Source organism: Callorhinchus milii, unplaced genomic scaffold (genome assembly GCF_018977255.1).
Source record: "Callorhinchus milii isolate IMCB2004 unplaced genomic scaffold, IMCB_Cmil_1.0 Scaffold60, whole genome shotgun sequence".
Taxonomy (NCBI): Eukaryota; Metazoa; Chordata; class Chondrichthyes; order Chimaeriformes; family Callorhinchidae; genus Callorhinchus; species Callorhinchus milii.
In genome coordinates, this window is record NW_024704801.1 from 29,470 (window position 1) to 166,516 (window position 137,047).

The 137,047-nt window shown below is 50.9% G+C and overlaps 13 protein-coding genes and 1 non-coding gene across 20 annotated transcripts in view; 4 read left to right on the forward strand and 10 right to left on the reverse strand.

The window, feature by feature from the left end:
- Positions 1–20,342: 20,342 nt before the first annotated feature.
- On the reverse strand, positions 20,343–20,476 carry LOC121851577. Its single transcript, XR_006085927.1, has one exon. It is a non-coding gene; the product is annotated as a U8 small nucleolar RNA (small nucleolar RNA).
- Positions 20,477–21,185: 709 nt separating this feature from the next.
- Positions 21,186–26,057, reverse strand: LOC103190661 (transmembrane protein 107). Of its 4 annotated transcripts, XM_007911522.2 has the most exons (6): positions 25,862–26,057; positions 25,630–25,697; positions 24,547–24,647; positions 22,690–22,786; positions 22,103–22,146; positions 21,420–21,522 (listed from the first exon to the last, which is right to left on the reverse strand). In XM_007911522.2, the coding sequence occupies exons 1-6, from the start codon at positions 25,946–25,948 to the stop codon at positions 21,491–21,493; spliced, it is 429 nt and encodes a 142-aa protein (XP_007909713.1). In that variant the 5' UTR covers positions 25,949–26,057; the 3' UTR covers positions 21,420–21,490. The 4 variants fall into 4 exon arrangements, with proteins under 4 accessions (XP_007909715.1, XP_007909714.1, XP_007909716.1 ...); XM_007911524.2 differs by lacking the exon at positions 22,690–22,786 and having other exon boundaries at positions 21,186–21,522; positions 22,103–22,199; XM_007911523.2 differs by lacking the exon at positions 22,103–22,146 and having other exon boundaries at positions 21,186–21,522.
- A 1,617-nt stretch (positions 26,058–27,674) lies between these two features.
- Positions 27,675–38,354, reverse strand: LOC103190660 (serine protease 55). Its single transcript, XM_042345561.1, has 9 exons — positions 38,350–38,354; positions 38,071–38,195; positions 36,153–36,339; positions 35,693–35,949; positions 35,138–35,277; positions 29,523–29,603; positions 29,091–29,221; positions 28,694–28,889; positions 27,675–27,852 (listed from the first exon to the last, which is right to left on the reverse strand). Exons 1-9 carry the CDS (start codon positions 38,352–38,354, stop codon positions 27,838–27,840), a joined length of 1,137 nt encoding a protein of 378 aa, XP_042201495.1. The 3' UTR covers positions 27,675–27,837.
- Positions 38,355–39,012: 658 nt separating this feature from the next.
- Positions 39,013–40,950, forward strand: LOC103190666 (leucine-rich repeat-containing protein 55). Its single transcript, XM_007911530.1, has 2 exons — positions 39,013–39,610; positions 40,715–40,950. The coding sequence occupies exons 1-2, from the start codon at positions 39,013–39,015 to the stop codon at positions 40,948–40,950; spliced, it is 834 nt and encodes a 277-aa protein (XP_007909721.1).
- A 13,098-nt stretch (positions 40,951–54,048) lies between these two features.
- Positions 54,049–58,109, forward strand: LOC103190659 (neurosecretory protein VGF). Its single transcript, XM_042345562.1, has 2 exons — positions 54,049–54,126; positions 56,423–58,109. The coding sequence occupies exon 2, from the start codon at positions 56,433–56,435 to the stop codon at positions 58,008–58,010; it is 1,578 nt and encodes a 525-aa protein (XP_042201496.1). The 5' UTR covers positions 54,049–54,126; positions 56,423–56,432; the 3' UTR covers positions 58,011–58,109.
- A 4,430-nt stretch (positions 58,110–62,539) lies between these two features.
- On the reverse strand, positions 62,540–69,915 carry ap1s1 (adaptor related protein complex 1 subunit sigma 1). 2 transcript variants are annotated; one of them, XM_042345563.1, is made up of 5 exons: positions 69,796–69,915; positions 65,040–65,218; positions 64,625–64,733; positions 63,852–63,989; positions 62,540–62,668 (listed from the first exon to the last, which is right to left on the reverse strand). In XM_042345563.1, the coding sequence occupies exons 1-5, from the start codon at positions 69,796–69,798 to the stop codon at positions 62,621–62,623; spliced, it is 477 nt and encodes a 158-aa protein (XP_042201497.1). In that variant the 5' UTR covers positions 69,799–69,915; the 3' UTR covers positions 62,540–62,620. The 2 variants fall into 2 exon arrangements, with proteins under 2 accessions (XP_042201497.1, XP_042201498.1); XM_042345564.1 differs by lacking the exon at positions 69,796–69,915 and adding an exon at positions 68,424–68,442.
- A 2,959-nt stretch (positions 69,916–72,874) lies between these two features.
- On the reverse strand, positions 72,875–80,450 carry serpine1 (serpin peptidase inhibitor, clade E (nexin, plasminogen activator inhibitor type 1), member 1). Its single transcript, NM_001292565.1, is given in 9 exon segments — positions 72,875–74,071; positions 74,546–74,629; positions 75,128–75,214; positions 75,629–75,729; positions 75,900–76,098; positions 76,326–76,523; positions 76,878–77,111; positions 78,170–78,432; positions 80,420–80,450. Coding segments are annotated over 8 exon segments (1,200 nt in total). The 5' UTR covers positions 78,429–78,432; positions 80,420–80,450; the 3' UTR covers positions 72,875–74,033.
- Positions 80,451–91,435: 10,985 nt separating this feature from the next.
- LOC103190664 (chymotrypsin-like protease CTRL-1) lies at positions 91,436–93,706 on the reverse strand. Its single transcript, XM_007911527.2, has 5 exons — positions 93,637–93,706; positions 93,192–93,360; positions 92,634–92,890; positions 92,317–92,450; positions 91,436–92,035 (listed from the first exon to the last, which is right to left on the reverse strand). The coding sequence occupies exons 1-5, from the start codon at positions 93,704–93,706 to the stop codon at positions 91,436–91,438; spliced, it is 1,230 nt and encodes a 409-aa protein (XP_007909718.2).
- Positions 93,707–94,431: 725 nt separating this feature from the next.
- Positions 94,432–104,314, forward strand: pelp1 (proline, glutamate and leucine rich protein 1). Its single transcript, XM_042345546.1, has 19 exons — positions 94,432–94,607; positions 95,460–95,524; positions 95,884–95,989; positions 96,278–96,427; positions 96,748–96,819; positions 97,333–97,392; positions 97,615–97,765; positions 97,896–98,025; positions 98,108–98,195; positions 98,344–98,432; positions 98,616–98,732; positions 98,848–98,998; positions 99,775–99,934; positions 100,337–100,392; positions 100,760–100,963; positions 101,133–101,588; positions 101,679–101,826; positions 102,841–103,406; positions 103,974–104,314. Exons 1-19 carry the CDS (start codon positions 94,476–94,478, stop codon positions 104,070–104,072), a joined length of 3,000 nt encoding a protein of 999 aa, XP_042201480.1. The 5' UTR covers positions 94,432–94,475; the 3' UTR covers positions 104,073–104,314.
- A 726-nt stretch (positions 104,315–105,040) lies between these two features.
- cunh17orf49 (chromosome unknown C17orf49 homolog) lies at positions 105,041–109,538 on the reverse strand. Its single transcript, XM_007885478.2, has 6 exons — positions 109,434–109,538; positions 107,143–107,237; positions 106,260–106,361; positions 105,757–105,956; positions 105,301–105,405; positions 105,041–105,107 (listed from the first exon to the last, which is right to left on the reverse strand). Exons 1-6 carry the CDS (start codon positions 109,452–109,454, stop codon positions 105,103–105,105), a joined length of 528 nt encoding a protein of 175 aa, XP_007883669.1. The 5' UTR covers positions 109,455–109,538; the 3' UTR covers positions 105,041–105,102.
- A 2,226-nt stretch (positions 109,539–111,764) lies between these two features.
- rnaseka (ribonuclease, RNase K a) lies at positions 111,765–114,010 on the reverse strand. Its single transcript, XM_042345557.1, has 3 exons — positions 113,881–114,010; positions 112,350–112,432; positions 111,765–112,011 (listed from the first exon to the last, which is right to left on the reverse strand). Exons 1-3 carry the CDS (start codon positions 113,956–113,958, stop codon positions 111,867–111,869), a joined length of 306 nt encoding a protein of 101 aa, XP_042201491.1. The 5' UTR covers positions 113,959–114,010; the 3' UTR covers positions 111,765–111,866.
- Positions 114,011–115,547: 1,537 nt separating this feature from the next.
- On the reverse strand, positions 115,548–126,655 carry alox12 (arachidonate 12-lipoxygenase). Its single transcript, XM_042345551.1, has 14 exons — positions 126,444–126,655; positions 123,097–123,298; positions 122,402–122,483; positions 122,002–122,124; positions 121,666–121,772; positions 120,921–121,090; positions 120,530–120,673; positions 120,200–120,403; positions 118,557–118,643; positions 117,688–117,857; positions 117,278–117,399; positions 116,882–116,982; positions 116,108–116,278; positions 115,548–115,771 (listed from the first exon to the last, which is right to left on the reverse strand). Exons 1-14 carry the CDS (start codon positions 126,591–126,593, stop codon positions 115,592–115,594), a joined length of 2,013 nt encoding a protein of 670 aa, XP_042201485.1. The 5' UTR covers positions 126,594–126,655; the 3' UTR covers positions 115,548–115,591.
- Positions 126,656–128,842: 2,187 nt separating this feature from the next.
- On the reverse strand, positions 128,843–134,739 carry LOC103190916 (diacylglycerol O-acyltransferase 2). Of its 3 annotated transcripts, none has more exons than XM_007911834.2 (9): positions 134,681–134,739; positions 134,073–134,141; positions 132,954–133,032; positions 132,108–132,215; positions 131,887–131,957; positions 131,250–131,454; positions 130,772–130,943; positions 129,943–130,142; positions 128,843–129,503 (listed from the first exon to the last, which is right to left on the reverse strand). In XM_007911834.2, the coding sequence occupies exons 3-9, from the start codon at positions 133,015–133,017 to the stop codon at positions 129,349–129,351; spliced, it is 975 nt and encodes a 324-aa protein (XP_007910025.2). In that variant the 5' UTR covers positions 133,018–133,032; positions 134,073–134,141; positions 134,681–134,739; the 3' UTR covers positions 128,843–129,348. The 3 variants fall into 3 exon arrangements, with proteins under 3 accessions (XP_007910025.2, XP_042201487.1, XP_042201486.1); XM_042345553.1 differs by having other exon boundaries at positions 132,954–133,028; positions 134,681–134,733; XM_042345552.1 differs by having other exon boundaries at positions 134,073–134,159; positions 134,681–134,714.
- Positions 134,740–135,242: 503 nt separating this feature from the next.
- mogat3a (monoacylglycerol O-acyltransferase 3a) overlaps positions 135,243–137,047 on the forward strand; it is a 3,634-nt gene continuing 1,829 nt past the window's right edge. The window contains exons 1-2 of the mRNA XM_042345554.1: positions 135,243–135,417; positions 136,449–136,627. Of these exons, the coding sequence (XP_042201488.1) occupies positions 135,324–135,417; positions 136,449–136,627 (273 nt within the window). The 5' untranslated portion in view covers positions 135,243–135,323. The remainder of the gene's footprint in view (positions 135,418–136,448; positions 136,628–137,047) is intronic.

A 137,047-nucleotide genomic window follows, 5' to 3' on the forward strand; every position in this document is an offset into this window, starting at 1 on the left:
AGTGTGTGTTAGAGAGGGAGAAAGGTTGCAATAGAAAGTGTGATAGAGAGGGAAAAGATTGTAATATACAGAGGTAAAGTACGATAGAGTGAGAAAGTGTGCTAGAAAGGAGAAAGATTGCAATACGGTGAGAGAGGAGAAAGATTGCGATAGAGAGAGTATGATACAGAAGAAGAAAGACGGCAATAGAGAGTGTGATAGAGAGGAGAAAGATTGCAATTGCGATAAAGAGAAAGATTGCGATAGAGAGAAGGTGTGACAGAGAGAAGGAGAAAGATTCTGATAGAAAGAGTGAGAGGGAAATGTTTGTAACAGAGAATGTGAGACAGAGACGGAAAAGGTTGTAATAGAGAGGAGAAAGATTCTGATAGAAAGAGTGATAGAGAGGGACAAGTCTGCAACAGAGAAAAAGTGTGACGGAGGAGAAATATTCTGATAGAAAGTGCGACATAGACGGAAAATGTTGTAACAGAGACTGAAAGTGTGAGAGAGAAAGTGTGATAGAAAGAAGGAGAAAGATTGTGATAGAGAGAGAGAACGTATAATAGAGAGAAGCTGAAAAATTATGATAAAGAAGAAATGAGAGAGAGGAGGAAAATTGGGTGACAGAAGGAGAGCGATGGAGAGAGGGAGTGTTAGAAGGACTGGAATAGAGAGAGACAAAGTGTGATAGAGAATAATAATAACAATAATCCTTGCATTTGATATAGCGCTTTTCACGTCAGGAGGACGTCCCAAAGCGCTTCACAGAACACACTGTAAAGTGAATTGACTGTATATTTGTGGGCGAACGCGGCCGCCAATTGCGCACAGCTATGTCCCACAAACAGTCATGGGTTGAAAATGACCAATTTATTATTGTTTTTGGAGGGATTATTATAAGGAGAAAGATTACAATAGAGAGAAAGTGTGATAGAAGGAGAAAGTTTCTGATAGAAAAAGTGATAGAGAGGAGAGAGATTAAAATAGAGAGAAAGTGCGATAGAGAAGGAGAAAGAATGCAATAGAGAGTGTGATAGAGAGAAGGAGAAAGATTGCAATAGTGAGAAAGAAAATGTGATAGAGAGGGAAAAGGTTGTAATAGAGAGGTGAAAGATTCTGATAGAAGTGAGAGAGAGGGCAACGTTTGTAATAGAGAGAGACAAAGTATGATGGAGAGAAGGTGAAACATTACATTAGAGAGTGAAAGTGTGATAGAGAGGAGAAAGAATACGACAGAGAGAAAGTGTGTTAGAAAGATTGGAACAGAGAGAGTGGTAAGGAGAGATTCTGATAGAGAGAAGATTCTGATAGAAAGAGTGATAGAGGAGAGAGATGAAAATAGAGAGAACGTGTGACAGAAGAGAAAGTTTTGAATAGAGAGGAAAAGTGTGAAAGAGAAGAAAGATTGTGATAGTGAGAAAGCGTGATAGAGAGGAGAAAGATTGCAACAGAGAGTGTGATAGAGAGGAGAAAGATTGCAACAGTGATAAAGAGAAAGATTGCGATAGAGAGAATGTGTGATAAAGAGGAGAAAGACTGTAATATACAGAGGCAAAGAACGATAGTGAGAAAGTGTGAGAGGGAGAGAATGTGTGTTAGAAAGAAGGAGAAAGATTGGAATAGAGAGAGAGAAAGTGTGAAAGAGGAGAAAGATTCTGATAGCGAGAAAGTGTGATTGAGAGGGAAAGGTTGTGATAGAGAGGTTCTGATAGAGAGAACAACCTTTGTAATAGAGAGAGACAAAGTATGATGGAGAGAAGGAGAAAGATTGCATTAGAGAGTGAAAGTGTGACAGAAGGGAGAATGATTGTGATAGAGAAAAGGAGAAATATTGCACAAGAGAGAAAGTGTAATAGAGAAGAAAAATTGTAAGAGAGAAAGTGTCAGAGACGGAAAAGCTTGTCATAGAGAGGAGAAATACTCTGATATAAAGAGTGATAGAGAGGGCAAAGATTGTATTGGAGAGAGAAAGTGTGTTAGAAAGGAGAAATATTTTTATAGAGAGAGAAAGTACAATGGAGAGAAGCAGATAAATTGCGGTAAAGAAGAAATGTGAGGGAGGGGAGGAAATTTGGGCGACAGGAGAACGATAGAGCGAGAAAGTGTGTTAGAAGAATTGGAATAGAGAGAAGGAGAAAGATTCTGATAGAAAGAGATTAAAATAGAGAGAAAGTGTGATAGAGAGAAAGTGATAAGAGAGGAGAAAGAGTGCGATAGAAAGTGTGTTAGAAAGATTGCAATAGAGAGAGTGTGATAGAGAGTAGAAAGATTGCAATAGAGAGAGACTGTATTAGAGAGAAGGAGAAAGATTGCAATAGAAAGAAAGTGTGATAGAGAGGGAAAAGGTTGTAATAGAGAGGAGAAAGACTCTGATAGACAGAGTGATAGAGAGGGCAAAGATTTAATAGAGAGAGAAAGTGTGATAGAGAGAAGGAGAAAGATTCTAATGGAGAAAGTGTATTAGAAAGAAGGATAAAGATTTTAATAGAGACAACGTACGATGGAGAGGATAAAGATTGCAATAGAGAAAGTTTGACAGAGATGGAGAGAAATTCTGATAGGAGAAAGTGTGTTAGAAACAAGGAAAAAGATTGTCATAGAAAAAGACAAACTGTGAAAGAGAGGAGAAAGATTACAATAGAGAGGAGAAAGAATGCGATAAAGTGTGTTACAAAGATTGGAATAGAGAGAAGGAGAAAGACGGTAATAGAGAGAGAGATAGAGAGGCGAAAGATTGCAATAGTGAGAAAGATTGCAATAGAGACAGTGAAAAGCAGAAAGATTCTGATAGAGAGAAAGTGTGATAGAGAGGAAAAAGATTGCAACAGAGAGAGTGTGATAGAGGAGAAAGATTACAATAGTGATAAAGAGAAAGATTGTAATACACAGAGGCAAAGTACGATAGAGTGAGAAAGTGAGAGGGAGAGAACGTGTGTTAGAAAGAAGGAGAAAGAATGCGATAGAGAGAATGTGCGGTAGAGAGGGAAAAGATTGTAATAGAGGACAAGATTCTGATAGAGAGCAGAATGATCGCAATAGAGAGGAGAAAGATTGCGATAGAGAGAAAGAATGATTGTAACAGAGAAAAAGTGTGGTAGAGGAGAAAGATTCTGATAGAGAGAAAGTGTGTTAGAAAGAAGGAGAAAGACTGGAATGCAGGGAGAGAAAGTGAAAGACAGGAGAAAGATTGCGATAGAGAGCGAAAAGGTTGTAATAGAGAGAGCAAGTGTGATAGAGAGAAAGTGTGTTAGAAAGAAGGAGAAACATTGCGATGGCGAGAAGGAGAAATATTGTGATACACAGAAAGTGCGACAGAGACCGAAAAGGTTGTAATAGAGAGAAGGTGAAAGATTCTGATAGGAGTGAGAGAGAGGGCAACGTTTGTAATAGAGAGAGACGAAGTATGATGGAGAGAAGGAGAAAGAGTACATCAGACAGTGAAAGTGTGATAGAGAGAGAAAGCGAATTAGAAAGAAGGAGAAAGATTCTGATAGAAAGAGTAAAGAGAAAGATTGCAATAGAGAGAAACTGATTGAGAGAAGGAGAAAAATTGTGTTAGAGAGAAAGTGTGATAGAGAGACGAAGTATGATAGAGAGGAGAAAAATTGTGTTAGAAAGATTACAATAGAGAGAAGGAGAAAGAATGCGATCAAGTGTGTTAGGGAGAATCCAATGATCCTTGCATTTGATATAGCGCTTTTCACGTCGGGAGGACATCCCAAAGCGCTTCACAGAACACACTATAAAGTGAATTGACTGTATATTTGTGGGCGAACGCGGCAGCCAATTGCGCACAGCAATGCCCCACAAACAGTCGTAGATTGAAAATGACCAATTTATTATTGCTTTTAGTTTTGGAGGATTATTATTAGGCTCTGTGTGGAGTAAGGAAACTTGCCCAAGGTTTCGCCCTCTGCCTGGAATTGAACTCAGGTCTCTCACTTGCAAAGTGAATGCTCTAACCACTGAGCTACAGGACTTTCTCCTCTCTATCACACTTTCTCTCTATTGCAATCTTTCTCCTTCTCTCTCACACCTATTAGTGCTTGTGATCTGATTTGATGGTATGTTTGATAGTGTCTCTGAAGCATTCAATAGGAAATTCTAGGAAAGTGAATGCTGTAAAGTAATGAATGTAAACACTAGGGGTTAATAATCCCTCCAAAACAATAATAAATTGGTGATTTTCAATCTACAACTGTTTGTGGGACATTGCTGTGCGCAATTGGCTGCCGCGGTTGCCCACAAATATACAGTCAAATTCACTTTATTGTGTATTCTGTGAAGTGCTTTGGGACTCCTCCCGACGTGAAAAGTGCAATATCAAACGCAAGGATTATTATTATTCAGGGGCCTCCGAGCTGCAGTTGCTAATAATCCCTCCAAAACAAACAATAATAAATTGGTCATTTTTAATCTACGACTGTTTGTGGGACATAGCTGTGCGCAATTGGCTGCCGCGTTCGCCCACAAATATACAGTTAATTCACTTTGCAGTGTGTTCTGTGAAGCGCTTTGGGACGTCCTCCCGATGTGAAAAGCGCTATATAAAAATGCAAGGATTATTATTATTATTATGTAAATCTATCTGTATTATCTGCTTCAATTACTACTTATGGGAGTGAGTTCCGCATAGTGCTGCCCTGTGTCTGAAGAAGTTCCTTCTAAATTCTCATTTCATTCCTCCAGTCACTATCTTATACTCGTATTTCTATGTGAAGTCTCAGTGAGAAATAGGAACTACCTATTTGAGCTGTGACACCATGTTGTATTGGTGTCACTTGTGGAAATATAATCAGTCCTGCAGCTCAGGTGGGGAGTCCTGTAGCTCAGTGGTTAGAGCACTCGCTTTGCAAGAGGGAGACCTGAGTTCAATTCCTGGCAGGGCGAAACCTTGGGCAAGTTTCCTTACTCCACACGCCTAATAATAATTTTTCCAAAACCAAAAACAAAAATAAATTGGCCATTTTTAATCTACTACTGTTTATGGGACATAGCTGTGCGTAATTGGCTGCCGCGTTCGCCCACAAATATACAGTTAATTCACTTTGCAGTGTGTTCTGTGAAGCGCTTTGGGACGTCCTCCCGATGTGAAAAGCGCTATATCAAAATGCAAGGATTATTATTATGTAAATCTATCTGTATTATCTGCTTCAATTACTACTTACGGGAGTGAGTTCCGCATAGTGCTGCCCTCTGTCTGAAGAAGTTCCTTCTAAATTCTCATTTCAATCCTCCAGTCACTATCTTATACTCGTATTTCTATGTGAAGTCTCAGTCAGAAATAGGAACTACCTATTTGAGCTGTGACACCATGTTGTATTGGTGTCACTTGTGGAAATGTAATCAGTCCTGCAGCTCAGGTGGGGAGTCCTGTAGCTCAGTGGTTAGAGCACTCGCTTTGCAAGAGGGAGACCTGAGTTCAATTCCTGGCAGGGCGAAACCTTGGGCAAGTTTCCTTACCCCACACGCCTAATAATAATTCCTCCAAAACCAAAAATAATAATAAATTGGTCATTTTCAATCCACGACTGTTTGTGGGACATAGCTGTGCGCAATTGGCTGCCGCGTTCGCCCACAAATATACAGTTAATTCACTTTGCAGTGTGTTCTGTGAAGCGCTTTGGGACGTCCTCCCGATGTGAAAAGCGCTATATCAAAATGCAAGGATTATTATTATTATTATGTAAATCAATCTGTATTATCTGCTTCAATTACTACTTATGGGAGTGAGTTCCGCATAGTGCTGCCCTGTGTCTGAAGAAGTTCCTTCTAAATTCTCATTTCAATCCTCCAGTCACTATCTTATACTCGTATTTCTATGTGAAGTCTCAGTCAGAAATAGGAACTACCTATTTGAGCTGTGACACCATGTTGTATTGGTGTCACTTGTGGCATTGTAATCAGTCCTGCAGCTCAGGTGGGGAGTCCTGTAGCTCAGTGGTTAGAGCACTCGCTTTGCAATTGGGAGACCTGAGTTCAATTCCAGGCAGAGGGCGAAACCTTGGGCAAGTTTCCTTACTCCACACGCCTAATAATAATTTCCAAAACCAAAAATAAATTGGCCATTTTTAATCTACGACTGTTTGTGGGACATAGCTGTGCACAATTGGCTGCCGCGTTCGCCCACAAATATACAGTTAATTCACTTTGCAGTGTGTTCTGTGAAGCGCTTTGGGACGTCCTCCCGATGTGAAAAGCGCTATATCAAAATGCAAGGATTATTAAATATTATGTAAATCTATCTGTATTATCTGCTTCAATTACTACTTACGGGAGTGAGTTCCGCATAGTGCTGCCCTCTGTCTGAAGAAGTTCCTTCTAAATTCTCATTTCAATCCTCCAGTCACTATCTTATACTCGTATTTCTATGTGAAGTCTCAGTGAGAAATAGGAACTACCTATTTGAGCTGTGACACCATGTTGTATTGGTGTCACTTGTGGAAATGTAATCAGTCCTGCAGCTCAGTGGTTAGAGCACTCGCTTTGCAAGAGGGAGACCTGAGTTCAATTCCTGGCAGGGCGAAACCTTGGGCAAGTTTCCTTACCCCACACAGAGCCTAATAATAATTCCGCTAAAACCAAAAATAATAATAAATTGGTCATTTTCAATCCACGACTGTTTGTGGGACATGGCTGTGCGTAATTGGCTGCCGCGTTCGCCCACAAACATACAGTTAATTCACTTTGCAGTGTGTTCTGTGAAGCGCTTTGGGACGTCCTCCCGATGTGAAAAGCACTATATCAAAATGCAAGGATTATTATTATTATGTAAATCTATCTGTATTATCTGCTTCAATTACTACTTATGAGAATGAGTTCCAAATAGTGCTGCCTTCTGTCTGAAGAAGTTCCTTCTAAATTCTCATTTCAATCCTCCAGTCACTATCTTATACTCGTATTTCTGTGAAGTCTCAGTCAGAAATAGGAACTACCTATTTGAGCTGTGACACCATGTTGTATTGGTGTCACTTGTGGAAATTTAATCAGTCCTGCAGCTCAGGTGGGGAGTCCTGTAGCTCAGTGGTGAGAGCACTCGCTTTGCAAGTGGGAGACCTCAGTTCAATTCCTGGCAGGGCGAAACCTTGGGCAAGTTTCCTTACCCCACACGCCTAATAATGATTCCTCCAAAACCAAAAATAATAATAAATTGGTCATTTTCAATCCACGACTGTTTGTGGGACATAACTGTGCGCAATTGGCTGCCGCGTTCTCCCACTAATATAGAGTTAATTCGCTTTGCAGTGTGTTCTGTGAAGCGCTTTGGGACGTCCTCCCGATGTGAAAAGCGCTATATCAAAATGCAAGGATTATTATTATGTAAATCTATCTGTATTATCTGCTTCAATTACTACTTACGGGAGTGAGTTCCGCATAGTGCTGCCCTCTGTCTGAAGAAGTTCCTTCTAAATTCTCATTTCAATCCTCCAGTCACTATCTTATACTCGTATTTCTATGTGAAGTCTCAGTCAGAAATAGGAACTACCTATTTGAGCTGTGACACCATGTTGTATTGGTTTCACTTGTGGCGTTGTAATCAGTCCTGCAGCTCAGGTGGGGAGTCCTGTAGCTCAGTGGTTAGAGCACTCGCTTTGCAATTGGGAGACCTGAGTTCAATTCCAGGCAGAGGGCGAAACCTTGGGCAAGTTTCCTTACTCCACACAGAGCTTAATAATAATTCCTCCAAAACCAAAAACAATAATAAATTGGTCATTTTCAATCCACTACTGTTTGTGGGACATAGCTGTGCGCAATTGGCTGCCGCGTTCACCCACAAATATACAGTTAATTCACTTTGCAGTGTGTTCTGTGAAGCGCTTTGGGACGTCCTCCCGATGTGAAAAGCGCTATATCAAAATGCAAGGATTATTATTATTATGTAAATTTATCTGTATTAACTGCTTCAATTACTACTTACGGGAGTGAGTTCCGCATAGTGCTGCCCTCTGTCTGAAGAAGTTCCTTCTAAATTCTCATTTCAATCCTCCAGTCACTATCTTATACTCGTATTTTTGTGTGAAGTCTCAGACAGAAATAGGAACTACCTATTTGAGCTGTGACACCATGTTGTATTTGTGTCACTTGTGGCAATGTAATCAGTCCTGCAGCTCAGGTGGGGAGTCCTGTAGCTCAGTGGTTAGAGCACTCGCTTTGCATGAGGGAGACCTGAGTTCAATGTCAGGAAGGGCGACACCTTGGGCAAGTTTCCTTACTCCACACGCCTAATAATATTTCCTCCAAAACCAAAAACAATAATAAATTGGTCATTTTTAATCTATGACTGTTTGTGGGACATTGCTGTGCGCAATTGGCTGCCGCGTTCGCCCGCAAATATACAGTTAATTCACTTTGCAGTGTGTTCTGTGAAGCGCTTTGGGACGTCCTCCCGACGTGAAAGCGCTGTATCAAAATGCAAGGATTATTATTATTATGTAAATCTATCTGTATTATCTGCTTCAATTACAACTTATGGGAGTGAGTTCCGTACAGTGCTGCCCTCTGTCTGAAGAAGTTCCTTCTAAATCCAATCCTCCAGTCACTATCTTATGCTCGTATTTCTATGTGAAGTCTCAGTCAGAAATAGGAACTACCTATTTGAGCTGTGACACCATGTTGTATTGGTGTCACTTGTGGCATTGTAATTGTCCTGTAGCTCAGTGGTTAGAGCACTCGCTTTGCAACCTGGAGACCGGAGTTCAAATTCCAGGCAGAGGGCGAAACCTTGGGCAAGTTTCCTTACTCCACACAGAGCCTAATAAAAATCCCTCCAAAAACCCAAAACAATAATAAATTGGTCATTTTCAATCTACAACTGTTTGTGGGACATTGCTGTGTGAAATTGGCTGCCGTGTTCACCCACAAATATACACTCAATTCACTTTACAGTGTGTTCTGTAAAGTGCTTTGGGACGTCCTCCCGACGTGAAAAGCGCTATATCAAATGCAAGGATCATTATTATTATTAAAGGTTGTGATAGAGAAAAGGAGAGAAACTGTTAGAGTGGCGAAAGATTGCGGTCGAGAGGAGAAATATTCAGATAGAAAGTGTGATATAGAGAAGGAGAAAGATTGCGATAGAGAGAGAAAGTGTGTTAGAAAGATTGGAATTATGAGAGACAAAGTATGATAGAGAGGAGAAAGTTTGCAATAGAGAAAGTGATAAAGAGAAAGATTCAGATAGAGAGAGAAAGTGTGTTAGAAAGAAGGAGAAAGATTGTGATAGAAAGTGCAATAGAGAAGCAGAAAAACTGCGCTCAAGAAGAAATGTGAGAGAGAAGAGGAAAATTGGGCGAGAGTGCATGTTAGGAGGATTGGAATAGAGGAGAAAGATTGCAACAGAGACAAACTGTGATAGAGAGGAGAAAGATTCTGATAGAGAGAAACTGAGACAGAGATGGAAAAGGTTGTAATAGAGAGGAGAAAGATTCTGACAGAAAGAGTGGGCAAAGATTGTAATATAGAGAGAAAGAACGATTCTGATAGAGAGAAAGTGTGTTAGAAAGAAGGAGAAAGATTGTGATGGAGAGAGAGAAAGTATAATAGAGAAGCAGAAAAATTGCGATAAAGAAGAAATGTGAGAGAGGAGGAAAATTGGGCGAGAGAAGGAGAGCGATAGAGAAAGTGTGTTAGAAGGATTGGAATAGAGACACAAAGTATGATAAAGAACAGAAAGATTGCAATAGAGAGATGGAGAAACATTCTGATAGAAAGAGTGAAAGAGAGGGAAAAGTTTGTAACAGAGAAAGTGTGACAGAGACGGAAAAGGTTGTAACAGAGAGGAGAAAGAGCGATAGAAAGTGTGATAGAGAAGAATGCCATAGAGAGCAAGTGTGTTAGAAAGATTGGAATAGAGAGAGAGGACGTGTGATAGAGAAGGAGAAAGATTGCAATACAGAAAACGTGTGACAGAGAGATGGAGAAAGATTGCGATCGAGAGAAAGTGTGATAAAGAGGAAAAAGATTGCACTAGAGAGAGCAAGTGTGACAGAGAGAAAGAGTGTTAGAAAGGAGAAATATTGTGATACACGGAAAGATTGGAATGCAGAGAGAGAGAAAGTGAAAGAGAAGGAGAAAGATTACGATAGAGAAAGTGTGATAGAGAGCGAAAAGGTTGTAATAGAGAGGACAAAGATTCTGATAGAGTGGAGAGTGATCGCAACAGAGGAGGAAGATTGTGATAGAAAGAGTGATACAGAGGACAGAGATTAAAATAGAGAGAAAGTTTGGAATAGAGAGGGAAAGTGAAAGAGAAGAAAGATTGTGATAGAGAGAAAGTGTTAGAAAGATTGGAATAGAGAGAGAGGACATGTGATAAAGAGAAGATTGCAATAGAGAGAAAGTCTGATAGAGAAGGAGAAAGATTGCAATACAGAACAATTTCAATAGTGAGAAAGAGAAAGATTGCGATAGAGAGAAACTGATAGGAGAAAGATTGTAATATACAGAGGTAAAGTACGATAGTGAGAAAATGAGAAGGGGAGAAAGTGTGTTAGAAAGAATGAGAAAGATTGCGATAAAGAGAAAGTGTGATAGAGAGGGAAAAGGCTGTGAGGACAAAGATTCTGAAAGAGAGGAGAGTGATCGCAACAGAGGAGAAGGATTGCGATAGAGAGGAGAAAGATTGCAATTGAGAGAGTGTGGTAAGGAGAAAGATTCTGATAGAAAGTGATAGAGAGGGCAAAGATTGTAATAGAGAGAGAAAGTGTGATAGTGAAAGAGAACGATTCTGATAGAGGAAGTGTTAGAAAGTAGGAGAAAGATTGTGATAGAGTATAATAGAGAAGCAGAAAAATTGCGATAAAGAAGGAATGTGAGAGAGAGGAGGAAAATTGGGCCAGAGAAGGAGAGGAGAAATATTGCAAAAGAGACAAAGTATGATAGAGAGGAGAAAGATTGCAATAGAGAGAAAGTGACAGAGAGGAGAAAGATTGCAATAGAGAGAAAGTGTGACAGAGATGGAAAAGGTTGTAATAGAGAGGAGAAATATTCTGATAGAAATAGTGACAGAGGAGAGAGAAAGTGTGATAGAGAAGAGAAAGTTTGGATTAGAGGGAAAGTGAAAGAGAGAAATAGAAAGATGACAATAGAGGAGAAAGATTGCAATATACAGAGGCAACGTACGATAGAGTGAGAAAGTGAGAGGGAGAGAAAGTGTATTAGAAAGATTGGAATGCAGAGAGAGAGAGAGAAAATGAAGGAGAAGGAGAAAGATTACGATAGAGAGAAAGTGATAGAGGGAAAAGGTTGTAATAGAGAGGACAAAGATTCTGATAGAGTGGAGAGTGATCACAACAGAGAGGAGAAAGATTGTGATAGAGAAGAGAAAGTTTGCAATAGAGAGAGAGTGGTAAGGAGAAAGATTCTGATAAAGGGATAATGTGATAGAGGGAAAAGCTTGTAATAGAGAGAGCAAGTGTGATAGAGAAGGTTGTAATAGAGAGGAGAAAGATTCTGATAGAAAGAGTGATTGAGAGGGCAAAGATTGTAATAGAGAGAAAGTGTGACAGAGAGAAAGATCAATTCTGCTAGACAGAAAGTGTTAGAAAGGAGAAAGATTGTGAAGAGAGAAAGTTTAATAGAGAGCAGAAAAATAGCGATAAAGAAGAAATGTGAGAGGAGAGCGATAGAGAGAGAAAGTGTTAGAAGGATTGGAATAGAGAGACAAAGTATGATAGAGAGGAGAAAGATTGCAATAGAGAGAACATGTGATAGAGAAGAGAAAGTTTGGAATAGAGAGGGAAAGTGTGAAAGAGAGAAGAAAGATTGTGATAGAGAGGAGAAAGAATACAATAGAGAGAAAGTGTGTTAGAAAGATTGGAATAGAGTGAGAGAGAGAAAGTGTGATAGGCAGGAGAAAGATTGCAATAGAGAGGAGAAAGATTGTAATATACAGAGGTAAAGTACGATAGAGTGAGAAAGGGAGAGAAAGTTGTTACAAAGAAGGAGAAAGACTGGAATGCAGAGAGAGAAAGTGAGAAGGAGAAAGATTGCGATAGAGAGAAAGTGTGATAGAGGTTGTAATAGAGAGGACAAAGGTTCTGATAGAGGAGAAAGATTGTAATTGAGAGTGTGGTAAGGAGAAACATTCTGATAGAGAGAACGTGTGATAGAGAGGGAAAAGCTTGTAAGAGAGAGAAAGTGTGTTAGAAAGAAGGAGAAACATTGCGATGGCGAGAATGAGAAATATTGTGATAGACAGAAAATGCGACAGACGGAAAAGGTTGCAATAGAGAGAAGGCGAAAGATTCTGAGGAGTGAGAGAGAGGACAATGTTTGCTTCCTCCCCTCACCCTGACCATTTCCCCCCAATGCTCGGGTCCTGACCCAACTGTGCAGCACCTTGGGACATCCTCCCGATGTGAAAGGCGCTCTATAAATGGAATCTTCTTGTTGTTAGAGAGACAAAGTATGATGGAGAGAAGGAGAAAGATTGCATTAGAGAGTGAAAGTGTGATAGAGGAGAAAGATTGCAATAGAGAGAAAGAAAGATTGTAACAGAGAAAAAGGGTGATAGACAGGAGAAAGATTGTGATAGAATGTGTGACAGACGGAAAAGTTTGTGATAGGAGAAAAATTCTGACAGAGTGATAAAGAGGGCAAAGATTGTAATAGAGAGGGAAAGTGTGATAGAGAGAAAGAGAACGTTTCTGAAAGAGAGAAAGTGTGTTAGAAAGAATGTGATAGAGAGAGAGAAAGTACAATAGAGAAGCAGAAAAATTGTGATAAAGAAGAAATGTGAGGAGAAAATTAGGCGAGAGAAGGACAGTGATAGAGAGAGAAATTGTGTTAGAATAGAGAGAGAAAGTATGATAGAGAATGTGATAGAGAGAAGGAGAAAGATTGCAATAGAGAAAAAGTGTGATAGAGAGGAGAAAGAGAAATATTGCGATAGAAAGTGTGATAGAAAGAAAGATTGTAACAGAGAAAAAGTGTGATAGAGAGGGTAAAGATTCTGATAGAGAGAAAGTGTGACAGGAGAAAGATTCTGATAGAAAGAGTGATAGAGAGGAGAGATTAAAATAGAGATAAAGTGTGATAGGGAAGAGAAAGTTTGGAATAGAGAGGGAAAGTGTGAAACAGAAGAAAGATTGTGATAGAGAGGAGAAAGATTGCAATAGAGGAGAGAGAATACGATAGAGAGAAAGTGTGTTAGAAAGATTGGAATAGAGAGAGAGGGTGTGATAGAGAGGAGAAAGATTGTAATATACAGGCAAAGTACGATAGTGAGAAAGTGTGAGAGGGAGAGGAGGTATGTTAGAAAGAAGGAGTAAGATTGGAATAGAGAGAGAAAGTGTGAAAGAGAGGAGAAAGATTGCGATAGAGAGGGAAAAGCTTGTAATAGAGAGCAAGTGTGATAGAGAGAAAGTGTGTTAGAAAGGAGAAACATTGCGATAGTGAGAAGGTGCGATGGCGAGAAGGAGAAATATTGTGATACAAAGAAAGTGAGACGGAAAAGGTTGTAACATAGTGAAGGTGAAAGATTCTGATAGGAGTGAGAGAGAGAGGGCAACGTTTGTAACAGAGAGACAAAGTATGATGGAGAGAAGCAGAAACATTGCATTAGAGTGAAAGTGTGATAGAAAGGAGACTGCGATATAGAGAAAGTGTGTTAGAGAGAAAGAAAGATTGTAACAGAAAATGTGTGATAGAGAGGAGAGAGATTCTGACAAAGAGTGATAGAGAGGGCAAAGTTTCTAATAGAAAGATAAAGTGTGATTGAGAGAAAGAACGATTCTGATAGAGAGAGAAAGTGTGTTAGAAAGAAGGATAAAGTATAATAGAGAGAAGCAGAAAAATTGTGATAAAGAAGAAATGTGAGAGGAGGAAAATTGGGCGACAGAAGGAGAGCGATAGAAAGTGTGTTAGAAGGATTGGAATAGAGAGTGATCAAGTATGATAGAGAAGGAGAAAGATTCTGATAGAAAGAGTAATGGAGAGGGAAAAGTTTGCAACAGAGAGAAAGTGACAGAGGGCAAAGGTTGTAATAGACAGGAGAAAGATTCTGATAGAGGTGAGAGACTAAAATGGAGAGAACGTGCAATAAAGAAGAGAAAGTTTGGAATAGGGAGGGAAAGTGTGAAAGAAGAAAGATTGCAACACAGAGGAGAAAGAATGCGACAGAGAGAGAGAGTGTGTTAGAAAGATTGGAATAGAATGAGAGAAAGTACGATAGAAGGAGAAAGATTGCAATAGAGAGAAAGTGTGATAGAGAGGAGAAAGATTGCAATATAACGTGTGAAAGAGAGGAAAAAAGTTGTAATAGAGGAGAAATATTCTGATAGAAAGAGTGATAGAGAGGGCAAAGATTGCAATAGAGAGAGAAAATGTGATAGAGAAGGAAAGATTCCGATAGAGAGAGAAATTGTGTTAGAAAGGAGAAATAGTGATAGTGAGAGAGAAAGTATAATAGAGCAGAAAAATTGCGATAAAGAAATGTGAGAGAGGAGGAAAATTGGGTGACAGAAGGAGAGCGATAGAGAGCGAGTGTGTGTTAGAAGGATTGGAATAGAGAGAGACAAAGTGTAATAGAGGAGGAAGACTGCAATAGAGAAAAAGTGTAATAGAGAGGAGAAAGATTGCAATAGAGAGAAAGTGTGTTAGAAAGATTGGAATAGAGAGAAAGTATGATAGAGATGAGAAAGATTGTAATAGAGAGGAGAAGGACGGCAATAGAGAGTGTGATGGAGAGAAGGAGAAAGATTGCAATAGTGAGAAAGATTGTGATAGAGAGAAAGTGTGATAAAGAGAAGAAAGATTGTAATGTACAGAGGCAAAGTACGATTGAGTGAGAAAGTGAAAGGGAGAGAAAGTGTTAGAAAGGAGAAAGATTGGAAGGAGAAAGATTGGAACACAGTGTGAAAGAGAGGAGAAAGATTGCGATAGAGAAAAAGTGTGATAGAGAGGGAAAAGGTTGTAATAGAGAGGACAAAGATTCTGATAGAGGAGTGATCGCAATAGACGAGAAAGATTCTGATAGAGAGAAAGTGTGATAGAGGGAAAAGATTGCGATAGAGAGAAAGAAAGATTTAACAGAAAAAGTGTGATAGAGAGGAGAAAGATTCTGATAGAGAGAGTGATTGAGAGGACAAAGATTGTAAGAGAGAGAACTGTGATAGAGAGAAAGAGATCGATTCTGATAAAGTGTGTTAGAAAGAAGCAGAAAGATTGTGATGGAGAGAGAGTATAATAGAGAGAAGCAGAAAATTGTGATAAAGAAGAAATGTGAGAGGAGGAAAATTGGGTGACAGAAGGAGAGCGATAGAGAGAAAGTGTGTTAGAAGGATTGGAATAGAGAGACATAAAGTATGATAGGGAGCAGAAAGATTGCAATAGAGAGAAAGTGTAATAGAGAGATGGAGAGACATTCTGATAGTGAAAGAGAGGGAAACGTTTGTGACAGAGACGGAAAAGGTTTAATAGAGAGGAGAAAGAATGATAGAGAGATTAAAATAGAGAGAAAGTGTGATAGAGAAGAATGTCATAGAGAGAAAGTGTGTTAGAAAGATTGGAATAGAGAGAGAGGACTTGTGATAGAGAAGGAGAAAGATTGCAATACAGAAAAAGTGTGGCAGAAGGAGAAAGACTGCGATAGAGAGGATGTGTGATAAAGAGGAAAAAGATTGCACTAGAGAGAGCAAGTGTGTTAGAAAGAAGGAGAAACATTGCGATGGCGAGAAGGAGAAATATTGTGACACACAGAAAGTGTGACAGAGGCGGAAAAGGTTGTAATAGAGAGAAGGCGAACGATTCTGATAGGAGTAAGAGAGAGGGCAACGTTTGTAATAGAGAGACAACGTATGATGGAGAGAAGGTTGCATTAGAGGGAGAAAGATTGCACAAGAGAGAAGATTGCGACAGAGAGAAAGTGTGATAGAGGAGAAAAATTCTGATAGAAAGAGGGTAAAGATTGTAATAGAGACAAAGAGAATGATTCTGATAGAGCGAGAAAGTGTGTTAGAAAGATTGGAATAGAGAGAGACAAAGTATGATAGAAAGGAGAAAGATTGCAATAGAGAGAAAGTGTAACAGAAGAGAAAGATTGCAATAGCGACAAAGTGTAATAGAGAGGAGAAAGATTGATAGAAAGGAAAAGGTTGTAATAGAGAGAGAAAGCGTGATGGAGAGAAAGTGTTAGAAAGAAGGAGAAACATTGCGATACACAGAAAGTGCGATAGAGAAGGTGAAAGATTCTGATAGCAGTGAGAGAGGGCAATGTTTGTAATAAAGAGAGACAAAGTATGATGGAGAGAAGGAGAAAGATTGCATTAGTCAGTGAAAGTGTGATAGAGAGGAGAAAGATTCTGATAGAGAAAGTGACAGATACGGAAAAGGTTGTAATAGAGAGGAGAAAGATTCTGATAGAGAAAGTGACAGATACGGAAAAGGTTGTAATAGAGAGGAGAAAGATTCTGATAGAAAGAGTAAAGATTGTGATAGAGAGAAAGTGTGATAAAGAGAATGATTCTGATAGAGAGAAAGTGTTAAAGATTGGAATAGAGAGAGACTAAGTATGATAGAGAGCAGAAAGATTGCAACAGAGGAAAACTGATAGAGAGGAGAAAGATTGCAATAGAGACAAAGTGTAATAGAGGAGAAAGATTCTGATAGAAAGGAAAAGGTTGTAATAGAAAGAGAAAGTGTGATGGAGAGAAAGTGTGTTAGAAAGAAGGAGAAACATTGCGATTGCGAGAAGGAGAAATATTGTGATAAACAGAAAGAGCGATAGATGGAAAAGGTTGTAATAGAGAGAGACAAAGTATGATGGAGAGAAGGAGAAAGATTGCAATAGAGTGAAAGTGTGATAGAGAGAAGGAGAGATTGCACAAGAGATAGAGAGGGGAAAGATTACGATAGAGAGAAAGAAAGATTGTAACAGAAAAAGTGTGATAAAGAGGAGGAAGATTCTGATAGAGAGAAAGTGACAGACGAAAAAGGTTGTAATAGAGAGGAGAAAGATTCTGATAGAAAGGGCAAAGATTGTAATAGAGAGAGAAACTGATAAAGAGAAAGTGTAATAGAAGCAGAAAAATTGCGATAAAGAAATGTGGGAGAGGAGGAAAATTGGGTGACAGAAGGAGAGCGATAGAGAAAGTGTGTTAGAGAGGCGAAAGATTGCAATAGAGAGAAAGTGTGATAAAGAGAAGGTGCAATAGAGCGAAGGAGAAAGATTCTGATTGAAAGAGTGATAGAAAGGTGAGAGATTAAAAGAGAAAAAGTGTGATAGAGAAGAGAAAGTTTGGAATATAGAGGGAAAGCGTGAAAGAGACGAAAGATTGTGATAGGGAGGAGAAAGATTGCAATAGAGAGAATGATAGAGAGGAGAAAGATTTCAATAGAGAGAAAGTGTGATAATAATAATCCTTGCATTTGATATAGCGCTTTTCACGTCGGGAGGACGTCCCAAAGTGCTTCACAGAACACACTGCAAAGTGAATTGACTGTATTTTTGTGGGCAAACGCGACAGCCAATTGTGCACAGCAACGTCCAACGTTTTTGGAGGGATTATTATTAGGCTCTGTGTGGAGTAAGGAAACTTGCCCAAGGTTTCACCCTCCCTGAAATTGAACCCAGGTGTCTCGCTCGCAAGGCGAGTGCTCTAACCATTGAGCTACAGGACTCTACTGAACAACTGAGCTCAGCCCATTAATCACTTACAACTCCCACAATTTTCAGCTGCATCTCATCTCCAAACAATTCTTAGTTGGACGTCTTTGACCAAAATCTTAATGATGTTTTAAAGACTAACATTGCAAAATAATTCCATACAGTAATTCTGTCATCACTATCTCTGAGACGAGTTACACAATACAAAGAAAAGTCAGACAGGTCAAGAGATGTTCACATTAAACCGAAGTGGATGGCAACAAAGTTCATTGATGTATGAATACCCAGTGATCATCTGGTATGAACATGCATTAGACCAGCGTTCAAAAGCAACACAAACCTGCACTGGCTCCAGGATAACCTCTGACTGAATCAGAAACAACAGAACTAAATACTGAGAGAAGAGCAAAGGTTAGAAAACCAAAAGTGATAATTACCTGAGTTGCTCCAGAAAGAGAAACAGTTTAAGAAAATAAACACAAAAAAGCAAGAAAAACACTATTGGGCATATGGGCAAGTGAGGACAGTTACCCTAATAAGTGTCTGACAAATATACATAGTATAAAAATAAGTTAGGAATACAAATTTAGCTTAAAGCGTCTGATGTAGTAGCCATTACAGAGACCTGGCTACAAGTTGGGCATTACTGGGAGCTAAAATTCCAGGCTGTAAGATCTTCAGAAACGATAGGGAAATTGGGAAAGGAGGGGAGCAATATGGATAACATTCAAGTACAACAGTAGACAGAAAGGATTTTAGTAAAGGTGATCAGGCCACAGAAACACTATGAGTAGAATTAAAGAACAGCAAAGGAGGGAAGACTCTGGTGGGAGTTGTCTACAGACTCCAGGTGGAAACAAAACAGCAATTGTTTATGAGACAAATTACACAATAAAAGGAGAAGCCAAACTGGCCAACAGTTCCTCACAATTGACATGGAGAGCAGGTGGACAGTGATAATGTTGCTGAAGCTCACAAGACTGACAACACCCAAGGTTTAGACAACTTCCCTTCACAAACATTACTGACAATTTAGAGCCCACCAGAAGGTTCTCACAAATGCAGACTTACCAGATATAGTCCATAGAGAGACCGGCCTGAGCCAAGCTCCACCACACACAAACTGACCATTTCACTGCTCTGAACCACAAGCCTCCAGCAACTCATCTGCTCTCTCTAAGCTGATGAGATGACTCCTTCCTCCAATGGTTTGACTGAGCTCAGCCTCTGGGTTAAATACCCAAAGGTTCAGGTTTGACATGTGGCCAATGAGCCAATCACATTCCTCACAAGGTCCTGTTGAAGGGAATGTCCTCCCTTCACAGTTGGAAACAGTCAGTATCATCACATGGGCTGTTGGCTATTGACTGGTTCAGAGAATTCACAGGGTTTATATTCATTACTTTAGAGCATTCACACTTTCCTAGAATTTCCTATTGAATGCTTCAGAGACACCATCAAACACACCACCAAATCAGATCACAAACACTAATAGGTGTGAGAGAGGAGAAAGATTGCAACAGAGAGAAGGTGTGATAGAGAGGAGAAAGCTTGTGATAGAGAAAGGGAGAGAAACTGTGACAGAGAGGCGAAAGATTGTGATTGAGAGGAGAAATATTCTGATAGAAAGTGTGCTAGAGAGGAGAAAGATTGCAATAGAGAAAGTGTTAGAAAGATTTGAATAGAGAGAAAGTATGATAGAAAGATTGCAATAGAGAAAATGATAGAGGAGAAATATCCTGATAGAGACAAAGAGTGATAGAGGAGAGATTGTAGTAGAGAGAAAGTGTGATAGAGAGAAAGTGTAATAGAGAGGAGAAAGACTGGAATAGAGAGAGAGAAATTGTGAAAGATTGCAATGGAGACCAAGTGTGGCAGAGAGGGAAAAGGTTGTAATAGAGAGGAGAAAGATTCTGATAGAATGAGTAATAGAGAGGGAAAGGGTTGTAATGGAGAGAACAAGTGTGATAGAGGGGAGAAAGATTGTAATAGAGAGAAACAAAGTACAATAAAGAGGAGAAAGATTGCAACACCGAACCGGCCGCCAGCAACCTCGAGCCAACCCCAGCAACCCCGGGTGCTGTGTATGGGGGGGGCAGTGCTGTGTACGGGGTGGGAGGGGAGCTGTTTGTATTTGTGTTTGGGGTGGTGGGTCTATGCGCTGAGGGGGAGCTATGTGTGTGCGCGGGGGGGCACGGTATGGGGGAGGGGCTGTGCGTGTGTGTTGGGGTGGGGTGCTATGTGTGGGGGAGGTGCTGTGTGTGGGAGGGGAGCTGTGTGTGTGTGTGTATTTGTGGGGCTGGGTGTGGTGGGGGGGTTGTGCGTGGGGGTGGGTGGTGTGTGGGGTGGGAGGGGAGCTGTGTGTGTTGGGGGAGGGCGCCTGTGGGGAGGGGTTGTGAGTGTCTGTGGTGGGGGCTGTATGTATGTGGGGGTTAAGAACATAAGAATTAGGAGCAGGAGTCGGCCATTCAGCCCCTCGAGCCAGTGCCCCGCTATTTGATAAGATCGCGGCTGATCTTCAGACCTGAGTCTAATTACCCGCTCTCTCCCCCTATCCCCCAATCCCTCTGTTTTTTAAGAATCTCTCAGTCTCAGCCTTGAAGATGTTCAGGGACTGACATCTGCAGCTTTGTGGGGTAGTGAATTCCATAAATTTACTGCCCTCTGAGTGAAGAAATATTTCTTCAACTCTGTTCGCTGACCCACAAAACACAAGCAGTGACCGCTTGGCTTCGGGTGGGGATCGTCAGTGATAATCAGAATGGCCACCAACGGGCTGTTGTGACCCACTGGGGCTGAGCAGTTAATCACAGGCTCATCCTCAGCTCATTCATCACGTTCTGCCCTTCCCCGAAGGGAGGAACAGGTAAGGAAATACCTCACTGACGATAGCACCAGACGGCCGCGCCTCCAGCCTGAGCAACGGCAGCACTCCTCACGGTCATCGTGAGTACCCGCATTACCGGCCGCCAGGGGTCGCGCAGATCCCCTTCCCCACCCGCACCCCCCGCCCTCCTCAGGTGGAAAACGAGCCTCATCCATATTTGTGGAAATAAAGCCTTAATGTTTAATACAAATCGATGCGTCGCGTCTGTCATTTACATATCGCGTAACGTCAGAGGGAGACCGGCGCTCCTCGCGGGCCAATCTATTGCGAGTGCGAGGGGTGGGGGGAGCAGGACGCATGGTTGTAAAATAATCCTTGCATTTGACATCGAAATGGCTTCTAGAGTTGCCAAACGTGGAGCTGAAAGGAAAGGAGATTAATGTCCACACTGTCATGGCTATTAAAGTCAGTGAAAAATAACAGGTTTTGCCAAAACTATTAAAACTCTCCCTTCTCTGCGCTGTGTTGGTGTGTTCCCGCCACCTGTCAATCACTGTCACTGACGTCACCTCAGCAGCTGTTAACCCTGTGAGAGCCAGAGCCCTGACATTGAGGGTGGTCCTGTTTATATTCCTCCCCCCACGGACCCCCACCCGCGAGTTAACGTCTCTCTCTCTCCCCATCACCAGTCGCGACCAACACAGGAGCGAGATTCTGCTTCGTGTTTTACTGATAAAAACACACAACGAAACACAACAACCAAACGATACATTGCGAAGAAATTCATTTAATTATTCACAACGACACCGATGGCGATTCTCACACCGGCATTTACTCGGTGCCTTTCAGGTGGGCTTGGCTCAGCGTCCAGAGGTTGTGGGTTCAAGCCCCCGCACGCTCCCCCACACACATCAGGGACTCCGAGCTCAGCGCACGCTGCAATGTCAGAGACGCTATCCTTCGGATGAGATGTTCATGCTCTCTCGCTCCCCGTCTCTCTCACTCCCCGTCTCTCTTGCTCCCCAATGGCTGAGGCGCCTACAGTGGCTTCTTCCCCAATCTAAGAATGGTCAGGATCAGGACGAGCTCGACGAGGGCTGGTAAAGCGCTGAGAGTCAAACAGAGGCCAGAGTCACAACAGCTTGAGCCTGAACCCAGTCACCACCAGTCACTCCCCCACACAACAACAACAAACAAAATTTATGCAGTGCCTCTCAGACAGGGAGAATGTCCCAAGGAGCTGACAATGAAGGGTTTGGCCCTGAGCTGGGGGTGGGATCAGAAGGGGTAGGATCAGGAGGGGTGGGAGGGCAGGGAAGGTGATGGTGAAAAGATGACCAAACAGGAGGGTCTTGATACGGGCCATGATGGAAGCGAGGGAGGGAGGCAGCCAGGCCAAGGGACTGTGAGGTGGAAATCCCGAGGGTGGGGGCAGGGATACTGAAGGGTTGATCGCCAATGGTGGGACGGAATGGGCCGGGCGGGGGTGCAAAACAGGTCCGAGCCAGTTGAGTGGAGGGAGTGACCAGTCAGGCACTCACACACCAAAAGTTACTGGCACCGACTCCAGCAACAACACTGACTCCGTCACACAACCCTCCGTGTTGACAAACACACACACACACAGGTTGACCAAATCCCCCCCACCCCCCCAACCCGACAGGAGCTATGAGGAGTCTCAGCTGTACCTGCAGAAGCCAAAGATGTACCAAAATGCCCAGCATTCCCACTGCTGGGACAGGAAAAGGGAGAGGCTGATACAGGCACTGCAGTGAGCGGCCACAGCTGCGAGCCTAGTCTCAGGAAAATCAGCCATTGGCCCTGAATCCACACCCTCCCTCCCACTTCACACAGGCTTCTGGGGCACTCTCCTATACCCCTCTATTCCCCTCTCCCGCACCCCTCTATTCCTCTCTCCCGCACCCCTCTATTCCCCTCTCCCGCACCCGTCTATTCCCCTCTCCCGCACCCCTCTATACCCCTCTCGCACCCCTCTATTCACCTCTCCTGAACCCCTCCATTCCCCTCTCCTGCACCCCTCTATTCCCCTCTCCTGAACCCCTCCATTCCCCTCTCCTGCACCCCTCCATTCCCCTCTCCTGCACCCCTCTATTTCCCTCTCCTGCACCCCTCCATTCCCCTCTCCTGCACCCCTCCATTCCCCTCTCCTGCACCCCTCCATTCCCCTCCTGCACCCCTCATTATAATAATCTTTGTATTTGAGATAAGAGCATTATCATGTCGTCGAGATGTTTCAAAGGGGTGGCTGCTGTACCTGCAGAAAACAAATATCCACCAGTAGAGATCACATGGCCACTGGTCGAAGAGAAAGAAGAGGAGAGCGATCGAAGCGCTGCTGTGAGCTCCAACCGCTGATGGTCAGGGTCAGGGGAACAACATCAATAGCAGCAGCTCATCCCTCCCAGCGCCTTCTGCTCCACCTCACACCAATCTCTACACTTCACACTGATATCTGTCGCTTACACTATGCTCACACTCTGCTGTTCACTCTGATCTCTGGCTCACACTGATCTCTGCAGGGAGCTCAGCCATTCACGGAGCAAGGACTCCAACCTCCACTTGGCTTGTGTTGAATTCACCCACAAGCCTCCTGGAGGATTGGAGGTGGGGGAAGAGCAGGGTCTCTGGGGCTGAGCTCAATTACAGAATGAGCCCAGCCCCTGTGGCAGTCTCTCTCTCCCCCTCGCCCTCTGTCTCTCTCTCTCTCTCCAGTTCCTAAGCCAGGTAGGTTCGCAATACTCTTGGGCACTGCTGATGACAGAACAGCCCAGCCTGGCTCATTGGCAGGGCCAATATAAAACTTCCTGGTGTCTGTCCAGTTCTAAAATTGCCCTTCACACCTCTAGATCTGTGGCCTCTTGTTCCATTGTCACGACACGTCTTAAAGCATTGATCTGGGCGTCGAGCTCCCACACTGTCAAGCTCTGAGACATTGATGAGATGTTGCTCTTCGTGAGGACATTGCTGTGTAAATGCGAGTTGTTTTGTAAATCTGTACAGGTCTCCTCTGAGTCGTCTTCTTAAACTACACTATTATCAACTGCAAAGCTTGTCTTCCCCCCTCACTTTACAGCAGATTGTCACATATCACTTGTAGTGATTCCAACTCAGTGGCAGCGCCAAAAGTGTGGACGTAATACTTCTCACATCCAACAGAGGGCGATGTAATAATAATAATAAGATACAGCAGCACCTTCTCACAGTAGCCAAATGCACACAGCAGAGTACCATGAACAGTCACGGATTGAAGTGACCAATTTATTATTACTATTATTTTTTTGAACTAATTATCACCCCCATTATTAATACGTTTCCATTATCAGCTGCATGTCATTGAGGTCATCTCCAGGGAAATGGATCGAGGTCCCATTATCCGCACTAATTTAAAGTCCTAATATGGCTATTAGGACAGCAAAGATATGGATCAAAGATCATGTACCCGAAACATTTCCTTTCTCCATAGATACTGCCTGACCTGCTGAGCGTTCCCAGCGACTTCTGTTTTTGTTTCACACAGATATCAATGCGTGTGTTTTCTTCTGTCTCTCTAAATTTATTTGTATGTGTGTGCGTATATGTGTCTGTGTGAGAGTGTATGTGTGTGTGAGAATGTGTGAGGCAGGGCGAAACCTTGGGCAAGTTTCCTTACTCCACACAGAGCCTAATAATAATCCCTCCAAAACCAAAAACAATAATAAATTGGTCATTTTAATTCTACGACTGTTTGTGGGACATTGCTGTGCGCAATTGGTTGCCGCGTTCGCCCACAAATATACAGTCAATTCACTTTACAGTGTGTTCTGTGAAGCGCTTTGGGACGTCCTCCCGACGTGAAAAGCGCTATATCAAATGCAAGGATTATTATTATTAATGTGTCTGTGTGAGTGTGTGTGTTAGTGTGTGTGTGTGTGTCTGTGTGAGTGTGTGTGAGAGTGCGTGTGTGTGAGAGTGCGCGTGTGAGAGTGCATGTGTGAGAGATGCCAGGAGCTGTGTGCGCATCTGAGAGCGTGTGAGTGCGTGTGAGAGAGTATGTGTGTGAGAGGGCGTGTGTGTCTGAGGTGTGTGTGTGTCTGTGAGTGTGTGTGAGGTGCTGAGGCTGTGTGAAGGATACACAGGAGACTCTGTGTGTTGTTGAACATGGAGACTCCTGAGAAGAAGCCACTCAACTCGATCAGAAATGCCACCAGTGTCAGTGTGATCGCCACGATGAACCTGCAGAGACCGAGACAGAAAAACAGTCAGATCCTCCAAACAAACCCCCATACACACCCCCACACCCCCTCCCCAACAACCCCCACTCACACCACACCCCAACAACTCCCCCTCACACCCCAACAACCCTTCCCACACAAACATATACACCCCAACAACCCCCCCACACCCCCACCCCAACAAACCCACACACACACACGCCCGCAAAGCACCCCACACACTCAACCCCCAACACTCACACACTCATCCTCCCACACACACCTGCCCTGCCCCCATACAATCATACACAAACCCACCCCCCACCCCACAGCCCCCCACCTCCAGCCTACAACCCCCATGCCCTTCTTACTGGTGCCTGACCAGTCCCAGTTCCTGGACACTGTAACAGCCACTGGCCTCTGAATCAGAAGGTTGTGGGTTCAAGCCCCACATCGGGACTTCGAATCACAGTCTAAGCTGAAGCTCAAGGGCAGTCCTGGGCATGTGTTGCATTGTCAGAGACGCCGTCATTCGGATGAGAAGTTAAACTGAGTTCCTGTCGCCCTGTTCTGGTGGGTGTGAAAGATCTCCCACGGCGATATTCGAAAACAGAAGGGAATTTCTCTCTCCCGGTGTCCTGGTCAACAAGCCTCCAAAATAAAATTGGTCGTTCACTCCAAAGGCTGTTTGTGGGACACTCACCCCTGGGAGCAATTGGCTGCCTCGTTTTGCCCACAGAATACACAGTCACTAACTTTACAGTGTATCCTGTAAAGCGCTTTGAGACGTCTCGATGAATCGATAAGGAGCTCCATCAAATACCAGGAATATTATTATTATTACTGTATAACATCTCCCAATCACAGCACCCGGCCTAACAGTCACGGGCACCAGTTGGGCGTCTCAGACCTCAGTGAGGGCTGCAGAAGGGGGGGGTCCACAGACCATGGGACGTCTATTAACAGTCCCACCTTGTTGCCCCCATTGTCTCCCAACAACTTACTCAGCATCTTGGCTGTAAAACTGGCTTCCCTCGTAGTCTGGGGGGAGACTGGCAATCACATTGGTGTCCTGTAACAGGCGAGAAACAACCACAACAACTTGCATTTATATCGAGCCCTTCGCACAGGGAAGCAAACCAGCATCTAAGTCACCAGCGCGTGTCACACGATCGCCCGCCTCGTACCAGCGAGTGTCAGAAACAGTGTCCTCTGACCCCGCGTCACAGTACCCACCCTGGAGAAGAGGATGGTGAGGACGATGACGAGGTGAGCGAGAATCGTGAGGAAACGCGACGGCACCAAACTGTTCACCAGCGGCATCTCGACCTCCAGCCCCAGCAGCGGCTCAGCCTCGCACCACCTCCCAACCCAAAGGGAACTGACTGACGCCCTCCCCTCCCCCGAGCGGACACTCCCTCACCCCTCCCCTCCCCCCAGCGGACACTCCCTCACCCCTCCCCTCCCCCGAGCGGACACTCCCTCACCCCTCCCCTCCCCCCAGCGGACACTCCCTCACCCCTCCCCTCCCCCGAGCGGACACTCCCTTACCCCTCCCCTCCCCCCAGCGGACACTCCCTCACCCCTCCCCCGCCCCAGCGGACACTCCCTCACCCCTCCCCCCAGCGGACACTCCCTCACCCCTCCCCTCCCCCGAGCGGACACTCCCTCACCCCTCCCCTCCCCCGAGCGGACACTCCCTCACCCCTCCCCTCCCCCAGCGGACACTCCCTCACCCCTCCCCCCAGCGGACACTCCCTCCCCCCAGCGGACACTCCCTCACCAGCGGACACTCCCTCACCCCTCCCCCCAGCGGACACTCCCTCACCCCTCCCCTCACCGCCCCTCACTGACTCTCACAGGGGACTAACTCTCGCTCCCCTCTCTCTCTCTCTCTCACTCTCTCTCGGGGGGGAAAGTGGGCGCCGCCATTTTGTGTTGTTTGCGCACAGGACAAAAGCTCCGCCCCTAGTTACAGGCTCCGCCCTCTGGTTACAGGCTCCGCCCTCTGGTTACAGGCTCCGCCCTCTGATTACAGGCTCCGCCCTCTGATTACGGGCTCCGCCCCTAGTTACAGGCTCCGCCCTCTGATTACAGGCTCCGCCCTCTAGTTACGGGCTCCGCCCTCTGGTTACACACACCAAATGTGGCCATAGTGTTTGTTGGTGTGTGTTTATGTGTATGTGTGTTGGTGTTGTGTTGGTGTACGTGTGTGTTGGTGTACGTGTGTTGGTGTGTGTTCTGTTGGTGTACGTGTGTGTTGGTGTACGTGTGTTGGTGTGTGTGTGTTGGTGTGTGTGTGTTGGTGTACGTGTGTTGGTGTGTGTGTGTTGGTGTGTGTGTGTTGGTGTGTGTGTGTTGGTGTGTGTGTGTTGGTGTGCGTGTGTTGGTGTGCGTGTGTTGGTGTGTGTGTGTTGGTGTGTGTGTGTTGGTGTGTGTGTGTTGGTGTGTGTATGTTGGTGTACGTGTGTTGGTGTGTGTGTGTTGGTGTACATGTGTTGGTGTGTGTGTGTTGGTGTACATGTGTTGGTGTGTGTTGTGTTGGTGTACGTGTGTTGGTGTGCGTGTTGGTGTGTGTGTGTAGACGATGAAGGCTTCTCGGACTCTTTTATTTTACATTACATTTATTTCCTAATTCAATTAAAGTCATTCCGTCTTGTAAACCCTTCATTGGGGGGTGATGGGTGAGAGGGGGGTTGCCGGGGTCGGAGAGAAGGGGGGTGGGGGGGGTGAGGTGGGGGGTGAGAGGGAGGTAATTAACGAGAGAGCTGGGGGATCAGGACCTGGGGGCAAGGTGGGGAGCGTCCACCTGGACTGTGACCCTGACCTGGGGCTCGAACCCACAATCTCTTGACCCCAGACAAGAGCCTGACTGACATCCCAGATCACACACAGTCAGTAACAGACCTGACACAGAGTTTAGGAGGAACTTCCTCACAAAGCGAGGCATCGAGGGGGTGAAAGTGGAACTAAAGCAAAAAATATCAACATTTTTAAGAGGAAACTTAACCCAGGCAAAAGGGGGATAGAGGGGTGGGGGAGAGGGGGATAGAGGGGTGGGGGAGAGGGGAATAGAGGGGTGCGGAAGAGGGGAGTAAAGGGGTTGAATGGTCTATATTTTATACAATAAACATATAAACCTGATAAATGGAGATTTCTGGATAATTACTCTGGAATTCGGGAGTCTGTCTTCTGTGTTTTTCTTGAGAGTTTTATAAACCTTCATCCTAAAAGAAATAATAAATTATAAATAATAATAATAATCCTTACATTTCATTCAAAATCTGTCATGTCGGGAGAACGTCTCAAATGGTTTTGCAGGATTCACTGTAAAGTAAAGTGACTGTGTTATGTGGCAGCCAATTTGCACCCATTGACATCCCTCAAACAACTGTGAAAGTGGGCAAGTGATTTTATCTGAGGGGGTTAAAGGTTGGCCGAGATGAGGGGTGGTTGCTAGCCTGGGGGGCCGGGTTGCTTGCTTGGAGGGCCGGGTTGCCAGCCTGGGGGGTCTGGGTTGCAAGCCTGGGGGGGGGGCCGGGTTGCTTGCCTGGAGGGCCGGGTTGCCAGCCTGGGGGGTCCGGGTTGCAAGCCTGGGGGGGACGGGTTGCTAGCCTGGGGGGCCGAGTTGCAAGCCTGGGGGGGGGGCCGGGTTGCTTGCCTGGAGGGCCGGGTTGGTAGCCCAGGGGGCTGGGTTGCTAGCCTGGGGGACCAGGTTGCTAGCCCGGGGGGCCGGGTTGCTAGCCCGGGGGCCGGGTTGCTAGCCCGGGGGGCCGGGTTGCTAGCCCGGGGGGCCGGGTTGCTAGCCCGGGGCCGGGTTGCTAGCCCGGGGGGCCGGGTTGCTAGCCCGGGGGGCCGGGTTGCTAGCCCGGGGGCCGGGTTGCTAGCCCGGGGGGCCGGGTTGCTAGCCCGGGGGGCCGGGTTGCTAGCCTGGGGGGCCGGGTTGCTAGCCTGGGGACCGGGTTGCTACCCCGGGGGGCCGGGTTGCTAGCCTGGGGGCCATGTTGGTAGCCCAGGGGTCCAGGTTGCTAGCCGGCTGGAGAGGACATGGGGAGACATGTTACTTACGTCTCTATTGCTATTTTTCCTGCAATCTCCGCAGACGACTCCAATGCAGCCGTTGATGACCTGGAACCCGCACAGCACCATCTCCAGGACACTGCAGCCCAACAAGATGGAGAACAGCACCACGTTCCACATGACAATGTTCTTCGGGTTCTCACAAACGGACCACGATTCCTGGTCTTTCAGGTAACTGGAGCTGCTGCAAATACCAAAAACTTTACTGAGGTTTCTCTGGGCCTCAGCTCTGACCGGTCTCTGCTGCGGTTTATACCACACACAAACTTTAGCACCTTGTCAAACCGATCGATCGATCGATCGATTGATCGATTGATCGATCGATCAGACACATGGACAGAAGGTGTGATCTCTGGGGCGCTGTTGTTATTGCTGTTGCACTCACTTGAAGGGATATTCCCACGTGTCATCCCCAACGTCACAGTAGGGCCCGTTAGCGAGACCTGTCGCAGACACAACAAGACAGTATCCGGAGCCCAGAATCCCAAAGCCCGAGCAGATCACAGATCGAAACATCTAAAATAATAATGAATAATAATAATAATAATCACAACGCCTGATCATGTTGTTGGTACTTCCCAAAGTGCTTCACAGAATATAAAGTAAAGTGAACACACACTCACACACATAGACACACACACTCACACGCAGACAGACAGATACTCACACAGACAGATAGACAGACAGACAGACACGCGCACACACACACAGACAGACACTCACACAGACAGACATTCAGACAGACACACGCACAAACACACACACACACAGACAGACAGACAGTCGGGCAGACACGCACACACTCACGTAGACTTACCCGGCACCTGTTACCACAGCAACCAGCTCCACAGCACCCCTTGCCCCCGGCCCGTACAGCCGAGCAGCCCGGCCCCAGCACCTGAGAAACACCATCATCATCATCATCATCATCGTCACAGGCACCCCCACTCTCGGCAAACTCTCACAGGGCAGGAGGCCACTCAGACCACACAGCCTGTTCCAGAGACTTAACAGGTCGTTTAATATCAATGCCAAACCCTTCACCCCAAGACACCGAGAGAGAGAGAGAGCGAGACACACAGGGAGAGAGAGAGAAACTCCCTTCTCTTTTCCCGACAGTCAATGTGAGATCTTTAACATCTGCCTGAGCAGGGAGCAGACGGGGAGAGAGTGAGGTTTAACCTCTCATCCAAAGAACAGCGTCTCTGACAGTGCAGCTCTCTCTCTCTCTCTCCCCCCAGCGCTCTCTCTCTCTCTCTCTCCCCCAGTGCCGCCCTGGACCATCAGCCTGGACTATGAGCTCAGAGCCCCTGGCATGTGTGACTCGAACCCACAACCTCCTGACTCTCCATTCCAGACATGAGAAGATTTCTGTATGTAGGTGACAGACACATGTGGAGCTCCCAGTGTCGTTTGGAAACCCTTAAGCAGTTTTCCGTGCACGTCAGACACCCGGCTGGTCACGGTGATGGGTTTCCTTATGTGTGTCAGACACCCGGCTGGTCACGGTGATGGGTTTCCTTATGTGTGTCAGACACCCGGCTGGTCACGGTGATGGGTTTCCGTATGTGTGTCAGACACCCGGCTGGTCACGGTGACGGGTTTCCGTGCATGTCAGACACCCGGCTGGTCACGGTGACGGATTTCCGAGTCAGACACCCGGCTGGTCACAGTGACGATAACCTGCTATGACTTGCAGTGAAGTGTAGTGACTTTGCGAGCACAAAAAACTTACAAACAATCCACCTCCGATGATTCCGCCCATGAGCCAGGCCTGGACTGTGATGTGGTCAGTCCATTTGCTTTCAGCGTTTGGGAAGATCAGAAGGAGATTTGCTGCGATGCAGATGAAGGCCAATGGAAGGAGAAACAGCCCGATGAGACGGGAACATTTGCCGGTACACATCCTCTCTGTCCCTCCACAATCGCTCTCTGCTTCCGCCTAACCGCGCGCTGGGAGCTTTCCCTCCTCTAGGTACAGAGTTACACTGATTATTTGCCTTTTGATAAGATTAATCACAATTGCGTCACCGGGTGTGTGTCACTCGCTTCCTCTCATCCGAGTCAGAAGATTGCGGGTTCAAGCTCCACGTCTAACACTTGGAATCACACAGTCCAAGCACAGCCCGGGGGTGGGTGGTCAACGGGCGAGTGGGAGGGGTGGGGGGGAGAGGGAGAGAGAGAGAGAGAGAGAGAGAGAGAGCGCCACACTGTCAGAGACTGTCTGACAACCGTCCTTAGATAATTATTTAGGGAGGACAAGTTTGCGGGGCTTTGGGAGAGAACGTGGGAGTGGGATTCATTTGGAAAAACTCTTCTCAAAACAGCCGGCACAGACACAATGGGCCGAATGCCCTCCTCCTGCACTGTACGATTCTATGGTTCAGACGAGATGTTAAACCTCACTCAGTCTGTGCACTGTTCAGGGCAGACATTAGAGATCATTAAAGGGCGGAAGAGAAGGGAGTTTCTCTCTCTCTCCCTGTGACCTCGACCACAATCCCCCAGACCAAATCGCTCGCTCGTTTCATGGCTGTTTGTTGGGACATAACTGTGTGCAAACTGGCTGCCACATACCGCACAGTCACTACACTTTACAGTGAATCCTGTGAAATGCATTGAGACGTCCTCCTGACCTGAGCGATGCTGTGTCATGTGGAAGGACTGTTATTAAGAACTGAAGCCACCAACAAATGCTCGTGTTTTACACTACTGTTTGCACACTTACACGGCAGTGTTTTACACCCTGTAAAGTGTAGTGACTGTGTGTTTTGTGGCAGAACGTGGCAACCAATTTGCGTACAGCGACGTCCCTACAAACAGACAATAAGTGGTTTTATCTGGGGAATTGTCAGCCACAACACCAGGGGGGAGAGAGAGAAACTCTCTTCACCATAGAGATATAATAAAAAGAGGGTGGGGTGGGGGGGGAATCAGGGGAGGGGGGGAGGGGAGTCCGTGCAGAGGTGGGTGGGGGTGGTCTGGAGGAGATCAGATGTGACCTTGTTTGCTGGCTGGATTCTCTTATCCATTTCCCGCTGCTTAATTGCCTGGCAACGACTTTGGTTGAAAAGTGAGAATAGAAAACCTCGTCGGCTTCTGATAACATTGTTTAATGGTTAACAGCTCGCGATACCAGGTCAGGGTAATATTCAACCTCTCGTTCAACTGTCCTCTGGTCAAGATCACATACATGTCTTCCCCCTCTCTCCCCTTTCCCTCTGCTCCCTGCACCAACCCCACCCACCTCACCAGGAGAGAGCGAGAAATTTCTTTCTCGTTCCTCAGGGCTCTGTCCTTGTTCCTCTCCTCTTCAGCCTGCACACGCTCCCTCTTGGTGACACCCAACTCTATCTCTCTGCTTCCACCCACGACTCCAGGGCAACAGCTGCCCTGACAATTTCTGTCAGACATCAGATCCTGGATGAGAGCTGACTTTCTTACAGTTAAATGTCAACAAAACCGAGGCTCTCCTGATTGGTTCCCGTCAGTGCTTCCTCACCTCAGGCTTGTCCATGCACACTCCATCTTGTAAGCCAGTCTGGCACCTGGTCTGACCCTCAACTATCCTTTCTACCCCACATCCACGTCATGTCCCACTCTGCCTTCCCCACCTCCGCAACCTCGCCTGGCTCCACAACTGTCTCACATCGCAGGCCCCGAGACCCCCACACACGCCTTCATTACATCCAGGCTCAACTATGCAAACTTCCTGTTTGTCGCCCCCCAACTCCTCTCTCCATAGGCTGCAGATCATCCAGAACTATCTCTGCAGCCCGTGTCCTCAACCCACCAGGCCCCGTGACCCCACCACCCCCATCCTCGCCCGTCCCCACTGGCTTCCCATCACACAGTTCAAGATCCTGGTCCTCACCTTCAAAGCCCTCCATGTTCTTGTTCCCCCCGACCTCTGCCACCTCCTAAACCCCTACCATCCTGCCCGTACCCTCCGCTCAGCGGGCTCCGCCTGCTTCACATCCCCACCTGCTCACCCCACCATTGGCGAGCAAGTCTTCCACCACTCTGCCACCACCCTCTGGAACTCCAACCCACAGTCCCTCCACCTCGCCCCCTCCCTCACCCTCTCCACCGCCTCCTTCAAGACCCGACTCAAGACCCTCCTCTTTGACCATGTCCTCTATCACCCTGCTTCCCCCCACCCGCCACCTTCCACCCTCCCCGACCCCGATCCTGACCCCCAGCTCGGGTCCGAAACAATGATTCTCCAGCGCCTTGGGACGTCCTCCCAACGTGAAAAGCCCTTTACATGTCATTTTGTTGTTGTTGTTGTTTTCCTGTCAGCGCTGTGGGAGATCTTTACTATCCACCCTGACCAGGGGCAGACCGGGAGAGAGTGAGGTTTAATGTCTCATCCAAAGGACAGTGTTTCCGACGATGCAGCTTTCTCTCTCTCTCCCCCCAGGGCTCTCTCTCTCGCTCTCCCCCCCCGGGTTTTCTCTCTCTCTCCCCCCAATGCTGCCCTGGAGAGTCAGCCTGGACTGTGAGCTCAGAATCCCTGCCATGTGTGAGGGGCTCGAACGCACAACCTCCTGACTCGGAGGTGAGAGACTGAGACAGACTGGTACATAAAGTCAGGAGATGAATTAAGAATCTGGTTTAATTTATTAACGAAAGGTTGGATCTGGTTTTTCATTAAAACACAAGATGGTCCGGCTGGGGTTTGGGGGCTGCGGTTGGGCCAGGAGAGGCTGGTAAAACATTAATAAGATTCTTGCTTTGTCTCAGAGAGCTGGAGCGAGAAACAGAGAGACAGAGAGACATAGAGAAATACACACATAGGCACAGAGAGAGAGTGATAATAATAAATCTTGCATTTGATACAGCACCTTATCACGTCAGTGAGACATCTCAGAGGATATACTGTCAAGTGTAGTGACTGTATGTTTTGTGGGGAATGCAGCAGCCTATTTGCGCATAATGGCGTCCCACAAACAGCCACCAAGTGAATTACTTATTTGAAGCCAGGATAGAGAAGCTCCCTTCTCTTTTTGAATAATGCCCCTGGATCTTTAATATTCGCCTGGACAGACGGGGTTTAATATTTCAACCAACGCCGGTTCCTCCGACAAAGCAGCCCCCGCCCCCCCCCCCCCACCCCCAGCATTGCGCTGCAGAGTTGGTATAGACTCGATCAGCTCCAAGCCCTGACTTGAAGCTACAACTTTCTGACTCAGAGTTAAGAGGCCTGGCAACGGAGCCAGGCTAACACAGGTAAAGATAGAGAGAAATAAAGAGAAAGAGAGGAACATTTAGAGAGAGAATTTTTTCTTTACTGAAGTCTAGCCTTCCTGGTCTTAAGCAGAATCATATTAGGAGGTGGAGGTGGGACACGATGAGGTGCTATGGATACAGGTGGAGGTGAGACATGAGGAGTTGGAGATGGAGGTGAGATATGAGGAGTTGGAGGTGGAGGTGAGACATGAGGAGTTGGAGGTGAGACATGAGGAGTTGGAGGTGGAGGTGAGACATGAGGAGTTGGAGGTGGAGGTGAGACATGAGGAGTTGGAGGTGGAGGTGAGACATGTGGAGTTGGAGGTGGAGGTGAGACATGAGGAGTTGGAGGTGGAGGTGAGACATTAGATGCTTGAGGTGCTCTGGATACAGGTGGAGGTGAGATGTCCTCTGGGATGAACGGACGGTCGGCTTGCTCTGTCACCTCCCTGATCCAGTCGAGATAGTTTGAGATGAGAGTGTAGACACCGGGGCTTCTCCTCTCCGCACACCCTCGGCCCCAGCTCATGATCCCAACCTGGAACCACACGTGACTGTCCGTATTCTCACACACCAGGGGGCCACCGCTATCTCCCTGCAACCGACGCGCAAACACGTCCGTTACATGGGAACCGCAACTTGACCCCAAACCCACTGGAGCTCTCCTCCTTGCCTCCCTCCCTGTGTCACTCTGTGAAGAGACACATTTCAGGAGTCAGCTGTGTATCTGACACACCCGGAAACCCATCACCTGCTTAAACAGTCTCCAAACCCAACTGAGGATCCAACCTACACATGGAAATCACAGGGATAGATTGTTGGAATGGGATGCTCTCTCTCTCTCCCTGCTTACCTAATTCCAGAGAGTATTAGGCACCAAGAGCCAAGGTTTGGGGGGAACCCAGAGTGTGCGTTGGGGTAACTGCTGGAGTCTAACCAGCTAACACTGCACATAGCTTGCCATTGATATCACTGTACAGTAAGCTTTCCCACTGCTTGTCCAGCTGGGACCCCCCTCCCCGTTAGTTAGCTAAGGTTTTGACTCCATTGCAAAATGTCACCTTGGGGCCAGTTCAGCTCTGAAGAGACCCCGTGTTGTTCAGTGACAACTTAGCAAGAGTAACACAGGAGGGCCTTACATGGGTAGAAAGTAATATTGTGCACATCATGCCTGTGTCATGCCTGTGTCACACGTGTTACCTGGCAGGTGTCACGCCGCCCCTCCTCGTACCCGGCACACAGCATGTTGGGGGTCAGGGACGGAAGCCATTTCTTACACGTATCCCAACTGATCAGAGCCATTTCCACTTCCTGCAGTGTCGAGGACAGCTTCGTACTGTCTGTGGAACAGTGGGAAAGAGTCACTGCGTCTGTTGGGGGCTGGGGTTGGGGAGGGGTCCGGGTTTGGGGAGGGGGTTGGGGTTGGGGTTTGGGGAGGGGGTTGGGGTTTGGGGAGGGGGTTGGGGAGGGGGCCGAGGTTGGGGAGGGGGTTGGGGAGGGGGCCGAGGTTGGGGAGGGGGCCGAGGTTGGGGTTGGGGCTGGAGGTGGGGGCCGGGGTTGGGGAGGGGGCCGAGGTTGGGGAGGGGGCCGAGGTTGGGGAGGGGGCCGAGGTTGGGGTTGGGGGCTGGAGGTGGGGGCCGGGGTTGGGGAGGGGGCCGAGGTTGGGGTTGGGGGCTGGAGGTGGGGGCCGGGGTTGGGGAGGGGGTTGGGGCTGGAGGTGGGGGCCGGGGTTGGGGAGGGGGCTATGTCACTCACTGTGTGAGGTGTGCCCCCATCCCGCTATCAGACACTGTTTCCAGCTGCTGATGTTGAAGTTGGGATTGAGAGGCAGACAGACCGGGATGTGACGATGGTCCCACTGCAGAGGTTCCTGCAGCTTCAGCAAAGCCACGTCGTTGTCGAAGTTCCTCGGGGTGTAGTCCTCGTGGGCGATGATCTGCTCCACGCGGTGACACAGAGCATCGCTGTGTCCGAGCTCCAGCTCTCCCGTCTCCACAGTGACCTGTCGGGCACTGAGTAAACACAGCGACAACAGCGCTGAGCAACTCCTCTCTCCCACTCCCCGTCTGTCTCTCTCTCTCCCCCTCCCCCTCTCTCCCTCTCCCCCCCTCCCTGTCTCCCTCTCCCCTCCTCCCACTCCCCCTGTCTCTCCCTTTCCCCCCTTCCCTGTCTCCCTCTCCCCCCCCCTCCCTCTCCCCCTGTCTCACACACTGACCTGAGTCTCTCCACACAATGAGCCGCTGTGAGGACCCACCAGGAGCTGAGGATGGAACCGCCACAGAAATGAGCCTTTCTCCTCTGCAGACTGACCTGCCAGGGCCAGTCACCCGCGTCCGCCTCCCTCCCCCCGACCACGGGCACCGACTCCCGTCTCCGCCGGTAGCTCAGCCCATACCCGCACTCTGTAATAGCAGTGACAACATCAATAACTATCAATAATTACATCAATAACCATATCAATAACATCAATAATAACATCAATAACCATATCAATAACAACATCAATAACATCAATAATAACATCAATAACATTAATGCTCTGTATAATAACAATAAGTGTATCACAACAACATCAACAGTGACAATAATAACAATAACATGAACAACAATAATAACCGCTGTATATAATAATATTACTGTGAATAAAGACATCAATCCTCTCTGTAATAACAATCAACACGTCTCAAAGTGCTTCACAGGATACACTGTAAAGTGTAGTGACTGTATTTTGTGGGCAAAACGTGGCAGCCAATCGCACATAATAATAAAAATAATAATAATAGCAATGTCCCCACACACACAGGGACACACACACACAGGCATATGGCGACACAGAGGCACACACGGGGACACAAGGACACACACAGGGAACACAGACACACACACGGGACGCAGGTACACACACAGATGCACACAAACGGAGACACAGATACATACATGCGCACGGGACACAGACACACACACAAAGACAGACACACGGGGACACAGACCCGTGTGAACTCTCTCGAGGAGAAGGAGCAAGAAAGCACAGCCATGTATCAGCATTGCCACCGAAGGCAACATGTGAAAGGTCACCAGGACCTCAGCCCAACAACATCTGGTTTATGTCACAATAGCCGTGACCCCGTCCCCCACACATTCCATGGGTCCATACCACACACTAAACCCCGTCCCCCCATCTCCCCAGCCCCCACCAGCCTTCACTGGCTCCCCATCACCCCCACTAAACCCCATACCCCATCACCCCAGCCCCCACCAGCCTCCACTGGCTCCCCATCACCCCCACTAAACACCGTCCCCCCATTACCTCAGCCCCACTAGGACCACATTACCTGTTAGGGCTACACTTTAAACAAACCCTGTGAAATGTTAGAGATGTTTTGACAGGATAAAGTTACAAAGGCAAATGGCAGGATTATTATTATAAATCACTGTCATAGGTATTAATACAATAATAATCCTTGTATTTGATACACGTCAGGAGGACATCTCGAAAGCGCTGTTGGGGGAATGTTGGCCAGGACGCTGAGAGAGAGAGAAACTACCTTCTTTTTTCCCCAATAGTGCTGTGGGAGATCTTTAACGTCCGCCTGAACAGGCAGAAGGGACCCCGGCGTCTCCAACAACACTACGCACCCCAGCCCTGCATTATACTGTCAGCTTAGACTGTGATTCCACATCTGTCTGTCTGGCTAAATGTCTGTCCGTGTCTGTCTGGCTATATGTCTGTCTGTCTAACCGATGGTCAGAATGACCTCAGTTTAGTTACACAAGGGATCCTTTTCTCTCTCTGTAAAATGAATCTGTCCAGTTTAGCACAGACACAGTCACACACACACACTGACTAAATACACAGTCACACACACACACTGATTAAATACACAGTGTCACACACACACTGATTAAATACACAGTCACACACACACTGACTAAATACACAGTCACACACACACATTGACTAAATACACAGTCACACACACACACACACACTGACTAAATACACAGTCACACACACACTGGCTAAACACAGTCACACACACACTGAGCTCTGTAACACAGTCACACACACACTGGCTAAACACAGTCTCACACACAAATAAACACACACTGGCTGAACACAGTCACACACGCACTGATTACCCCAGGCCGGGGGAGTTGACAGTGGGAACCTGAGGAAGCCTCACAGTGAATGGCAGTCCCAGCTCCGAGTGTGTGTATGAATAGCCAGACTGGGAATGTCCAGATTCCTGTCCCTCTCCTGTTGGAGTTGGGATGCGGAGACAGTTGCTAGGCAACAGAGCCACGTCACTGGATCTTCTTGGCCCTGCGGAGAGAAAGGAACAGTTTAGTTTAGTCCACAAATCTCTGGTCTCTTCTCTCTCCCGCCTTTCCTGCCTTTTCCCTCCTTTCACCGCATCTGCAGGAGACAACGATCATCTCCAGGGAACAGTGGAGCCTGGATTCGGGAGGAAGCCAGACAGGTACAGGGGCAGGAGGGGAATCACAGCCACTGGAAGCACCGAGACACCGGGATAGGTTTTTATTAAGGGAAGAAAATCTGCCTCTTATTTCAGTTTCAGCCAAACATTCCCCGATCTCCTGCGAGGGTCAAGTCCCTCGGCCCCTTAAATATGTAAGACACCGTCCGGCGTGGAGGGCACTATATAAATCCAAGTTGTTGTTGTTGTTATTAATCATTATCACGAGGTGAGTTTTTTTGGGGAATAAACAAGAATTGTCAATCGTAACTGCTGATTTCCGTTTGACGTGTATTTATTTTTACATTAAAAAAACATTAAAAGGACATTTCCTTGTGCCCCGCTGATGTTTGTTGAGTCTCTTTCTCTCTTTCTCTCCTCTCGACAGAACCCGCCCCAGCCGGGGAGTAAAGAACAACAACAACAACTTGTACTAATATCAGTGCTTTTCTCGCGGGTTCGTGCCCCCCGGTGCCCGAAAGACACCCAAACTGGGGGAATCCGTGGCCTGTGTCGGTCAGCCGGGAGAGAGAGAGAGAGAGAGAGAGAGGGAGCGAGTGTCCAAGCCGAGTCCCGAGCCGGGTCTGGGTGGCTGCCATGTATTGGCTGCTTCTCCTGCTGTTGGGCTTCAGGCTGGGCCGGGGTTGCCCAGCTTCCTGCTCGTGTCTGGGGCAGTGGGTGGACTGTAGCTCCAGGGGTTTGCTGACAGCCCCCACCGACATCCCCGGGGATGTCAGGAACCTGAGTCTGGCTCACAACACAGTGACTGTCCTGCCTCTCGGTTACTTCAGCTGCTACCGGGAGCTCCTGGTGCTGAGCCTGAGGAACAACTCCATCACCGACCTCCCACTCGGACTCTTCTTTCCTCTCAAGAAACTCACCGTCTTGGACCTGAGTTACAACAACCTGACACAGGTGACATCTGGGCTGTTGCAGCCGGTGGAGAAACTCTCTCGCCTGGTCCTGAGCCATAACCCCGGCCTGTCAGTCATCAGCTCCCAGGCCCTGTCCGGCTTGACCCAGCTCCAGCACCTGGACCTCAGCTACAATGGCCTGACCTCCCTGGACCTGGAGACAGTAAAGAAGCTCCCGGCCCTGATCTCGCTCCAGCTCGCGGGCAACCCCTGGCTTTGTGGCTGCAACATGGAACCGCTCCTGAAGTGGCTTCTCACCAACCCGCACAACTGTAACTCCGGTAAGAAAAGTTACTTATGGTTCTCGTCCTTCGGTGGGAGACGTTAAAACCGCACTCACAGCTGTCGGGAGGGAAGAGAAGGGACTTTCTGTTTCTCTCTCTCCCCTGATGTGCTGTTCCCCAAATACAATCACTCATCAGCATCATGGCTGATTGCGGGAATGTTGCCCCCAAAGCACAATCTGGGCTCCCCCCTCCCCCTCACCAATCTGCGCCTCATACTCTCTGGAATTGGGTGCCCCTCCAGGGGGAGAGAGAGAGAGAACATTCCATTCCAATAAACATCTTGGGAATTTCCATGTGTAGGTGGGAACCTGCTTCTCTCTCTTTCTCTCTGTGTTTCTGCCTTAATGTAATACAATCCCCCTCAGACCAGGACACATAACTAATCAGATTGTCACAGAGCACCTGCTCCCCCGCCTGCCTCTACCTTTATGATTGTAAAGATAATATATACGCACATAAATCCTACCTCGCGGACCGCACTTACACTCCCCTCCCCCTCTCTCTCCCCCTCCATATCTCCTACGTGAAGGGCACTGTGTAAACACAAGTTGTTGTTATATTAATCGTTAGATTTGATAGTGCCTTTCACATTGGGAGGACGCCTCATAGCGCTTCACAGGATCTACGGTAAAGTGTAGTGACTGTGTGTTTTGTGGGCGAACGAGACAGCCGATTCACACACAGAAACGTCCCCACAAACAGCCGTAAAGTGACTGAATGATTTTATTTGGGGGATTGTCAGCTAGAACTCCCGTCTCTTATTGAACAGAAACTTTCACATCCACCCGACTGACCAGGGCAGAGACGGGGTTGGAGGTTCAATGTCTTGAAGGATGGCATCTCGGACAATGCGTCTCTCTCTCCCCCAGCGCTCTCTCTCTCTCTCTCCCCCCAGCACTCTCTCTCTCCAGCATTCTCTCTCTCCCCAGCGCTGCACTGGAGCATCAGCCTGGACTGTGAGCTCAGAGTCCCTGTGTGTGGTGGGGGTGGGGGGTGGGGGGTGGGGTTGGGGCTCGAATCCACATCCTCCCGACTCGGAGGACAGAGAGCAAACGGCTGCACCACAGGCTAACACCCAGAGCTTTGTTATCGTTACAGATTCCGGGGAGCTGGAATGTTCCGGGCCGAATGAAATCAAGGGAATCCGTTTTTTCTCACTGACAGACGAGAGTTTCCGCGCCTGTCGTCTGTCGCTGACGACGGACGATTATCTGTTCATCGTGTTTGTCGGCTTCGTAGTCTCGATCGCCTCCGTCGCAACCAACTTCCTCCTGGGGATAACAGCCAATTACTGTCACCGCTGGAGCAAGGCCAGCGAAGACGAGGAGATGTAAATCTTCACGGCCGATGTGAAGATCACTTCCACACTGGAGTGTGTACCCTGAGTCCTGACACTTGCCTTGAGGTGGACACGGAGGCTCGGGCTGTAACACGCACATCCAGAACCTTCAGTAGCCAGCGGATGGGCGAACGACGGTGGGAAGTTTACAACCGGGCGTCCGCAAGCCGGACAAGGATCTTTAACACTTTATAAATGTTGCAGCGAAGGAAGACGGGCCTTTATTAGTGAGGACGTCAGCCAGATACACAAGGGGAGGGGAGGCGCTAAGGGTTTGTGTTAATCCCATAGCCGGTGGAGAGTGGGTGACCAGGAGGTTCGATTTGTCTCCTTCAGTCCTGACTGAAGACAAGGTGTGAAGACGTGGACATGGACTGTGACTTGGAAACATTGGACATCATTGGGGGGGGAGTGAAAGGTCTACCACTGGGGGTCAATGGTCTATTATTGGGGTGAAGGCCTATCACTAAAGATGTGAGACCATCAGCTGATTTTGTTGAGGAAAACTTTACAAACAGCCCAACTATTTATCGTTTCCACAACTGTTAATGGCTGGTGAGGACGGACTCCCATTGGACCCGCCCAGGGGCTGATGGACAGATTGTTGGTGCAATGGGAGCTTGGGGAGGATTGATGGACAGTCCGATGGGAGTGGGTCCTCACTGCAGCTACTTTATCAAAGGTTTGGCCAAAAATGTTTTATTTTACAGCTTTTTTTTGCTCACAACAAGTCACAATATCAACTCACAAATGGCAGAATCTGTGTTTCAGTGCTTGTTGTTTGGTGGCAGAGCTCGTCGGTGAGAAACACACCCAGACACATCCTTCATGAACAATCTGTGGCCAAATCTAACCCTCTCTGTTCCAGTGACACTTCATAGCTTAAAGGTTGACGACTCCACGGGTGGGTAATGAGGTGTGGAGGCCGACTTGAGTTGGGCGGCTGACATTTGATGATCACTAATTAGCGGCCTGGCTCCTGCATGGCACCCGGACAGCTTGGCCTTTATCCTGAACCCTCACCCCCCCACCCCCACACCCCACAGCGTAACCCATAGTTTACTCACAAACTGATTCCTCTGAGCCGGAAAACGCTGCCTGGTTTGATGATTTGATGTTTGAACACAGTGGGTTCCCTGGTCAGGGGCCTCCAATCTGACCTTCCATTTCCAATCAGCAGCTCTGCTCCGAGGAGACCTCACTTCTCACCCTGCCACCCCCTCTTGCAGCAGAACAGTGAGTCCTGTAGCTCAGTGTGGAGTCCCACAGTGTAGTGGTTAGAGCACTCATCTCGCAAGTGAGAGGACCTGGGTTCGATTCCTTGTGGGGGTAAAACACTGCACAAATTTCCTCACTCCACACACTCTGTTTATCAGCAGTAAAGTAGGAACCCCTTTGTTAGCCGATTGGCGAATCGCTTTTCTGGGGGTAATAATCCCTCCAAAAAAATCTGGTCACTCAATCAGTCACTACACTTTACAGTATGTTCCTTGAAGCGCTCTGAGATGTCTTTGAGACGTGATACAGTGCTATATCAAATGTAAAGATTATTATTGTCATAAGTTGATCATTTGATGTGTGACAAGCGCAGGTTGGAGCCTTTACATGATGGACAAGGGACAAGGCTCTGATCAAGTGTCAGGGACCCTGCCCTGCGTGAAGGGCGCTATATAAATGCAAGTTGTTGTTGTTAATCTCTCCCCAAACAGAGGAGCAGTCAACAGTACTGAGGCCTCAGATTACGTATAAATTATTAATTGGCCCAAAGTTAGAATCTCGAGTCCAGTGTTGATCAACAACAACTTGCATTTATATAGCCCCCCCACACGCAGTGTAATGTTCCGGAGGAACCTCAGGGCCAGAGAGGGGAGCAGAGGAGATTTACTCGGGTGACACCGGGGAGGAGTGGGTTGGTCTCTGAGCGGAGACGGGAAGAACTGGGACCTTTCCGGCTGCAACAAATAAGGTTAAAGGTGACCCTGACGGAGAGTTTAAACTGAGGGGTTTTGATTAGTCAATTAGGGAGACATTACTTCACTGGTCGGTAAGTCGGTGACTAGAGAGCAGCAATGTAAGATAGTTAGTAAACTAACAAACCGGGAGGTTAGGAGGAATGTTGTCATACTCACAGAGGTTAGGGTAGGGAAGACATACAGAGGTTAGAGTAGGGCATTAGATAAATACCTTAAACAGGAGTGAGCGACAGGGGAATGGGGGGAAGGAGCCAGTCCAGACACGAGGGGCTGAATGGCTGCTTCTGTGCTGTAGATTCGTGTCAGCCTGGTTCAGTCGGTCTGGGAGCAAACACTATATTGTTGGAGATGCTTTCCTTCGGTTGAGACATTAAACCTCACTCCCTTTTCGTGGCCTTTAGCAGTGCTGTTGGAAAAGAGGAGTTTCTCTCTCTCTCCCGATATCCTGGGCGACAATCCCCCAGATACAATCAGTCACTGACTTCTGGACTGTTTGTGGGACGTCACTGGGCGCAAATTGGCTGCCGCTTCACCCACAAAACACAGAGCCACTACACTTTACAGTGATTCCTGTGAAGCGCTTTGAGACGTCCTCCCGATGTGAAAGGCTCTGTGTCAGATGTAAGGACAGTTACATGTAAATCTTTGCTTTTGTCATTGCCATTTTTATTCTGAATGAAGATAAAAACAAGATGTTTGATATTTGCTGTGTGATATTGCCTGATGCATTTTGTAACTAGTATTTGATACAACGTGTAATAAATTTTAGTGCCTATTTTGTACGTGTGGATTCTTGATTGCAGAGAAGACTGTGTGCGATGTCCTCTTGTTTACGGTGTGTTATGTAAGTGAAGGGCTCCAAGACACTGCCCCAGTGTGAGGGTCTGGAAGACCGGGTTGTGGGGGGGAAGGGGAGGTGAGCGATGTTGTGGGGATGATGGAAATCTGGAGTGAGCAAGAGAACAAGACACCGAGGTTCTGCGCCGGCTCTGGGAGGTAGAGTGAGCATCGCTGTAGATCGATGCTGTCAGCACCCGAGGTGTGGAGTCGTTGATGGGAGCCAAGCAGGAGGACCTCGGTCTTGTCGACATTCAACTGGAGAAAGTTAGCTTTTGTCCAGGACTTGATATCCAACAGGCAATTTGTCAGAACAGCAGAGGTCCTGGAATCAAGCGTAGAGGCAGAGAGAGAGAGAGACAGAAAGTTGCGTGTGGAGAGAGGGAGGGAGAGAGAGGTGAGTGTGGAGAGAGAGAGAGTTGAGTGTGAAGAGAGAGCGTTGGGTTTGGAGAAGGTGGGGTGGGGGGGTTATGTAATGGAGACAAAGCAGAAGATGGTGCCATGTGAGGAGAGACTTGCTTAATGCAGTTGGGACATTAAATGGCTTTTGATCAGTGAGATATCAGTGCCAAACATGTCCACCGAGAGGCAGACGTGATCTTTACCTTGAGGGATCATGTAAGGCATTGACATTATGCTCAGGACCCTGGGGAGTCTGTCCGCCAGCCAGCTCAACCCTCGCTGCAGTAACTTGTCCACATCCACAGGGGCTGGACTGAGACCCAGCCTTGGATAATCATCCTCCCCGGCAACACAGTGTGGAGCACCCTCAGCTCCAGGAAGATTCTCCTGACGTCTGTGGGTTGGAGGGCCTGAGGCTGACAGTAATGGGGTTCACTGGCTCTCAGTGTATCCATTGCTGTTTCAGGATCTGCTGAAAGTTATTGTAGAATTAATACAAACCTGCCCTGTCCTCGTCCTCCCTCACACCAAACTCCTCATCAGCCCAACCCTCCCTCAGACCAAACTCCTCATCAGCCCAACCCTCCCTCAGTGTGTATGTGTGTGTGTGTCAGCCTGGCTGTGTGTGTATATGTGTGTCAGCCTGGCTCAGTGTGTGTGTATATGTGTGTCAGCCTGGCTCAGTGTGTGTGTATATGTGTGTCAGCCTGGCTCAGTGTGTGTGTACATGTGTGTGTGTCAGCCTGGCTCAGTGTGTATGTATGTCTGGCTCAGTGTGTGTGTATATGTGTGTGTCAGCCTGGCTCAGTGTGTATGTGTGTGTGTATATGTGTATGTGTGTGTCAGCCTGGCTCAGTGTGTATGTGTGTGTGTATGTGTGTATGTCAGCCTGGCTCAGTGTGTATGTGTGTGTGTATGTGTGTATGTCAGCCTGGCTCAGTGTGTGTAAAATGCATTGCACTGCACAGTGATTCAGTGAAATATCGTCACCGTGTGGCCGAGAATTGCACCACAGGTGAGAACATTATAATAATAATAATCCTTGTATTTCATACAGCGCATTCTCACGTCGTCGAAATAACTCAAAGCGCTTCATAGCATATATTGTAAAGTGTAGTGACTGTGTATTTTGGGGCTGAAAAGCAGCAGCCAATTGCGCACAGCAACATCACACAAACAGTCGTGGATTGAGTTACCAAATTTTTTTTTTAAAAAAGGGATTATTACCCCAAAAAGCGATCCACCAATTGTCTAACAAGCAGGTTCCTATTCACAGCTAAGTAAACAGGCGTGTGTGTGTTTGTGTGTGGAGGAAGGAGACTTACCTAAGATTTCCCCCTGACCCGACCGGGAATCGAACCCGGGTCCTCTTGCTTGTGAGGAGAACACTCTAACCACTGAGCTACAGGACTCCACCATTGAATGGAGGAGGAGATGGAAACTCACCACCTGCCCTTTCCTCTTGGCCAGGATTACATCGCGGTTAGATTCCTGTAACCAGCTGTAGTATCTGCTGGGCAAGTAATCTAAACTGTAGTAAACATCAGAGGTAACAGCTAAACCTGCTGGAAATCATCCTACATCGCTCAGGAGTACTCCAGCTCCAGCTCAGAACCCTCCGCCCCACGTCGAATGTTCGAGGAGGGAGATCATAGACGAGTAACTACGCCTTCCAGAGGGTAAACACACTATCCTGTCACCCAGCACTGCCCAAGCGTAGTGACTGCATCATGTGTGAGACAAGTTAGGGTCCAATTTGCCACCGTGATGAGACACTGAGCAATTTTATCTCGGGGATTGTTAGCCAGGACATAAAATACATTTTATTTTGGGTCAATGGAAACCCGTCACGTGACCAGCCGGGTGTCTGACCCACATGGAAACCCATCATCGTGACACAAACAGAGGGCTGTGGCTCGATTCTAACATTCCATTGCTAACACGTCACCTTGGGACCAGCTCAAATCTGAGAAGATCCCCCTTACCCCCACTCCCCCTCCCCCCTAGAGGAACAAGAGCATAGCCACACAGAAACAGAAATAAAAATAGATTAAAATATTACAAACCGTCTGCAAAGCTGAAAGGACAGTTTGTCAAATCTGCAGCTCCACAGCCTGTCCTACTGCCCCTGAACACTGCCCCTCTCTCACGTGCCTTGGTTCCTGGCCAGATTTACACCATTTGCTAAGAACTCATTTCCTTGTGATCATCAGAAATGGCTAATAACTGATTGGGTCTGTCAGCCAGGCCATTGAGAGAGAGAGTGAGCGAGCGAGAGAAACTCCTATTTCTTTTCCTGGCAGCATCTTGGGAAATCTTTAACACCCGCCTGAACGGGGCACAGTGTATGTGTGTGTGGGGAGGAGGAGGGTGGGGGGGCAGCAGCTCACTTGGTTAGGAGAGAGAGAGAGAGAAATCAGTCCCAGTGTAATCAAAGACAGACAGAAATCCAAGCCAGTTTCCTGTCTCACCAAAGAGAATGTAATAAAGATTTCAGTATAAAAGGCCATGTGGTAAAGCTGAACTCTAACCTGGTTTTCACTCTCAGTCAGTAAAGCAGTCGGTGAGATGTGAGGACGGAGACACAGGGTTCTGTGAGGCTGACGATAACCAGGTAATGACAATCTTGGACGGTGTGTATGATGGGAATGAAATACCTGCTGACCAGGTATCACCTCTGGCTCCAGGAACACAACCGTCTGGTGTTGCTCCTCAAGAGGAGCAGGCGGGTGGTGAGTGTCAATGTTTGGTGGCGGGGTGGGGGCAATAGGAGGTACCCCCCCCACAAACACACACACACAAACACACATACAAATGTACGAGAGAGAGAGAGAGTGTTGGTTGTCATCAGAGACACTGTCCTTGGAAACCCGTCACCATGACCAAGCCGGGTGTCTGACACACAGGAAAATCTATCACTGTGAGAGTCTCCGAAACAAGACGAGAATTCCTGGCCTCCCGCCTGTACATGGAAATCCCAGAGAGAGATTGTTAGAATGGAACGCGCGCTCTCTCTCTCTCTCTTTCCCTGGAGGAACACATCTTACTTACCTAATTCCGGAGAGTTTTTAGGCACAGGTTGGTGAGAGCCAAGGCTTGTGGGGGCAGCCCAGAGTGTGATTAACCATTGCTCGTTCCACTCTCTCTCTCTCTCTCTCCGTCTCTCTGTAGTTCGCCCTGGAGTTAGTGATTGTGATTGATGGGGAGCAGACGGTCTTGTTATAGGGGTTTGTGGGCGGCCGAGTGTAAGAGAGGCCGAGAGATCGCGGGGAGACTCTGTACAGCTCCTCAAATCCAAGCAGCCAAACCTCAAAGCCGTCCAGCTGACCTGAGCCGACCAGCTCAAGCCAAACCACTCTCCCCGTTCACATTGCTCACTATCCAGGTATTGGCTTCTGACAGCGTTCCTCAATCCCCAGCCCCACCCCCCCACCCCGGCCCAGCACCCAGTCCACCCCCCAACTCCCCCAGCCCGAAAACCCTCGAGGGGGAAGGTGGCCGTAAGCACGATCGAAGAGGGAAGATCTCAGGTGGAACTTGAAAGAGGGGAGAGAAACCTGGAGAGGAATGTCTGTCGTACTTCACCTCACCACAGAGCAGCAGCATTGCACTGCGCAGTGACTCAGTGAACACTGTTTGGCTGACACGCACACACACACGCACACACACATGCACACGGAAACACATCACGGTGATCAGCCGGGTGTCTGACACACACACGCGCACACGGAAACATGTCACGGTGCTTAAGTGTCTCCAAACCAGACTGAAAACTAAGTACCGATAATTATTAGGAATAAAAATAATAAATAATAATCATATAATGTAAATATATATAATAAATTAATAATCCTCGCGTTTGGCACAGCACCTTTCATGTCAAAAGGATATCTCAAAGCCCTCCCCTCCGTTTCTTTTAACAACTAACTTCCTATTTAAGAGAGTTGTTAAAAAAAACAGAGGGGAAATGTTTTCACCAGCGAGCTGTCGGGATCTGGAATGCATTACCTGAAAAGGTAGTGGAAGCCGACTCAACTTTTAAGAGAGAAGTAGACGGGTATTTGGTAAGGACAGGATTGCAGGGCTATGGAGAGAAAGCGGGCCGGTGGGATTGAGTTGGAAGCTCTTTTCGGAGCCGGTGTAGACGCGATGGGCCAAATGGCCTCTTCTGTGTTGTATGGATCTGTGATTCAATGACTGTGTGTTACTTGGCAGCTAATTTGTCCACAGTGATGTCCCCACAAACAGCCGTGAAGAGAGTCAGCGATTTTATCTCAGGGATTGTCAGCCAGGACACTGGGAGAGAGAGAGAGAGAGAGAGAGAGAGGAGATATACTCCCTTCTCATTTCCCAACAGCACCGTGGGAGATCTTTAACGTCCACCTGAACAGGGCACGGACGGGGAGTGAGTGAGGTTTAACGTCTCAGTCGAAGGATGGAGACAATGTGACTCTCTCTGTCTCTCTCTCCCCATGACGTGGGGTGGGGCTCGAGATGAGAGCAGGAGGCATCCCTGAGCCTCAGACCCAGATACAGAGCGAGAATTGTGTGTGTGTGGATGAGCTGATGGCGGGGGCAGTGGGAGCTGATGAGGTTTAACCTTGTGCAGAGCAGAGCTGTGAGTCACCGACTGAATCACCGCAGTCACCAAGGCAACAGCAGCATGAATCACCGGATACACAGATATATTAAACGATTTCTTCAAGCGTTCAGCAAGCCCAGAAAATATATGTTCATCCTCAGAGAATAGAGCGTACAGAGCTCCTGTGTGAGGGGGAGTGAGCACCAGCACAGACACGATGGGGGGGGGGGGGGGAGAGAGAGAGAGAGAGAGAGCGCAGGGGATGGGGTTGGAGTAGAGAGCTCCAGTGGGGAGTGAGCCCCAGCACAGACACGATGGGGGGAGAGAGAGAGAGAGGAGAGAGAAAGAGAGCGCAGGGGATGGGGTTGGAATAGAGAGCTCCAGTGGGGAGTGAGCCCCAGCACAGACATGATGGGGGGAGAGAGAGAGAGAGCGCAGGGGATGGGGTTGGAGTAGAGAGCTCCAGTGGGGAGCGAGCCCCAGCACAGACACGATGGGGGGGAGAGAGAGAGAGAGGAGAGAGAAAGAGAGCGCAGGGGATGGGGTTGGAGTAGAGAGCTTCAGTGGGGATCGAGCCCCAACACAGACACGATGGAGGGAGAGAGAGAGAGAGAGCAGGAGATGGGGTTGGAGTAGAGAGCTCCAGTGGGGGTGTAGAGTAACTCCAGATCTGCAGTTATAGTTGCATCTCTGACTTTGACGCAAACAATTACCATAGAAACACGAGTAGGAAGTTATTATCAGAGCAGAGTTTAGGCTTTGACTTTGACAGTAACTTGTTGGCAAATGGAGACAGACTTGACTGACGTACATTAATCTCAGTCACAGCGTAAATGGGCATTTGCTTCACAGCCATCAGCAACGGCAAATGTTCACACTGCAGACAAGAAGCTGTAAACAGATGACTCACACTCTCTCGTTATCTCTCACTTTCTTTCTCTCACTCTCTCTCTCTCGCTCGCTCTCTCTCTGTGGAATGCTAGCAAACTAAGCCACCTTTTCTTTACAAAGTGAGGAGGTAACTATCTCTCGCTTCTCCATCAATCCATCAGTCATCATCATCAGTCGGGGTCTCTGATCTCACAGTCCAGTGCAGCACTGGGGGGAGAGAGAGAGAGAGAGACAAATTGTCCTTCAGTTAAACCTCCCAGTCCGCGCCATGTTAAAGATCTCCCGCGGCTCTGTCGGGAAAAGTGAAGGGAGTTTCTCTCTCCGTGTCTTGGTCAACAATCCCCTGGATAAAATCACTCGCTCTCTTCACGCCTGTTTAAGGGATGTCACCGTGTAAATTGGCTGCTGCATAATACACAGTCACTACACTGTGAAGTGAATCCAGAGCTTTACCACCTGGCTGATCACGGTGACGGGTTTCCGTGTGTGTGTGTGTGTGTGTCAGACCCGGATCTGTATCAAACACAAAGTTTATTTATAGATTCACTCTCGTCACCTACTTCCATTTCGGCTCCTGAATGATTTCTGTGGGAAAATCATCAATAAATCAGCAGTCGCACTGCGAGTCTGTCACATCTCACCATCTGCCTCTGATTCCCGCTGCTTGTCCAGCTAGGACCAACCTCCCCGCTAGCTAGCTAGCTAGTTAGTTAGTTGGTTGGTTGGTTGGTTAGTGCTTTGGCTGCCGGGTTAACAGGAACAGGATTCCAGTTCCTGCCGATGTCTGAGCCGGGCCGGGCTGGGCTGCCATCAGCAGTGAGCGCCCTGGGACACTGCGGCCCCTCCTGGCTCAGGAACCAGGGGCTAGAGACCGTCCCGGAGTGGGGGGGGCTCAATTCCCACATTGTGTCACCTTGGGGCCAGTTCAGCTCCGAGGAGATCCCATTTACCCCCCCACCCCCTCCCCGTGTGTGCCTGTGTGGTGGGGGGAGAGGGAGCTTGAACCCACAACCTTCTGATTCGGAGGCAAGAGAGAGCGACTGAGCCACAGGATGAGTGAGTGACAAGTTGGGGAAGAAAGCAGATTAATGGACAAGTGCGTTTAGCTAAATGAGCCTCAGTCAGTCAGTTTCTCCCTCTGCCCCGTCCTCGCAGTGGGACAGTGTGATCAGTCGGCTGTGCAGTCCCCCCCCACACCAACCCCCCACTAACTGCTGACTGTATCACTGCACCAAGATCACCCCCCACCCCCCCCCCATGCACCAGCAATGACGCACATCAAGGGTTTTTTGCAAAAGTGAGTCACCCGCCTCAGGAGATCAGCAACTTCACCATCAACTGCAGAAAGCTTTCCTGAATACCAATCTGTGTGTGTCTGTGTGTGTGTGAGAGAGGCTTCCTGAATACCAATCTGTGTGTGTGTCTGTGTTTATCCGTCTCTGTCTCTTTGTGTATATGTGTGTCCATCTGTCTTTTTGTGTGTGTGTGTCTGTCTGTCTGTGACTGTGTGCGGTGGGGGAAAGAGATGGAGAGAGAAATCAGTATCATTAATTACCTGTTATAAACCAGCTTCCTGTTTAACCTTGATGTTCTCAGCTGCTCAGTCTTATTGCAATAATTGTGATTAGCTCCATCTCCATCAGGCCATTCCCTCCTCCCCATCACGAGATTGTGGGTTCGAGCCCCGCAACGAGCTCAGTCCAGGCTGACACTCCAGCATAGGGCTGGGGGAAGAGAGAGATAGAGAGAGAGAACCACATTGTCAGAGTCGTCGACCTTTTCAGATGAGACTTTAAACCTCATTCACTCACTCCCTGTTCTGGGCGGACATTAAAGATTTCCCGCAGTCCTGTCAGGGGGAAAAGAGAAGTGAGTCTGTGTCATACGAGGCAAGAGAAGGGGAGAGAAAATAAAAGGAGAGAGAATGAGGAGAGAGAAGAGGAGACCACACATACACAGACACAGACACACACACACACACTCAGACACACACACACATACACATACATACAGACACATACACAGACACACACACACATACACAGACACACACACACTCAGACACACACATACATACACAGACACACACACAAGTCCCTGACCCCAACCTTCTCAGAAGATGGGATCTATTCTCGTTCTCTTATTCAGCCCTCAGGGTGACAGAAAGCTGAAACAACAGTTCTCCGTGTCGTGCGTCGTATTAAACACGACAGAATTGTGTCTGTGGGGGAGGGAAACCGAACTCAAAAAACAAACCCAAATCGCTGGAATTGACATCTGAGAAAATGTGCTAAAAAGGATGGAGGAAATTCAGATTAAAAGGGTTTTCTGACTGATTTATAATGATGTTCATAAGTGAGTGGGTCTCCTCTCCGTGCCACAATCATAACAGTAAACCTTACACGTCACACAGTCTTTTCCGTCAGGAGGACGTGTCAAAAGCCACGTTTCACCCACACAATACACAGTCACTACACTTTACAGTATATCCTGTGAAGCGCTTTGAGAACCTCAAAGACAAGATAAGGTTCTGCGTCAAATACAAGGATTATTATTGTTGTTGTTATTAAGTTTGAATCAGGGCGGGGCGCGGGGGGGGTGTAGGGGGTGGGGGGTGAGCAGGTCTGAGACCAGAGCAGGAAATAGCTGGGGGGGGATCAGGAGCTGCGACTGAGTCTAACTGCGTAAGTGATGATGTCACTGGGTCCCTGAGCTGATCTGTGGGTCAGGAATATCGCACATCGATGGAGATTCGTTCAGAAAAAAAACTGTGAATTGTTTTTGTCAAAGGCTGAGCAGGAAGGTGGGGGTCAGCACCCACACTGAGGTGGAGGGGGAAGGGGGGGAGAGAGAGAGGGAGAGGGAGAAAGCGGGAGGAGAGTGGGGTGGGAGGGGGAGAGATAGAAGAGAGGTAGTCGGAGAGGGGGAAGGAGAGAGAGAAAGGAGATAGTCAGAGAGACAGTGCACTTGTCTCAGGGAGGACATTACCAGTTGCTGTGAAAAGCGTCTATCAATGGAGGTGGGAGATCTCACCGCAGTGAGAAAGACCAGCACAGGCTCTATGTCAGCTCAACACCCACAACACACAACATACAACACGCACAACGTACAACACACACAACATACAACACACACACAACATACAACACACACAACATACAGCACACAGCACCACACACAGATAAGATAAATGTGCCACACAACAACAATATGCAGCCCCCCACCCCCCCACGTAGGGCAGCGGCTCCGATGTGTGGGGCAGGACCCCATCTCCTGCTATTATCTTGTTACTTTGCTTGTGGGATTAAAAGATCAACTGAGCCTCTGGAACAGGCTGGGAGGGCTGAATGGCCTCCGCACGCACCAGTTTTCCTACATGATATTTGCATCTTACAGAGAATCTACAATCCTCTTGAGGCTTGGGGGTGGGGGCAGGGTGGGGGGGAGGCTTGGGGGGTGGGGGGGAGGCCTGGGGGGGGAGGCTTGGGGGGGGTGGGGGGGAGGCCTGGGGGGGAGGCTTGGGGGGGTGGGGGGGAGGCCTGGGGGGGGGGGGAGGCTTGGGGGGTGGGGGGGGAGGCCTGGGGGGGGAGGCTTGGGGGGTTTGGGGGGGATACCTGGGGGGGGAGGTTTGGGGGGTGGGGAGGAGGCCTGGGGGGGGGGAGGCTTGGGGGGGTGGGGGGGGGGGAGGCCTGGGGGGGGGAGGCTTGGGGGGGGGGGAGGCTTGGGGGGGGAGGCCTGGGGTGGGGGGGGGAGGCTTGGGGGGGGTGGGGGAGGAGGCCTGGGTGGGGGGAGGCTTGGGGGGGTGGGGGGAAGCCTGGGGGGGGGAGGCTTGGGGGGGTGGGGAGGAGGCCTGGGGGGGGGGGGGGGCTTGGGGGTGGGGGGAGGCCGGGGGGGGGAGGCTTGGGGGGTGGGGGAGGAGGCCTGGGGGGGGGGGGGAGGCTTGGGGGGGGAGGCCTGGGGTGGGGGGGGGAGGCTTGGGGGGTGGGGGAGGAGGCCTGGAGGGGAGGCTTGGGGGGTGGGGGGAAGCCTGGGGGGGGGAGGCTTGGGGTGGGGGGGAGGCCTGGGGGGGAGGCTTGGGGGGTGGGGGGAGGCCTGGGGAGGGGGAGGCTTGGGGGGTGGGGGGAGGCCTGGGGGGGGAGGCTTGGGGGGTGGGGAGGAGGCCTGGGGGGGGAGGCTTGGGGGGGTGGGGGGAGGAGCTTGGGGGGGTGGGGGGGGAGGCTTGGGGGGTGGGGGGGGGAGCTTGGGGGGGTGGGGGGGAGGCCTGGGGGGGGCGGGACTTTTCCTTCACCTTTTCCAAAAGGATGAATGAAATGGAATGAAATGAATGAATGAAATGGCTGACGTCAATGCCGGATGACGTCATGGGCTATTTGGACTGGATATAAAGCGCCATTCGCTGTCTCTGGTGCTGAGAGCGAACGGGAGACGGGGTTTCGCGCACGGACCGGATCCCAGGGAAACAGCGACCGCTCACACCGCCCCCCAGGTACGATCTCAGCCCAGATTATACTGTTATATTTTTACATCATCATCACATTGTGAATTGCAAATATCTCTCTCTCTATTTATTTCTGTGTCACTGTCACTGTCTGTGTCTCTGTCACTGTCTGTGTCTCTCTCCCCTCCTCCTTCTATGTTGGTTTCGAGAAAAAAATTGGGATTTAGGTTTTTTTAATATTATTTAATTGCTACCAACGTGGTGTGTGTGGGGGGGGTTGGGGCTGATTCTCTCTCTCTCTCCCCCCCTCTCCTTCTCTCTCTCCTCAAAAAAAAATATAATGTTATTTATTAATCTTCCGCAGATGATGTCGGGTGTCCGCGTTCTGCGCTAAACACTGCCCTTCGGAAGCTTTAAACCCAAGATGTGATCTGTAACAGATCACTGCAGAGAGGGCGAGCGGTATCCTTCCCTTACCCCCCCCCCACACACCCCCCCCCCCACACCCACACACACCCCACACCCCACACACACACCCCTCTCTATCGCTTTGTCGCACCTGCACACAAAACGCCGAGGTTTTAATGACCGCCCCCACCCTGGAGAAGCCAGAGATCAGGGAAACAAGGGCTTTTGTTACCCCCCCACCCCACTCCCCCACCATAAACCACAGCCCCAGGGAGGAGAGAGATACCCGCAGAGAAATAATTGCTTTTTAATGCGTTTCTCACTCGATTTCATTCTTATGTTGCCCCCCCCCATATAGCTATTAGATTGTATGTGTGTGAGTGTGGGTGGGAGGGCGGTTCTGGCTTAGTTAAATTTTACTCACTAAAATGCTTCACTCGCCCCCTCCCTCCTCCCTCTTGTCTCCTCCCTCTCTCTGTCACCCCCCCCCCCCCCCTCTGGCTCTCACTGAGTATCCCTGGGTTGCCATGCCAACCAGGTCTGGTCTCCCCTGTATCCCGGGTACCACTCCCTGACACCCAGAGCCCGGCTGCTGTCACAGGTTCCCATCACCTTCCTCCGGTCGTCAGCAGTTACCACAAACAGCCGTATTATTATCATTATTTTTTGGGGGGGATCATTACCCCCAGAAAAGTGATCCCCCAATCGGCTAACAAGCAGGTTCCTACTGACTGCTGGTGAACAGAGGCGTGTGTGTGTGGTGTGTGTGTGTGTGTGTGTGTGTGTGTGCGTGTGAGTGACTGTGTGTGAGTGACTGTGTGTGAGTGACTGTGTGTGAGTGACTGTGTGTGTGTGCGTGTGAGTGACTGTGTGTGAGTGACTGTGTGTGTGTGCGTGTGAGTGACTGTGTGTGAGAGACTGTGTGTGCATGTGAGTGGTGAGTGACTGTGTGTGCGTGTGAGTGTTTGACCATGTGTGCGTGTGAGTGACTGTGCGTGCGTGTGACTGTGTGTGCGTGTGAGTCACATGTGCATGTGTGTGAATCACATGTGCGCGTGTGTGTCACATGTGCGCGTGTGTGTCACATGTGCGTGCGTGTGAGTGACTGTGTGTGTGTGTGTTGAGTAAGGAAACTTGCCTAAGGTTTTTCCTGCCCACCCCCACCCCCGGTCCTCTCGCTTGCGAGACGAGGGGTCTAACTACTGATCTACAGGACACCGTCAAAACCACAAAGAGCTGCCACATCGCCTGACAATCAGCCGCGTACCATTATTTTTATTGACTTGATGCTTTTTAAGACCAGGCAGAATTATTGCAAACTCTTTTGTTTAGAATTTGCTGCCACAATTCACCTACAACACATTTACAGTAAAATCCAGTCAAAGGACTTTGAACGACTATCAAGCTCTGTATCAACTGATTTTTTTAAAAAATAGTAGAATTGCTAATTAGAAATCAGGTTTCCTATTTATTACTATTGTTATCAATGACAATAACTAATAATAATCCGAAAGTGAGACAAAGAAAGAAAGATGAGAGGTTTAACATCTCATCGAAAGGACTGTGTCTCTGACAATGCGACTCTCTCTCTCTCTCTTTCAAGAGTGTGAGCCTGGACTGTGAGTTCAAAGTCCCTGATGGGGGGGGGGGGGGTTGGGGGCTTGAACCCACAACCTTCTGACTCAGAGGCGAGAGCACGAGAGTGTCTGAGCCATAGGCTGAGACCTAAACGCTCAATTCATAGTTCGTGAAGATCGACAAGTGGCTGCCACATTTTGCCCATAAAACACACAGTCACTACACTTTACGGTGTATCTTGTGAAGCGCTTTCAGGCGTCTCAGAGACATGATAAGGCGCTGGGTGAAATGCTAGGATTATTATTATTAAAGCAACGGGCACCTTGTTAACCCTTTGGCTTTGTGGTGTGATTGACAGTGTCTGCGAGATGACTTGGAGAGGACCCTTTCCAGCCTCTGTGCTGCTGGTACTCACCCTCCAGCTGCTGTGTCCTTGGCCGAGCACTGCGGCCTCTCTGGCCCCTCACAACGGCTCTGTCCGGGCAGTGACGGGAGTTCAGGATCGAGCCGCCTTCCCACGGGATGTGAATGGGTCGGAAGAGCAGGAGCGAGGGAAGCATCTGCAGGTCCGCTCCCTCCCCATGACCCACCCCAACATGGACACTGACAATCAAGGGGATCCGTTCAGGGACATGGACGCCAAAGCCTTGGCCACGATCCTTCTCCAAGCTTTGAAAATAGACGATGAGAAAACTGGAGAGAGGGAGGGCGAGCGAGAAGCCGGGAGTCTGTCCCTGTCAAACCCCTCGATGTGGCGCGAGGCGGACAAGGATTCCTTGGTTGAGAACGTGAAGAGTCAGACGAGGAGTCGGGAAAGTGCCCCTCAACGGCAGGTCATGGCCTGGGCTCCCGAGAGGGAGGACGGGGGTGAGGTCAGTCCTCAGAGCATCGAGCAGATGGAGGCCATGTTACAGGAGCTGGAGAAATACAGCACGGCGACCAAGCGGGAGAGATCCAACACTGCCCTCCGCTCCGCAAAGACCTCCCGGCCCATCAGCAAACAGCCAGAGGACAGCAGTATGTTGGGGAACATGGATGACATTGAGGAGCTGGTTGGAGGGATGGAGAAAGACACCGACTATAACGAGGAGCACGAGGTTATGCAAGAACCAGCCAAACGTGCGGACAAGTCTGTGTCCAGGTTCCAAGCCGGGTCCTTGAGTCGCCTGGGAACTGGGGAACCAGGGCCAGACAAGGCCGAAGAGGAACAGATAGCGGACATCACCTCTGACCTCCTGTTACAGTATCTGCTTAAAGGGGGCGACATGGCGGAGCAGGAAGACAGCGCCAAGGAAAAGCTTACTGACGGAGAGAGGAAGAGGAGCGATGAAGAATGGGAAGAAGATGTGGCTGAAGAGAAGAGATCGGACGAGGAAGGTGGTGATGATGATGATGATGATGGTGGTGACATGGATCCGCAAACTATAGACCGGTTGATCGAGATCTCCAGCAAACTCCACCTTCCGGCCGACGATGTCATCGATATCATCAACGACGTGGAGAAGAAAAGGAAAAACTCTGTGGAGAAGATGGAGCCGACAAGACACCATCACACGACCCCCAGGGACCGGATCAAACCTGCTCCCGGCCGGTCAGACCAGCGTCAAAAGGTCTACCTCCCCACTCGCCATCGACCAGAAAAGCCACGACACTGGTCTACCAGCGACATGGCCTTACAGGACCTGCTCGGGGCAGACAACGAGCTGGACTATGGAGCCATGCCCCTGGTCTACCCCAGACGTTTTCACCTCCAGCAGAACCTTTACCCCAATTACATCCGGCCCCGGGTTTACCAGCCTCGACACAGCACTTACCGCTATCAGCCCAGCCCCTCCCTCCTCCAGAACGAAGATTATTACGATGATGATCAGGCCCAGGACAAGGAAGAGGAGCTGGAAAACTACATCGAGAAGATCCTTCTCCAACACCCTGAGGTTTTCCAGTAACTCGGGTCTCACCATCATTACCCTCATCAGATGTTTGTGGTTCACTGAGATCATTGTGTGAGTCAGACAACCCGGTAATACATTCCCCCCTCGCCCCCCCCCCCCCCCCCCCCCTCCCCACACCCACCCCTAACACAGAATCCCTTTCATTCAGGTTTAAAAATACTTCCCTTCTTTATTTTCTAATTTTCTCTCCACCCGACAGTCCCGCAGGAAACCAGGAGAGGTATCAGGAGCGGGAAGCCCGGCAGGTTTCCCCCCTGACCCACAGCCCTCCCCAGGAGACCAGCAAACTGAGCACCAAGTGGGATGGGAACCAGCGATGAGGCTCCTGACAATATCACCAGCCAAGGGGGATGTTGTACCTGGGTTGTTTGTCTCTACTCCCCCCCCCACACACATGATCAATGTTGTGTTACTGGTTTGATATCCGTGTTGATCATCAGTATTTGTAGCAAAAAGACTGATTGGAACTGACCGACCCCCGGAGTAAAGCGGGGCAGACAGACAGGGTTCAGTGGTGATTGATTACACACAGCCTCTCAGCCCCGAACATTAGCATTCACAGCCATTAAAGGTGGACCATTCGTCCATAAATACATAAATACAAGAGTAAAGGTCTAAGAGGGAGATTAGGAGGAAGGTTTTCACACAGAGTGTGGTGAGAGAGGGGTGGGGGAGAGGGGAATAGAGGGGTGGAGTATAAACACTGACATGATTGGGGGCAAAAGGGCAGTTTGTGGGACACTGTTGTGTCCAATTGGCTGCTGTGTTTTGCCCACAAAATAGTTACTACACTTTACACTATATTCTGCAAAGCGCTTTGAGACATCTGAACAAAGTGATAAGGCATTATATCAAATGTAAGGGAAAAAAGAGGAGGGGGGGGGGCGAAGAGAGAGAGACCAATATTCTCTTTCAATGGGGAACTGTGGAGCTAAAAATGAGTTGTGTGCAGGGGAATAGGTAGGAGGGAAGGGCAGGTCAGTGGGATTTTTTTAGTGGGGGAGAAGGGGCGGGGGAGAGGCGTGTTTCTAATCGGTGTAAGCATGGCTTTTGTGCATTCACATTGTCAACTGTGGTGTTTCCAAGGTTCTTGAGACAGAGAGGGGTGAGAAACCGAGAGAAAGAGAGAGAGAGAGAGAGGCAGAGGGTAGGGAGAATGGCAGAGACCGGGGAGGGGTAAGAGAGAGAAAGATGGTAAGAAAGTGGGAGACTGTGGGAGAGAATAAAAGGCAAACTGCACATGATGTATTATTTCATTGTAACTTTGGAATGTGCAAACCTGTTCCTCACACAGTGTATCCATGTCTTGTAAATATATATATATATATAAAGTGTTTGGTGTATCAGCATCTCACATGTTCGCACTTAATAAAAGCCAGAGTTGTAAATAGCACCAAGGGGCGGAAATCCAGGACTAGTTTTGCTATGAATAAAGGCAAATATTTTACTGAAGAAGAGTCTTTTTTTACCGTAATCACAGCAGGATGTGAAGGTGTGACAGCCCTCTCTTGGCTCAGTAACTCGCCTCCGAGGAGGAGGTTGTGAGTTCGAGCCCTCTCTCCCCTCACCCCCCCCCCCCCCCCCCCCCAGGTGGGGGAGAGAGAGTTAGAGAGCGCCATGTTGTCAGAGAAGCAGCCTGAGATGTTAAACCCTCACTCATTCCCTGTCTGTGCCCTGTTCAGGGGGATGTTAAAGAGCTCTCTCTGGCGCTGCTTCTCTCTCTGCGGCCGATAGATAAAATCACTCACTGGCTTCACGGCTGTTTGTGGGGACGTCGCTGTGTTTGCTCACCAAAAACATACGATCCTGCAAAGCATTTTGAGACGTCCTCCTGAAGTGATGACACCTTGTGAAATGCATGGCTTATTATTAGTGCTGCTATAACTGCAGCAAGCCAGCTCGGAAGTTAATACTAAAAGGAGACAAATTGCAGTCCGGAAATATGAAGAAAATCAGAGTAAATCTCGACCCAGTTAAAATATCTCAACCACGATTCACGGCAAAGCAGGAGTGACCGTGTAGATGATCACAAGCGGTGCTGATGATGGTTTATTTGGGGAAAGGGGGCCACCAGGAGGGGTTAGAGCCTCAGGAATGCAAGCGGGAGGGACAAGCGAGAGGTTAGGAAAAATAGCATCACTCATTCCCACCTGGAATCAGAGGTCTCTGATCAATAGTCGTTCAGACGGGCGTTGGGTAAAGATCCGAGGGGTGACACCATCGGGGGACGTGGGGAAAGGAGAATGGAGAAATTAAAATGGTGACTCGGAAACGGAGCACGGACTCGATGAGCTGAATGGCTTCCTTCTGTGGGGGAGGTGAGTGGGATCTCCTCAGAGCTGAACTGAACTCCAAAGCTGACCAGTCAGCGCTGTCTCTCAATGCCACGTTAGGTGCTTTTAGCTGGTTAGACTCCAGTAGTTACCCTAACTCTGGGCTTCCCCCCCAGCTTTGGCTTTTGCCAACCTGTGCCTCATACTCTCCGGAATCAGGTAAGCAGGGGGCGTCCCTCCAGGGAGAGAGAGAGAGAGAGAGAGCGCATTCCATTCCAGCAATCTCTCTGGGGTTTCAAATGTGTAGGTGGGATACATGGTTTGGTTTGGATGCTCCTAAGTACGGTGATGGGTTTCCGTGAGTCAGAAACCCGGCTGACCAGCAAAACCCTTGTGCTGACAGGTTGTTACACACAGAATAGAACATGGGTTCCTTGCCCTCTCCCTCAGCTGCCTCTCCTACCTTTGCCACCTCACCTCGTCACCTCTCATCCCTGGCTCAGCATTCAACCTGTCACTGTCACTCGCTCTGACAGTTTACCTTAAACAAAAGTTTTTGTTAATTATCTGTACATTTTCCGCGAAGCGACAGCCCCACAAACAGCCATGGATTGTGTGACCCAAATTTTTTTTTTTTTTAGATTTTATTTTAATATTTCTTGAGGAGGGATTATATTACCCACAGAAAAGCGATCTGCCTCATTGTTCCTGCTCACTGCTGGTAAACAGAGGCGTCAGTGTGTGTGCGTGTGTGTGGGGAGTAAGGAAACTTGACCAATGTTTCTCCCTGACTGGCCTGGCAATCAAACCCAGGTCCTCTTGCTTGTGAGGCAAGGGCTCTAACCGCTGAGCTACAGGACCCCACTTCATACTGAGCTCACGGCCAATTAGCATTTAATCGTGTAGCCGTGCTGTACGAGCAAGTGCCACCTAAAGCTGGTGCGAGGTAATCAATCAGCTGCCATTTGCCTTTCACGACTTTGTCATTGTGAATTCAGTCGTCACCCATTTCCCAAAACTCGGACTGGATTTGGAGACGGTTTCTTCCCTCCCTCCCCCTCCAAATATAATAATCCTTGCATTTGACATGGCCCCTTATCACATCTCAAAGCGCTTCACAGGATTGAGGGCGAAGTAGTAACTTTGTGATTTGTGGGCAAAGCACGGCAGCCAGTTTGCGCTCAGAGACATCCCAGCCGTGAAGTGAGTGAGTGATCTTATCTGGGGATTGTTAGCCAGGACACCAGGAGAGAGAGAAACTTTACCTCAGCGACGCCCATGGGAGATCTTTAACGTCTGCCCTGAACAGGGCACAGACAGGGAATGAGGTTTAACGTCTCATCTGAAAAGGATGGCATCTCCGACAACACAACTCTCTCTCTCTCTCCACCTCCCACCCTGGGCTGGAGCATCAGCCTGGACTGTGAGCTCAGTGTCCCTGACGTGTGTGGGTGCTCAAACCCACAACTTCCTGACTCGGGGGAGCGAGCGACTGAGACAATCTGATGCTTGGTTGCTTAACCCAGAAATGGTAGCTGTGAAAGAAAGGATTTAAAACAACCGCAATGTTCGAACACCTTGGACTCGCTGTGATGCTGTTTAATAAAGAAAACCCCAATTTTGAGATTGACACGGAGGTGCATCTCATTTAACTTCGCAGATAAACAATCCTGGGCCTCGCAGGAGGGGAGAGAGGGGGGGAGAGAGAGTGTGATCTACAGCCGTGTAGCAAACACCCAAGGTTTGACTGTTGCTTTGGACACTGGTCCTCAGAGAATGTGCTCCCAGACTGTTTGCCATCGCAGCGTAGATTAGAGACAGACCAGTGGTCACCGGGAGCCTTGTGTGTGCGTTGTGACATGTGTGTGTGCGTTAGTGTGTGTGTTGGGGGGTGGGTGTGTGTTGGGGGGGGGAATGTGTGTGTGTTGGGGGGGGGTGTTAGGGTGTGTATGTGTGTACTGAAAGGGTGAGATCGGATGTTAACCCCTTGTCATAGCCGAGCTGGGAAGGCAAACAGCACAAGTCCGTCACCTGCCCATGGACTGTCCACAGAGAGACACGTGACAGTAATCGGATCAGCCAGTCCATCTCCCTTCATACACTCACTGTCCACATCCCCACCTGACATTGGGAGCGGAGCTGGTGTGAAGGACAGAGAGAGACTGGTGAGGACAGTGAGGGTGGAAGTCTGACCCTCTCACAGTCTCCCTGGAGAGGCTGAGGTACAGGTGGGATCAGAACGGATGTGCATTAGTGTTAATGACTTTATTACATACAGACAGTGACGATCAGAGTAAGCAATCAGACATACAGGGTGGGGTGTCAGCGAGGCTAGGCCAATCCCATCTCTTCCAGGACGCTGCGTGGAGATTCATCATCCTGTGGAGCAAAGACACAGAGTACAGTTACAGTGCAGGATATATACAATAATGTGCATTATACTACAGGAAATATAATACCACAACAAAAAATGTGCATCGTTACAAACTGTTGCTGTCTGGAACCCACAGTCTGAAAGGCTGGTGGGAGCAGATTTGATCGTAGTTTTCAAAAGAGAATAAGATAGATACTTAAAAAGGAACAATGTGCAAGGCTATGGGGTAAGAGCGGGGGAGCAGGGCTAGTTGGGGTAAGAGAGGGGGAGTGGGACTAGTTGGCAGCTCTTTCAAGGAGATGGCGCAGGCTCAATGGGCAGAATGGCCTCCCTCTGTGCTGTAAAATTCTTTGATTCTATGATTTATAGCACGTCCTTCAAGCAGGGCAGCGTCTCGGAGCCCTAAATGCACTATATACACACACGCGCGCGCACACATACATACACACACACACACAAGTTCCTATTTTATGTATTAGCATTTAAACTACATCAATTGCGAGGACTGTAATAATAAAGATCCCCTTCAATCCAGAGAGATGCAGACCCAGTACGAGGTCAGGTTACCCCCCCACCCCCCCAGCCAATCGCCCCCCCAATAGTCAGTGGCCAATATTGCCCTCAGTGTTATAGGTGGAACCATAGACAAGGTGAGAGGAGACTGGCAAGTCATGTTCTCCCCCTAGTGGACAATCACGGAAAGCACAATCAGTCATAAATAATAATAATAATCCTTGTATCTGACCCAGCGCCTTATCACGTGACGTCTCAAAGCGCTTCACAGGGTCCACTGTTAAGTGTAGTGACTGTATATTTTGTTGGTTAAACAAGGCAGCCAACCATAATCTTTGTACCCTATCACGTCGCTCAGAAAGTGCTTCATCGAATTTACTGTAAGGTGTGACGACTGAATAATTTAGTCTGGGGGAGACTGTCGGCCAGGATACTGGGAGAGACAGAGAGAGAGACACGACATTCCCTTCTCGCCGCGGGAGATCTTTAACGTCCGCCTTGAACAGAGCACAGACGGGGAGTGAGTGAGGTTTAACAAGAGAGGGAGTGCCTGCAGAGTGGAGGGAGAGAGGGAGGGGAGAGGGGGGTTGGAGTGAGAACTGGGGGAGAGTGGGGGAGGGGTTGCTGAGGGAGGGGGGCGAGTGGGCGGGGGGGGGGGGGCAAGGGAAAACCTACCTCCTGTAGGAGGTCCGACTGCTCAATGGCTTTCAGCACATTTTTTTTGGAGGTGTCCTGTATTTCTCCGCCCATGATAAACTCGTCCAGGATGAAGTAGGCCTTCTCAAAGTTGAAGATGATGTCCAGTTCGCACACCTGCAAACAGAGCACAGGCAGAACCTGACGCCAAACCAGGAAAAGGCTGGGTGGCTGAATGGCCCTGTTCCTGTTTCCCGGAATCACAGCAACGCTGAACCAGGCAACAGGAACAGTGGGCCATTCGGCTCATCACATTCATTATAATAATAATAATAATCCTGGCCTTCGGTACAACACAACACCTCATCACATCATCGAGACATCTCAAAGCCCTTCACTGGATACACTGCCAAGTGCAGTGACTGTTTTGTGGGCGAAGCGTGGTAGCCAATTGTGCACAACGACGTCTCACAAACAGTCCCAGAAAAGAGCTCCGCCAGTCTGCTAACAAGCGGGTTCTTCCTTACTGCTGGTAAACAGAGGCATGTGTGTGTGTGTGTGTGTGTGTGTGTGTGTGGAGTAAGAAAACTTGCCTTAGGTTTTTCCCTGACCTGTCCCGCCTGGGAATCAAACCTGGGTCCTCTCGAGGCAAGGGATCTAATCCCTGAGCTGCAGGATGATGATGACCCCAACCCCCCCCCACCCCCCGCCCTGTGAGGTGACAGAGTCCAGACACTTGTGAGCAGCAAAGGCTGGAGTTTATCCTATCCCGATGACCGTTACCCGTGGTGAAGCTGAGCAAAGTTACTTACGCTTCCAAAGTACTTGTCCAGAAGCTCCACGTAGCGATGGATCAGCTCCAGCGTCAGAAGCTCGTTGTCCTGATCCTCAATCGCACAACAGAAATACAGACTGGCGTACCTGCGGAGAGGGGCAGGGTCAGGGTCAGCCAGGGCCCTCACAGGGCTCAGACACACTGTTACCCCTCCCCCCCCATTCTTCTCCCCTTTCCTCCCCCCTCCTCTCCTCTCCACCCTCACAGAGATTCACAGCGCAGAAGGTGGCCATTCGGCCCCATCGTATCTGTGCCTGCTCCTTTAAGAGCATTGCTTTCAGTACATTTACAGTGCGTTCACTGGGGGGAGTGAGGACACAAGGCAGCCATTGCTGTGAACACCGGGAGGAGGGAACGGGTGGGTGGGGGGGGGGGGGGGGCAGGATCTGAACCTCTTGTAGACGATCTTCAGGTCCTTCCACTCCAGGAAGCTGCACATCTTGGGTTTGCGGCTGAGCACAATCTGCATCAGCTCCCGGCCGACTTTCTTCTTCTCCTTCTCGGATGTGGCCACGTACCATTTCTGTAACCTCAGCTTCCCCTGGCGGCTAAACAGCAGCATGAACCGCATCTGTGAGAGGGAGAGAGAGGAGGGAGAGAGATGGGGGGAGAGAGAAAGAGAGAGGGGGGAGGGAGAGAGAGAGAGAGGGGAGGAGGGAGAGAGAGAGTGGGGGAGAGAGAGAGGGGGGAGGGAGAGAGGGGGGAAGGGAGGGAGGGAGAGAGGGAGCGAGGGAGGGAGAGAGAGGGGGGGAGGGAGAGAGAGGGGGGGAGGGAGAGAGAGGGCAGGTGGGAGGGAGGAAGGGAGAGAGAAGGAGAGTGAGGGAGGAAGAGAGAGAATGAGTGAGTACATGAGTGTGTGAATGTGTGAGCGAGTGTGTTAGTGAGTGTGTGAGTGAGCGAGTGTGAGTGTCGGAGTGATAGGCAGAGAGAGAGAGAGAAAACATTTTGACATTTACACCTTTTCACATTGGGAGGACGTCCCAAAGAGTTTAACAGTACTCGCTTGATAAATATTGTGAAGATGGGGTGAGGTGGGGGGGTGGGGGTGGGGGGGGGGGGGCAGCCGAGGGGGAGTGGGGGAACCGAGGGGAAGGCGACCAAAACGCGGTCAAAGAAGTAGGTCTTGAGATGTGTGGGACAGACGTCAGGTGAAAGTCACTGCTTAAACTGAGAGAAGCGCAGCACAGCAAACAAGCGAAGCATTAAACCCTGGAACATTACATTTTACTGCGTGTAAATCACGGGACAGAGTTTTATCTCATTGCTGCTCAGCTGTTTAAACTGTTCTATTATATTAAACTAATATAGATAAAGGGTCAGCTCAGGAAGCCAAACCACAAGATACAGTTTACTTCTATATTAACATCTCAGAACTGTTTACATAGCGGTTGGGTAGTGAGCTGTAGAGAAGAGTTTCTCTCTCCAGGTTTCCTGACCAACAATTCCCTCCAGATAAAATCAGCCATTCACTGTCGGCAGTTTTTGACAAATAATAATAATCCCAGCACCTTATCACATCTTCGAGACGTCTCAAAGCGCTTCACGGCATAGAGTAAAGTGTAGTGACTGTATGTTTTGTGGGCGAAACGCAGCAGCCAATTGCGCACAGCAGTGTCCCACAAACAGTCGTGGATCAAGGGGCCAAATTATTATTTTTTTAAAGGGATTATTACCCCCGGGAAAACGAAATTGACTAACGAGAGGGTTCCTACTTCCTGCTGGTAAACAGAGGAGTGTGTGTGTGGGCGGGGGGGGGAGGAGTAAGTAAATTTGCCTAAGGTTTCGCCATGACCTGACCCGCCCGGGAATCAAACCCAGGTCCTCTCGCTTTCGAGGCGAATGCTCTAACCACTAATACACAATTGGTAAATATTTCGGTGAACCTTGTGGGGCGGTTTGAGACGTCTTGGTGGTGTGATACAGCGAGATATCAAACACGAGGATCCTATTATCATAATCCTCACAGTATTAATTTGTGTGAAGAGTAGCGTTGCAATCATCCCCTTCAATTCAGCACAAGTGTGTCAGTCAGGGTGAGGCACTAAATTATGAATCTAGGTCAGTCTGACACCGTGGCTGTATATTCAGGCACAAACACATACACTGCAGGTACAGCTGGGGAAACTAATCTAAAACGCGGTCAAAGAGGAAGGACTTGAGGAGGACTTTGAAGGACTCTGCCTCGAACACACCCCACCAGTTTCCTTGCTCAGGGTCAAGTCCCAACCATGTCACGAACCGGGGTGTGAAGGACGCTGTGTAAATGCAAATTCTTCACTTTAAATACATTGCCCCTACGCCCAGACACTCTGGAACGCTCTTCCTCTATCCCTTCGCCTCGCCCCCTTCTTCCTTCCCTATCCTGAAGACGTCCTCTTCGACCGTACCTAAGGTCACCTTCCCCCCCCCTCCCCGGGCCCGATGTCGTGCTCAGCCACTGTCAGGCGCTCTGGGGCGCTAACCTGGCGTGAGGAGTGCTGCTGTGTAAATGCAAGTTGTTTTTTCGCAGCTGCCTGGCTCCAACGCAGTCTGTATAATCCCCACCCCCACAGCCGCCCTCGGGCCAGATTGATGGCATTTTCAAGAAAAACACAACCCAATTAACGCTAGGAAAGAATTCTGCCAGAAACTTTGAAAAGAATTGATCGCTATGTGTGAGTTTTACGTCTCCTCGTTATACGATCAAGAGACATTTACAGCTCAGGAGGCCATTCAGCCCCGAGCCTCTCCCCATCTCCCAGAGTGCCAGCCCACTGCCCGAAAAATAATAACAATACTCGCATTTGGTTCAGCATTTTCTGGAGGAAAGATACTTAATCCTCTTTAGGTGCACATTAAATGTGGAAAAGCGAAGGGAGTTCCTCTCTCCTGACCAACAATAACCCCAAATAAAATCCAGAGAACAGAATTCAAAATCTTTGCCCTCACCTTCAAAGCCCTCCACAGCCTTGCTCCTTCCTACCTCGGCTAACCCCATATTAACCTGTCCGTTCCCTCCACTCAGTGGGCTCCGGCCCACCCCACCATCAGCAGTCAGGCCTTCAGCATCTCTGCCCCACTCTCTGGACCTCCATCCCACAGTTCTTTTGCCTCACTCCCTCCCTCCCTCGCCTCCTTCAAGGCCCATCTCAAGACCATCCTCTTTGAACAACCGTGCTTTCGGTCACCCTCCTACCCTCCCTGCCCAACCCCCGATCCCAAACCCCAGCTCGGGTCCGAATCCCTGACTGTCCACTCACTGGGGACGTCCTCCTGACATGAAAGGCTCCGTTTAATGTTATTTGATGTTGCTGCTGTGCATAATTGGCTGCCGCGATCGTTTACAAAATACAGTCACTGCGCTCTCAATTGTGAAGCGCTTTGAGACGTCTCCGTGGTGTGAAAGGCGCTTTACGACGCAATTTGCTGTTGTCTTCCTGGCGCTGCATCAAACGCAAGCATTATTATGTGATATTATTATTAGAAACTTTCCAACAAGCTCTCAATAAATTGGTCTCTCTCCCTTAAACCAATTTGTTGAATACATTACAAATAAATTGGCATTAGATTAAGGCAGTAATTGAATCTCTCGGCCGCATTCATGAAGTATTTAAAGGCGCGTGGGCTTAGAGCAATTCCAGCTGCTTGACTGAGTTGGTGCCTTTCATCTCCCTGCCAGACACCTAGTGTTCCTAGCGAAGGCAACTGCCATAAGATTGTAACAGATCACAGCCCACGATAGAAACCGACGAGAGCAGAGACCTGCACCTGGACAATTCAAATCCAAAAACACTGACCCGTCCACTTCCTCCAGCCGGTCAGACCCCACGTGGAGAATTGTGTCCGGTTTTGGGGCAGCAATCAAAGGAAGGTTACACCAGCCTTGGACACCCGTCCAGCAAAGGTTCCCGAGATTAATACTAGGGTTTAACGAGCTTAGCTGTAATAAGAGGCTGAGTAGACTGGGGTTATATTGCTTACAGCAAAGAAGGTTAAGGCGTGATTGAGGTGCGTAAAATAATGAGAGGAATTGGCAGGTTAGACAGTGGAAGGACTTCCTTTGATAGCGGGATCTGTTATGAGGGAACAGAGCCTCAAATACGGATTTAGGACAATTAAAAACAAGGTCAGGGAGCCTTTCCTCACGGAGGCTGGTGAGGATGTGGAACCAATCCTCACCAGAAAGCTTTCGAGGCAGAATCGATCAGGAGGTTTAACGGAGAGGGGGGGGGGGGGGTGCAGAGAGTCAGGAGCAAAGGGGTGAAAGGATGTGGTAAAAAGGGCAAGTGTCGGCATTAAAAGATCTGACAAGATCTAAAACTGGTCAATGCCAGGTTTAACAATATCCCAAACAGACCTCCCCTCCCACACACCTTTCCAGCTGCCCCCCCACCCCCAACGCCACTCTCTTCCTCCTCTTCAACCCCTCGTTTGTTAGCAGTTGGATGACTGTTTTCCAAGGCTAACAATCCCTCCACTGGTCACTCAATCCACGACTGTTTGTGCATCACTGCTGTGCGCAACTGGCTGACGCGTTTCGCCCACAAAAATACACAGTCACTACACTTTACAGTATATTCTGTGAAGCGCTTTGAGACGTCTCAACGCCGTGATAAGGCGCTGTTTCAAATTAGTATTATGACATTATGATTAAATAGAGAGTGAGAAAAAGAGAGACAGAGTCAGACACACAGACACACACAGCGTGAGACACACACAGACACAGTGTGAGACACATACACACACACACACACAGTGTGAGACACACACAGACACAGTGTGAGACACATACACACACACACAGTGTGAGACACATACACACACACAGTGTGAGACAGACACAGACACAGTGTGAGACACATACACACACACAGACAGTGTGAGACACACACAGACACAGTGTGAGACACATACACACACACACAGTGTGAGACACATACACACACACACAGTGTGAGACACACACAGACACAGTGCGAGACACACACAGTGACAGAGAGACACAGACAGGTGGACAGTGTGAGACACAGTGACACACAGTGAGACAGATTCTGCAGGTGAGGTGAGCCATGTCACCTGCTGACGTCAGCGCCACACCTGGCGCAGGTGAGTGAGTGAGTGAGTGAGTGAGTGAGGCTTCCTGTCCCCCTCCCCCTCCCCCCCACTCACCATGTTCCGCCGCTGACCTTCGCCGCCGCCGCCGCTTTGCTCTGTATTTTGCTCCCGAGAACTTCCCCTCCTCCGGGGCCGCCCTCCCTCCCTCCCTCCCTCACTCCTTCCCTCACTCCCTCCCTCACTCAGCCATCAGCGCTGAGCTGCTCCCCACCCGCCGCCTCCTCCCTCCCTCCTTCCTCTCGGGTGCCCTCTGCGCAGGCGCCGTACGCCCCCGGGCCGGCGCTCGGGTGTCCGTCAGGTGGCTCTTCGCCCCCCCCCCCCCACCAACCCGGGTTCGGGTATTTCCGTCACCCCTCGGGTGTTTCCGGCAAGTGGCTCCTGGCTTCGACCAGCCATCGGCTGTTTTCGGGCCCTGGCTCCCTCCAGCCACTCGCTCCTGTCTCTTTCCCGCCCTTCTTTGCTTCAGTGTCCCTCCCAATCCAACGCCACCGCCGCCCTGGGCCAGCCGCACCACTTGACATTTGACACCACCCCTCCTCTTCCTTCTCCATCTTCCCTGGGCACTGCACTGCGCAGGCGCTCGGGTATTTCCGGCCGCGCTCGGGTATTTCCGGCCGCGCTCGGGTATTTCCGGCCGCGCTCGGGTATTTCCGTCTCCAGAGGCGCCAAACCCGAGAAAGGCGTTGCCATGGAAACCGGGGCGACGTTTATTTATTATTATTATTAAAACTCCAACTCTGTGGGAAACCATCGAATGATATAATATCATATATCCTCGTCAATAATCCCGGGGTCTGGGGCATGTTCCTGACTGTGCGCTGAGGGGTGGGGGGCTCCTGAGCCGGGGTGGGGTGCGGGGGGTTCCACATATTCCAGGCGACCGGCTCGTGGGAGCAGATACAAGGACGTCGGCCGTGCGTTCGCGGTGACATTATTCCTGGGTCCTGTGTTGACTTGGGGGACGGTGAAAGTTGAGGGGAAACCTGACCAAACCCTTTGGACCGGCCGAAATCCCGGCTCCACCACCGCCAGGCGCTTCGCAAGGTTTTGCTGTGAAGTGTCGCAGTTGGGTATACTATCGGCCAAACCTGGCAGATAAGTTGTGGGCAGCCACATCCCACAAGCAGCCGGGAAGCAAACAACCAATTTTATTTGGGGGGTTGTTGGCCAGGACACTGGGGGAGAGAGAGGAAACTCCCTTCTCTTTTCCAATCGCGTTGCAGGATCTTCAACGTCCACCGGAACAGGCACAGACGGGACCTCGACTTGACGTCTCATCCGAAGCATGTCATCTCCGACAATACAGTTTCCCCGAGCACCGCATTGGAGCGCCAGCTTAGACTCTGATTCCGAGCCCTAGCGTGGGGGGGGGCTTGAACCCACAACCTTCTGACGCAGAGGCGGTGAGAGCCAGGCTGACACTCCACATAAATGCAAGTCATTGATGTTAACGTCTTTCCTGAAGTGAGGTTCCCCAAAATGGTCTCTCTGTGACCCACAGGGTAGTTATTACTGCAGTTGACTGATTGCTCACTGAAGCTTGACGGACCATCGCTGTGTGTCTGTCACGGTATGTGATTGCGCTATTAATACCTCCTGCCTGAGGTCTCTCCCTGCTTTGACCGAGGCTGTGTTTAGTACACATGTGAGCGAGTGGCTGCTGTGCTTTGGACAAACCTTACATCGCAAACTGTTGTGAGCAGTCTGATCTTCTGGCTCCACATCACGGGTGCTCTTTGATCTCAGCGCACAGTCAGGAACATGCAACATGGAAACTAATTGACTTACGTCTCGTCTGTGTCCGTTCTCTCCAACACTCCCTGTTTTATCCGGTCACTGCCTTTTTTTTATTATAATAATCAGTGGAATTTGATAATAATTAATAATAATCCTTGCATTTGGTGCAGCGCCTTATCATGCTGTTCAGACGTTTCAAATAGCTTCACGGGATTTTGCTATGAAGTGTAGTGACTGTGCATCTTGTAGGCAGCTAATTTTGCACAAGGCAATGAAGCGAATGAGTGATTTTATTTGGCCCTTTTGGGGTTGTGATCTTTCCACCACTGCTCTATCTCTGTCTTTCCTGCAGTGTGGAGAGCAGATGATCTCTGTGGCCTCTGGAAACTAATTCCCTGACCAGTGAAATAGCTTCTCCCCATTTGCCCTAAACGCTCCTAGTTTTGCTTCCATTACCATTGTTTTGGAACATGAAGGTTATTGAGTTCAAAGTTCTGACGTGTGGGCTTGAAGCCACAGCTTTCTGACTCACAGGTGAGCGTGCCTACCTACCGAGGGAAACCAGGCTGACATATTGGCCATTGCCTCACTTACCAGCCCTGAGCAGTCAAACTCATTCATCCCAAGGCATAAAACCTCCTGTCACACCAGATGCTGCTCACACCTGCAGGAAGTGGTTAGTTGGAAACCAGCCGAGACGCTGGGTGGGAGGGAGGGGTTTGTACCCAGAGGCAAAGGTTTGGAGTTTTCAGTAACTACAACAGGACGGCACCTGGCTCCACTCCATGAAGGAGCTTGTATTTTCATAGCCGATTCTTAACGTCTCAAAGGAGTTGAGCAACTTGTTAAATTGAGGACTTTTCGTTGGCAACTTAACTGCAAATCCCGACAACTTCGCGATTTATAGTCTTGTGTTTGACACGGCCCCTTATCACGTCGTCAAGACATCTCAAAACGCTTCACGGGTTTTTTATTGTAAAGTGTGGTGATGATGTGTTTTGTGGCGAACGAGGCAACCAATTTGCACACAGAGAAGTCCCCGCAAACAGCCATGAAGTGAGTGTATGAATTTATCTGGGGCATTTTCGGCCAGGACACCGAGAGAGAAACTCCCTTCTCTTTTCCCCAACAGTACCACGGGAGATCTTTAACATTCGCCTAAATGAAGCACAGTCTTTAAGGTTTAACGTCTCATCCGAAAGATGGCATCTCTGCCAATGCGGCACTCTCTCTTGCTCTTTATCTCTTTACCCCCAGCGCTGTGCTGGAGTGTCAGCCTGGACTGTGAGCTCAGAGTTGTTGACTTGGGGGCTCGAGCCCACAACCTCCTGAACCCAATGGCCAGAGCAGGAACCAAACAGCAGAAATAGATCAACGAGACAGATGACAGGCGGGGAAGATTCCTGGGACCGTTTATTATCACCAATGTTACACACCCATTTGGAATTTCATTGCATTTTCAGTCATTCAGTCACACATCGATATAGCTTTCTAAAAATAAATTAAATGCATTCAAAAATATATTAACCGCAACGTTTTGTAAGAGAGAAGCTTTCTTAGGCTATATCAGTGCACGACCAAGGTAGAAATGTAAGTTAAGAGACAGTTCAGCCCACAATATAGATGGAGGAAGGACGGATTGGCTAGTAATAATAATCCTGGCATTTTACACAGCACCTTTCGCATCAGGAAGATGTCTCTAAGCCTTTCACAGGATTCACAGCGACGTCCCACCACCAGCTGTGAAGTGAGCGAGTGATTTTATCTGGGAGATTGTCAGCCGGGAGAGAGCGAGAGAGAAACTCCCGTTTTTCCCCAACCACCACAGGAGATCTTTAACATCCTCCCAAACAAGGCGCAGAGGGAGAGGGTGAGGTATAACATCTCTGACAATGTCCCGCTCTCTCTCTTTCTCCCCAGCCCTGCGCTCAGACCTCAGCCTAGACTGACTCGAACCCACAACCTGCTGACTCGCCCCGAGATGGTGGCTTTGTTGACCTGTCGGGTTGTAACATGGTGGAACTGTCGAGTGTGTGAAGCTTCCAGTTTTTGAGACAGGAACTTTTTAATAATTAATCCTTGTGATCTTTGCATTTGAGGCAGTGCCTCGTCACGTGGTCGAGACGTCTCGAAGCACTTCACAGGAGACAGTGTAGTGACTGTGCATTTTGTACTCTGAAAACAGACTAGCCACAAAGCCGTGTGTGTGTGTGTGTTTGTGTGTATAAATGTGTGTGAGTGGAGGGAGTGTGATGAACTGGGAACCATCTCTGTATAAAGTTCACTTAATATACAGTGTGTGCTTGTGTGAGTGAGCGAGAGGTAGACAGCTGCAGGGAAACCAGTTAGCCGAGCCTGAGAGGCAGAGAAGGATCGTGGACTGAGATCCAGAGCAGACAAGGGACATAGGGAAGGCAGAGAACAGAGAGCGTCCAATCTGCTGAAATCGATGCCTGCAGGCCTTTCTTGACAGATGATTTTCCCGCTCAGTTCTGGTCCACGTCCCCCCCAGTGTCCAGCCACTGCTGAACGTTCCCTGTGGAGACAGCCTGCGTCTAGGGCTCCATGACTTGGCCAGAGAACAACACAGCGCCTGGAAAACAGAGTCAGCAACATTCAAACTAAAACCCAACTCTTATTCAGCGTCACATCATCATAATAATGATAATCCTTCAATGGATACCATGATTTTCACGTCAAGAGGACGTCTCAAAGCGCTTCATAGGAACAGGAGGAGGCCATTCAGCCCCTCGAGCCTGTTCTGCCATCCTATAAGATCGTGGCTGATCTGTACCTCAACTCCATTTACCCGTCTTTGCCCCGTATCCCTTGATACCCTGACGTAACAAACATCTACCCACCTCAGTCTGGATAGAATTCACTATAAAGTGTTTTGTGTAGTGACTGAGTGTTTTGTGGGTGAATGCGGCAGCCAGTTTGCGCACAGTGACGTCCCCACAAACAGCTGTGAAGTGACTGAGTGAGTTGTTCTCTGTAGGGAAGCGAGTGTGTCTGGCGCAAGCTTACGATGTGGGGAACAGCTCTGTGAGGTGTTAGCGTTTCTCACCTGTGGGGTTGTGTCTGATGAAGAAGAGGAACGGTCTGTCCAGCACCACTTCCAAAGGAGCCATCCGTGCGTATAGGATAGCAGCTGGGAAAGAGGGGAAACAGCATCAAGATCAGTCCTGAAATAGTCCTTTACCCCCTGACAAGGGCCCTCACCTCTGTCTGCCCACACGAAGGAGAGGATAGAGAGGAACAGAGGCTTAGACAAGCTCAGGCTCTACAGGGTTCAACAACAACAACTTGGATTATATACCCCGTCTTTCACCAGTCACTGGGGGCAGGGAATCCTTCCTCTCAACTCCTGTTAATCCTAAAGCCAAAGCTCTAACTAATTAACTAACTAACTAACTAACTAACGGGGAGGGTGGCCATAGCTGGACAAGCATTGGGAAAACTTGGGCAGACAAGCTATGTGTGGGTTTAGCTGGTTAGACTCCAGCAGTGACCTCAACGCACACTCTGGGCTCCCCCCAAGCCTTGGCTCTCCCCCAACCTGCGCCTAATACTCTGCGGAATTAGGCGAGCAGGGGGCATCCCTCCAACGAGAGAGAGGGAGAGCATTCCATGCCTGGGCAGCACTTACCGGTAGCAGATGAAGCCTTGGTTCCACTTTCGTTCACCTCCACCCTCACTTTCTGTAGTGCTTTTGACACAAAAAGTCCTTCAGTTTCTGTCGGGGGAGAGAGAGAGAGAGAGGGTCAGGCAGTGAGGGTCTGGGTCTACTCTGCAATCCAATCCCAAGCCTCTGCAAAGCTGAGCCTACAGCCCAGGCAGCGACCAGAGATCAGGACACATCATTTTCTAGCCTCCGCTGTTACACACAGCGACGTTCACATCAGGAGGACGTCTCAAAGCGCTTCACAGGATACACTGCAAAGTGTAGTGACTGTGTGTTTTGTGGGCAAAACGCGGCAGACGATTTGCGCCCAGTGGGTCTGACAAACAGCCAACAGCCCCGCGGGGGATCTTTAAATTCCGGCTGAACAGGGTACAGACCAGGAGGGAGTGAGTGACGTTTAACGTCTCACTGGAAGGATGTGACTTTAGCAAAAACAAATCCCGAGGAGGTTGTGGACGGACTTACTGCTGATCTCAGCAAAGTTGGCTTTCCCAATGTCAAACATGTCAGTCACTCCCATTTCCCGCAGTGAAGCCTTGAGATCAGTCTCGCTCTCCAGGGAAAACCTGCAACATACAGAGACCGTTAGCCCTCACACAGACACACACACACACACCCCAGCTCACACCTCACACACACCCCAGCTCACACCTCGCACACACCCCAGCTCACACCTCGCACACACACACACCCCAGCTCACACCTCGCACACACACACACAGACACACTCATGTACCTGGGGAGGACTAGTTGGCGTGTGACACGCTTCATGCTTTGAGTCCAGGTGGTGATGAGGTGGGAGGTGAGGATGTTTGTGATGGTGGAGAGTGGCTCCCGGCGACGGCATGGTGCGGCCAGCAGCATACTGAGTCTCTCGTCCCCATAGGGCAGCTCCACCACATCATAATATACCCCCCCCGGGCTGACAAACTCCCCTAGAGAGGACAGGAGAGGAGAGGGTGTCAGTGAGAAGAACCCAACCTACCCCAATCCCCAACCCCACAGCCCCATCCCCCACACCCCCTGTCAACAAGAGGAGAAATTTGTGGAGTTTTGTGTGTGTGGGAGGGGGAGGTGTATATGTGTGTGTGTGTGGTGGGGGGGTCGGGGGGGAGATGTATGTGTGTGGGGGGGGGTACACAGTTGTGCGGCTCAGACTCACCGACATTGAGCTGTGCTGTTTGCATCATCATAGTCACAGCGACGTCACTGCCGTCTTCCCGGTGAAACGCCCGCACGTGGGTTCCCTCCTCGGGGAATGGCAGCTTCCAAACCCCCTTAAAGTACAGAGCGTTTCCCAGCACCATCCGTGTTAGCCCAGAGTTCAGCATTCCCGGCTTCAGGAAATCCACGATCATATCTGGGGCAGCATAGAGCACAGTCACATTCCCGCACCACCAGCCCAGCCCCAACCAGAGTGTCACACACCCACCCTTACAGCTCCCTCTACACTGTCCGTCCGTCCAAACTCCCAGGTCAGGATAAGACACACAGTAAAGCTCCCTCTACACTGTGTGTCCACACTCCCAGGTCAGGGTTAGAGACACAGTAAAGCTCCTCTACACTGTGTGTCCACACTCCCAGGTCAGGGTTAGAGACACAGTAAAGCTCCCTCTACGCTGTGCGTCTGTCCATATTCCCAGGTCAAGGTTAGCGACGCGAGGGGAGCTGTGTAAACACTAGTTGTTGTTGTTATTATTGTTGGTGTCCTCACCTCTAGTCTGGGCTTGGACCCACTTGTTGATGATGTGAGTGGCCAGCTTGGGATTCTGGAAGAAGACTTGCTTTGGGCGGCTGTGGAAAGCCCGGCGGCAGCTCTTGACAAAGCCTCTGGTCAGCGTCATGTTTCTCTGGATGAACATGGCGTTGGCCGAGTGCACGATGTCCTGGTTAGATTTGGCCGTGATGTCCTTCTGTAGCTGCCTGATGGCAGTGGGGATGCCTTGCTCTGGAGATGGGCAGAGAGAGAGAGAAAGGGAGAGAGGGAGAGCAAAGCAGTTAATGGGAGGAACAAACACCAGCCTGGCACAGCCGGTGATGACCATGTCACCGGGTTCAGCCCTGAGGAGACACCATTTCTCTGTTGGACATGATTCTGAGCTGAGCTGAGAGTGCAATGTGGACAATAGCTGAGACTTGTGCAGTTCCCACAGTCTGCCACCAGGCGTCCTCGGTTAGCTGTGTAAATGTGCCTGTGGGTGAGTTTAACTCCATAATAATAGTAATGATCTAATAATAGTAATAATAATAGTAATAATAATAATCCTGGCATTTGATCCGGCGCCTCATCACGTCCTCCAGACGTCCCAAAGCGCTTCACAGAATACACTGTAAAGTGTAGTGTAGTGACTGTATATTTTGTGGGCGAAACGAGGCAGCCGATTGCGCCCGGCGACGTCCCCACAAACCATGGCTTGAAGTGATCAAGTGGAGACCTGTAGCTCAGTGGTTAGAGCACTCGCTTTGCAAGAGAGAGAGTTCAATTCCAGGCAGAGGGCGAAACCTCGGGCAAGTTTCCTTACTCCACACAGAGCCTAATAATAATCCTCCAAAACAAAACAATAATAAATTGGTCATTTTTAATCTACGACTGTTTGTGGGACATTGCTGTGCGCAATTGGCTGCCGCGTTCGCCCACAAATATACAGTCAATTCACTTTACAGTGTGTTCTGTGAAGCGCTTTGGGACGTCCTCCCGACGTGAAAAGCGCTATATCAAATGCAAGGATTATTATTCAGGATTATTATTATTATCAAATTATTATTATTTTTTTAAGGGATTTTTACTTCCCTGTAGATGGAGCTTTACGTACAGTGCGTGCATATGTGTGAGAGAGAGAGACACACACAGTAATATAGAGACGTGCACAGAGACAGACAGACAGACAGACAGACAGACAGACAGACAGACAGACAGACAGACAGACAGACAGACAGACAGACAGACAGACAGACAGGGTAAGATCCTGTGGGGTCTGTGGTTATATTCACCCCTCGTGGGCTCACCTTGCAGCTTGTAGCCCATGACATCCTGGAGCTGCTCCAGGGTGTGGCCCGAGGCTCCCAGCTGGACCATTCCCATCAGCGAGGACATTCCATAGGGGGAGAAGAGAACATTCCGGTCCCCGTTCGCCTGCAGGATCTCCTGGAAAACCCTCATCCCGAAATCCGTGGCCAGCTCCGACACCCGAGCATTGCTGGCCCTCGAGCAGGAGGAGGCGAGGACCAGCAGCACACACACCAGGGCCGTCGTCCTAATCATCATCGGCCTGGACAACAACAACAACAACAGCATTTACACAGCGCCCTTCACCCAGAGCTCTTCACTGAGCTGCAGACTGACCCCGACCCAAGGGGAGAGGAGGGGGTTGAGGGGGAAGGTGACCGTCCATCAAAAAAGGAAGGTCTTTAGGCGGGATTTGAAGGATAAACAGGAAGCCTGGAGCCGGTTCAATGTGTGATCACATCAACAGAAGTCGCAGCGATTTCACACAGAGAGTTGAGTGTAGTGACTGTTATTGTGGACATTAAGATTTGTAACTATGGGTTTGCTCTGACTCTGAGTGTGTGTGCGTGTGTATGACTGTGTGTATAATGTCTCTCTCACTGTATATGTTTCTCTCTCTCTCTCTCTTTGGACGTGTATATTGTATTGGATGTTCGGGCGCACATTAAAGATCTCCCGGAGTTTCTCTCTCTCTCTCCGATATCCTGGATCGACAATCCCCCCGATAAAATCACTCGCTCACTTCACAGTTATTTGCAGGGATGTTGCTGTGCAAATCGGCTGCCGTGTTTCGTCCACAAAACAGTCACTACACTTTACATTAAAAATCCTGTGCAGCACTTTGAGACACCCTCCTGACATAAAAGGCACTGGATCAAAGTCACAAGATTTATTATTATTACTAAACTAGACACAGCGCTGCACTGGAACATCAGCCTGGACCGTGAGCTCAAAGCCCCCGACATGTGTCGGGCTCAAACCCACAACCTCCTGACTCACAGGGGAGGGAGCGTGGGACTGAGAGGCAATTCATGCGGATCAAAGGGATTTCATAGTTAGTCTGTTTCAGCGCGAGATCGAGGCAGTCACCAACACTAAACTCTCGGTTTTGTCCTTTAGGATTTGACAATTCCCAATCCCACTGCCACCACCAGCGAAGCTCCAGCTCACGCTAGTCGGACGTCAAACTACCAACCAGTGACTGTCCTCCTGGGGAGGAGGTAAGTGGAGACGCCTGAACTGGCCCCAAAGTGACCCAAATGACGGAATCGGTCCAACCCACTGTGACGGTCTCCAGGCAGGTTCCTGAGCCAGGTGGGTCCACAGTATTCCTGGGAACTCACTGCTGATGGCAGCACAACCCGCCCTGGCTCATCAGCACAGCCCAGCCTGGAAGGGCCGACTAGTCACTGGGGGGAGGGAATCCTCCCCCTCAGCTCTTGTTAACCGCGCAGCCAAAGCCCTCACTAATAATAATAATAAGGGGGGTCCTCGCTGGACAAGCAGCGGTAAAGCTTGGCCAGACAGCGCCTCTCTTTCTCGATGGCCAAGCTCTGCGTGGGTTTAGCTGGTTAGATCCCAGCAGTTACCCCCCAACTCCCACTCTGGGCTCCCCCCAAAAGCCTTGGCTCTCGCCAACCAACCTGCGCCTAACACTCTCCGGAATTAGGTAAACAGGGAGGACGTCCCTCCAGGGGGAGAGAGAGAGAATGCGCGCGTTCCATTCCACACTTGAAATTTCCGTGGTCCGTGACCTACAGTCTGGTTTGGAGAGTCTTAAGCACAGTGATGGTTGTCCAAGTGTGCAGGACACAGAGAGAGAACCCCCCCTTCTCTTTGCCCCCACCCCCGACAACTTCGTGTGAGATCTTTAATGTCTGCCCTGAACGAGGCACAGACGGGAGAGTGAGCGATGCTTAACGTCTCAGCTGAAGGACGGCATCTCCAACAATGCAGTGTTCTCTCCCTCTTTCTCTCTCTGCCTCTTGCTCTCTCTCTCTCTACCACCCCCCCACTCCCACCCCCTCCAGGGTTGAACTGGAACGTCAACAACAACTTGCAATTATATAGCACTCCCTCACACAGGGTAGCGTCCCAGAGCGTCAAAGCTGTGAGCGCAAAGCTGCGAGGCAACACTGCAGTGTCGATGGTCCGATGGGGGCAGCAGCGATGGACAAGGTGAGGCACAGAGAGAGAGAGCAACAGCGCACACAGCGCGTAAATGCAAAGGCTTTCGATGACTTACTTACCTCTTAACAGCTTATCACTGATTGAAAGTTAAGTTCAAGTGAGATGAGTGGCTGCAGTAGAAGTGTTGTTGTCGTGTTGTGTTCTGCTCTCTCTCCTGTTCTTAACTGCTTTCTCCCCCTCCTCAGCCTCTTATATACATATCCCAGCGGAAGCTGAAGCTGAGTAAATCCCCCCCCACCCCCCCCCTCCACCCACTGTCAACAAGCCCACACAGGGTTTTCCCAATATTAAACCTCAAGAGCCACAGGAACCAGCCCAAGTTAACCCGTTCACCCCCACATGCCAGGCAGCTCACATTCACTTTGTCTCTGCAACAGAGCCCAATATTAATAATAACAATAATAATAATCCTGGCATTTGATACCACGCCTTATCTTGTCTTCCAGGCATCTCAAAGCGCTTCACAGGATACGCTGTAAAGTGTAGTGACTGTGTGTTTTGTGGGCAGCCAATTGCACCCAGCGACGTCCCACAAACACGTTGAGCGACCAAATTATCATTATTTATTATTTATTTTTGAAGCGATTATTATTCCAGGAAAAGCGATCTGTCAATTGACTTAACAAGCAAGTTCCAATTTACTGCTTGGTAAACAGAGGCATGTATCTGGAGTAAGGAAACTTGCCCAATGTTTCGCCCGCCCAGGAAAAATAATAATAATAATAACAATAATAATTCTTGCCTCTGATACAGCGCCTTATCTTGTCGTCTCGTGTTGTAACCACTAAGCTACAGGACGCCACACACAGTGGGCGAGTCCTGCCTCCGGTGGTGCAATGCGCTGGGCTCAGGAATAGCTTCCCATCGGAAGCGGGTGGTGTGGAGGCCGGACACACGTGGGAAGCAGTGCCGGGGTTTGGGATTCTGCTTGGACCCGGTCTGTGAACAAGTGACATGCGCCAGGGTCAATGTCTCTTTCACACTCTCTCTCTCTCTCTTTCTGTCATCCTCTTCTCCGTATCTGTGTGCGTGTATGTGTGTGCGATTGTGTGTGCGTGTGCCTGGTTGCCTGTTTGCATGTGTGGGGTCACAGCTGAGCCTGATCCTATATTCACCCAACATCCCCCCTCCCTCCACATGCATGCACATACACACAGACACACGCACAGACACACATGTGCAAGCATACACACACACAGACACACAAACACACACACACAGACACAGCCATGCATACATACACACACAGAGACACACGTACACACAAATACATACACACAGACACACGCATTTGCACACAAATGCACACATAGACACGCACACACAGAGACACACACATGTGCACACAAATACACACACACAGACACGCGCACACACAAACTCACAGACTCACACACACACACATGCAGTCATACAGGTACACACATACACAAACACACACAAACTGAATTCCCGGAGTGGATAAGATAAACATAAGTCAATGAGCTGCGAGACAGGACAAACATGAACACAACCCAGACAGACACGTCTGAACAACCAGACAAGGGTGACTAAGCGGGTCACAGCTGGACACCGCCAGATAAACACTCCTCGAGGCCCTGCCTCGCCCTCACCCTCGCCCTCACCTCATATACGTGGGAGACTCAACAAATTCCTGCCACTATCACATTCAGTGCCAGCCAGGCTCTGTGTGCACGTGTGTGTGCGTGTTAGCCTGGCTTTGTGTGTGTTTGTGTGTGTGTGTGCATGTCAGCCTGGCTCAGTGTGCGTTCGCCCACAAAACACACAGTCACTACACTTTACAGAGTATCCTGTGAAGCGCTTTGAGACGTCCTCCTGACGTGAAAGGCGCTGTGTTATTTGAGCTCTTGGCTGGGATGTTGGGGGGTGTTGGGGGAGAGGAGAAACCAATAACACAACAGGCACTAGGACTGATGGAAAGCTCCCGGCTGGAAACTGATTCAAAGCGTTCCTGCTCTGTTCCTGATCCGAGGAGCGGCAGGGAATTGGGAGCGTAGGATACCATTTATGGAGAGAGAGAGAAAGAGAGAAACTTTTGCAAACACGTGTAACGATAGCAACGGAAACAAAGCCGCATTTAAAGGGACGACAAGTCTGGTTCTCTCTCGGCAGGGATCAGACTGAAGGGAAAAGCTACAGACTCACAATCCACAAACCTCACTCACTCAATCCCCTCCCTGTCTGTGCCCTGTTAAAGATCTCCCGCCGCGCTTTTGGGGAAAAGAGAAGGAAGTTTCTCTCTCCCCCCACTCCCCGGGGTTCTGGCCAACAATCCCCCCCACCCAGATAAACTCGCTGGCTCGCTTCACAGCTGTTTGTGGGGACATCACTGTGCGCAAATCAGCTGCTGCGTAACACACAGTCACTACAGTCACTTTACCGTGAATCCTGCAAAGCGCTTTGACGTGAAAGGCGCGGTGTCAACTGAAAGGATCATCATTATTATTAAAAATAAGCAAATAATTACTATTAATAATAACGTAAAGGCAGTTTATAATTATATGCTACGTGGGATCAAACACTCGCTCTTATCCACGAGGCCTGTGTGTGCTTGAGTGATCAGGAAGGAATTCTCATCAACCCCAAACTCCCAGTGTGTGTCCAAGTAGCTCAGTGATTAGAGCCCTTGCCTCGCCTCACAAGCGAGGGGATCTGGTTTCGATATCCAGGAAGGTGAGGTCAGGACAAAACGTTGGGCAAGATTCCTTACTCCACACACTGACACACACCCACACACACCGACACACACACACATGCGCACTCACACCAGCAGTCAGTAGGAACCCGCTTGTAGGTCACTTGGTGGATTGCTTTTCCAGGAGTAAGAATTCCCCGCACCCCAACCCCCCACTCCAAAAAAAATGTGGTCACTCAATCTTTGTGGGGACGTCGCTGCCGCGTTTCGTCCACAAAGCACACCCACAGTCACCACACTTTACAGTGTATCCTGTGAAGCGCTTTGAGACGTCTACGAAGATGCGATAAGGCTTTGGGTCAGATGCAAAGATTATTATTGTTATTCACACCATCAGCTCAGGAATGCACTAGTCATTGTGTATTGGCTCAGTGTTACAGGACAAATAGTTTTACTCTCTCTCTCTCACACATCACTTGAAACACTCACTCTCCAAATAGTTCTCCAATTCCCTTGAGAATCTGATCACAACCCACTCTCCCGCCTCCTCCACATTCTCACAGTCTGAGTCAGGAGGTTGTGGGTTTGAGCCCCCAACATGTGGGGGTCTCTGAGCTCCAGTGCAGCGCTGGGGGGAGGGAGAGAGAGAGGGGGGGGAATGATGTAAGGTGTGATGGTGGGCGTGTGAGGGGTGATGGTGGGTGTGTGAGGGGTGATGGTGGGCGTGTGTGGGGTGATGGTGGGCGTGTGAGGGGTGATGGTGGGTGTGTGAGGGGTGATGGTGGATATGTGTGTGGGGTGATGGTGTGGTGTCAGGGGTGATGGTGGGTGAGGGGGTACGTGTTCACACTAGACTGGCCCCAGGGGTAGTGGGAGGTTAGTGAATGGATCTCTCTGTGTCACACACACAGCAGCTATTTCCGACATGTCACTGCTTAAAGGATTCGTAATTGGGAGAGAATAGAGACATCCTATGACTCACAGTGGAGCAGAGTGGACCAACACTGCTCATCACCCTGTCTCACCCTCACCCTCACCCTCACCCTCACAACAGCTCAGCCTGTCTCACCCTCACCCTCACCCTCACAACAGCTCAGCCTGTCTCACCCTCACCCTCACAGCAGCTCAGCCTGTCTCACCCTCACCCTCACCCTCACAACAGCTCAGCCTGTCTCACCCTCACCCTCACCCTCACAACAGCTCAGCCTGTCTCACCCTCACCCTCACAACAGCTCAGCCTGTCTCACCCTCACCCTCACCCTCACAACAGCTCAGCCTGTCTCACCCTCACCCTCACAACAGCTCAGCCTGTCTCACCCTCACCCTCACCCTCACAACAGCTCAGCCTGTCTCACCCTCACCCTCACAACAGCCTCCTTGTTTCAAAATCCCTCCTGTGTTTTGGCTCAAGAGAGTCCCTTGCTCTTCCCTCCCTCCTACACTCTACCTTCCTCACCTCCCTCCCTCCTACACTCTACACTCCTCACCTCCCTCCCTCCTACTCTACCCTCCTCACCTCCCTCCCTCCTACACTCTACACTCCTCACCTCCCTCCCTCCTACACTCTACCTTCCTCACCTCCCTCCTTCCTACACTCTACACTCCTCACCTCCCTCCTCCCTCTCTTCCTCCCACCCTCCCTTGCTCTTCCCTTCCCCCAGATTCTCAATAGAAACACCAAACGGTAAAAACAACCATGAACAAGTCTCTACAGCCTGACATCAATCCATCGCGTGACACGCACACACAAGAAGTGATTTTGCTCCCGATCATGTTTCTGGTATGTTCCTCTTATCAAATATCTGCACAAACCACCTTATCTTTGGGATATTTCACACTCCTGATAATAATCCCTCACGAAAAAACAATAATAAATTGCTCATTTCAATCCACGTTTGTGGAACAGATACTGCTGTGTGCAATTGGTGCCGTGTTTCACCCACAAATATACACTCACTACACTTTGCAGTCTATTCTGTGAAGCGCTTTGAGACGTCTCAACGACCTGATAAGGTGCTGTATCAAATACAAGGATTATTATTATTAGTGACTGTTCGCCTGTGGGAGGGGGGGATGTCTCAAAGTGCTTTTCAGGATTGCAACGTAAAGTGTAGTGACTGTGTGTTTCACAGCCGAGTTATGCTCAGCGATGAAGTGAACAAGTGATTTTATCGGAGGATGATTGGTCTGAAAGGAAGGTCTTGAGACCGGCCTTGAAGGAGGCGAGGGAGGGGGGCAAGAGGAAGGAGGGGGCGAGGATGGAGTTCCAGAGCACGGGGGCAGAGAGGCTGAAGGCCTGACCACTGATGAGAAAATAGCAATGTCACAGCTTATTGTAATGACCGCGTCGGATGTCAGAGCTGATCTGAGGCTCCCTCACACGGCTTAGCCTTTGACACAGTGAGTTCCAATCATGTTGGGATGAATTCAAACAGAAAGGAAAAGTCTCTTTTCTCTTTCCCCGGCAGTGAGTGGGAGATCTTTAACGTCCGACCTAAACAGGGCACAGACAGGGGAGTGAGTGAAGTTTAATGTCTCATCCAAAGCATGGCATCTTCGACAATGCGTCTCTCTATCTCTCTCTCTCTCTCTCTCTCTCTCACTTTCGCTCTCTCTCTCGCTCTCCCTCTCTCCGCAGTGTTGGGCTGGAGCATCAACCTGAACTGTGAGCTCAGACCCACAACGTCCTGACTCAGACGTGAGAGTGCAAGCGACCGGCCCAGTGAGAGCTGTAGTTGTTTGTATTCCCCCATCATTCCTCTCCCACTCCCCCACTCCCCCATGAGACACCCAAGACTCATCTGTCCTGTGAGACAGACAGACAGTCGTTGCTTGTTGGAACATTGCAGTGACCGTTAGACTGGCCTGGAGCAGTGCCCAGACACTCACTGACTGTCAGCCAGAGCTGACCGCAAGGCTACGGGGGGACAGTTCTGGACAGAACTCGCTCGGTCTCTTGCCTCTCAGTTTGAGCCCCACGTCAGGGACTCTGAGCTCACATGGGACGCGATGCTGTGAAGGGGATGGTGGGGAGAGGGAGAGGGGGGGGAGGAGATCAGATGGGCCGAAGGATCCATCTTGTTGGGTGCTTGGAGCCCAGGCCTCCTGACTGTGGGCTCAAGAACAAGTGACGCAAATCCCAGTGAAATTACATTATTGAAAGCTCTGTGGTTTTGTTCAGAAACTAAATGTGGATTATTTTCTGGCTGCTGTGACTCATCTTCTATTTTTGTCCCAAAAAGGCATCTCTCTGCCTCTGCCACCACTTGAGGATTTTGTCGGGAGGAATTAATAATCCTGACCTTCCTTCACGATTGAAACGCAGCAGCCGGGCCTGGTCTTATAATAATAATAATCCTGGCATTTGATCTAACGTCTTATCGCATCTTTGAGACGTCTCAAAGCTGTATATTTTGTAGATGAAACCTGGCAGCCAATTGCACACAGCAGCGTCCCACAAACAGTCATGGATTGAGTGACCAGATTATTATTCTTTTATTACTTTTTTTTAAAGGGATTATTATCCCTGGAAAAGTGATCCGCCAATCGACTAACGAGCGGGTTCCTACTTACTGCTGATATCAGAGGCGTGTGTGTGTCTGTGTGTGTGTCTGTGTGTGGGGTCTGTGTGTGTGTAGTAAGGAAACTTGCCCAACTTTTCGCCCTGACCTGACCCGTCGGGAATCGAACCCAGGATCTCTCACTTGCGAGGCGAGTGTTCTAACCACTGAGCTACAGGGTTCCATGGCTTAGCTGAAGGCTCTCCACTGCCCCCCTCCCCCCTACCCTCCCCCCTACCCTCCCCCCTACCCCAGCTCGCCAGGCTCCCCTGGCACCATCCTTCCCACCCCCATCACCAGTCGATGTTGGGCTTCCACATGTGTCATACACCCGGCTAAAAAAGTCACGGATTTACTATAATTGAGTATTATGTACGTGATCACAGCCACCGATTTACGCACAGCAAAGTCCTGCAAACAGTCATAAGGTCAATGATTAATTTTTCTTATCTGGAGGATTGTCGGCCAGGACACAGAGAGAGAGAGAGAGAGAGAGAGAGAGAGAGAGAAACTCTCTTCTCTTTTCCTCCCCAGTCAGCGCTGAACGGGGTACAAATGGGGAGTGAGTGAGGTTTAACGTCTATGTCCAAAAAGAACTCAAAACCACAAATTTCTGACTCGGAGGCGAGAGAGAGAGAGAGGGAGGGAAGGAGCGGCTGAGCTGAGTGGAGACCAGGACAAAAACATTGACAACACAGATGCAAAATTATACCCAAGGACGTTGTGCAATGGAGCTCGGCTACTGTCTCCCCCAGTGAGGGATATGACCAGGGTCTGGGGTAAATTTCCACACAAGGGGATTCCCATTGACAGAGCGAGTGACTAACCTGACAGTCGGGGGGGGTGGGGGGGGAGAGTGGGGGCTGGGTGGGGGGTGGGGGCGCGGGGAACCCTGTCTGTCTTCACTCCACTTCCTCGTTTCCTGTCTTGACTATTATCATAGTAACATGTCTTCCTGTTGTTGTCATAAACCTTCTGGGAAAGTGTCTAACAATAATAGTAATAATAATCCTTGCATTTGATATTGCGCCTTATCGGGTCATCGAGACGAGCGAGAGAGAGAGAGAGAAGTGGGGAAGGTCTCAGGGGGGGAGAGAGAGAGAGAGAGAAGTGGGGAAGGTCTCCGGGGGGGGTGGAAGAGAGAGAGAGAGTGTGAGGTGCTGAGGAGAGCCCCGTGTTAACCCATGCCCCCAGATTCTCTTCCCCGGCTACGTCTTGACAGAGCCAGGAATCTCGGGGTCAGGCAAACACCACACACACACCCATCACAAGTCGGAAAATTATTTGCGGGATAAACAGGAACCAGTACATCAGCCCCTCGCTGTGACCTCCAGATCACAGACCCTGACCCAACAGATCAGACTGTGTCCCAACACAAGGAGTTATGAGTCATGTCAATATCCCACTGTTTCTCTGGGAGTATTTTCCACACATTATCACACACGCTTTCTGCCAGACGACCGGGAAAAACTATTATTTTTTCCGCTCAGAGTCTGACCTTCGCAGAAACCCATTACCATGTTCCTAACCAGTCTGAGAATTTCACGTGTGTCTCCCACCTACGCATTGGAAATTCCGACACGTGGAATGTGCTCTCTCTCTCTCTCTCTCTCTCTCTCGCGCTCTCTCCCTAACCCTAATCCTGATACCTAATTACAGAGAGTATTAGGCGCAGGTTGGCAAGAGCCAATGTGGGGCTCACTCCCCACTGGAGCTCTCTACTCTAACCCCATTCCCTGCTCTCTCTCTCTCTCCCCATCGTGTCTGTCCTGGGGCTTGCTCCCCCACTGGAGCTCTCTACTCTAATCCCTGGCTCACTAGCACTAAACCTTAATCTTTATAAGACTAATTTCTAAACCCCGATCAATTTATTGGGCTGATATGACATGTGTGACCAATCTCTCCGTGAACACAAACTAACGAATTCCATTGCCTGGAGGAATTTCTGCTAAATTCCTTCCTTATTTGTGTGTCCGCCTGGTTCTGTCTCTCGCACTCTCACCGCTGAGTCAGGAGGTTGTGGGTTCGTACCCCCACATTGGGGTGTCTGAGCTCACAGTTCAGGCTGACACTCCAGTGCGGCTCTGGGGGGAGAGAGAGAGAGGGGGAGAGCGCTGGGGGGAGAGAGAGAGGTAGAGAGAGAAAGGCAGAGAGGGATGCATTGTCAGAGACACTTCTTCAGATGAAACGTTAAACCTCACTCACTCCCCGTATGGTGGACATTAAAGTTCTCCTGCAGTGCTGTTAGGAAGGGAGAAGTTTCTCTCTCTCTCTCTCTCTCCCTCTCTCTCTCTCTTGGTATCCTGGCCAACAATCCCACAGGTAAAACCTCTCACTCGCTTCACGGCTGTTTGTGGGGACGTCGCTGGGCGCAAATTGGCTGCTGCGTTCTCCCCAAACACACGGTCACTACACTTTAGAGCAACAACAACAGCTTGAGTTTATATCTCCCCTTCACGCAGGGAAGTGTCTCGGAGCCTAGACGGAGCTCAAAGATCCAGACGTGTGGATGGGGCTCGAACCCACAACCTTCCGAAATCACACACAGTAAACCCGCAGCAAACGATCAGTAAATTCTGCAAAGTGCCTTTGAGATGCCCTCATGATATGAAAAGTAAACGTAAGAATTATAATATTCCATTTATTGCCTGAGGTTATAAACCTCAAGTCCCAATGTGACCATCATTCCATTCCCAGTGAATACATTCCTTGTCTATGATGCTTCCAATGTACAGAACTTTCTGGAACCTGTACATTCCACTGCATATTTAATCAGTCCCTCTGTTCCATGTAACCCAACATCCTTCCTGCTTTATCTTTGGTCAGAAACCCACACGTGGAAACCCGTCACCGTGACCAGCCGGGTGTCTGACACAGACACACGGAAACCCGTCACCGTGACCAGCCGGGTGTCTGACACACATGGAAACCCGTCACTGTGACCGGCCGGGTGTCTGACACACATGGAAACCCGTCACTGTGACCGGCCGGGTGTCTGACACACACGGAAACCCGTCACTGTGACCAGCCGGGTGTCTGACACAGACACACGGAAACCCATCACCGTGACCGGCCGGGTGTCTGACACACACACAGACAGAAACCTAAACATGGAAATCTCCCCATGTCTGGAATAAAATCTTCTCTTTCTCTTTCTCCCTGGAGGGGCACATTCTGCTCATGTAATTCCGGAGAGTATTAGGCACAGGTTGGCGAGAGCCAAGGCTTGGGGGGAGCCCAGAGTGTGCATTGAGGTAATTACTGGAGTCTAACCAGCTAAACCCACACATGGCTTGCCATGACAGCGCTGTCTAGCAAGCTTTCCCGCTGCCTGTCCACATAGGACCTCCCTCCCCGTTAAAGATTTGGTCCGTCGGGTTAACAGGAGCTGAAGGGGAGGTAATGGGGTTAAGGTGAGGGAGGGGATGAGCACACAGCGTGGCTGGGAGAAGCCAGTCATTCTGTCTGAGGCTGAGCTCTGTGCTGGGCTTTCCATGAGTGAGCGTACACACACACACACACACTCAGTGCCCAGCAGAAGTCGTGGCCTTTTAAGGCAATGAGATGCTCTCTGTCCAGTCTCATTGTACAGACTGTCAATAGGGAGACAGTGTGTGCGGAGCCACAGTGAGATGATGGGCCAAGTTCTCTGCCCAATGGCTAAGTCTTTTTTTGGTCAGTCGAGTGTCTAACACATACAGAAACCTACAAGGATGGCTCCTCTGGAATCCTCTCATCCATTTTCAAATGCTTTTCCTGCCCTCACACCTCCTTACTTCTCCAACCTATTCCCCCCCACCCCCCCACTCCACCACCTTTGATGGGCCGGCTCCCGCCTCCTGTTTATCCTTCGCCCCCACCGCTCCACGATCGGCGGCCGTGCCTTCAGCCGCTACCCCCCCCCCACCCGAAGCTCTAGAACACTCCCTCAACCCCTCTCTCCCCCCCTCCCTCCCCACTTTCCTAAAGACCTTCCTTTTTTTGATCGTGCTGACAGTCACCCCCCCCCACTCTCTCTCCCTGGGTCGGGGTCAGTCTCCGCCACTGTCAAGTGCTCCGGGACTCCACCCCCCGCATGAAGGACGCTGTGTATATGCAAGTTGTTGTTGTTAGACCCAGACCATTCCTTTTCGCCATCGGGCGCAACCCCACAGGTGCGAAATGCCAACACGACATAGAGCAGCTCTCTATGTGAGAAAAGCAGGACACGATGTCCTGCAGCTGAGCCTGTGTGGCCCATTTCTCCATCAGACATCCAGATAAGGTTTATGGCACAATGTGTCCTTCAACCCATCCTGACAGTATTTATAGATCGACAGGAAAACAACCCAGAGAGAGAACACAGATAGCAGCACTGTGTGTCTGCCCTCGCCACAAGCTCATACACACACACACGGTTAGTGTCAGGCCTCACAATAACCCTCACAAACTGACAAAGTTCATGGCAGGCGGACACAGCATTCACTCTAAAGTGTATTGATTGTGTAGCTCATCGAAGTCCCCGCAAACAGAGAGCGATTTTATCTGTGGGGATTGTCGTCTGGGAGACTGGGAGAGAAAGAAAAACTCTGTTCTCTTTCCCCCTCCCCGACAGCGCAGCAGGAGATCCTTAACGTCCGCCCCGAACAGGGCTCAGACGGGGAGTGAGTGAGGTTTATTGCTCCAAATGCAACCCAAACCCAACTGGGTCCAGGTCAAAGTGGTGACGTGTCGCCACCTGCTGGCTGAGGCAAGTCACACCATTCATTCCTGTTGGCCATTCTGGGAGTCAGCGCTGAATAAGGTCACACCGTTAAAAACAAAATTCGCTATTTTAATCACATTCCCCGCCTCACCCACTCCCCCCCACCCCACCCCGGTCAGGCTGCGGGGGGCAGGCGGAGCCAGTGGAGGCCAAGAGCTGAGCAGGCAGCCCCCAGGAGCAGGGAGGGGCCCCTCATCCCCCCGCTGGAGGTCACGTCTCGCTTGGCTAAAGTCTCAGGGCTGAAGCGGTCGAGCCAACTCCAGGCTCGCTGGGCAGTGCCATCGCTCAGCTCAGGCCTGAATGTGGGGTGCTTGTGAGCCCATGATTGCTGGGTGGACTTGGCTGATTGCTGGGTGTGCTGGCGCTTGTGCTTGGAGTTGGGCTGGGGGGCAGGTTGGGTGGGCTTGGCTGGTCGCTCCGTGGGCTGGGGTTTGGGGGGAAGTTGTGTGGATGTGGTGTCTGGCGAGTTCAGAGACTGAGCCAAATGCTCGATGATCATCTCCTGTGTCCAGTCCCTGGCGGGCGAAGGGGGCACGAAGGGGATGAAAGGTTTACCCGCGGCCGAGGTGACTCTCCGTATCCAGTCGATGAACTGGGCCACGCTGGTGTGGACCTCAGCCGGCTGGCAACTCTCCTCGACGAGGCTCCTCGTGCCCACCAGCACCCAGCGCTGACTGTGTGTGTCCTGGCAAACCAGTGGCCCCCCTGCTTCTCCCTGTAACACAGAGAATCACAGCGTCCAACACAGTGTGTTCACTTCTCCTGCAACAGAGCAAACCCTCGCTCCCTCCGCTCCACCATCGGCAGCCGCGCTTTCAGCCACTGCACCCCAAAACTCTGTCACTCCGTCCCACTCGCCCCTTCTTTACCCATCTTCAGATCTGCAAACCTTCCTCCTCGACGGTGCCTACAGTCACCTCTCTCCCCGGCTCGGGGTCAGGCTCTGTCACCATGACAGAGCTGTGTACCCGCGAGGCTGATGTTGATGTGACTCACGGTGCAGTTGGGGTTGGGGTTATGAGTGCAGATCATACTGCTGAGTAGCCTCGGCCCCCAGATCTCCGCACACTGTGTCCTGTTGACGTAGTGAGTCCTCAACTTCTGCAGGAACTGGGTATGGCTACCGGGACCTGTGGGCACAGAGCTTGAGGTCACAAATATAATATAATAATAATCCTTGCGATTGGCAGAATTCCACAGCAAAGTGTAGTGACTGATTATGGACGGACACGCTGCTGTGTCCTGCACTGAGGTGCTTGCTCTCTGGCTCACTCTGTGTTGTGTGTGTGTTTATGTCTCTCTCTCTCTCTCACCTTCAGACAGAAGGCTCCAGCCAGACACCCAGCAGTTCTGGATTTCCTGGGGATCGAGGAAGTTGTTGTCGGGGAAGCAAACAGCGGAGACTGAGTTGCTGAACTTAACGGGGATTCTCAGCTGGAGAAGAGCGATGTCCGCCCGGGAAGACAAGGGCTCATAGTCCTCGTGACAGATTATCTTCCCCACCTCGTGGCTGACCTTCTGCCCCTTCAGGTCAACCAACCCGACCTGAACACTCAAATTAGCCGCTGCTCTGAAAGATAAAAATAATAATAATCCTTTAGGTTTGACACAGCGCCTTATCATGTCTTCGAGACGTCTTAAAAGCTCTTCACAGACTACGCTAAAGTCAGTGTGTGTTTCATGGGCAAAACGCGGCAGCCAATTGCGCACAGCAACATCCCACAAACGGTCGTGGATTGCGTCATCACAGTCACACACACACACAGTCTCACACTTTTTAACTCATGCGCACACTCCAGCCTCACACACAGTCATACAGACACACTCCAGTCTCACGCACACACACATACACACACACACACAGTGTTTACCTGTTGCTGACACACCGAGCTCCTGTGACGATCCAGACGTGGCTGATGAGGGAGCCTCCGCACTGATGCTGGCCGCTATGGGTGAGGGAGACCTGCCAGGGGAACTCCCCCAGTCCAGCTCTGTCCCCGGCCTGAGCCAGAGCAGCCTCCGTCACTCGCTCCCCACACTCTGCAAACACAGGGGTCAGCACCGGCCTGTAAACACACACCTCCCACCAACCCCCCCACCCCCACCCTGCACACATACTCACACACCCCACCCCCCCCGCACACAGTCTTTCCTGATCGACCGTGCTTATGGCCACCTCCACCCTCCCTGGGCTCAGAGTCAGGCTCCGCCGCTGTTAAGCGCTCTGAGCCACTGCCCGGCGTGGCGGGCGCTATGTAAGTGCAAGTTGTTGTTGTTATCTCACTCTATCACACACTCTTCGTGTGCTGTGCTCACCGTGGCTGCCCTCGCTGGCCCAGCCCACACTGGCCCAGACGAGGATGGCCAGCAGGCAGGGGGCTGGCATGGCGGGCGGTGGGTGCGAGGCAGGTGCTGGGGTTGTGGAGGGGTGGTGGGGGGTGTCGGTGAGTCGAGGGATCGCCCTCCCCACTCACTGTGACATCATTTTCCCTCTTACACTCCACTGGGAGTCAGGTTACAACAACAACAGTAATAATCCTGGCGTTGGACCCGGCGCCTCATCACGTCTTTGAGACGCCCTCAAAGCGTCTCAGTGGATACGCGGTGAAGTGTAGTGACTGTGTGTGTTTTGTGGGCAATCGCCCGCAAACAGTCGTGGACGGTGTGACCAACTTTATTAGTATAATTATTATTATAATTATAATTAATTAGAGACTTCTCGAAGGCGTGATGATGAGTCACTGGGGCAAATCCCTCTATTTTTGCCCCAGGATTATTATTATTATTATTATTTGAGCTGGTTGCTAGGGGCGGGGCCCAGGCGGCGTCCTCGGTTGCTAGTGGCTGCGGTGAGGCGGGGCCTGATGACGCTTAGAGCGGGTGGAGTCTACGATGACGCTGAGGGCGGAGAGCGATGATGCTGACAGGGGGCGGAATCTATGGTGACGTTAAGATGGGGGTGGGGTTATGGGGACGCTACGGGTCCCGCGCGACGTGGTGACGCCACGACGAGGTGAGGAGGCGGGAGTGCGGTGACGCTATGCGGGGGGGGGGCTGATGACGCTATGAGTCCGCGCCGCGCGGTGACGCTGCTACGAGGGAGGGGGTTGATGACGCAAAGAGCCTGCGCCGCGCGGTGACGCGGTGAGGCAGTGATGGCGCCGGGAACCATGAGGGCGGCCGCTCCGCTCGCGCTGCTGGACGGTTTGTGTCAGTTACTGAGGGACCCGGGGCCCCGCCTCCCCGGTCTCCTCCTCCTGCACCGGCTCAGCCAGTGCCGCCCCCAGGTATAGCCCCGCCCCCCCGGAACCTCCCCCCGACACCGGGCCCAGCGCAGCCCCTCCCCCACATCCACAGGTCCTCACAGCCACACACAACCCCTCCCCCCCACACACACAGCCCCTCTCCCCCCCACAGCCCCTCCCCCCCACACAGCCCCTCCCCCCCCACACAGCCCCTCTCCCCCCACACACAGCCCCTCCCCCACAGCCACAGGTCCTCACAGCCACACACAACCCCTCCCCCCACACACACAGCCCCTCTCCCCCCCACAGCCACACACAGCCCCTCCCCCCACACACACAGCCCCTCTCCCCCCCCACAGCCCCTCCCCCCCCCCACAGCCCACACACAGCCCCTCCCCCCCCACACCACACAACCCCTCCCCCCACACACACAGCCCCCTCCCCCCCCACAGCCACACACAGCCCCTCCCCCCACACACACAGCCCCTCTCCCCCCACAGCCCCTCTCCCCCCCCACAGCCACACACAGCCCCTCCCCCCACACACACAGCCCCTCTCCCCCCCACAGCCACACACAGCCCCTCTCCCCCACACACACACAGCCCCTCTCCCCCCCACAGCCCCTCTCCCCCCCCACAGCCCTCTCCCCCCACACACAGCCCCTCCCCCACACACACACAGCCCCTCTCCCCCCCCACAGCCACACACAGCCCCTCCCCCCCCCACAGGTCCTCACAGCTGCACCCCCCCCCCCCCAGGCATCTCGGTGACGGGTTTCCGTGTGTGTCAGACACGCGGCCGGTCACGGTGACGGGTTTCCGCGCTGTGACACTGACACGGACGAGTTTGTGTGGGAAATGTTTGTTTGATCTCTGCCTCGTTTCTCTCTTGCAGAACCCGTCCGATCTCACGGGTCTGATCGCCATCAGCAATGCCCGACTGAGCTCTGTGAAAACCAGGTGAGAGCGTGAGTGATCCCCCCCCCCCCCCCCCCCCGCTGTCAGGGCATCTCAGTCCAGCACAGGCTCCGGGTCAAACCCCACAATCCCACAGAAAATAATAATAAATTGTGCGCAATCAGCTGCTGCGTTTACGGTATACTTTACAGTGTGTCTTGTGAAGCGCTTTGAGACGTCTCGAAGATGTCTATCAAGTGCAAGAATTATTATTGTTATTATTCTTAAATTGTATTATATTCTGCTTTTATGGCGCACAATGGTTGCTGATCCTTTGCTTCCTCCCCTCTCTTCCATTCTCTCTCTCTTCCCCCCACCCCTCTCCACTCCCCTCTTCCCTCTGCCCTCCCCCTCTCCCGCAGACTGGAGGGAGTGTGTCTCCTGGCCCAGCTGGTCGCTGACAGCCCCACTGAGATCTTCCAGGATCAGTGTATCTCATGGCTACGAGCTGTGCAGCACATCGTCCAGGTACGTGAGGCCACCCCCGCCCGCCCAGGATCCGCGACCCACAGGGAAGATGGCTGCTGTGTGTGTGGGGTGGGGAGGGGGCGGGCTGGCAGGTTGTGTGTAGAGGGTGTGTGTGTGTGTGTGGGGGGTGCAGGTTGGGGTTTGGGGGCTGTATGTTGGGAGCTATGTGTGCGGATTGGGAGCTTTATGTGGGGGGTGGGGGCTGTGTGTGAGGGCTTGATGCTGTGAGGGGGATGGGGGCTGTGTGTGTGTGTGGGGGGGTTAACGCTGTAACTATGTACGTAACAGGCCCAGGACCCATTGCCCACAGTGGAGATGGCGGTCTGGGTGTTGAGGGAGTTGCTCAGATACTCCTCACAGCTGCCGGAGCTGGGCCGTGAGGTGGCCATGAACCACATCCCCAGCCTTGTGTCCTCCCTGCTCAGCCTGAAACCTGAGGTCAGTCACTACACCTCCAACACAATCTGTCTGACTCTCTCTCTCTCTCTCTCTATCTCTCTCTAACTGTGTCTCTCTCACTGAAACCAGTAGTCAGTCACTAAACCTCCATCACCTCCCTCTCTCTTACCCTCTCTCTCTGTCTCTCACTCTCTCAATCTATTGTGCTATGTTGTTCTATGTCTCTCTCCCTCTCTCGGCTCTCTCACTCTCTCTCTCTCCCTCACACATTCTCTCTCCCTCTCTCTCACACTCTCTCTCTCCCTCTGTCTCACACTCTGGCTCTGTCTCTCTCACGCTCTCTCTCTCTCCCCGCTCAGTACCAGTTGGCTGCTATGGAGGGGATGAAGGCGTGTATGACCCATTACTCACGAGCGTGTGGATCATTGAGGGTAAGGGAACTGCCGTAAACACTCCACAGTCTCTCTCTCTCTCATGTGTCTCTCTATCTGGGTTTGATTTCCCAGATCAGAGCGAAACCTCAGGCACACAGACACACACACACGAGCCTCTGTTTCCCAGCAGGAACTAGAAACCCACCTGTTAGTCGATTGACGGATCAATTTTCTGGGGGTAATAATTCCTTCAAAAAAAATAAGAATTTTTTCTTATCACTCAATCTATGACTGTTTGTGGGGACGTCGCTGTTCGCAATTGGCTGCCGCGTTTTGCCCACAAAATATACAGTCACTACACTTTATAGTACATTCTGTGAAGCTCTTCAAAGGCGTGATAAGGTGCTGTGTCAAAGGCAAGGATTATTATTATTGTTGTTATCTTCTCTCCTGCGTATATGTGTGTTTCTGTCTGTCTCCTCTCGGTGTATGTCAGTGTATGTGTGTTGGTGGGAGGTGGGAGTTGCTAACTGTTCTGTGTGTCAGTGATTGTGTACATTGTGCTCGCAGGGGAAGTTGGCAGCTTATTTCCTGTCTAAGATGGACACCAGCAGCCCCCAGGTCCAAGAGGTAATGTCGGCGCTGGGGGAGACGCAGTGGGAGTGTGTGTGCGCGCGGGCTCTGTATGGTGTGTGTATGGTGGGGGGCTGTGTGTGGTGTGTGTATGTGGTGGGGGGCTGTGGATGGTGTATGTGTGCATGGTGGGGGTTTGTGTGGGTGGTGGGGGGGATCGGCGTGTATGGGAGGGGGGTTGTACTTGTGATAGTGACTGTCTCTCCCCTTGTTATATAGTTGGCTTGTCACTGTTATGCTCTGCTCCCTGGACTGGGGACCGGCTTTGCTCAGGGCATGAAATACTCTGAGTCCTGGAGCCAGCAGCTTCACTGCCTCCTCGCCAGCCTGCATCGGCTCACAGAGGAGATCTACCAGGGCTCGGAAACAGGTGAGGCTTCCTGGGGGGAGAGAGATTCATTGGTAACAGTCCAGGCTGAGGCTCCAGCTGGGGGACGTGTGTTGTATTATATTGTGGAGATTGTTTAACCTGAGGCTGTTTCGTTCTCACACACACACAGAACCCTCTCGCTATGAAGGACCTGGGGTTGACCTGCCGCTGCCTGCCCTGAACGACACTGACCCGTATCACGTCCTACACCTCAGTCAACGCTTCACAGCCCTGAGCAAATGCCTGGCCCAGCTCCTCAGGTACCAGCTGCCCGTCACTGCCCGTCACTGTCTGTCTGTCTCTCTCTCTCTCTCTCTCACACGCTCCCGCTATCTCACTCAGGAAGGATTTCTCAGTGGCTGTGACAATCCCAGTTCAGGACGTCCTCGGGCTGGTCTGTCGTGTCCTCAACATCTCCAGCAAAAACATGGTGAGGCCCTCGGTGTCTAGTCCTCTCTCTCACACACACACACTCTCTCTCTCTCTTTCCCACTCTCTCACACTCTCTCTCTGCGACAGAACTGTTTCTCTCTCTCTCTCTCGCTCTTACACACTCTCTTTCTCTCTCTCTCACACAGAGCTGTCTGGGTGAAGGAGCTGTGAAGGTGCTCGTGTTACCATCTCTGCACACGGACGCTCTCGACATTCTCTCTGCTCTCATCACCACGTAAGTGTGGGGGGTGCTATGTGTGTTTTTGGGGGGCGGGGGGGCTGTCTGTGTGTGTGGGGGGTGTGCTGTGTGTGTGTTTTGGGGGGCGGGGGGGCTGTCTGTGTGTTTTTGGGGGCGCGGGGCTGTCTGTGTGTGTGGGGGAGTGGGTATGTAACACTGACCCTCTGTCTCTTTCACTAGTTGTGGTAAACGGTTGCTAAGGTTTGCGGACGTGATTTGCCGACTTTTTCCCCAAGTGCTGACGGCCTGGGCCACACCCCGGGGCTCAACCCCCCCCGGCCAAGAGAGAGGTCACAGGTCAGTGTGGGGGGACGAGAGGTCACAGGCCAGTGTGGGGGGAGGGGAGGGGCTGTGGGGAGGGGAGGGCGGGTGTAGGGTGTAAGTGAGGCACTAACACACACTGTGGTTCCAGTGGGGTCCGGGTGACAGTGTACACGGTGATGGAGACTTGGCTGAAAGTTGCTGGAGTGGCCTCGGGGGTCCTGCAGGGGGCGGCACATCATCCCGACATCCTCCTCTCTCATTTACTGTCAGACGTCACCCCCCCCTCACACACATTGCAGGTAAGCCTGGACACACACACGCACACCCTCACACACACTCACACGCACATCCTCACACACACGCACACCCTCACACACACTCACACGCACATCCTCTCACACACACGCACACCCTAACACACACCCACTCACACACCCTCCCACACACACGCACACCCTCACACACACTCACACGCACATCCTCTCACACACACGCACACCCTCACACACACCCTCACACACACACACACCCTCCCACACACACACACACACACCCTCCCACACACACGCACACCCTCACACACACGCACACCCTCACATACACCCTCACACACACACACGCACACCCTCACACACACTCACACGCACATCCTCTCACACACACGCACACCCTAACACACATGCACACCCTCACACACACCCTCACACACACACACACCCTCACACACACACACACACACACCCTCCCACACACACGCACACCCTCACACACACACGCACACCCTCACACACACACGCACACCCTCACACACACCCTCACACACATCCACCCTCACACACACTCCAGGTAAGCCTCCCCCTCACACACACCCACACACACCCTCCTTGTCCCTCATACACACCCCCTCCCTCTGTGTCTGTGTGTGTCTCTCCCTCTTCCCACACTGACAGTCTCTCCGTGCCCAGATACAGGTTCTGTGTGAGTTTATGTCTGTGTGTGTGTCTTGTCTGTCTATGTGTGTGTGTCTGTTTGTGTCCTCTCCCCACACTGACAGCCTCTCTCTGTGACTCCCCAGGTGAGAGCTAAGCCTGCGGCTGAGGTGCAGACCGGCAGCTACGGGAAACCTTACGGGAAGCGGGCAAGGCTGGGGGAGGTGACAGACACCTCGCCAGTGAGAGGCCATCACAAACAGGACCTGACCGCGAACAGTGACGTGTGTCTGGCCGCCCTGAGAGGTACAGCCCCAGCCCCCCCCCCCCCACCACAACCACCACCACAACAACATAGGGACAGCAGAAAGCCATCAGCCCTGTTTGTTTCTGTTTCTGAATTCCCCCACCAGAACAACAACACATTACATTTACACACGTCAGAAGGACGTCCCAGGGCCCTGGACCCGAGCTGGGGGTTAGGATCAGGAGGGGTGGAGGGCAGGGAGGGGGGGTGGGGGGGTAGAATGGCCACCTTCAGTTCTGAGAGTAGTTGGTGTGAGGGGGGCATGAGGGCAGTTGATGGGGGTGGGGGGGTGACCAGGGTTGTGTGGGACAGAGTAACCCAGGTTTGCCCACTCACTCTCTCTCTCTCTCTCACTCTCTCTCACACTCCCTCTCTCTCTTTCACACTCTCTGTCTCCCCAGTTCTCAGTCGTGCAGTGTTGGCCTGTGGCAGTTTGTTGAAAGAGGAAACTCACAAGGTCAGTGTCGCCATCTTAACCCCCTCCTCCCCGGGGCGGGGAGGGTGGGGGGGAGATTCCTTGTATCTCGGGTTTGGTTAAAACTCGTCCGTATCCGCAGCATCGAAGTGGTTGACCGTGTTCCAGTTCACCAAGACATCACTTGCTGTTTGCTGTGCGGAGCAGGAAGTGATGTCGGCAGTGACCGGGAAGTTGGACATGTTAATTTTTTTAAAAAAAGTGTCTGAAGTAATAATAATTTGGGTCGCTGGGGGCACCCACGTCTGTGTGTGGGACATCACTGTGCGCAGTTGGCCTCACACCCGGCGTGAAGGGCGCGATATAAATGCAAGTTGTTGTTGTTGAGACGTGGCTGTTTGTGTGGCAGAAGCTGCAGGAGATGGTGCTGTCGCTGTTGATGGGGTTGGGGCGCAGGTCGGGGGAGCCCAGCCCCTACCTCAGGGCTCAGTGTCGCCTCGAACTACACCGTCTCCTCCTCTTCCTGCTCCTCGTTCCCAACCCTCACCGTCCACCTCCTCTCCACTGTGCCATCAACACCTTCAGCCTCGGACAACAGGACAGTAGCACTGAGGTGAGACACACACATGCACACAATTACACGCACACACACACACCCTTACACACACACACACCCTTACACACACACATAGAGTTCTGTCACTGTGATTGCTGTGTGTGTGTGTGTAGGTGTGTGTTTGGGAGTGTGCGGGAGTCACTGTGATTGCTCTGTGTCTCCTCAGGTGTCTGCGTTCTGTTGGGAGGCGCTGGTCACATGTAACGCCCTGATCCACCCTCGCGTGGCTTCTCTACAGTCACCCCTGAACCTCCCCCTAAAGCTCCCGACAGACTCACACCCGGCCCCCGCCCCCCCCAGCAAACCCCACCCTGAGCTGCCAGGCCCCGCCCGCTTCACCTTGGCCCTGGGGGCGGGGCCTGGCCAGGAGGAGGAGGAGCTGGAGGCGGAGCCTGTGGCTGGGGGGCTGGAGGAGGAGGAGGGGCTGTTTGGGGATGGGGGGCACAGGCCTGTGTTTGTTCGTTACGATAAGGAGGAGGCGTCTGACGTGGAGATCTCGCTGGACAGTGACTCCGACGACAGCATCTTAATCGTCCCGGACGGCACCCTCCCCGAGCCCCCACCGTCCCCGCCTCTCCCCCCCGCCCCAGCCTCCACCCGCCAGGACATCCAGCCCCCGCTAGCCCCCTCCCCCAGCCCAGCCCCCGCCCACAGCCCTGCCCCAGCCCCCGCCACCCAGACACAACCCCCACCCCCACCTCCCCCCGCCCAGCTCCCACCCCCTCCCCTTCCCCCAGGCCCCGAGGAGACAACGGGGCCCGAGAGCCAGGAGCCGGCGGAGGAGCTGACAGTCATCAACATCAACAGCAGCGAAGATGACGAAGAGGAGGAAGGCTTCGGGGAGGAGGACGAGGAGGAAGGTACGATTACCATCGTTAAGGTTCTGAAGAGACTGAGACACTGTTGTCCTATAGCTCGGGTTAGACCCCTCGCCTCACAATAATAATAATAATCCTTGCATTTGATATAGCGCTTTTCACGTCGGGAGGACGTCCCAAAGCGCTTCACAGAACACACTGTAAAGTGAATTGACTGTATATTTGTGGGCGAACGTGGCAGCCAATTGCGCAGAGCAATGTCCCACAAACAGTCGTAGAATTAAAATGACCAATTTATTATTGTTTTTGGTTTTGGAGGGATTATTATTAGGCTCTGTGTGGAGTAAGGAAACTTGCCCAAGGTTTCGCCCTCTGCCTGGAATTGAACTCGGGTCTCTCACTTGCAAAGCGAGTGCTCTAACCACTGAGCTACAGGACTCCAGTCCCTGTAGCTCGGGGGTTAAACCCCTCACCTCGCAGAGGACCTGGGTTTGGTGCCTGGGCGGGTTAGGACAGTTTGGGGTGAAACCTTAGGCAAGTTTCCCTCCACACACACACAGACACACACACAGACCCGCACACACACACCTGTGTCCCCGGTAGTCAGTAGGAACCCACTTGTCAGTCGATTGGGGGATCACTTTCCGGGGGTAATAATCCCTTCAAAATAATAATAGTAATTTGGTCACTTCAACCCGCGGCTGTTTGTGGGGACGTCGCTGGGAGCGATCGGCTGCCACGTTTCGCCCACAACACACGCGCAGTCACTACAGTCAATAAACTATAATGGGTCCTGTAAAGCAATTTGAGACGACGTGATAAGGTGATGTATCAAATGCAAAGATTATTATAATATCTGTGGATACAGTATACTGACACACACAGACACAGAGAGAGAGAGACACACAGACACAGAGAGAGAGAGACACTCAGATACAGACACAGAGAGAGAGACACGGACACAGAGTAAAGTTTGAGGCACAATATGTCAAGTGATGGTCAGACTGGTGGACAGATCTTTGGCTGAGCTGATGGCAAAGGACTGTTGTTCTGAAGGTTATTACGAGGAGTTTGAGGACGAGGAGTTTGAGGAGGAGATGGAGGAGGAAGAGGAGGAGGAGGAAGAGGACGAGGAGATGGAGTACAAGGACCTCGATGATGACGATGAAGATGATGAAGATGAAGAGCTGTACGAGCACGAGACGGACGGAGTTTCCGAGGAGGAGGAGTCTGGTCTTTCAGGGGGCGACGCTGGGCCTGAGGGTGGGTCCAAACTCCATGCCCTGCAGGAGGCCAGCCCCCAGGGGGAGGGGCTGGGCAGGCGGGGGGAGGGGGACACTGAAGCTCCGCCCTCTAGTGATGCAGAGAAACACTCCGAACCAGGGGCGGAGCCTGTGGACCCTGCGTCGTGGGGAGAGGAGGCCGGGGCCAGGCCCGAGGAGAAGGGGGCTGCCCCACCCATAGAGGCCCCGCCCCAGCCAGAGACCACGCCTCCGAGCGAGGCGGAGCCTGAGAGAGCGAGAGAGGACGCCACCATGGCGACCGACGAGGAGACCGTCCCACTACCCCTGGAGGCGGGGCCTGGCCTTGAGAGGGAGGAGCCAAGTGAGGGCATGGCTGAGGTAAGCCCACCCCACCTCCCCCCCCCCCCCATGTGGACAGTCTTAGTTTCTCCCCATTTGGTAAATACTGTGTTTTATTGTTGACCTCACACTTCCCCGCGTTGAACTCCAGCTGCCACCGTTCTGCCCGCCCGCCCGACACTGTGCTCACATCACCGTCTACTGTGTCTCCAAACTTTGTCATTAGTAAATTCACATCCAAAACTCCTTCATCCAAGTCGTTTATATATGTGTTTTTGTATTTATTTGGTGAAACCTGTGGTCCCAGTGCAGAGCCCGGGGGACCCCCCCCACCCCCACACTCGACACGGGGGGTGGAGGGGGGGAGTGGGGAGAAGGGAGTTTCTCTCTCAAGAGTCCTGGCCGACAATCCCCCGGATAAAATCACTTGCTCCCTTCAAGGCTCATTTGTGGCGACGTCATGTGTAAACCAACAACAGCTTGTGGCCCCCCTACCCCCCACCCCGGCCCCATACAGGGGAGCGTCCCAGAGCGCTTGACGAGTTGATGACCCCTTCTCAATCCCCCCCCACCCCCCCAACGCTGATGCTCTCATCTCTGTTCCAGGCCGGGGAGGACCAGACGGCTGCCATGTTGGCTGACTTTGTGGACTGTCCACCAGACGAGGAGGAAACCAAGACAACAGCCGAGGGCAGCACCAGCTAGTGTCACGGGGAGGGGAACTAGTGTAACGGGGGGGTGGGGGGGGGTTGCAGGGGGACTAGTGTAACGGGGTGGGGGGGTGCGCGAAGGGTGGATAGGGACTAGTGTAACGCAACGAGGTGGGGGCCTCGTGTGACAGGGTCGGAGGGAGCTGGGGCTTAATGGGGGGGTGGGGCTGGAACCGTGAGGAACGAGCAGTTTTTCTGAGAATAAGTGCTTAAGAAAATAAAGTTTTTGTTCCCTCAGGACTTGGAAGCTTCGTGTGGGGGGGGGGGGCGGGTGTGGGGGGAGATGGTGAGAGTGTGGGGGGGGGGGGGGAGTTAGGGAGGAGGGGGGGAGAGTGTGAGGGGGTGGGGGGGGGGAGGGTGAACAGGGAACTTTTGAGATACTATTTTTTGTTTTTTTTAAATAAAACCCAGTGAGATTATTCAGTGAGTGGAGCCGAGTTGATGGAGTGAGTGAATTGAGTAATAAACATAGTGACTGTGAGATCTGCCCTCGTGTTGTGTTATCTCTTTATTTGTGGATCTTTCCTTGTGAAAAGGCGCATCACAAATGGCTCGACACAGACAGAGAAATCAGTGTTATTTATTCCCGTTATAAACCAGTTTCTTGTTTAACTGCGTTATTAACTGTAATATTCACAGCTGCTCAATGTTATTGTAATAATTGTGATTTGCTCACTGGCCATCTCCCCCCCCCCACAACGCCACGGCTCGTCCCACTCTCTGTCTCTCGATCGGTATCTGTGACACGTGTGAAGAGAAAATACAAACACAGGTTTTTTTTTAAAATTTTGTTTTATATTAAAAACACAAATAAATTCACTGAGTGACCGGAACCACATTACAGAAACCCAGAGCTATTCACCGCAACACTGAGCACAGAGGGAACTAATTCCCCTAACTCAGGGGGGAGCGAGGGGGGTGGTGGCTAGGCTAGGGGACAGGAGTGGGGGCGGGGTGGGGGGAGCAGGGTGGGGGGGATAGTAGGGGAATGTCCGATGTGTTCATGATGAGACTGGAATCGAGGCTCAGACTGTCTGAAACAGATACAACAACAACAGGGATTAGTGACTGGAACATCATCATCTCCTTGTCCACACTCTCCATCTCACACCCCCCCCCACCACCTCCCTCAACACTGTGCGTCCGTCCACACTCCCAGGTCAGGGTTAGAGACACAGTGAAGTTCCCTCTACACACAAATCCAGACAGACACAGACACTGACCCTGGTCGAAGTTGAGTTTCTTTGCTGGCGATGCCTCCCCCAGACCCTCGATGTCCACGAGGTCACTGTTCACATCCGAGTCGTTGAGGGCACTGAGCGTCACATCTGGGGGCGGACACAGTGAGCGGTGTGAGCAGCGCTGACAGGGCAGGGACCAGGAACAGGAGCCCCGGGTGATTACAGGCCCCTCACCCCCCACCATTCATCGTTCTTAAGATTCTCCAAACCAAACAGAATTCCACACTCCTACTTTACTAACGGTGGAAATCCCAGAGATAAGATTGTTGGAATGGAACTCTCTCTCTCCCAGTTCAGCTCCGAGGAGACTCCACTTAACACACCTCCCCCACCCTCCGATAGTCACGAGAAAGAGAGAGCAAGGGATAGAGAGGGCTCATACACACACACGCAGACAGAGAGCAAGAGAGAGAAAGGAGACAGAGAGAGAGTAGGTACCTGATGGCTTTTGTTTCTTGTGGGCTGAGGTGTCAGGGAGGGGGGTGCTGGCTGGGGCGGGAGCTGGGCTGGGGGTGGGGGTGGCCGTCACGGACGCTGGTGACTGCGTTTTCTTCTGCGATTTCTTGGGGGACTCAGAAGGGATAGGAACCCCCCCATCTTCATAAACCTTTCGTTTCACTGTGGTCTTTATCTGTGCCCTAGAGAGAGCCAGAGAGAGAGAGTCAGGCTGGTGCACAATCACAACTTGTTTTGTCCACAAAACACAAGTCACTACACTTTACAGTACATTCTGTGAAGCACTTTGAGATGTGATAAGGCGCTGTGTGAAATGTAAGGATTATTTATTTACGTTGTGAATTGTTACTGCAAGAAGGTGAAGGAACGGGAACGACATGAGGAAAAGGGCCTGACCTGCGGACCCCTCCCCTGGCCCCACCCTTCCTGTCAGGCTCTGCCCCCCACCATCCCACTAGCCCCGCCCTGACTCCACCCCGGCTTACACTGTGCGATCTTTGATGACGGTGCTGATGTTGTTTAAATCTTCCCCAAAACGCTTAACTGCTGAGCGCAGCATCTCAATCTCCGTGTCCGTCCACTTGGCTCTGGCGGCGAGAGAGAGAGAGAGAGAGAGAATGTGGGCGAGGGAGAGAGAGAGTGTGGACAACGGAGAGAGTGTGGGCGACGGAGAGAGAGTGTGGGAGAGGGAGAGAGAGTGTGGGAGAGGGGGAGAGAGTGTGAGCGAGGGAGGGAGAGAGTGTGGCGAGAGAGTATGCGCGAGGGAGAGAAACAACATGGTGGAGAGAAGGGGAACCGAGGGAGAGAAAGAGCGTGGGATCGAGGGGGAGAGACAGCGGAGTGGGCTATGACCCCAACAGGACTGCGCTGACAGGCAGCGGCCACGATGTGTTGCTGTCTAATAACAATAATAATAATCCTGGCGTGTGATCCGATGCCTTATCACGTCTTCAAGGCGTCTCAAAGCGCTTTACAAGAAACACTGCAACATGTAGTGACTGTGTCACGTGGCAGCAACGTCCCCACAAACCACCATGACAGTTGAGCTGAGCTCCGTACAAAAGATGGATCGGGATCCGGCGGGAATCGAACCGGGAACCTTCTCCTCAGCGGCCAAAAGCCCCGGCCACAGGCTCCACAGTGAGGCACGTCGCAGAAACAGGTCTCCCAGTCCATCAGTCCGTGTCAGTGTGAGGGAGAGAAGAGAACGCGAGGGAGAAAGAGCGAGCGAGAGAGCGAGAGGGAGAGAGAGGGAAAGAACAAGAGAGAGAGACAGCGAGTGTGAGAGTGAGGGGAGGCTGAGCCGTTCAATGATAGCCCCTGGGTGTGGGCTGGTGACGGGCGGGCGGCCGGGCGGGGGGCACTTACCCAGCTGGTGAGGAGTCGGCCACGGGGTGAAGCTGCATGGTCAGCTCCCCCAACTTAGTGAAGGCAGCTCCAGCAGCTGAGAAGATCTCTCCCACCTGTGGACACGACACAAGCACAGAGTTCATTGATGACCGACTGCAAAAGCTGTTTTACAATTATTTACATTCAAACGCTCCGGGGCACTCCCCAGCGTGAGGGACGCTACAGTATACACTATACACTGTAGAGTATACACTACACTGTACAGTATTCACTATACTATATACTATAGACTATACTATATACTATAGACTACAGACTATACACTATATCAACAACAAGATTCCATTTATAGAGCGCCTTTCACGTCGGGAGGACGTCCTAAGGTGCTGGACAGTTGGGTCGGGACCCGAGCATTGGGGGGAAATGGTCAGGGGGAGGGAAGGGAGGGAGCGAGGAGAGGTTAGAGAGTCGAGAGCGGAGCTGAAGGCACGGTCGAAGAGAAAGGTCTTGAGACCGGCCTTGAAGGAGGAAAGGGAGGAATCATAGAATCATAGAATTGTACAGCACAAAAAGAGGCCATTCGGCCCATCGAGTCTGTGCCGCTCTCTGAATGGAGCAAATAACATCAGTCCCACTCCCGGCCCTTTCCCCATAACCTGCAAACCCGTCCTCCGCAAATACCCGTCCACCGCAGTTTTAAAAGTAGTTATGGAATCGGCCTCGACCGCCCTTTCAGGCAATGTTCCAGATTCCAACAACTCGCTGCGTGAAAACATGTCTTCTCCCCTCCACTCGGCTTCTTTTAGAGACTATTTTGAATCTGTGACCTCGAGTCACCGACACTCCCACCAGTGGGAACAGTTTGTCCCTTTCTATCCCATCAAATCCCCTCATGATTTTGAAGACCTCTATTAGGTCCTCGTAACCTTCTCTGCTCCAATGAGAATATTCCCGGCCTCTCCAGCCTTTCCTCACCATCACGGTCCCTCATTCCTGGTACCATCCTCGTAAATCTCCTCTGTACCCTTTCCAATGCCTTAACATCCTTCCTATAGTGTGGGGCCCCGAACTGGGGCAGTATTCTAACTGAGGCCTAACCAGTGTTTATATCGGTTAATCATCACCTCCTGACTCTTGTACTCTATGCCCCTATTTATAAAGCCCAGTATCCCATATGCCCTTTTTGCCTGTCCCTCCACCTTCAAGGATTCAGTTACCTGCCCCCCAGGTCGCTCTGTTGTTTTACCCCCTTAAGATTGTATTACCAGCCATTATTGCCTCCGCTCATTCTTTCTACCAAAATGCATTACTTCGCATTTCTCTACATTGAAACTCATCTGCCATGTGTCGCCCATTTTACATTCTGTCTCTGTCTTCCTGCAGTCGGCTGCTATCCTTCTCACTGTTTACCCCCTCCCTAACTTTGTGTCGTCCCCAAACTTGGAGATGGTATTTGCTATACCCAAGTCCAGATCATTTATGTATATTAAGAAGAGCATTGGTCCTAATACCGATCCCTGGGGACACCACTGTACACTTCCCTCCAGTCAGAAAAGCAGCCGTTCACCACAACTCTCTGCTTTCTGTCTCCCAGTGAGTTCTGGATCCGCTGCCACTGTCCCTTTTATACCGTGAGCTTCTATCTTTCTCACAAGTCTTTCATGTGGCACTTTGTCAAATGCCTTTTGAAAGTCCATATAAACTACATCAACTGTACTATCTTTATCCCCTCTCTGTTACCTCATCAAAAAATTCTATTTCGATTATATACTATAGACTACAAACTATACACTATATACTATACACTATAGACTATACCCTATATACTATACACCATAGACTATGTAAGTTTCACTTCTTAAGGACGTCTCTAGTGTTTCACACGATTCACTGCCAAGTGTAGTGACTGTGTGTTTTGCAGACAAATGTGACAACGCCCTCCAAGTCCTCCCGATGACAAAGATGAGGGAAAGAGTGTATTGTTTGATTGCCATTGATATCACTGTCGGCCTCTGATTCCCGCTGCTTGTCCAGCTCGGGCCACCCTCCCCGTTAGTCAGTCAGTTAGTTAGTTAGTTGGGGCTTTGGCCTCAGGGTTAACAGGAGCTGAGGGGGAGGATTCCCTACCCCCAGTGACCGGTCTCCATCCACGGCTGTTTGTGGGGACGTCGCCGGGCGCGATCGGCTGCTGCGTTTCGCCCACAAAACACAGTCACTACATTTTACAGTGTGTCCTGTGAAGCTCTTTGAGACGCCGCGATGCCGTGATCAGGCGCCGGGTTGGATGTAAGGATTATTATTATTATTACCTTGGTCGAGGCTGACGTCATCCTGAGGGTCTGTTGTTTATCTGGAGCCCCACATTAACTTGAGCGATGGCGGAGGCGGAGGAGGTGGAGGAGGGCTGGGGGTGGGGGTGTGAGGGGGCTGCGGTGGGGGTGGGGGTGTGAGGGGGCTGCGGTGGGGGTGGGGGTGTGAGGGGGCTGCGGTGGGGGTGGGGGTTGGTCCTGGAGATGCTGATGATTGGACTCTGAATCAGTTGATGTAAATGATTGTGTTTAAACTGCTCTCTCTGTGTCTCTCTCTCTGTCTCTGTGTCTGTCTCTCTGTGACTCTCTCTCTGTGACTCTCTGTGTCTCTCTGTCTCTCTCTCTCTCTGTGTCTCTCTGTCTCTCTCTCTGTGTCTCTGTGTCTCTCTCTCTCTGTGACTCTCTCTCTCTGTGTCTCTCTCTCTCTGTGACTCTCTCTGTGTCTCTCTCTCTCTGTGTCTCTGTGACTCTCTCTCTCTGTGTCTCTCTCTCTCTGTGTCTCTGTGACTCTCTCTCTGTGTCTCTGTGACTCTCTCTGTGTCTCTCTCTCTCTCTGACTCTCTGTCTCTCTGTGTCTCTCTCTCTCTGTGACTCTCTCTCTGTGTCTCTGTGACTCTCTCTCTCTCTGTGTCTCTGTGACTCTCTCTCTGTGTCTCTGTGTCTCTCTCTCTCTGTGTCTCTGTGACTCTCTCTCTGTGTCTCTGTGACTCTCTCTCTCTCTGTGTCTCTGTGACTCTCTGTGTCTCTCTCTCTCTCTCTGTGTCTCTGTGACTCTCTCTCTGTGTCTCTCTCCCGCCTCAGCCTCTCAGCTGCCGCCGGAAGTCCCGCCCCTCCCCTCCCCCATTGGCTGTCCGCTTGTCACTCAGCTTCTCCCCCGCGCTGATTGGCAACCTCATATCCCCGCCCCCTCCATGGCGCTCTGACCAATCACAGGGCAGCGAGAGGACGGAGCTGCTAATTGGTCATCGCACTATCAATCACAGGAGGTCCGAGATTGCGTCACGGCGCCGCGTAGTGGCCACCAACAGCAACTACACCACAGTGTGTCACAGCGCCGCGCAGTGGCGAACATCAGCATCAACAACTACACACATATCAATACAATAATCGTTATTAATCCTTGTGTTGCTGTAAAGTGTAGTGACTGTTTTTTGGGCGGAACGCTGCAGCCAATTGCTCTCAGCGACATCCCACAATAACAGTCGTGGATTGAGTGACCACATTATTATTATAATTTCTTTTGAGGGGATTGATTCGCCTGGAAAAGCGATCCGCCAATCGACTGACAAGCGGGTTCTTACTTCCTGCTGATATATAGAGGTGTGTGTGTCTCTGTGTGTGTGTGGGGGGTAAGGAAACTTGCCTAAGGTTTCGCCCCGACCTGACCCACCTGGGAATCGAACCCAGGTCTCTCGCCTGCGAGACGAGGGGCTCTCACCACTGAGCTACAGGACTCCAACAAACACCAAATCCAGAAATTGTTTAAATTCCATCCATTTACTCCAAGGCTCCGGCTCCAAAATACAATATTGTTCAGAACTGATTACAGATTTCTCTAAACATCAAGAAATGAGAAAACACATAAAATGTTTATCACATCACAGACAGAGATTAGGAGAGTGGTTGTGGGGTGTGGGGGGAAAGAGGGGAGGGGGAACGAGTCCTGTTTGATTGGGGGGGGGGTGTGGGATGTGCAAAGGAGCTGGAACTTTGGGGAAACTAACCACCTCTTCCTTGTTTTATTGTTCCCTTCTCCTCCTTCCCGCCCTCTCTCTCTCTCTCCATCTTTATTCCCTCTCCATAAGTTTTGGTGGTTGGGGAGGGAGGGAGAAGGACGGAATGTGATAGAGAGAATGAAAAACCGGAGAATCCAGAGAAGGAGTGAATCTCTCCTGTGGGGAGTGGGAAGTGGCGGAGCTGATCCCACGCAGCGAAGCTCCACATTCCTCACATTCTTCACCTTATGCACCTGGTGCTACGGGGAAAAGTGTTCCCTCCCGCACTTTCCTTCCTGTGCAACAGGGAAAGGACGACCCCCCCCATCCCCACATCCTCCCATTGTGATGGGAAAAGGGGTTCCCCCCCCCTACTAACCCTCATCCAACACACTCTCCATTTCCTGGGGTGACGGGGAAATTAGCCGCGATGATGGGGCTTCTTATTTTGCCCCGATTTCACTGCAGCACAAATCACACAGAATAAACTTTTTTTACAACATTAAATATCTCCCCATCATCCAAACTGGTAACATTTACAACATAGAAGAAAATGGCGGAGAGAGGAGGGGAAGAGAGAGAGGAGGGGGGGGGGGTGCGGAGGGTCACAGCCAGGGGAGAGGGGGAAAGAGCGAGGGGGGGAAAGAGAGAGAGAGGGGGGAGGGCGGTAATAATTAAAGCGATGGTGGGGTTATAGCGATGGTCACAGACTCTCTGCTCAGCGCACCATGTATTCTCTCCTCTTGTTGAGCCGGACCTGACAGAAGGAGAATCCTCCGAGCACGAAGTACATCCCGGCCGCGATGAAGCAGTTATAGCTGACCTGCTCGTACAACTTATAAATCCTCTGTGGGCCGGTCTTACTGCGGGGAGACAGAGAGAGAGAGAGAGAGAGAGAGAGGTTGTTAGTCAACAACAACAACAACAACCACCACCTGCATTTACACTTGAGAGTGGCGGAGCAGGACTCCGATCGGGGGGAGGGGGAGGTGACTGTAGACACGGTCGAAGAGGAAAATCTTCAGGCACGACCGGAAGATGGCGCAGGAAGGGGCGAGGCAGAGGGGCAGAGGGAGAGAGTGACAGGGCGCCCATCAGCCACTTGCTCCCTCCGCACCCCATAGCCAGGCTCCCCCACCCCCTCGTCCTCGCTGATTAAAACCCGCCCTCCACCCTCTCCCTCACTCTCTCTCTCTCTCACCTGTCTTCAAAATCAGCCTCAGTAAAAGGCACATCCTCGATCAGCACAGCCGAGTGGACATTGAAGAAGATCCCGAGGAGAACCTGTCACAGGAGAGAGGGAGAGAGAGAGACAGGCGTGACCACAACACGGGAAGAACACACATCAACAGGCGGAGGGACAAGCGTTGGCCGCAGAGGAACAGGAGGAGGCCATTCAGCCCCTCGAGCTTCTTCCGCCATTCTATTAGACCATGGCAGATCCGTGTAATAATAATAATAATAATAATCGCGGCATCCGACCCGGCGCCTGATCACGTCCTCGAGACGTCTCAAAGCGCTTCGCAGGACACACTGCCGAGTGTAGTGACTGTGTGTTTGCGGGCGAAACGCGGCAGCCGATCGCGCACAGCGACGTCCGCACAAACAGCCGCGGATTAGAACCAAACTGTCATTGTTTTGGAAGGGATTATTACCCCCGAAAAGTGATTCCCCAATCGCCCGACAACCGGGTTCCCACTGACCGCCGGGGAACAGGTGTGTGTGTGTCCCCCCTCCCCCCCTCCTCTACACCCCCTCCTCCCCCCCTCCTCTACACCCTCTCCCCTCCCCCTCTACACTCATTCCCCCTCCTCCCTCCCCCCTCCTCTCCCCCGCAGTTACTTTCACATCCTCAGCTCATGTCAATTTCCTGTTCATTTCCCGTGGGGGGGCTATGGGGGGTGGGGGGGGTGTGGGGGGTGGGGGGGGTATGGGGGCTGTGGGGGCTATGGGGGTGGGGGGGCTGTGGGGGGAGGTACAGGGGGTCAGTGAGTGTAGTGTGACAGGGAGCCTGTGGGGGGGCGGTGTGACAGTGAGCGGGTGAGTGTGAGCGGGTGTGAGTTGCTGTGACAGTGAGTGTGAGGGCCTCTGACCAACATGATGACCCCCCAGATGGTGTGTGTGTGTGAGTGGGTGTGAGTGTGAGCGGGTGTGAGCGGTGTGAGGCTGACCAGCATGATGACCCCCAGATGGTGTGAGTGTGAGCGGGTGTGAGTGTGAGTGTGAGCAGTGTGAGTGGGTGTGAGCGGGTGTGAGCGGTGGGTGTGAGCGGTGTGAGGCTGACCAGCATGATGACCCCCCAGATGGTGTGAGTGTGAGCGGGTGTGAGTGTGAGTGTGAGGGGTGTGAGCGGTGGGTGTGAGCGGTGTGAGGCTGACCAGCATGATGACCCCCCAGATGGTGTGAGTGGTGTGAGCGGTGTGAGGCTGACCAGCATGATGACCCCTCAGATGGTGTGAGTGTGAGGGGGTGTGAGTGTGACAGTGGGTGAGTGTGAGTGGGTGAGTGTGAGTGGGTGTGACAGTGGGTGTGAGGCTGACCAGCATGATGACCCCCCAGATGGTGTGAGTGTGAGTGTGAGCAGTGTGAGGGGGTGTGAGTGTGAGTGGGTGTGAGTGGTGTGAGCGGGTGTGAGCAGTGTGAGTGGGTGTGAGCGGTGTGAGGCTGACCAGCATGATGACCCCCCAGATGGTGTGAGTGGTGTGAGCGGGTGTGAGCGGTGTGAGGCTGACCAGCATGATGACCCCCCAGATGCTCAGGACGATACCACACGCCGCCAACTTGGGACCACAGCAAAGCAGCGACGCCATCGCTCCGAACCCCGGACACCGGAACCGGAAACCCCCCCCGCGGGAGCGACCACAGCCTGAGGGGGGGGCACCGAACCCCCCCACACCCCCACACACCCCAAACCCCATCAAACCTCCTCCCGACCCGCACCGCCGGCAATTCACTAACTCCCCACCTCCTCCCGAGCGAAGCAAACCCCCCCCTCCCCCCACTGACTGTAACCCGCCATCACTGTACCGTCCGCCCCTGTCCTGTGCTCACACAGTGGTACAGTCCGCACAGCGCCGCGTCCTGACATCGGAGTCACCTGATCCTTAAAGCGGGAACGTGTGTGTGTGTGGGGGGGGGGGGGGGAGGGGTGTGTGGGTGTGGGGGGGAGAGGGGTGTGTGTGTGTGGGTGGGGGGTGATTGAGGTTTTGCTGTGTACAATCGTGCCACCCCCCCCTCCCCAAATGGCCCAAACCATTTACGGTCTATAGACTGAAAATTGCTGCTGGTCAGACAACAACAACTTGTGTGGCGGAGTCCCAGAGGAGGGAGGGGGGGGACGGAGGGGGGAGAGGGGGGAGAGGGGGGAGGGGGGGGGGAGGGGGAGGGGGGGGGGCGGTGACCGTGAGCCGCGGTCGATGAGGAAAGGAGGACATCCCGAGGCGCTGGACAGACCCGAGCTGGGGGTGGGGGTGGGGGTGGGGGAGGATGGAGGGCGGTGGGAGGGGAATGGGGGGGAAGCACATTGCCACCACTTCAAGTCCAAACGAGTAATCATTAACCTGTGTGGGGCACTGTGGCTCAGCGGTTAGCGAGAGGACCCGGGTTCGATTCCCCCCCCCCACCACCCCCGACATCCCCCCCCCCCCCCACCCACACACACGCACACGCACCTCTGTTTACCAGCAGTAAGTAGGAACCCGGTGGTTAGTCGATTGGCGGATCGCTTTCCGGGAGTGACAGTTCGCTCAATCCGCGGCTGTTTGTGGGGACGTCGTTGGGGGCGATCGGCTTCCGGGATTCGCCCACAAAATGCCCAGTATTTTCACTTCACTGCGTATCCTGCGAAGCGCTTTGAGACGTCTCGAAGACGTGATGGGGCGCCGGGTCAAATTCCAGGATTATAGTTATTATTGTTATCAAACACTTTGAGAGAACGTGTGTTTGTGCGGGTGAGAGGACATTGGGGGGCGGAGGGGGAGGGGGGGAAGAAATCACAAGACAAGACCCCAATGGTTACGATGAGGAGACGTTGACATTGGCCTTTTACGTTAAAGTGAAACTTTATTGGCAGTTAATGCAACAAATACATAAAACACGCAAAATTCACAGTAAACATTGAGTGGAGACAATCTTTCTCCCTCTCCCATTCCCTCCCTCTCCCATCCCCTCCCTCTCCCATTCCCTCCCTCTCCCATCCCCTCCCTCTTCCATTCCCTCCCTCTCCCATTCCCTTGCTCTTCCCCATTCCCTCTTCCATTCCCTTGCTCTTCCCAACTCCGTCGCTCGCTCCCATTCTCTCTCTCGTTCCCTCTGGCCTCCACCCTTCTTCTCCCTCTGTCCCCACTTGCCTCCTGCCACCCACCCCCATCACACCGCCCCCCCTGCCCCCCCACCCCATCACACGGCTCTGCCCCTGCCACACAGAGCTGGGCGCCCGCTCGCTCACACGTTGATGCTGCTGGCGATCTGTTTGGGCCGCAGATACTCGTATTTGATGGGAAGCCCCTTGTTCCGCTTCACGATCAGCCGGTCGATCCGGTTCAGCTCTTCCCGGAATTCCTGGATCACTTTGATCACCTCCTTCTCAGTGAAATATTCCTCGTCAAAGAATCCCAGCAGCTTCTGTACCGCAGGACAGAGGTGTGAGCGGCAAAGAGTCTGTCCTCTCAGTCACACATAAATACACAGGAACAGGAGGCCATTCAGCCACTCAAGTCTGTTCCGCCATTCTATAAGGTCATCTGCACCTCAACTCCAATTCTTAATCGTTCTACAATTAATTAATAATTAACTCAAACTGTAATTAATAATTGCTTTTAACTCATTGATAAAGATTGTTTATTTATTGACGGTTATTAATAAGTATTCATTGTTAATTAGTAATAATTTATCCATCCCCACCAATGCCCTCCTCGCTTAGCCCCTCCCTCTCGGCCCCCCCACCCCCCGGGTACTGACCTTGTCAGGGAGGGGCCGGCCCAGGTGCCAGGTGAAGGCCATCTGGATGGAGGATTGGCTGACGTCAGGGAGAGTGGCCATGATCTTCTCCATCGTCACCGAGCCCTTGGCACAGGGCGGGGGCTGGCGCATCGTACAGGGGGAGTTCGGGACCCAGCAGCACCAGTCATACTGCGGGCATCAACACAGCACACAGCGCGGGCATCAATACAGCACACAGCGCGGGCATCAATACAGCACACAGCGCGGGCATCAATACAGCACACAGCGGGCATCAATACAGCACACAGCGCGGGCATCAATACAGCACACAGCGCGGGCATCAATACAGCACACAGCGCGGGCATCAATACAGCACACAGCAAGGGAATCAATGCAGCACACAGCGCGGGCATCAATGCAGCACAATGCGGGCATCAATGCAGCACACAGCGCGGGCATCAATGCAGCACAATGCGGGCATCAATGCAGCACACAGCGCGGGCATCAATACAGCACACAGTGGGCATCAATCAACACCAACACTAACAGACAACATTCACCAATCATACTGTGGGCAGTGCCAGCATCAGCGGCAAACACACAGACATTAGCATTAACACTAAGAACAGTCGTACTGCTGGCACCAGCCAGAGACAACACAGACACCAACAGTAACAGTAACAGTAACACAGACACCAACAGTAACACAGACACCGACAGTAACACAGACACCGACAGTAACAGTAACACAGACACCGACAGCTCTGAGCCAGACGGTGGTCTGGGCTGTACCTGGCCGTTGTTAAGTGCCGAGTGCTGTGCAGAACAGGTGAAGATCGCCATCGTGAGGAACTTCCACAGCTCCTCTCTGCTCCGGAAAACCCTCGAGAATCCTGGAACACAGAGAGCAACCATCGGGATCAGGATCGGGAGTGAGTGAGGGAGCGAGGAAGTCAGTGTGTGAGTGAGTGAGTGTGTGAGGGAGGGGGGAGGGAGTGAGTGAATGTGAGTGAGTGCATATGAGTGAGAGTGAGTGAGTGTGTGAGGGAGTAAGTGAACGAGTGTGTGAGGGAGTGAGTGTGTGAGGGACTGAGTGAGTGAGTGAGTGAGTGAGTGAGTGAGTGAGTGAGTGAGTGAGTGAGTGAGGGAGGGAGGGAGGGAGGGAGGGAGGGAGGGAGTCCTTGGTACCTATATCTGGCAGCTCCTGGAAACCCTCCTCCACCACGTCTGTGAGCCAGGCTTGTAGTTCCTCATCATTCACCACATCCTGGTCAGTGAGATAGTACAGCCCCAAAACACTCTCCACGTACCTGGGCAAACAGGCAAGGATGTCATTAAATGTCAATAACAACAATAACTTACATTTAATAATAATAATAATATTAGGCGCGACCTGAAGACGGGGAAGGAAGAAACGGGGCGAGGTGCAGGGATTGAGGAAGAGTGTTCCAGAGTTTCAGGGCATAGCGGCTGAAAGGTTGACCTGACTTGCCCAGGAATCGAACCCGGGTCCTCTGGGCTTGCGAGGCCAGTGGTCTAACCCCTGAGCTACAGGACAAGGCAGAATGTCATGGACGAAGGGTGTTTGTCGTCCCTACTTGCGTATGGCAGCCCAGATAAGCAGCCCATCGTCTCGGTAATAATAGTCTCTGAGTGAGCCCACTCCGCGCTCCTCAATGTTCTCTGGGAAGCACAGTGATCTGTAGGTCAGAGCCCGGAAGCCTCTCTGGCCAAACATGACCATCCCTGGCCCCCCCGAAGCCACCACCTGCGGGAACACACCACATAGTCATTATAGTATCATATATATATATACTGTACTCACAAGTAATAATCTGCTCACTTCAACCCACGACTGTTTGTGGGGACGTCGCTGGGCGCAATTGGCTGCCCACATTTCGCCCGCATAACACACAGTCACTACACTTTACGGTGTATCCTGAGAAGCCCTTTGAGACGTCTCAAAGACGTGATCAGGCGCCGGGTCAAATGCCAGGATTGTTATTATTGGAGCGAGAAAGGAGGTCATTCAGCCGAGACCACTCACTCTCCATCACAGACCACTCAGCACACAATAATGGTAATAATCCTGGCATTGGCTCCTTATCAGTTATCATTGAGACGTCTCAAAGCGCTTCCCAGGATATACTGTAAAGTGAATTGACTATCTTTTGTGGGTGAAACACAGCAGCCAATTGCACACAGCAGTGGATTGAGAGACCACATTATTATTAATTTATTTTGTTTTTTTGAAGGGATTGTTACCCCCGGAAAGTGATCCACCAATTGACTAACAAGCAGGTTCTTACTCACTAGTAGGTAAAGGTGTGTGTGTGTGTTTGTGTGTGGAGTAAGGAAAGTTGCCCAACGTTTCACCCCAACCTGACCCGGCTGGGAATCAAACCCAGGTCCTCCCACTTGCGAGGCGAGTGCTCTAACCACTGAGCTACAGGACTCAAATACTTACTTTCGTAATGATTCCAGACTCAGACAATAGCTCAGTCCTGCCTCGCATATTAATCTCCAGTGTGAATCTGGTGTTCGGGGTGAGGAGCTAGAGAAAGAGATAGAGCGTGGGAATCATTCACTCAGCAAAGTTTTATTATCATTATTAATAAAGTTAAAAATGTGTGTAATGTACTGTACTGTGTTGGTGTTGAGTTGTGTGTGTTGGTGTTGAGGTGTGTGTTGGTGTTGAGGTGTGTGTGTGTTGGTGTTGAGGTGTGTGTGTGTTGGTGTTGAGGTTTGTGTGTGTTGGTGTTGAGGTGTGTGTGTTGGTATTGAGGTGTAAGCTGTTGTTTTTACATAGAATTACATAGAATATTCAGCACAGAAACAGGCCATTCGGCCCAACTGCTCTATGCCGGTGTTTATGCTCCACATGAGCCTCCTCCTGCCCTTCCTCAACTAAGCCTTCAAGCAGAGCCTTCTACTCCTTTCGCCCTCATGTACCTCTCCAGCTTTCCCTTAAATACATCTGTGCTATTTGCCTCAACTTCTTGTTGGCAAGTTCCACATTCCCACTACTCTCTGTGTGAAGAAATTTCTTCTAACTTCCCTATTTGATCTATTGGTGACTATTTTATATTGATGGCCCCTGGTTTTGGTCTCCCCCACAAGTGGAAACATCTTCCCTATGTCGATCCTAACCAAACCTTTCATCATTTTAAATAACTCTCTCAGGTCACCCCTCACCTTTCTTTCAAAAGAATAGTCCAAGCTTGTTCAGCCTTTCCTGATAGATATAACCTCTTAGTTCCGGTATCATCCTCGTAAATCTCCTTTGCACCCTCTCCAGTGCCTGGATATCCTTCCTATAATGTGGGGACCGGAACTGTACAGAGTTCTCCAAGTCTGGTCTAACCAAGGTTCGATATAAGTTTAGCGTAACTTCTCTGCTTTTTATTTCTAACCCTCTAGATACGAACACCAATGCCTGGATTGTTTTTATGGCCTTAATAACCTGCGTCGCCACATTTAGCGATTTATTCCTTGATAACAGATCAAATATTTCCTCTTTAGCTTCCTAATTGTTTATATGACTTCTTTCCTAACCTCTTTGTATTATTTCTTGTCATGTTCTCCCTTGTTGTGTATGTACTTAGTGAACGCCTCTTTCCTCAGTCTGCACTTTGCCCTCATGTCTTTATTCATCCTCCGTGCCTCATTACTGTTTAGTTTTATCTTGTTTTTTAGTGGAATATGTTTCTCCTGGACTTTATTGATCACTGTTTTAAACGTCTCCCAATGCTGCTCCAGCTCTTTGTTTGCCAATATTGTTTTCCAGTTTATTTTCCCGAGTTCCATTCTCATCCCCTCAAAATCAGCTTCTTTTTCAAATCTATTACCCTGGTCTTTGTCATATTCCTGTCCTTGTGAATCTTTATCTTAAACCTCATTAAGTTACGATCGCTATCGCTGTTGATGTTCCCCTACTCGCACTTCTCTCCTCTGCTCTGGTTCGTTTCCCAGCGCTAAATCCAGCAGCAGTGCTGGGGGCCTCTTACATACAGGGCAAGAAAGGAGTCCTGCACACATTGAAGGAACTCCATTCCCTTATCCCCTTTACCTAAATCTTTTGGCCAATTTATTTGGGGGTAGTGGACGTACCTTGTAGATGGGGTGCACTGCCGGCAGCTGCCTCAAGGTGGCGATGCAGAAGACCTCGCCCACCAGGTGAGCCCAACACAGGTGATTGATGATTTGATGGACTTGGAAATCCGAGCTCCTCACCCACAACTTGGCCAACAGCCAATCGTAGCTCCCGTCAGAGGGCAGGAAAATAGGGCTGTGACAGCCTGGGGTCTGGCTCAGCTGTCAATACAAGGGAGAGAGGGTGTGAGAGAGACGGACGAACACAGAGAGAGTGACGGGCAGATAGACAGACAGAGAGTGACAGAAAGAGAGAGAGAGAGAGACAGAGACAGAGACAGAGAGTACCTGGATGGCGATGGGGATGAGGGGGGAGGATGGAGGCTGGTACAGGAGACAGATGGGAGCCGCTAGGAATTGCTGTTTCCCCTGAATCACGTTGGCAGGAACTCCCTCCAGCAACTCGTAATCCACCAGGAAAATATTCCCCTTCTGTAACCAAACCACACAGTCAGTCACACCCTCTCCCTCCCCCCCTCCCCTCTACACACTCCTCCACACTCCCAGGTCAGGGTTAGAGACACAGTAACGCTCCTCTACACTGTGTGTCCACACTCCCAGGTCAGGGTTAGAGACACAGTAACGCTCCCTCTACACTGTGTGTCCACACTCCCGGGTGAGGGTTAGAAACTGATCCCGTGTGCGCGTGTGTCGTGGTGAGTTACACACAGGGACAGACCTTTATCTCCTGCTGCAGTGTGGTTCCTGGCAGTAAATCGCGGACCATTTCGTCAGTTACAGGGAATTTTTTCGGGATCTCCCAACATTTCTGGATCATGCAGGGATTACATCCATTCAGGAACTGGTAGGCAAAAAAACAGTCGTCTTGCCAGTTTTCCCTGACGAACACTGGGGGAGAGAGTGAGGAAGAGCCGGGGAGAGCAGGGGTGGGGGAGAGAGCGGGGGGGGGAGAGCGGGGGTGGGGGAGAGAGCGGGGGGAGAGCGGGGGTGGGGGAGAGAGCAGGGAGAGAGGGTGGGGGAAAAATAATTTAATTTAAGGAATATTGTCATATAATAATCCTTGCATTTGCTATAGCTCCTAATCACATGTTGTTATCACGTCTTCGAGACGTCTCAAAGCGCTTCACAAAATATACTGTAAAGTGTAGTGACTATGTGTTTCATGGGTGAAACAAGACAGCCAATTGCGCATAGCGACGTCCCATAGTCTATGCCCTGTTCAGGTGGAGTTTAAAGGTTTCATGTGGTGTTGTCGGGAAACGAGGGCATGTGGAGTAAGGAAACGTGCCTAAGGTTTCACCCTGACCTGCCCGGGAATCAAACCTGGGTCCTCTGGCTTGCGCAGTGAGCACTTGAACCACTACACTAGATGGGATGGGAAGAGTTGGAATGGGATGGGTTGGAATGGCATGGGATGGGGTGGGATGGCATGAGATGGGTTGGGATCCTGACTGTGCCCTCACCTCCAATGGGACTCTTCACTCTCCAGAAAATGCGCTCGAAATCCTGCAGACTGTCCCAGGAGGCATCCATCTTTACCACCAGCTTCTTCAGGTACAATTCCCCCAGCCTGCAGGGGTTGGGAGAGGGGGAAGAGGGGGTTAGCTCTCACACTGTGGGGTGGGGTGGGGGGGAGGGGGTTTGGCAGGGGTCGGTATACTCACACTCTGTCTAGAGAAGCCTAAAAGTCGGGGTGATGGGGAGGACGGGGAGTGTGCGTGTGGGTGGGGGAGATGTGTGTGGAGTGGACGTGTGGGGGGGAGGGGTTAGCGAGGGGGTTGGGGGGCTCTGATTCTCACGCTCTGTGTAGAGAGGTCTCAAAGTCGTGCTCCTTGGCCTGGTCAAACTTGACGTCCAGAGGCAGGTCATCCTCAGTGTCCGCGTCAATGCACTTAGGAGTGGAGTAATTCCACAGTCTCCACCTGCCAGGGACACAGTGTCAGTGTGTGTATGGGTGTGTGTGATACTGTGTTAGCGTGTGTGTGTGATACTGTGTTTGCGTGTGTGTGTGTGTGATACTGTGTGTGTGTGATACTGTTAGTGTGTGTGATACTGTATTAGTGTGTGTGTGTGTGATACTGTGTTAGTGTGTGTGTGTGTGATACTGTGTTGGTGTGTGTGTGTGATACTGGGTTAGTGTGTGTGTGATATGGTGTTAGCGTGTGTGTGCGTGTGTGTGTGTAAGTACGTGTATGTTACCTGTACAGTGACTGTCTCTCCTGTAACTCTTCCCTCCGATGGTTTAGAAGTACAGGCAACCGCTCGTCACACAGCCTCACTGCTGTGAAAACACAGAAAACAGGGACAGACGTCAAATATCTGGGGTTGGGGTGAAGAGCGGGGTGGGGGTTGGGGTTAGAGGTTGGGGGGTGGTTGGGGTTGGGGAGGTTGGGGTTAGAGGTTGGGGGGTGTGGTTGGGGTTAGAGGTTGAAGGCGTGGTTGGGGTTAGAGGTTGGGGTTGGAGGAGGTTAGGGGAAGGGGTTGGGGTTGGCGGTTGGGTTGGGGGTTTGGGGTTAGAGGTTGGGGGGTGGTTGGAGTTGGGGTGGGGGTTAGAGGTTGGGGTGATGGTTGGGGTTGGGGGTTTGGGGTTAGAGGTTGGGGGGATGGCTGGGTTGGCGGTTTGGGATTAGAGGTTGGGTTGGGATTGGGGTTAGACGTTATGGGGGGTGGTTGGGTTGGGGGTTGAGGTTAGAGGTTGGGGGGGTGGTTGGGGTTGGGGGTTAGAGGTTGGGGGAGTGGTTGGGGTTAGAGGTTGGGGGGGTGGTTGGGGTTGGGGGTTGGGGTTTGGGGGGTGGTTGGGGATTGTGGGGGTGGTTGGGGTTGGGTTGGGGGTTTGGGGTTAGAGGTTGGGGGGGTGGTTGGGGTGGGGGTGGGGTTGGATTGCCCAGACTTACCCGGACCCTCTCTGATGTGGACCCTGGCCTCCTCGCTGAGCCAGCGGTAACAAGGGAAGTGCCGTGTGTCTCCCCCGGGGGTCGTTACCGTCACATACAGACAGAACCAGTCGTCCTCCAGCCCCAGAAACTTCTCCTTGTCCAACTTGACCAGCAGCACAGCCCCAAGGTCGACCTCGCTGCCCACCTCATACTCCCCGACCTACCAACAACTGCACACGTCAATAATACTCCAACACACACCCTGACACACACCCTGACACAGAGAGAGAGAGAGTGAGTGAGAGAAAGAGGAGTGAGAGAGAGGAGAGAGAGAGAGGGTAATTGAGTGAGTTTTTGCTGCGGTGACTTGATCGTTGCTATTATAAACAAGTGAGGACAAGCCTCGACAGACACAGCCTTTGCAAGAAACCTGATGAGTTTGTAATATCAGCTTCGGGTAAAGAAAGGCCTTATTTCCCGCTGAACTCCTTGTTCCCCCATCACGGCTTCCAGCTGCGGTTTAAATCTTATCACGTCTTGAAGACGTGATAAGAGGCGTTATATCAAACGCAAGGGATTATTATTGTATCTCAAAGCGCTTCACAGGATATACTGTCAAGCGGAGTGACTCTGTGTTTTGTGGGAGGAACCCGGCAGCCAATCTCGCCCAGCGACGTCCCCACAAAGTCACGGATTGAGTGACCACATTATTATTACTATTTTATTTATTTGACAGGACAATTACCACGGGAAAAGCAATCCATTGTCGGCTGATTCAGGGTCCTACTTACTGCCAAATAAACAGTGTTGGTGTGTGTCTGTCTGTGTGTGGAGTCAGGAAACTTGAGTAAGGTTTCGCCCTGTCCTGACTGCCCGGGAATTGAATCCACATCTCTGTTGCTTGTCAGACGAGGGCTCTAATTACTGAGCTATAGGGAGTCTACTAAGTTCCCTCTGGATAAGGAAACACTTACCAGTGTCTGTCCTGTCCTGAAATTGTGCTTTACACCCTCTAAACCCGTGGCCTCTTGTTCTCCTGTCTCGATGCGCCCGAGAGTATTGATTCATTGCATTGATACTTTGACAATCCTGTTTAAAATATTACGCCACCTCTGTGAGGTCCTCCGAGACGTCGGCTCTCAGGCCAGGAACAAAGTGCTTTCGTAAGCAGTTAGAGGTAACCATTGGACGTGAAATGTTTTGAAATCTCCCTGTAATCTCCCCGATTTAACTCTAAAACGAGGCCCTCTTCACTGACTCACTAACCCACCAGTGGAAATAATTTCTCCCCTATTAAACCTCACTCCCCGGCTGTGCCCGTTCAGGTGGACGTTAAGGATCTCCCGGGGCATTATCGGGGGAAGAGAAGGGAGCTGTGCATAAGATTGGCTGGCGCGCTCGTCCGCGAAGCGCACAGTCACTACGCTTCACAGTGAATCGTCAGCCTGATAAGATATCCAACGTGAGGATTGTTATTGTAATTCATGCTAAATTCCTGCCCGCAGGGCTGTAGAATGTTCTAGAAGATAGGAGCAAGAGAGCCTGCAGCAGAATACGGACTGCGAGAGTCGGGCAGATATTCTCGGGCGTCCGTGGGAGAGAAAGCGGGAAATAGGAATTGAAAGGATTAGTTGATCAGCCATGAGCTAATTAAATGGCAGAACGTGAAGAGGGCGTCATTTTAGAGTTAAATTGGGGAGATTACAGGGAGGTTTCGAAACATTTCACGTCCAATGGTTACCTCTAACTGCTTACGAAAGCACTTTGTTCCTGACCTGAGAACCGATGTCTCGGAGGACCTCACAGAGGTGGGTAATATTTTAAACAGGATTGAGTGAGTGAGTGAGTGAGTGAGTGTAAGTATGTGAGTGGGAGTGAGTGAATGTAAGTATGTGAGTGGGTGAGTGTAAGTATGTGAGTGGGAGTGAGTGAGTGAGTGTAAGTATGTGAGTGGGAGTGAGTGAGTGAGTGCGAGGGAGGGAGGGAGGGAGGGAGAGTGTCGTGTCCAGGCTGGTTGTGGGCTGGAATGTTTGCCAGGAGCAGAAACACAAGGTGCTTTCATTAAGCAGTTAGAGGTGTCCATCCCCTTCCCCAGAAACTCCACGTCTGTTTGTGTGTTTAACGGGAGCAACGGGAACATCAACAGCACTCCGTGTCTTCCCCTCAGCCCCAGGCCCTGGACATCACAGATTGGCCCCAAGTGGGTGGTTAAACTCAATGCTCCGGTGACTACAACCCTAATAATCCTGACATTTGATACAGGGTTTCTTTACACTGTCGTCGAGACATCTCAAAGCCCTTCACAAGGACGCACTGTAAAGTGAAGTGTCTGTGCGTTTTGTGGGCGAAACGCGGTGCGGGAGAGGACACGAGCTGCAGGAGCTCTGGGTTATCTGTGGAGGGAAGTGTTGTGAAGCCCGGCTATCGAGGGCTAGCGGTCACTGGGCCATATTTAACCCTCACATTGACAACGCAGATAAACCATCGCTGCCGCAGGAAGGGAAGGGAAGGAAACTCGGATGGATGTTTCCCTCAGATAAACCCTTGTGTATGGCTCAATACCTTTCACCTCCGGGGGGGACGTCTCAAAGCGCTTCACATGACTCACTGTAAAGTGTAGTGACTGTGTGTGACCCGGCTGATTTGCCCAGCGACATCCCCCCTGGAAGGGCAGACCGACCGGTCACTGGGGGCAGGGAATCCTCCCCCTCAGCTCCTGTTAACACCACAGCCAAAGCCCCAAATAACTAACGGGGAGAGTGGACAAGCAGCGGGAAAGCTGGCCATCAATTTCAAGCCGTGCGGTTTTAACAGGAAACAAAACACTTAGCAGCTCTTATTAGTGGAGTCCTGTAGCTCAGTGGTTAGAGCACTCACCTCGCGAGCGAGGAACTGGGTTCAATTCCTGATCAGTGCAAGACCTGAGGCAAGTTTCCTTACTCCACACACACGCGCACACACACACGCGCACACGCACACCCATGTTTACCCAGCAGTAAATAGGATCCTGGTTGTTACTATTGGTGGATCGCTTTCCTGGGGTTAATAATCCCTTCAAAAAAAAATTCAATAACTTGGTCACTCAATCACCCACGTCGGGTTTGTGGGGACATGGCCGGGTGCGATCGGCTGCCGCCTTTCGCCCACAAAGTGTACAGTCACTTCACTTTGCAGCATATCCCGTGAAGCGCTTTGAGACGTCTCAAAGACGTGATGAGGCGCCGGGTCAAATCATGGATTCTTTTAGCACAGGATTATTATGAATAATCTCAGGGATTAGGTAAACAGGGTGTGTCTCTCTCTCTCTCCAGAGAGAGATAGGAGGCATTCCATTTCAGACACAGGAATTTCTCTCTGAAACTCACCGATCCTCTCTCCAAGTCGTTACAGAATGGCCGGTCCAGGTTGACCCTGCGACTCTCGCCCCTCTCGCCCACCAGCGTGATGTAAATGTAGTTGTTGGTTCCCGAATATTTTGAGGTCCCGGTGGCCACCGTTACTCTGTAATTGAACATGTTCCGAGCTACAGGAGCTGCGTGTGCGTGTGCTTGTCTGTGTGTCGCTCTGTGTCTGTGTGTCTCTCACTGTGTCTCTGTGTATCTGACTCTATCTCTGTTTCTCTCACTGTGTCTCTGTGTGTGTGTGTCTCTGTGTCTCTAACTCTCTCTGTGTCTCTAACTCTGTGTGTGTGTCTCACTTTGTATGTATGTGTATATATCTCTCTTCACTCTCTTGCTCTCTGTCTCCTTTTGTGTGTGTGTGTGTTTCTCTCTCTCACGGTGTCTCTCTCTCTCACGGTGTCTCTCTCTCTCACGGTGTCTCTCTCTCACGGTGTCTCTCTCTCACGTTGTCTCTCTCTTTCTCTCTGTCTCTTCTCCCAGCGTGTTCTCGCTATTACTCTGCGTGTACCTCTCTGTTCTCCGCGTCTCTGGCAGCGCGTGTGTGTGCGTGTGCGCGTCTCTCTCTATCGCTCGCTCCCTCTCTCTCTGGGCTGTGCACAGCTAGTAATGTAGTAATCTTAGGCAGAGAGGGGTGTGTTCTGTGACTGCAGAATCTGGGAGGCGTTTCACCAAATTGCCCACGGTGTGGTTAGTCTGCAGACTGTTTACCCTGGGAGGCAACTAGTCACAAACTAACACAGTACAAAAGTACAAAAGAAAGCACCATTTACACAGCGGTTTCCACGTCCCGAGGCGCTGGACAGTCAGGGATTTGGACCAGAGCTGGGGATTGGTGTCGGGGTGGTGGGGGGGTGGTGTGTGGAGGTCAGGGAGGGTGACCGAAGGTGCGGTTGGTCGAAGAGGAGGGCCTTCAAGGAGGCGAGGGAGCGGGCGAGGTGGAAGGGCCGTGGGATGGAGTTCCAGAGGGTGGGGGCAGAGAGGATGAAAGACGGACTGTTGATGATGGGGTGGGGTGTGCAGCAGCCAGAGCCCCACGGAGCGGAGGCAGCAGACAGGTTGATGAGGGGTTAGCAGGTCACAGAGGTAGGAAGGAGGTATGTGATGCCACTCACACACACATAAACTCACACATACACTCACACAGAGACACGCACACATACTGATACACACACAAAGACACACACACATACACACTCACACACACACTCAGAGACATTCACACAGACACACATACTCCCACAGAGACACCCATACACTCGCACACACAGTCACACATACACTCGCTCAGTCAAGCACACACACAGACACACACGGGCACTCACACACAGACCCACACAGGCACTCACACACAGACCCACACAGGCACTCACACACAGACCCACACAGGCATTCACACACAGACCCACACAGGCACTCACACACAGACACACACGGGCACTCACACACAGACCCACACAGGCACTCGCACACAGACCCACACAGGCACTCACACACAGACACACGCAGGCACTCGCACACAGGCACTCGCACACAGACCCACACAGGCACTCGCACACAGACCCACACAGGCACTCGCACACAGACCCACACAGGCACTCACACACAGACCCACGCAGGCACTCGCACACAGACCCACACAGGCACTCGCACACAGACCCACACAGGCACTCGCACACAGACCCACACAGGCACTCGCATACAGACCCACACAGGCACTCGCACACAGACCCACACAGGCACTCGCACACAGACCCACACAGGCACTCGCACACAGACCCACACAGGCACTCACACACAGACCCACACAGGCACTCACACACAGACCCACGCAGGCACTCGCACACAGGCACTCGCACACAGACCCACACAGGCACTCGCACACAGACCCACACAGGCACTCGCACCACAGACCCACACAGGCACTCGCATACAGACCCACACAGGCACTCGCACACAGACCCACACAGGCACTCGCACACAGACCCACACAGGCACTCGCACACAGACCCACACAGGCACTCGCATACAGACCCACACAGCTGTAAAACAATTGGCAATTTAATTCTAGTAATCTCTGACGAACACAGAATCTGTTACAGTCACAACAATAATAATCCTGGCATTGGACACAGCGCCTTCTCACATCTTCGAGACGTCTCAAAGCGCTTTACAGAAGATACTGTGAAGTGAATTGACTGTATATTTTGTGGGTGAAACCCGGCAGCCAATTGCGCACAGCAGTGTCCCCGCAAACAGCCGCGGGTTGTTATCATTTTGTTTCAACATTTTTTTTGAGGGGTTTATTACTCCCGGAAAAGCGATCTCCCAATCAACAAACAGCCAGATTCCTGCTCACTGCTGGTAAACAGAGTGTGTGTTTGTGTGTGTGTGGAGTAAGGAAACTTGCCCAACGTGCGTGTGGTGTATATTAGGTGTGTATATGGAGTGTGTACACAATACAAATGACATGTACGCAGTATTATATGATGAGGACGTGTACACAGTATTATATGATGAGGAGCTGGGCGCTGGGAGACCACACTGAATGTATATGAGGTTTATAGAGAGTGTGTGTACGTACAGTATATGAGGTGTGTACACAGCATTCTATGGAGTGTGTACACAGTATTATATGGATTGTGTACACAGTATCATATGGAGTGTGTACACAGTATTATATGAATTATGTACAGAGTATCATATGGAGTGTGTACACAGTATTATATGATGAGCTGGGCACTGGGAGGAGAGATTAACACTGTATGTATATGAGGTTTATATACAGTGTGTGTAGTACCGTGTATATGAGGTGTGTACACAGCATCATATGGAGTGTGTACACAGTATCATATGGAGTGTGTACACAGTATTACATGATGAGGAGCTGGGCGCTGGTGGGGAGACCACAGGCTTCTTTATGTTGGTTGAAGAGCTCAGTAACAGCCGCCACATACAGACTGTGATAGTGGTCAACATCAGCCTGACTGGGGCAGTGGGTCTGTGTCACAGGGATAGGAGCTCCCACTGAGAGAGAGAGAGACAGAGAGAGAGGGTGAGACACAGCCACAGAGAGTGAGACACAGCCACAGAGAGTGAGACACAGCCACAGAGAGTGAGACACAGCCACAGAGAGTGAGACACAGCCACAGAGAGTGAGACACAGCCAGAGAGAGAGTCAGACACAGCCAGAGAGAGTGAGACACAGCCACAGAGAGAGTGAGACACAGCCAGAGAGAGTGAGACACAGCCACAGAGAGTGAGACACAGCCAGAGTGAGAGTCAGACACAGCCAGAGAGAGTGAGACACAGCCACAGAGAGAGTGAGACACAGCCACAGAGAGTGACACAGCCACAAAGAGAGAGTGAGACACAGCCACAGAGAGAGAGAGTGTGACACAGAGTGTGTGAGAGAGACAGAGACCGAGAGACACAGACACACACACACACACACACACAGACGTACCGAAGGTGGTGAGGGGCTGGGGGTTGGGCAGGAGACCCCAGCCTCGGGTGAAGAGACCCTGGCCACGGATCAGACACGGAGCGAAGCCGATCAACTGCTGGAAGCCTTTCTGTAGCCACTGAGCCCACCCGCCATCAGCCAGGACCACCTGCTCATACAGGGAATTCTCCCCAAAACAGTACACAGGCACCAGGTCAGCTCTGGGGGGAGAAAGAGACAGAGAGAGTGTGAGAGAGACAGAGAGAGAGAGTGAGAGAGACACAGAAAGAGTAAGAGAGAGTGTGTGGGGGAAGCCAGAGCGGGTCAGAGCACGGATGTGGGGAGGACAGTTGAGGGTCGAACAAGACACCCAGGTTCCTGACCGGCCGGTGAGGTGGGGTGTGAATCTGGGGAAGGTGATGCTGTCAGAGCCTGAGGTGCGGAGGCGCTGACGGGATCCATCAGGAGAGCCTCGGTCTTGCCAACCGCGCCCAGCGACGTCCCCACAAACAGTCGTGGATTCAGTGACCAAATTATTATTTTTTTTTTGAAGGGATTATTACCCCCGGAAAGTGATCCCCCAATCGACTTGACAAGCGGGTTCCTACTGACTGCCGGGGACACAGGCGTCTGTGTTTCTGTGTGTCTGTGTGTGTGTCTGTCTGTCTGTGTGTATGTCTGTGTCTATCTGAGTCTGTCTGTGTGTGTCTGTGTCTATCTGTGTGTGTCTATCTGAGTCTGTGTGTGTCTGTCTGTGTGTGTACAGTAAGGAAACTTGCCTTAGGTTTCGCCCCAACCTGACCCACTTGTGTAGTGACTGTGAGGTGTAGTGACTGTACGGGGGGCTTACCCATGTTCGAGGGCCAGCCTGACAAAGCCCTTGCGGTGTTTAAGGATGATGGCGTGGACTCCAGTCCTGGTCAGCGCCTCAGCCGCCCCCCCCACCACGATCACCACGGCATTGCCCACCCCACTCCGAGCCAAGAGGTGAGTCACACTGCGCTTATTGACAGAGCAAACCCCTGCCGGGAAACTGGCTGTCAGCCTGTCACACCCACACACACCCGCGCCCAGTGTTTCCCGGCATTCCCAGTGTTTCCCAGTGTGTACGGCATTCCCAGTGTTTCCCAGTGTGTACGGCATTCCCAGTGTTTCCCAGTGTGTACGGCATTCCCAGTGTTTCCCAGTGTGTACGGCATTCCCAGTGTTTCCCAGTGTGTACGGCATTCCCAGTGTTTCCCAGTGTGTACGGCATTCCCAGTGTTTCCCAGTGTGTACGGCATTCCCAGTGTTTCCCAGTGTTTTCTGGCATTCCCGCACTGTCTCACCGACACTCATGACGTATTCCCGGAACAGCGGCAGGCGGAAGAGTCCCTGCAGCACGACCAGGCGGGGAGTGATTCCCGGGAAAAGCCGTGAGAAGCCGGTGGCCTCGGTGCCGAAGTTACAGAAGGCTCCAGTGGCCAGAATCCCGTGAGGGTGGTATCCCAGCACGTAATTCCTGTCCCTCGGCAACTCCGCCGTCTTCACCAGCTGCCAACAACAACAACAACAACAACAACGTCAACAACAGTCATATTTAACAGTCCCACCTTTCATGTTGGAGGATGTCCTGAGGGCAGTGGAGACCCACAGAGCGATCAGTGATAACTCCCTCTCTGTAAACAGCCGCTGACATCGCACACACTCACACTCTCACACGCACACTCATACACACAAAGTCTCACGCACACTCACACACACACACTCTCACGCACACTCACACTCTCACAAACTCACACACACTTTCACACACACACTCACACACACAAACTCACACTCACACACACACACACAAACTCACGCACACTCACACTCACAAACACACACACACTCACATACACACAAACACACACACTCACACTCTTACACACTCAAACTAACACACACACTCTCACACACTCACTCTCACACACACACACGCACCGTAATGGGGAAATAATCTCTCAGAAATTCCCATGTTCGCCATCTCCTCACCCAGTCTGACTTCCTTCCACCTGTAACACACACACACACACACACAGAGTTACGTGTGTGTGTCTGTCAATGTGTGTATATGTCTGTCGATGTGTGTGCGGGCGTGTGACGCTGAGTTGGTTGACGAGCGAGTGCACAGTCACTACACCTGGTGTTGGTGTGGAACATACCTCTCTCTGGGGTTCTCCAGTCAAACACCATCCAGACTCCATACAGTGCAGTCAGAGGCCAGAGCGGTGTGAGCAACAGGTACAGTGTTAGCAGCGTACACAGCGGGCCTGAGGGGAAACACAGTCACTTACTCCCTGACCGACACATGGTCACTCACTCCCTGACCAACACGGTCACTCACTCCCTGACCAATACAGTCACTCACTCCCTGACCAACACAGTCACTCACTCCCTGACCAACACAGTCACTCACTCCCTGACCAACACACTCACTCCCTGACCAACACGGTCACACTTCCCTGTTCACCCCCCCAACACATCCCAGTCTCCCACACACTCTTTCCATCCACCTCCTCAGCCAACAACAACAACACACGATATTTACACGGTGACGGTCAGGTTAAGAGGAAGTCCCAAGGCTTTGGATGGTCAGTGAATTTGGACCCAAGCTGGGCTTGGGATCAGGAGGGGATGGAGGGCAGGGAGGGTGTGGATAGGTGGGTGGAGGACGGGGGTAGGAAGGTGGAGGGTGAGGGTAGGAGGGTGGAGGGCAGGGAGGGTGAGGGTGGAGGGCAGGGAGGGTGGAGGGCAGGGAGGGTGGAGGGCAGGGAGGGTGACCGAAGGCACAGTTGGTTGAAGAGGAAGGTCTGGAGACATGTCTTGAAGAAGGCGAGGGAGGGATGGAGGAAGATGATGATGATGAAGGAGATGAGTCCATCGGGGAGAGGGCTCTAACACAGGGCGGCAGGTCACAGGGCTCCCGGGGGGTGGGGAGGGGGAGTGTGATGGGCGTGTGCCTGATGGAGGGCGGGGAGACTGGAGAGAACAAGGACACTTGTACAGACCCAACACCAGGAAGGTTAACACGATTTGCAGCATATTCAGCCGCTTCAGCAACGAGGAGCTCATCCTGGCCAGGACTTCCTGAGGGGGAGAAATCCGGTTAATAACCGCAAGCAACCGGGCAGATCAACCGGGAAACCAGTCACCGCGACCAGCCGAGTGTCTGACACACGCACACACACACGGAAACCGGTCACCGCGACCAGCCGAGTGTCTGACACACACACACACACACAGAGTGCTGTCTGGCCAAGCTTTCCCGCTGCTTGTCCAGCTAGGATCCCCCTCCCCGTTAGTTAATTAGTTAGTTAGGGCTTTGGCTGTGGGGTTAACAGGAGCTGAGGGAAATTTAACTTGAAATGCAGTACAGTAAACTCCTGATAACTCTTTCAAGGGAAAATAATAATAATCCTCGCATTCGATACAGCGCCTTATCACGTCTTTGAGACGTCTCAAAGCGCTTCACAGAATATACTGCAAAGTGGTTTGCACTGAGTATTTTGTGGGCGAAACACGGCAGACAATTGCGGCATCCCACAGTCGTGGATCGAGTGACCGCATTATTTTTGCGAGACAGAGGTGTGGGTGTGGGTGTGTGCGCGGAGGAAGGAAACTTGCATAATGTTTGGCTCACCCTCCCAGGAACTCTCGCTTTACGAGACGAGCTCTCTAACCACTGTGCTACAGGACACCGCGAGCGAAACAGGCTGAGTGACCAGTTATCAGGAGCGGCGAGTGTATAAATATGTCAATAAATGCAGTCGGGACATTGACACCGACACAAGTTAAGGCAGTGTTGAGTTTCCTGTAGAAGGTTCTAATCTATCGCAATCTATACCACAATGACACTGAGACTAACACGGACACTGAGAGTGAAACTGACTCTGACACTGAGAGTGAAACTGACTCTGACACTGAGAGTGAAACTGACTCTGACACTGACACTGACACTGAGAGTGAAACTGACTCTGACACTGAGAGTGAAACTGACTCTGACACTAACACTGACACTGAGAGTGAAACTGACTCTGACACTGAGAGTGAAACTGACTCTGACACTGACACTAACACTGACATTAACACTCACACTCACACTTACAGAATGTCTGACAGGAACTCACCCGGCTGACAGTCAGTGTCTGTCCTTCCTGGCTCCTTCCCACCGATCACAGCTCCAACTCTCTCTCTGCCTGCAAAACATACAGTCACTACACTACAGTGAGTCCTGTGAACCGCTTTGAGACCTCTCCTCCCGGGGTCAAATGCCAGGACTCCAGTTAGAGGTTTAAACACCCAAGGTTTTTAAATGGGAAAAAAATTAAGATAATCATCTCTTTCCCAACCTCTCTCACCCTCCTTCCTTCTCTCACTTCCTCCCTCCCTCCCTCTCTCTCTCTTCTTCTCTCTCTCCCGTGCTCTCTCTCTCCCCTGCTCTCTCTCTCTCCCTCCTTCACTCTCCCCCCCACCCGTCTCCCTCCCTCCTCTCTCTCTCTCCCCCTTTCCTCCTCACCTTGTCTCTCTCTCCTACCTCCCCCCTTCTCTCCTCTCCTCTCTCTCTCCCCCTTCTCCCCACTCTGTCTCTCTTTCCCGCCCTCACTCCGTCTCTCCTTTCCTCCCTCTGTCTGCACCTCCCCCGCTCTTTTCCTCCCGTTGTCTCTATCCCCCCCTCCCCTCTCTGTCTCCCCCCAACCCCCCACCCCTGGGGTCTAACCCTGAACAGAGGGGATACCTGGGCTCGAGTCCTGGGTTGTGCTGTTTGAGAACCAGGCACTTTGACCCTGGACCCAAAGGCTAGAGATAAAGGCAATAAAGACCTCAGTGAAGCTGTGAGATTGGAGCTGATAACACAGTCACTGCATTGACACATACAGTGTGTCCCGTGAAGCACTTTGAGACGTCTCAAAGACGTGATAAGGCGCCGGGTCAAATGCCAGGATTATTATTGTCGATGATGAGAAATCGCTACCCCCTGAGCCCAAGTGGTTCTCATAGTCAAAGTTAGTACGTGGGACGTCCTCCCGACGTGAAAGGCGCTCAATAAATGGAATCTTGTTGTTGTTGTTGTTGTAGTAAAAACTTATTTAAACTTAGTCTAAGATGGAAGAGGTTAATAAGTTAATTACAGGTTGCAAAAAAGTTAGTAGAAGTTAGTAGAGTTTAGTAAAAAGCGAGTGTGTGGAGAGGCAGTGTGTGTGCATACTGTTGTCTTGTCTGGAGGTTGGTTTTGGGACAGGTGATTACAGCTTGTGAGAGGGGAGGGGAGACAGTGGGTGTGTGTGTTTGGCCAGGGAGAGGGGAGGGGAGAGAGGAAAGGGGGTGGAGGGGAGGGGGAGAGAGCGAGACTGTCCGACCCTTTGGCCAGTCCGGTCACCATGAAGATACAATTCGCCCCATTAAACCTACCACTGGAGCGGAGATTGCAAACTCTGGGAGTTCTCCAGTGGGTATTCTCCTTTATAGCTTTAGGTGAGTAATGCACACTCACACACACACTCATTCACACACACTCACACACTCACACACACACTCATTCACACACACTCATTCACACACACACTCGCACTCATTCACACGCACACACTCACACACATTCACTCATACACTTACACTCATTCACACACACTCATTCACACGCACACACACTCATTCACACACACACTCGCACTCATTCACACACACTCGCACTCATTCACACACACACTCGCACTCATTCACACACACACTCGCACTCATTCACACACACTCGCACTCATTCACACACACACTCGCACTCATTCACACACACACTCGCACTCATTCACACACACACTCACACTCATTCACACACACACTCACTCATTCACACACACTCACAGTCATTCACACACACTCACAGTCATTCACACACACAGTCATTCACACACACAGTCATTCACACACACACACACACCTCTGTTCACCAGCAGTAAGTAGGAATCCGCTTGTTAGTCGATTAACAGATCGCTTTCCGGGGGTAATAATCCCTTCAAAACAAAAATGTGGTGGCTCAATCTCAGTGTCAGTGCGGGGCTGGGAGGGGGAGCGAGTGGGGGTTTGCCCCCTGACAGGGACCCGGCACCCCCGGTCAGTGTAGTGTCTGTTTCCCCTCCTCACCCCTAACCCTCTGAACTTCAATTCTGCAGTAAACGTCTGTTAACTATTAACTGCGAGATCCCCGTGTGACCTCGCTGCCAATGCCCTGACCAACCATCCCCCCGGCAAACCCTCTCGCTCACTCCACCGGCATCGCCGGGCGCAAACTGGCTGTCGAGTTTCGCCCACACAACACACAGTCACTGCACTTTACAGTGTGTCCTGCGAAGCGCTTTGAGAACGTCTCGACGACGCGATAAGGCGGTGTATCAAAGGCCAGGATTATTATTATTATTATTATTATTATATCCTGACCTGATGATGCGCTGTGTGGATTGCTCACTCCTCTGTGATCTTGTCTGCCTCCCCGCCTCACTCCTGCCCAGCTCAGTGCTGTCTGGCTGGCTACGTCCTGCTGTTACTCAGTGACTACTGGTATTTGGCCGCTCTCTACTCTCTCTGGCTCTACGTGGACTGGGACACTCCGGCCAGCGGAGGCCGCAGGTCGCAATGGATCCGGAACTGGACCGTGTGGAAATATTTCCAAAGTTACTTCCCCATCACTGTGAGTCCGGTCTTTACTACAATAAAGCCCCAAATGGCTGCCGAGTTTCGCCCACAAAACACACAGTCACTTCACTCTACAGTCAATCCTGTGAAGCGATTTGAAAAGTCTTGACGACGTGATAAGGCGTTGGGTCAAATGCCAGGATTATTATTATTACTTTTTACTGGAGGTTAATATTTTGTTCTCCAGGTAATTGGCCAAACCATTTCTGGACAGACTTAGTAACAGTCTTAATTGCACCGATGATTCCATACACGTCCACGTGCAGTTGGTTTTATCTCCTGATCTTACCTTCAGGATTGACGGCCAGGACACCTGGAGAGAGAAACATTTCCCAGATCCCTGCGGGGTCTCTAACATCCACCTGAAATTTGGGCCCAAACCCCACAGTCGCTCTCTCTCTCTCCATTATCCGGT

Coding starts and splice junctions, on each gene's coding strand:
- LOC103190661 (XM_007911522.2), bottom strand. CDS start 25,948: ATGCCGCTGGTGAACAGTTTGGTGCCGTCGCGTTTCCTCACGATTCTC. Junction 22,787..24,546: donor CAACACACAGAGTCTCCTGT/GTATCCTTCACA, acceptor CCTGACCATCAG/CGGTTGGAGCTCACAGCAGC. Junction 21,523..22,102: donor TACATCTTTGGCTTCTGCAG/GTACAGCTGAGA, acceptor TTTGACTCTCAG/CGCTTTACCAGCCCTCGTCG.
- LOC103190660 (XM_042345561.1), bottom strand. Junction 35,278..35,692: donor ATGGGGGCACACCTCACACA/GTGAGTGACATA, acceptor ACTGTTCCACAG/ACAGTACGAAGCTGTCCTCG. Junction 28,890..29,090: donor ACGTGGGAATATCCCTTCAA/GTGAGTGCAACA, acceptor TGGTATTTGCAG/CAGCTCCAGTTACCTGAAAG.
- LOC103190666 (XM_007911530.1), top strand. CDS start 39,013: ATGTATTGGCTGCTTCTCCTGCTGTTGGGCTTCAGGCTGGGCCGGGGT. Junction 39,611..40,714: donor CCCGCACAACTGTAACTCCG/GTAAGAAAAGTT, acceptor TTATCGTTACAG/ATTCCGGGGAGCTGGAATGT.
- LOC103190659 (XM_042345562.1), top strand. CDS start 56,433: ATGACTTGGAGAGGACCCTTTCCAGCCTCTGTGCTGCTGGTACTCACC.
- ap1s1 (XM_042345563.1), bottom strand. Junction 63,990..64,624: donor TGGACAAGTACTTTGGAAGC/GTAAGTAACTTT, acceptor CTCTGTTTGCAG/GTGTGCGAACTGGACATCAT. Junction 62,669..63,851: donor AGTCGGACCTCCTACAGGAG/GTAGGTTTTCCC, acceptor TTTGCTCCACAG/GATGATGAATCTCCACGCAG.
- LOC103190664 (XM_007911527.2), bottom strand. CDS start 93,706: ATGCCAGCCCCCTGCCTGCTGGCCATCCTCGTCTGGGCCAGTGTGGGC. Junction 92,451..92,633: donor CTGGAGCCTTCTGTCTGAAG/GTGAGAGAGAGA, acceptor CTGTGCCCACAG/GTCCCGGTAGCCATACCCAG. Junction 92,036..92,316: donor ACCCCAACCCCAACTGCACC/GTGAGTCACATC, acceptor TCTGTGTTACAG/GGAGAAGCAGGGGGGCCACT.
- pelp1 (XM_042345546.1), top strand. CDS start 94,476: ATGGCGCCGGGAACCATGAGGGCGGCCGCTCCGCTCGCGCTGCTGGAC. Junction 99,935..100,336: donor GTGTCTGGCCGCCCTGAGAG/GTACAGCCCCAG, acceptor CTGTCTCCCCAG/TTCTCAGTCGTGCAGTGTTG. Junction 100,393..100,759: donor TGAAAGAGGAAACTCACAAG/GTCAGTGTCGCC, acceptor TTTGTGTGGCAG/AAGCTGCAGGAGATGGTGCT.
- cunh17orf49 (XM_007885478.2), bottom strand. CDS start 109,454: ATGACGTCAGCCTCGACCAAG. Junction 106,362..107,142: donor GCCGACTCCTCACCAGCTGG/GTAAGTGCCCCC, acceptor TCTCGCCGCCAG/AGCCAAGTGGACGGACACGG. Junction 105,406..105,756: donor CAAGAAACAAAAGCCATCAG/GTACCTACTCTC, acceptor GTCCGCCCCCAG/ATGTGACGCTCAGTGCCCTC.
- rnaseka (XM_042345557.1), bottom strand. CDS start 113,958: ATGGCGTCGCTGCTTTGCTGTGGTCCCAAGTTGGCGGCGTGTGGTATC. Junction 112,433..113,880: donor TCTGGGGGGTCATCATGCTG/GTCAGCCTCACA, acceptor CTCCTGTGACAG/GTTCTCCTCGGGATCTTCTT. Junction 112,012..112,349: donor GAGGCTGATTTTGAAGACAG/GTGAGAGAGAGA, acceptor GTCTCCCCGCAG/TAAGACCGGCCCACAGAGGA.
- alox12 (XM_042345551.1), bottom strand. CDS start 126,593: ATGTTCAATTACAGAGTAACGGTGGCCACCGGGACCTCAAAATATTCG. Junction 120,674..120,920: donor CACTGCAGCAGGAGATAAAG/GTCTGTCCCTGT, acceptor GTTTGGTTACAG/AAGGGGAATATTTTCCTGGT. Junction 120,404..120,529: donor TCATCCCCATCGCCATCCAG/GTACTCTCTGTC, acceptor TTGTATTGACAG/CTGAGCCAGACCCCAGGCTG.
- LOC103190916 (XM_007911834.2), bottom strand. CDS start 133,017: ATGAGCTCCTCGTTGCTGAAGCGGCTGAATATGCTGCAAATCGTGTTA. Junction 132,216..132,953: donor GTTAACCTTCCTGGTGTTGG/GTCTGTACAAGT, acceptor GTTTCCCCTCAG/GCCCGCTGTGTACGCTGCTA. Junction 131,455..131,886: donor GAGATTATTTCCCCATTACG/GTGCGTGTGTGT, acceptor TGTTGTTGGCAG/CTGGTGAAGACGGCGGAGTT.